The 144179-nt window shown below is 38.4% G+C and overlaps 2 protein-coding genes and 1 long non-coding RNA gene across 4 annotated transcripts; 2 read left to right on the top strand and 1 right to left on the bottom strand.

The window, feature by feature from the left end:
• Positions 1 to 83163: 83163 nt before the first annotated feature.
• SRFBP1 (serum response factor binding protein 1) lies at positions 83164 to 122008 on the top strand. Of its 2 annotated transcripts, XM_083356261.1 has the most exons (8): positions 83164 to 83271; positions 95217 to 95305; positions 99849 to 99921; positions 113228 to 113299; positions 118599 to 118680; positions 118896 to 119562; positions 120378 to 120412; positions 121174 to 122007. In XM_083356261.1, the coding sequence occupies exons 1-8, from the start codon at positions 83242 to 83244 to the stop codon at positions 121350 to 121352; spliced, it is 1227 nt and encodes a 408-aa protein (XP_083212387.1). In that variant the 5' UTR covers positions 83164 to 83241; the 3' UTR covers positions 121353 to 122007. The 2 variants fall into 2 exon arrangements, with proteins under 2 accessions (XP_083212387.1, XP_083212388.1); XM_083356262.1 differs by lacking the exon at positions 113228 to 113299 and having other exon boundaries at positions 121174 to 122008.
• A 9835-nt stretch (positions 122009 to 131843) lies between these two features.
• On the bottom strand, positions 131844 to 143878 carry LOX (lysyl oxidase). Its single transcript, XM_083356260.1, has 6 exons — positions 143118 to 143878; positions 141053 to 141161; positions 137614 to 137751; positions 135571 to 135727; positions 132445 to 132540; positions 131844 to 132359 (listed from the first exon to the last, which is right to left on the bottom strand). The coding sequence occupies exons 1-6, from the start codon at positions 143791 to 143793 to the stop codon at positions 132240 to 132242; spliced, it is 1296 nt and encodes a 431-aa protein (XP_083212386.1). The 5' UTR covers positions 143794 to 143878; the 3' UTR covers positions 131844 to 132239.
• On the top strand, positions 137256 to 138673 carry LOC310636441. Its single transcript, XR_014491721.1, has 3 exons — positions 137256 to 137656; positions 138090 to 138161; positions 138338 to 138673. It is a non-coding gene; the product is annotated as an uncharacterized lncRNA (long non-coding RNA).
• Positions 143879 to 144179: the final 301 nt, after the last annotated feature.

Below are 144179 nucleotides of genomic sequence, written 5' to 3'. Positions count from 1 at the left end.
AAGTGATATAAATGCATAACATTACTTGAATCCCCTGTGGGAGGAGGAATAGAGAAATTAGTTATCCTCCACCATTCTTATATTCTACAGCCTGCTCAACAGAATAACATAATTAAGTCACTGTTGTGGTTCTTTTAACTGAACAAAAACTTCCAAGTGAGCTAAAGAATAGTCAGTGGATAGAACCCACATTATCACTAAAGAACTTAGCGGTTTGAGACAGCTGCCATTCACATAGGAATAAAAACTGTAATATCTTTTTTTTTAAGTTTGTCAGATTGTCAGAGTGTTGTTTTTCAAATGCTATCTCTTCTCAGTTGGAATTTAATTGAATCAAGGGAGATCGCTGCTAAAACAACTTTGCAAGAGAGGAAGGGCAGATGTTGAAGACCAAGTAAAAGGACACAAAAGAAATCCAACTGCCAGTGATAATATTTTATTGTCTAAAGGTCTAGTACATTTCAGAAAAGTTCCTTAGTCAAGGGCATTAAGACACATAACTATATAAACAACTTGTACACAGTTAAAATCAATATACAACAAATTAGAGTTATACAAGAAACTGTTTATAGAAATGGCAGTTAGGAAAGAAAAAATGGACAAACTCATAAAACTCATGATCTGGGGGGGATTTTATTGACTCATTTTCTTTTTTCACCATTAAACATAGCATGTAAACGTTCTCACAATTTCTCTAAAAGATCTGTCATCAATGCCATAAACATTTCTGCCCTTTTCCCAATGACTAAGCCTGATGACAAAAAGTTGTATTTAATAACACAATACAAATATTTATTTATTTCCTGCCTTTATTATTTTTACAAATAACTCAGGTCATTAAATATAACAAACACACATTCCTTCTCCCATTTTCCCCACAACAACTTTTTGGGAGGGATTGGGGTGAGAGAGAGTGACTGGCCCAAAGTCACCTAGCCAGCTTTCATGGCTCATGTGGGACAAAGTAGCTGAACAAAATGGTAAAATGGAATGAAGCTAATTGTAATGAACACTAAACACAGAAAAAGAAGAGGGAAGGGAGCAGTGAAATATCATATCTAGGAATAATTCCATGGTAAGTATTAAATGCCTTCACTTAGTCCTTTATTTCTTTTATGACTAAAATTCTGTAAAATCTTAATATCTTTTTTCCCGAAATGTGTTTTACTGACAGGTGGTATTCTTTCGGAATGAATTTCTCCCTCTCTCTCTCTCTCTCTCTCTCTCTCTCTCTCTCTCTCTCTCTCTCTCTCTCTCTCTCTCTCTCTCTCTCTCTCTCTCTCTCTCTCTCTCTCTCTCTCTCGATGTGGATATGAACCTGAGTGAATCTCTAGAGTTCTTATGGTTTTGCCTTCACTACACGTTGAGGCCCAAATACTGCATTACATAGACCATAATGATAGTTCTGCATCTGGTAACATATGATGGTTGCAAAAGATAAAATGTCCACAAGGAAAGCAAACATGTATGAGACAATCCTGTATTTGTCCTGCCCCGTGATGAAATATTTCTTACACTTAAATCATTTTTGACAAGTCTATCTTCTACATTCTTGGTTTTCCTGCATGAAAACCAGCACTACAATATAGCAACCAATTTTTGCAGGATTTTTGATTTTAAATAAAAATCTACCACCAAGCTAGGATTGCATTTAATTCTCAATGTCATCCTTACTTCCACTAATTATAGAATTTAAATAGCAAATATATTTTCAGTTCAACTCTAAAATGAATTCTTAATACCGTATTTTCCGGCGTATAAGACGACCCGGCGTATAAGACGACCCCCTACTTTTAAGACGTTTTTCAAGGTTTTGTCTTATATGCCGGAAAATACTTACATGTCCTGCCCGTCGCAGAGGAGACGAAGGCCCAACTGGCCCCGCCGGCCCTCCCGCTGCTCCCGCGCTTCTGCCGGCCCCCGAGGTGCAGCGTTTCCCGGGCGGCAGGCAGCGCCGGAGGGCAGCCGCCACCCCGCCACAGCCGGCGCCCCTCCTGCTTCCACCCTCCAGGCCTTGAACTTCTCCCATTGGGCGCAGGGCGGGGCAGCTCCGCCCGCAGCCTCTTTTTTAGAACTCGTGCGCTTCCCTCTCACTGTCGGCCGAGGCACGCTCGGCCCGGGCTCCCAGTCCCTCTTCCCGACCGGCTTCCCACCCTGCCCCTCATGGAGCTGGACTGGGTGTGCAGCCTCTCTGTGTGGCTGCTTTTCCTGGGCACCTTCTCCTCCCCCCGCGCTCCGCTCCTTCCCAGCTCACTTGCTGCCGGAAAGCATGCTGCTTGGCAGCAGCCTGCAGGAACCCTACAAAGGGCGCGTGCAGGTGCAGAGCGAGGCCCCGCCCTCCCCAGGGACTTGTAGTGCAGCAACCAGATTGACTTCTGATCAGCGCTTCTTCGGGGCACACATGGCCGGGAAAGTGCGTCAGAGTCCCAGGTACCTGTAAGGCGATCAGCCTGCTTCTCCCCCATTGCCCCGCGTGAGTGCCTCGCTGGCCGCCGAACCCTGCCTTTTGAGCAGGAGCGGCCTTGCCCTGCTTGCCCTTGGCCGCCTCCGCAGGTACCACTCTGGCACAGAGCAGGCGAGGCCAGTCCCCGTTTGGCCCGCCAGCTCTGGGAGAGCTCCGCACGAGCGCCTCGCCGGCTGCTGAACCCTGCCTTTTGAGCATGAGCGGCTGTCAAGCCCCGGGCTCGACAATCAACCAAAGTGTGGGGGCGAATCTGTGCAGCAACCCGGCTACCTGGCCTGCCAGCCGCTCGTTGCTCCGCTGATCAGCTGGGAGGCTGAGACTCCGGAATTGAGCCACCGACAGAGCACAGCACAGGGAAGACTTGCCAAAGCTCATCCCAGAGCCTCCCGCTGCTGGAAGCCTGCTTGCAAAAAGCAGGGCGGGCAGTAGCAGCTGCTCACGGCGCCTCCTTCCCCCCTCCCGCCGCCCTCTCGCCTCACAAAACGGCCTCTTAGTCCGGCGTGCAGCTCCGATCCCGGCCACCAGGCTGGCTCATCTCCGACAGCACCGCCCGGCGGAAGCGCATCCCCACAGGGGGGGAGAGCGGTGCTGGTGACAGGTGAGTCCGGCGGGCACGAGGCCCTCCCCTCGGGCCAAGAGCCAACAGGCAGCGCCGCCTTCGTGTGGGGAGAGCCGCCCGATGCTCCTGCCCAGCCGTGTCCCGGAGCCGTGCCGGAGTTTTTTTTCTGGCATATAAGATGACCCGGCGTATAAGACGACCCCCCAACTTTTGAGAAGATTTTCATGGGTTAAAAAGTCGTCTTATACGCCGGAAAATACGGTAACATATTTAGCTGATAGGTATAGATAATACATCTGTATCATTTTAAATACCCCTTTTTTTTAAAAAAAAAAGTAGAGTTAATATTTTGTGGAGGAAAAAAATGTTCGCTATTTAGGAAGGATTTTTTAAAAAAAGTTGTGTAAAGCAAAAATGCTGAAAAAAGGATTGTCATCTTACTCATAAAGGTAAAGGTTCCCCTGCACATGTGTGCTAATCGTTTCCAACTCTAGGGGCCAATGCTCATCTCCGTTTCAAAGCCGAAGTGCCAGCGCTTGTCCGAGGATGTCTCCATGTTCATGTGGCCGGCATGACTAGACGCCAAAAGCGCATGGAATGCTGTTACCTTCCCACCATAGTGGTCCCTATTTTTCTACTTGCATTTTTACGTGCTTTCGAACTGCTAGGTTGGCAGAAGCTGGGACAAGTAACAGGCACTCACTCTGTTACGCAGCACTCGGGATTCCACCTGCCAAACTGCCAATCTTCTGATCAACAAGCTCAGCATCCTAACCCACTGAGCCACCATGTCTTACTCATAAAGGTTAATTATAATGACTTCTTGAGGGTTCTTCTTTTTCCTGCTGCTACTGCCCTCCCCGCCCCCAGTTCTGTAAACCAATGAAGTAATAGTAGGAAATTTGTGAACTGACTTCTTTACAAATGAAGTAGAGCTGACTATGTAAAAAAATCATATAAAATGATCTAGTTAAGATACATTTCTAGGCTACTTTTCCCTCTTCTATCACCTTCTGATATTAGAAAGTACTTCATCTAGGAGAAGAAATGGTATGGGAAAATACAGTAAGAGGAGATATGGAGACAAACAGACTTAGAAACTACCGTATTTTCTGGCGTATAAGACGACTGGGCATATAAGATGACCCCCTACATTTCCTGTTAAATTATAGGGTTTGGGCTACACTCGCCGTATAAGACTACCCCTCTTCCAACGCACACCAAATAAAAATTTAAAAACATCAGATTTGATTTTAATATGGTAATTTTAATTCAAATGCTTATGACATGCAGGTACTTAGTAGGAAAACTGTCACTTATAAACATAAGGCTGTTTGTCATCAAACATGTAAACATAAAACAGTACAAGTGGATTAAACTTTTCCTAATTCACTCTAAAGCTTTCCCTGCGCAGACCAAATGGAAGATCCACTCCAGGTTTTCCAGCCAGCCCGCCCAGTTTCTGAGTCAAATGTGTCCTTAGAGCTAAGCAGCTGCTCTGACTGCTACATTCCCCACCTGCCTTTCAAGTTGGGATAGACTGCAGCTGCTCTTCAGCTTCTTCTCCAGTTGGTCCCGCTTTCCCTGCACAGACCAAATGGGAGATCTGCTCCAGGTTTTCCAGCCAGCCCTGTCCCTAAAGTTTCAGCAACCGGCGTATAAGATGACCCCTGACTTTTGAGAAGATTTTCATGGGCTAAAAAGTCATCTTATATGCCAGAAAATACGGTATTCCTTTATGTTATTTCAACCTTCAGATTCCTTCGCCTTTTTAACCTGTTTCAGCAAATTCAGCTTTCATGCATGAGTGGTACTATCATATCTGGCTGAGACCTGAGCTTGTAGCAAATATGAACTAATCTTACAACCTCAAGCTATGTCATGCTTGCATTTTCACCAATATTCTTACTATTTTCTACTTAAAGCAGTGGTGGAATTCACACCATTTCAGCAGAACCGGTAGCTAATTTTTTGTTGCCAAGGCCCAGAATGGACTTCCAGAAGCAGCATCCACACAGAGAACCAGTTGTTCACTTATTTGAATCCCACCACTGACACCACTGACTTAAAGACTTTATTAGGCTATTACTGGTTTATGGGTATTAGTAGAATGATACACTACAGTATTTGTCCGTTTTAATGGAAATAATGTTCAGGAAATTGTGAACTTTTATGGTACTTAAATTTATTAATTTTATTTATTAATTTATTAATTTTCATATGATCTAATTGCCTAATATCAATTAAAACTCAAATAGTTTTAATTGATATTAAATTATTAAATCAATAATTATATTGATTTAAATAATTTGTGTGGGGAGGGGTTTCAAATAAGACAACTCAACTATTAACAATTCTGCTTTTAGTGTCAGAATAATTATAAACATTTGGAAAGCCAGATTGGCCTCTGCCTATATTTTATTAACAGTTAATTTCCAAACTGCATAATTTATCTGTTCCTGTTTTGTGTTAACATCAAATGCTATCCCTAAACAAAATTAATATACCCTGAATGAAGTGACTTTAGCCTCATAATTAACTTATTGATTTCATCAAATTCTATTTTGCTTGAGGTCTTTTAGATTACACCTAGAAGAGCACCAAAGATTTATTAAGTAAAAACTGAATATAATTAAGATGTACACAATTGACCATTGCTATTCCCCTTCATGTCTTACTGCCATCAACACTCCACCAGGATTCTAACCTTTATTCATTACTTTCTCTAATAGCAAATATAACTGGCTGATGAGCAGTAAAAACAATAAAGCTGAAACAGAGGAACTAAGTAATAATGAGGTATCACCATTCTTGGAATATTCTAGAAGGAGAAAAATAAGAAAACTCTGAAAATCGATACCCAAAATCACAAACCACCCTTGGCTGGTTACGTTCCTATCTGGATAGATGGCAAAAAGTAAATTTGTAAAAAGACTATGTTCTTTTTAAAGTTTTTGAAGAAAAAAATAGAAATTCCATACCAGAAAGGAGGAGAGTAATCAGAAGAAAACCACTGCCACCAACAACAAGGACCATCTTTGACATAATATTTTGCATGGGATGATAACTGTTATTTTCATGATTGTACAACATTGTAAGAGACAGATTCTGCAGCAGCAAAGTCAAGGTGCAAGCTATTCATCTCAATTTATTTGACAAAATAAATGGAGGTTTTAAATTTGCACTGAACCAAAGTAACTGGCATTTGTTTCCAAGAATAATGTTTATATAAAGGCCATAATTTTACTTTGGATCAATCCCAGTTCACAACGTCATCAATAAAGGAAACCTCTAATTGCTTTGTTTTGTTGTACCATTTGTGACTATATTCGCCCCAAATAGGGCTGAAAAAAACACTACCAATTCAACAGTAAGTTACCAGCGTGATGAAATAATTATTGGCAAAGATTCTAAAACACATAATTTGAAGTTAGAGGGAAATTGGAATTGTTTCTTTTATGAATTCAGTGCTAAGGCACTTGTTATAAATAACGTACTGTGTGGCCAGTCAGGACACAATAAGTTCTTTAGAATTAGAAGGCAATAGGTGCAAACTACAGTGAAATGCTGTATAGGATGTTATTGAATAAATATGAAGAGAGTTAATAAAGCTAAACCAACTCACATCTTTCAGCATGCCGGAACCTCAATAGCGACAGTGGATGTGACTCCTGAAACCAGCGGTTGTGCAGCAACTCCTGGAACCATGGGTCTATGTTGAGGTTCAAACTCTGGAGACTTTTGCTACATTTTGGGGACAATAAACAATAACACTTGGGGTGGCTTGGCAGAAGATCTTATCAAAGACTTGATCATAAATTTAGGTAGTGGAACCTCCACCTAGGATAGTTTGTGAAAATAGAGCCGAGAAAGATCTTTTGTTTTCTGAAGTTTCTGAAAGCTTAATAGAAAAGCAGTGCATTATTATGGTTGGTCTCACAGTCATCTAGATGTTTAGAATGCAGTTGGCATTTTTATCCACCTATCAATTTTTTCCCAAGGACCTGTCATAGGCTGATGTTGTTTGATGGTATTATATGTATCATTGCAGGATATAAGCTCATCCAAGTAAAACTGCATTTTGCAATTGACTGATGGTGATTTTGTCAGTGCTGCTGGTGTTCAGATGGTGTTCCAGAGGTTTTGCATAGACCCACACCCCTACATATACATAACAATAAAATATTAAATATTAAATACTGTCCATTTCAAATACATAACAGAAGGAGGAAGCTTGAGAGTTCACAAGGTTAATGCTGTATGGAATGAAACTATGGTTGAATCTGCATGTTCTGCTACGGAAACCACAAAGCCTCCTCCCAGAAGGTAACAAGGAAAACAGGTTGTGAAGAGGATGAGTAGTGTCCCAGATAATCTTACGGACCCTGGTCAAACAACGCTTCTGTGCTATTTCCTGGATGGGAGGGAGAGAACTGCCAATGATCTTTTCGGCCATCCTCACCACTCTCTGCATTGCCTTCCTGTCTGAAGCAGTGATGCTTCCAAACCAGACTGTGATGCTGTATGACAGGATGCTCTCAATCGTTCCCCTGTAGAAAATGGTCAGAACAGGGGAAGGAAGATGAGCTTTTCTCATGAGAAGCAGAAAGTGCAGGTGCTGCTGTGCCCACTTCACCAGTTTCTCACTGTTGAGTGACCAAGCCAGCCTGCTCATTAGCTGCACACCCAGGAATTTGATGCTGGTAACCATCTCCACAGGTGAATCATTAATGCACAGAGAAGTGTGGCTTGTCTTACCTTCTTTAATTTTTCCTTTTATATTTTTCAAATGATTTGCATCTGATCTTAATGTCTTTATTTTGGACTATAGTCTGATTTTTTTTCACTTTGGTATTGAATGATTTTGCTTTTGCTTTTCTAATTTTGATATCCAGTTTTTCTGTAACCATCACTGTAGGCAGCTGATTGGTCTGTTCAACACATGTTATTTTAATCCTTGCAAGCATCTTATTCACATCCTTCATTATAGGTGTGAGGTCTTTTTGGGTACTACTTTCAATGCTGGCAGGCTTTGTTTTTTTAGTGATAATTCTGCAAGTACTATTATTTTCTCTTTTAATTCTTCTTAGCAGGGAGCATTTCATAACTGGTTCATTGCTGCCCTGTACTTATTCTGTTGTTATTATTATTTCTTTTAACTTACATGTGTATAGTTCATCAGTTGTTTCCTTTAGACTTCCAATTTACAGGTATATTTTCTGAGATTCTGATCCTATTCTATTATTGTTTTGGGGACTTACATTATCACAATTTTTATGAATCTGTTCTAGTTCATTGAATATTTTATTTCTGGCAATAAATCTTTTTGAACTGCTAATCATTTTTGAATGGTATTTGAGTCTCAATAAATTATTTGCCGACGTTCAAACATTCATTTTGGTAGGCCCATTCCATTGGTTCCAATTTATAATAGCAGGCCATAATGGTGTGATTTTCAAACTCTTGTCAGTGGTTGTTGATTTTGCAGTAATCCTATTAGGACTAGGCCATAGCTCCTGATTTTCATTTCCCACTTGATAACAGATGCCCAGGAATAATGACCAATCCAATAAAGGATTTTTTCTGTTTTCTTACAATATTAAATGGATTAATGGAAATACATAGTTGGCCCCTCTGCTAAGTCCTGTCTGGCTTGGGTGAGCTTTCTGATAGAATATACTGCCACCAGCATAGCTCTCAACCTCATCAGCATACTATTGTTATTATTATCTTACATAAAATCGCTCAAAGCTAATCATGAATTTAAAAAAATGTTTTCTCTGGAACGTTACAGTTAAAACAATATGCAACTGGAGAAAATATAAAGGCAAGTTTCCTGTGTTAGGCAATATTATGAATAAAAACAGATATTTGTCTGGATCTTCTTAATTAAAAAAATTCAAAGAGAACAAAAATAGAACTAAATATTTCTTTTCTAATGGGATTAATGGTATATTAATATTCCAGCCCTGTGGAACCAGCTCCCCCATGAGCTTCGGATGGCCCAAGATCTCCGGTCCTTTCGCCGCGGCCTCAAAACACTCCTTTTCCACCTGGCTGACCTGGACTGACAGGGATCTTAATTATGTTTTTAATTTTTAACTCTAACCTTTAATTTATTTTAATTTTAATTTATTGTACAGAGGCCTTTAATTTTAATTTTTATCTTAACTTCTGTATTTATTTATTTATTTTTTATTGAAAAGTTTTAAAGTACAGTTTTCCTTTAAAAAGCCCCCCTTCCCCCTCCCCCCTCCCCCCCTACCTCTCCCCCTCCCCCACAACAGAGTTCCACAACAGAGTTCTCTGGCTGGGTCACTGTAACAACCAGATCATCTGCAAATGCTCTCAATCTATAGTCCTGATCTCCAACTTGTATCCCCTTAATTTTTTCCGAATTCCGAATTTTGACCAATAATATCTCTAAAGTTAACACAAATAACAAGGGCGATAACGGACACCCTTGCCTTGTGCCCTTCTCAATATTACATGCTGCTGTCAGGCTATTATTAACTATAATTCGGGCAGTTTGTTTTTGATATAATGCCCTAATTGGTTGTAAAAAAATTTCCCCAAAATCCATTTTGTCTAAAACTTTCAACAAAAATTGCCAATTCAATTGATCAAAAGCCTTTTCAGCATCTAAAAAGATTAGCGCTGCAGAGATCTGGTTGTTCCTTTCCAAAAACTCTAACACATCAACTATATGTCTCACATTATTTTTCATTTGCCTACCACTAATAAACCCCGTTTGATCCCCATGAATCACCTGTTGCAGAACCCTCATCAGTCTATTAGCCAAAACCTTAGCAAATATCTTATAATCTGTATTTAAAAGCGATATCGGTCTGTAATTTTTAACTTGAGTAGCATCCTGGTCTTCCTTCGGAATCAAAGAGATAAAAACTGTTCTCCAAGACGGTGGCACCACTTCTGTATTTATTATATGTTATTGTTGCTAGCCACCCTGAGTCCTTCGGGAGATAGGGCGGCATATAAGTCCCAATAATAAATAAATAAATAAATATTCTAACTGTAAAGCAGTATTTTGGCATGAGCTGAGAAACAACTAGCATTAGTGGGGAAAATGTGTAATACATTAATTAGTCAATGGAATTTTTTTTTAATAACCCTGAGTCAGGTGATTCTCTGTTCTAGTCCTGTTTTAGGCCCAAACCTGGGCTGGGTGACTTTATATGTCTATGTCTGTATATGTATGATAAAAGAGCTGCAGTTTCAAAATAATGTTGAGAGCAGGCGGCTTTCAGGATGAACATTTTTAATAAAATAGATTTTTATTACTGAACTATATAGTATAATCATTTCAGCATTCACGTACAACACATCTTCTAGTAGTCTTACTGAGCCCTTTGCTTATTAAAATTCATGAATGAAAAATATTCAAAGTTCATCTTCACATTGCCTTTCTTCAGAATAGATACATTCCCCTATTCTACATAGTCAGACTAGATTTCTGCCTTTCAACTATTTTAAAATATGAACCATCTTTTACTAAGAGGTAATACTTGAGATTCATACTATAGAAAAACAATTTGGATTCTTGAAAGACAGGCTTTCTTCACTATTGGTATTCTTCCTTATTCAAACCAGCATTTAGAAAGATGTGACTTGCCTAAGCATTTTTAAAGTTTCCCTTGACTAAAGCAAAAGAATTGTGGTGGCAATAAATCCAAATGGGGAAGGAACAGAAGAAAGAAAATAGACTTAGAAACTGAATAAAGTGAGTCATTTTAGAGTTGGATAAATTGTGGCTAGATAGTGATGAAAGCGTGAGAATGATTTTCCACTGTGTAATTTAAATGGAATGGTGTTTCTAAAATGAAGCCAAGACTCAGAAGGGCCATGGGTTTATAAACTTCAGGACATACCTGCCACATACCATAAACTGAAATCTAACAAATGTGTTTTCATCTCCTGTAAATCTAAAATGATGAATCTGAATTAGATTTGAACTGAATCTGAGAGAATTGGAATAAGTAATGGTGAAAAATTTATGAGAAGTATAAAGCGGGATATGATGGCTTAGAGCAGGGCTTTTCAACCAGTGGTATGGGTACTACCTGTGGTACATTGGCACCTGGCAGGTGGTATGTGACCATCCTAGAAAAGTGGTAGCAGGGGAGGGGAATGAGCTGAACCGGTGGCAGCACCACACAAGCCTGAACGAGAGGTGGCTGGAGCTGCAGGGCTGTCAGGGCTCAGCGGAAACACCAGGATCAGCGCCAGGCTCCAGCTGGAGCTCGGTGCTGATCCTGGCACTTCTGCTGAGCCCAGAAGAAGCACCGATCAGCTGGAATGTTGCAGCATCTCCAGGGTCTTGTGATTTACATTCGGATGCTTTGCAACTAATTCATATTTATGACGGTCACAGTGTCCCAGGGTCATGTGAAGTGACCAAAACCTGCTGCAACCACCCAGCAGATGGGGAGAATAAAAACCAAACACCCCACCCCACCCACCCCCACTGCCAATCCTCAACAGAAATGCTCACAACAATGAAAACCTCGGACAGGAGGAAGAGCACTGCCGGGCGGGCAGGCAGGTGTTTTGCTCGGCTGTGGCTTGGGGGGCACTTTTTCCAGTGCCATTGTAACTTCAAACAGTCACTAAGTGAACTGTTGTAAGTCAAGGACTAGCTGTACATCACTTTTTTCCTTTTTTGGGGGGGGGTCATCAAGTTTTTGACACCTTGCTAGGCAACTGGTGGTACTCGGATGAAAGTGGTACAATGGGTGAAAAGGTTGAAAAGCCCTGGCTTAGAGGTTAAAGATGCTGAGCTTCATCAGCTGGAAAGTTGACAGTCCAGGCTCAAGATCCGAGCACCAAGCAAAGGGGTGAGCTCCCATTCCTTGCCCCAGCTCCTGCCCACTCAGCAATTTGAAAGCATGAAAATGTATATAGATAGGCACCACTTCAGTGGGAAGGTAACAGTGTTCTGTTCATCTTTGGCCACATGACCACCTAAGTGTCTTTGGACAATGCTGGCTCTGTCGACCAAGAAACAGAAATGAGCACAATGTTCTAGAGTTGGACATGACTGGACAGGGAAACCTTTTTAGCGTTTCTTATACAAAGGGAAAAATTATGAAGTGTGTGTATAAAAAATCATAGCTTAGTATTAAGCCAAGTTATACTGATCAAGTTATAGAGTGTCATAGACTCCTAGAGTTGGTTGACAACCCCAGCCCCTTACTCCATGCCAATATCTACATTAAAACAATCTTGACAGAGAGCCATTCAGTCTCTTTATAAAGACATTCAATGATAGACAACTTATCACTACTCTGGAAAATTTGTTCTCCCATTGAATTATCCTTGCTATTAGATTTTTTTCCCCCTTTCAGCTGGAATCTGTCTTTCTGTTATATAAATCTGGTTCTGCAACCTGTATCTGTATGGTTGAAAATATTTTTCTGGATAACATGGTTTCAGGTACTTCAGGAACCCTACTGTAGACTACCTTCACTCTTCCATTTTCAGTCTTTCTATTGAATTTGGATACTCATAATTTTCTGTTTCTAGTCCCTTGATTGTTCCAGTTTCAATAGGATGCCCAGCTGTGGACTTGGTACTCAAGGAGGGACTTTCAAAACCTCAAATCTAAAGTATAGCTATATCACCTTGTAGGAATTCTTCCTGTATTGAAAAAAGTCCAAACCTTTGAAATTTCACTAAAACGCTAATTAGTTTCAGACCCAACATGCCTTTCAGAAATTCTTTTCCTCATATGAATCCATTCTATTCTGTTCTCTTGACTGAAATCGTCTTCATATTAACTAGAAAAATTACAGTGCAGTACTGTATGGTATAGACCTTTATGGTTTAGACTTTTAAGTAAACCAACAGCCATATCATTACTCATTGAAATAAAAGGTTCGTATAGATATAAAGGGACGGAGTGGCTCAGTGAGCTTGTCGATCAGAAAGTCGGCAGTTTGGCGGGTCAAATCCCGAGTGACGCGTAACAGAGTGAGCACCTGTTACTCGTCCCAGCTCCTGCCAACCTAGCAGTTCGAAAGCACGTAAAAATGCAAGTAGAAAAATAGGGACCACTACAGTGGGAAGGTAACAGCGTTCCGTGCACCTTTGGCATCTAGTCATGCCGGCCACATGACCACGGAGATGTCCTTGGACAAGCGCTGGCTCTTCGGCTTTGAAACGGAGATGAGCACCGGCCCCTAGAGTTGGAAACGACTAGCACGCATGTGCGAGGGAACATTTACCTTTACCTTATAGATATAAGTGTACACACACACACCCCTAAAGTAAATTATCTGTGAGTTCACAGGTTACTATGTTGCTGATTTAATATTCAGGTTATGCAAGAAAGCTACTGTACATAATTACATTTTTTTTAAATTTAGAAATATCCTTGTAGGCAAAATGTATTTCTGGCTGCCACAGATGTTAAGACAGTTTGATACCACCACTTTAGTTCGTCAAAGAGCAGTTCACAAAACTAATTGCCACAATTGGGAATACATTATAGGCACTTAGCATAAACAAAGGACGGAACAAGACATAAAACAAATTAGCAGCTTCTTGACCAATAAAACACAGGTGGGAAGATGCTTTGTACCTGATAGAGTTTATTAGTTCCTTTAGGCACAAACCTTAGATCTTTTGTTCTTGTTAAAATGCTTAGCACATTTGAGTTGTGTATAAATAAATAACTGGGGAGTTAGCCTTTGCTTTGAAAAGTGTTAAGGCAATCACTTCTGTGAACAACATCCCTTAGCAAACTGTCTGTCAATCCAAAATGATAATGTTAGTAACAATTCCATATGCTGAATATACAGTTAAAGGTTCTAAGACTACTCATATGAAGGATCAGTGTCTACAATAGCCATCTTTATACTGTATGCATGTAAAGCTATTCCTGCATTCCTGAAAGATTGTAGTTTTCAATTCTTTCTTTTTACTAGGATAATACTGTCCACATTTTGTTTCAGTTTGTCATGTAGGGGAGATATAGTTTGGTCTAGTGGTTAAGGCATCATCTAGAAACTGGGAGACTAGTTTCTAGTCTCATTTGGTCATAAAGACATCTGATTATTAATGGGCCAGTCACTTTCTCTCATCCCTAGGAAGGAGGCAATGACAAACCTCTTTTTAAAAACCTGGCCCAGAAAACTGCAGTGATTGGATTTGCCAGACAGTCTCTCACAATTGGACATAATTGTACAAAAGGAAAAAAAAGCTTTTAGGGAGATGGATACTAATTACCACTTGTTCATTCAGGGTCTAAAGGATGTTCATTCATCTACATTCAAGGATGTGTAAACTATAAGATTCCAGCTTTCATTTTGTTCTCAATACTTTGTCCAATATGTTTGAATTGAGACTTTTCTGTGCTAAGGATACTCAGATTCTGTTAGTCATACTGCTTTCTAGACTTTTACAGATATGGAAAAGATGTGTGAAGAAAGAGAAGCCAGGCATTGCTAGTCCTATTTCTGACATCACTAATAATCTTTGATGGGACACCATGCTTAATGTTTAGTAAGGTTATTTGTATGGGTTTAATATACAGTCAGGTCCAGAAATATTGGGACATCGACACAATTCTAATATCTTTGGCTCTATACACCACCACAATGGATTTGGAATGAAACAAACACAATGTGCTTTAACTGCAGACTGTCAGCTTTAACTTGAGGGTATTTACATCCAACTCAGGTGAACAGTGTAGGAATTACAACAGTTGGCATATGTGCCTCCCACTTGGTAAGGGACCAATAGTAATGGGACAGAATAATAATCATAAATCAAACTTTCCCTTTTTAATACTTGGTTGCAAATCCTTTGCAGACAATCACAACCTGAAGTCTGGAACACATAGACATCACCAGATGCTGGGTTTCATCCCTGGTGATGCTCTGCCAGGCATCTACTGCAACTATCTTCAGTTCCTGCTTGTTCTTGGGGCATTTTCCCTTCAGTTTTGTCTTCAGCAAGTGAAATGCATGCTCAATGGGATTCAGATCAGGTGATTGACTTGGCCATTGCATAACATTCCACTTCTGTCCCTTCATAAACTCTTTGGTTGCTTTTGTAGTATGCTTTGGGTCATTGTCCATCTGAACTGTGAAGCGCCATCCAATGAGTTCTGTAGCATTTGGCTGAATGTGAGCAGATAATATTGCCCGAAACACGTCAGACTTCATCCTGCTGCTTTTGTCAGCAGTCACATCATCAATAAATACAAGAGAACCAGTTCCATTGGCAGCCATACATGCCCACGCCATGACACTACCACCACCATGCTTCACTGATGAGGTGGTATGCTTAGGATCATGAGCAGTTCCTTTCCTTCTCCATACTCTTCTCTTCCCATCACTCTGGTACAAGTTGATCTTGGTCTCATCTGTCCATAGCATGTTGTTCCAGAACTGTGAAGGCTTTTTTAGATGTCGTTTGGCAAACTCTAATCTGGCCTTCCTGTTTTTGAGGCTCACCAATGGTTTACATCTTGTGGTGAACCCTCTGTATTCACTCTGGTGAAGTCTTCTCTTGATTGTTGACTTTGACACACATACACCTACCTCCTGGAGAGTGTTCTTGATCTGGCCAACTGTTGTGAAGGGTGTTTTCTTCACCAGGGAAAGAATTCTTCGGTCATCCACCACAGTTGTTTTCCGTGGTCTCCCGGGTCTTTTGGTGTTGCTGAGCTCATTGGTGCATTCCTTCTTTTTGAGAATGTTCTAAACAGTTGTTTTGGCCACGCCTAATGTTCTTGCTATCTCTCTGATGGGTTTGTTTTGTTTCTTCAGCCTAATGATGGCTTGCTTCACTGATAGTGACAGCTCTTTGGATCTCATCTTGAGAGTTGACAGCAACAGATTCCAAATGCAAATAGCACACTTGAAATGAACTCTGGGCCTTTTATCTGCACATTGTAATTGGGGTAATGACGGAATATCACACACCTGGCCATGGAACAGCTGAGAAGTCAATTGTCCCATTACTATTGGTCCCTTACCAAGTGGGAGGCACATATGCCAACTGTTGTAATTCCTACACCGTTCACCTGAGTTGGATGTAAATACCCTCAAGTTAAAGCTGACAGTCTGCAGTTAAAGCACATTGTGTTTGTTTCATTCCAAATCCATTGTGGTGGTGTATAGAGCCAAAGATGTTAGAATTGTGTCGATGTCCCAATATTTCTGGACCTGACTGTATATTTTTTGTACCGTGGATGTTTTAACAAGAAGGGTTTTATTTTACTCTGCTGCTTATTCTAAATTATTGATGGTCTGGTTGATTGCAATGGACATCAATCAAATAAATAAATAGGTAATTGTTAGACATGTCCCTTGACACCTGAAACAGTAAAAGAGGAGGTAAAGAAGATGATTCTTAGTCATGGTGTTGGAAGTTAAAAGGCCTCTGATTTGCCCTCTTACCCACCCACTCCCTTAACATCTCACTGGCTCCATTGGGGAAACAGCAATCCTCTCAAGATAAAAAATGATGCCATCATAATAAATCCACATCTAGGAAGGAATCTATATATCTGAGAATGTTCTTCCTTTCCGGATTTCACACATACCCCAGGATCAAAGCCCAGGGCAGGAACACCTCAATGTGCACAGGAAGGACAATTGCCTTTTCACAGAGCCACATACTAAAACCAGCAAGTACACAAGCCACACACCCCACATCCACACCAAAGACCAGTCCCCCTACAAAACCAAGTCTCTGACTTCATTTTCTCTCTAGCCTAACCACCAAAACAAACCTCTTTGCTTTGGGGGATAAATGAATCTCCTTCTCTCACAATATGTCTGGAATTCATTTTGGACAGGGATTTGTTCTTGCACAACCCAGCTTGCAGAACCCCAAAGTTATTCTTCTAACAATGGTAAGAAACATTCGTAAATAATACATCTTATGAAATACTAAAAATAAAAAGGAGTCAGAAGTATACAGTGATCAAAGAAGTTTTATCTTAAATCAATCAAGATAAGGTTAAACCTACAATAAGCACAGGATTTGTACAGATAGTCCTTGACTTAGAACAGTTCATTTAATGACCATTACAACTACACTGAAAAAAGTGACTTATGACCATTTTTCATACTTATGACTGTTGGTCATGTGGTCAAAATTCAGATACTTGGCAACTGGTTCATGCTTATGACCATTGGTGTGTGCCAAAGTCATGTGATCACCTTTTGCAACCTTTTGATAAGCAAAGTCAATGGGGAAGTCAGATTCACTTAACAACTGAGTTACTAATTTATCAACTTCAGTGATTCACTTGACAACTGTGGCAAGAAAGTCCTAAAATGAGGCAAAACTCACTTAACAAATGTCTCACTTGATTGCGGTCATAAGTTGAGGACTACCTGTATTTAAAAATAACACTTAATAGTATCAAGCCATAATGATACAATATAATAAAGTCATTTTAGATTATTCCAGGAATTGTTTTATCGAATGATACATTTGTAACAAAATAAGATAATAAGTGTAACTTTACTGGTCCAAGGTTAAATTTTTAACCCTGTCTTCTATCCCTTTTTAAAACGTCAAAAAAAAAGATAATGAATGCTCTGTTGTGAACTGTTCAAACTCCAATAACTACTTCTCAAATTTGCAAGCTGGTTACTTTGGAAACCTCACAATCATCTCTCCAAATCTTATTCTGTCTAATGAAACTAATTTGTGACTTATTGTGATATATAAGAAAAATACATTCGTTACTAGAAGCTTACTGGCCAAGAATTTCTGTTTAGTTCAGATGTGAAATGTATCTTCCATCCCATTCCGTCCATACCGTACCTTCTGCTTCTTTGTGATGTTAGTTACCATCTTTGCACTGCAAGGTAATTTGTTATAGTGACAGCAAAAACCATAGACTCCAGCTACAATTTCCATATCTCCAGGCCATTCCTTGCCTGGCCTTATTTTTATATTAATAATATACTGTCCTTGTAATGTTATATAGAGTAAGACTCTATTTTTTTCCTTTTCCTATTCACCAGCATCCATAATTTCTTTAAAATGCTACTTCATTGCTTCCTAGGATTTATTTCTTCTGTAGTGTTGGTTGAGTCTTCTTTCACCTAATTTCTTCCAATGTGTCACTATATAGTTTTTTCCTAGATATGCTAATAAATTTGGTTGATACTAGTTGGAGAAGACAGTCTTGTAGGTCCTTCAGTGCTGAGGCATAAAGGGCTTTACCGGACAAAACTATTATCATAAATTGTACCCAGAAATATACGAATAACCAATGCAGGGCCTGCAGCACTGGAATTTTATGTCCTCGATGACAATTGGCAGGGAATACATGAACTACTGCAGTTTCCAAGTTGTCTTTAATACTATCCCCATGTTTTACAGTTCAACTGTGTGTTGATGAGGATATGAGTCACTAGATAAAACCTCCTGCCTCAGGTAAGGCTACATTTGAGATAGCTGCCAAAATTGGGTATAGGCCCCAATTTACCACTTCCATCTTCTATTGCCAAGCAGAGCCATAAGCCCAGAAAGTCTGCCAAATCATGAGCCTGCTCTTTTATAAGTATCCCATTGGTAACAATGGGAAATCCTGATGCAAAAAAAGTCGACTCCAACTAACTTGAATTTAGCTTCAACAATAAAACCTCTTACAATTTCTGGCATTGGAAAAGGACATTGACTGATAATACTCCTAATAAGTGTAGAAGAGAAAGGAATTCCTTTTACATGAAAACAGTTGTTGGCTACTGGGCATCATATTTCTATTCAGTTCCCAGACAAAGAGGAAAGTGTATGGTGCTACTCTATTGAAAATACCCCAGTGTTATCTTTTGAAACATATTGTCTTATCCTCAGGATCAAGGACTACGAAGCTTATTTGAAAAAATTGCCCTTCCCCAGTCTAGTTCCTAAGCTTTATATTATAGGTCTGAAGGCGGTCTCTCTGTGTGTCTGTGTTTATAACTATCTCCTAAGGTTTAAGCAAAATATGAAGGCCAAAGGAAGCACTGTCAGAAGAGTTTTAGCCAGCCAATTTTGTATCAAAGTACTTTTTTAATAAAGAAGGCAGAAAATGTGTGAATGTTTTAGCACAATATCAAGGATCTTGAGGATGAAAGGAAGTGGGTGGAGGACAAAACAAGACAGATAAATCTGTTGAAACATGCTTTGTTTCCATAGGGTTCTGACCTCTCTCTCAAAAAAAGGATAATCCTAGCCTTATCTATAAAACTACAGAAGGTCCTTTAATGTTATGCTATTCTGCTATTATGCCAAAGTAAAATAAATACCTAAAAGTTCTACAATGTGGCAATATCAGGCACCTACTTCAAGGCCAAATCCAAGTTACTTATTATAGTCCTTTGCTTCATAATACTTCTCCACTACATTTCTTCACCAAGTGAGGAAATTGATTCTCTTGTCCATTTGTTACTAATATTTATTCAATTTCGTGAAAGAGGATTTGCTTTCAAATGATTTCAGAAATACTCCTAGGTATGGTATTCTCACATTGAATTAAATACAAGGTAGCTAAAGGGATGAGCAAATCTTTTCATTTTCCAGTCTTCCTTCCTGTGATCTGTACTTTTGGTGTTTTACTTAAATCTGAAAAGCAAACTTCATAAGGAAATTTCTTTCATTAATTCTTTTAATATTAATATTATTAAAGACTAGTCCTGAAAAATTGTTAGAAGACTTCTCCTTCTCCTGGAAAAATTCAAATGATCATCTACCAAATTATTTCAATTGTAAACATGATGGAGAATTTGAAAAGAGCATTAGTGGCATGATCAGATAACTCTATTATGCTCTATTCTGAAATGATAATAATACATCCTTTAAATATTTATTTAGTCACTGTTAAGGCATTTATTAAAAGGATACTACTGAAACTATGATACAAGAGAGTATTACAAACCCATTAGATTTGTTTTCTATAGATTAAGTTAATTATCGATCTGTGAGCATGCCCATTATAATAGACCTATATTCTGTTGAGAATACTCACTGTAATTATAAATACTCTCTGTTGCTCTTAAAAAAAGCTACATCATATACTAATATAGTGCAGAACAGCAGGAAATTTTTATATCATATTTCACAAGAAATATCTCTTGTGAAAGAAAGAAAAAAATATTGTTTTTTATGGGCAGCAACCATTGTTCCAAAAATTAGTTTACACAGATTCTTCTGCAAATTAATGTTGATTCTGTACGTACATTAACAGTTAGCAAAGAGGTCTCAAAAATTGCCAGTTATGTCTTTGCTTTCACTGAATGGCTACAAACATGAAAAAGTGGCAAGACTCTCATCTCACAAAATGAGAACCATTTGTCTCTAATCTGTCCCAGAGGAAGTTTCAGAAACTTTCAAGAGAAAAGAACTGCAAGGTGGAAAATTCTATCTTCAAATAAATTGTGACCTTATTATTGTATTTAGCATGAACAGTGGAAGAGGCATGAAGGTATAATTGGTTGTTTGATTTTTCAGAACTTTTTTAAAATAAATCCTATTCATTGGCATATACCAGCCTACTATTAATAAAAAAATAATTAAAAAACGTAATATGTCATTCAAGTTATCTTTGTGGTTTTCTTGGCAGCAATTGGAAGTGATTGCTCACTGACTTTTTTGAGGAAGTGTTTAGACTTCCTAGAATATGTAAAAGCCCTTGGATTTCCTAATAGTTTCCCTTCTAAGACCTAACCTGGTCAAACCCTGCTTACTGTAGCTTCAGAAAATACTAATACATAAAATTGATCAGGAGTTATTATTATTATTATTTAAATATTTGGTTTTTTGCATTGTTTTGCTTAATATATTGCTAAGCAAATGCATAATGACATTCAAGTCTAATTGGAAGCTATTTTTCCTATCAGATCTTTTTTCACTTTTAAACTGGCATTCTTTTTTATCCAATAACACCTTAATAAATTTAGCAAAATTTACTCCCAGATTTTTTAGATAGATAGATAGATAGATAGATAGATAGATAGATAGATAGATAGATAGATAGATAGATTACCTTTGTTGTCATTTTTTACTGTGGGCACAATGGCACACATTAAAAATGAAATTTAGTTCCTTGCTCTCAAAATGTACATACATAACACACATTTAAACATATATATACAACATATGTATAGGCCTACACCCTTTCATATAAGTAACATATAAATATTAATCACTGTCCATCTCAAATACATAATGAAAGGAGGAAGCTTTAGAGTTCACAAGGTTAATACTCTATGGAACAAAACTGTGACTGAATCTGGATGTTCTGCTTCGGATACCACAAAGCCTCCTCCCAGAATGTAAGAAAGAAAACAGATCATGAAGAGGATGTGTAGTGTCACAGACAATCCTGGGGATCCTGCTAAAGCAACGCTTATGTGCTATGTCCTGGATGGAAGGGAGGGAACTGCCAATAATATTTTCAGCCATCCTCTCTGCACCGCCTTCCTGTCTGAAGCAGTGATGCTTCCAAACCAGCCTTTGATGCTGTATGACAGGATGGTCTCGATCATCCCTCTGTAGAAAGTGATAAGGACAGGGGAAGGAAAATGTGCTTTTCGTATGCGACACAGAAAATACAGGTGCTGCTGTGTCCACCTCATCAGTGTCTCACTGTTTAATGACCAAGCCAGCTTGTATAAGGCTGCAGATAAATGTTTATAAATAAATTAATATCTACTACTGTTCTGTGGTTTTTGTATTTTAGTTATTATACTATCCATCTGAATTACATTTAATAAAATCTTATTGCAGTTGTTATTATTATTGTATTATTATTTCCAGTGACACTGAGGCAAAATATTAATAATCCAAAGTTGGTGCTAGAATGGTGTTATATTTTAGGTCTTATAGTAAAAAAAAAATACTAATTTATATTTTGCCTGCGCTAAAATCTTTCTTTTCCTCATGCAGATGCCTTTTAGTATTACGCACAAAGAAACCTGAAGATTTATTCTCCCAACTAGGATTATTGCATGAAGAAAGACAAAATAAAATACTATTTAAATGTCAAGAGGCTATTTGCATGTATGGATTTAAGAAGCTGTCCACACACTATTTTACTTTCAGACAAGGAAATAGCATTTCGAAAATAGCTACAGCTTGGTTTGCGGCTAAGGCTATATATTGCTCCAGAGTAGATTTGCAATTAATTTCCCATTCTCAAGCAATAAATAAGGGAATGAGTGTCAGGCTATGTGAGCGACTTTCACTCACATGAACAACTATATTCCTCCCTCTATATTCCTTGCATCATAATCAAGTCTTATTTGGACCAGCAGCATTTTCAGCTTCTGAGATGCCTAAGATATTAGAACCCCTTTAAATTTTTTAAAAAACTACCATTAGTTTTTATAGATATTTGTTACCAATAAATCAAATTCATGTGCATATGTTAAGATATTAGTAGAATAAAGAATTAGAGTTTCCTATATTGCCTAAAGAATGGGAGAATGTCTTACCTTCTATAGCAAGAGTATCTGTGGATCTCAAATTATGATTGATATAGCGGGATAAAATATTTATAAATTATTAAGCTCCGTAAGGTCTGTAGAAGAAAAGACTATAAAAACAAGGTTTTATTGGAGTATAGGTAGTCCTTTACTTAGAACAGTTTGTTTAGTGACTGTTCAAAGTTACAACAGCCTTGAAAAAGTGACTTCTGACCATTTTTCACACTTATGCCATTGAAGCATCCCCATTCAGATGCTTGACAACTGACTCACATTTATGACCGTTGCAGTGTCCTGGGGTGATGTGATCACCATTTGCAACCTTCTGACAAGCAAAGTCAATGGTGAAGCCAGATTCACTTAACCACTGTGTTACTAATTTAATATCTGCAGTAATTCACTTAAGAAATGTAGCAAGAATAGTCATAAAATGGGGCAAAACTCACTTAACAAATTTCTCACTTAACAATATAAATTTTGGATTCAGTTGTGGTAGCAACTTAAGGGCTATCTGTACTAATAAGGATAATGCTCTTACTAATAATACTACTGAAATAGTAGTTTTTTTTCATTTTTTAAAAACATGTTTACTGATTTTTTTTCATACATTCAATAGTATTTGTTCAACAAACGTGCTGTCTGAGTTTACATTCACTATTATATATTTAGTTCCTAATCCTTTATTCTTTTGTCTAGCCATCGATAAAATAAGTCCCAAATTTGATAATATTTCGTTTCTTCTCTTTCTTTCAGCCTCAGAGTCAGTCTATCCATCTCCGCACATTCTAGTATTTTTTTAATTATTTCTTCATCTGATGGTATTTCTTCATTTTTCCAGTACTGCACAAATATAATTCTTGCCACTGTTGTAACATGCAGAATCAAATATATGCTTAGCTTATCAGTCTTTTCTGGCATTATACCTAATAAAAAAAGTTCAGGTTTAAAATCTACATATTGTCCCAACATCTTTTCTAGCCAGGCATGCATTTTTTTCCAGTAACTCTTTGCTTTGGCACATTTAATTTAACTTAATTTATTAATATTTCTATACCGCCCTTCTCTCGAAGGACTCAGGGCGGTGTACAGGGCAAGAATAAAATACAAAATTACAAAAGTTAAAAGTAATTAAATACATGCCCGTTAAAAGAACAATTAATACATAATAAAAAAACCCAATAAAATAATAATAAAGCCCCCCCCAATCCCCCCTCAGGCCAGGCCGGCTTGTTCGAACAAGTATGTTTTTAGGTTGCGGCGGAAGGAGCGGAGATCGGGCGCCGTCCGGAGCTCAACTGGTAGCTGGTTCCATAATTCTGGGGCGCCCACAGAGAAAGATCTCCCCCTGGGGGTCACCAATCTACATTCTCTGACCGGTGGCACCCTGAGGAGGCCCTCTCTGTGGGAACGCACAGGGCAGAGGGAAGTTGATGCCGGCAGCAGGTGTTCCCTAAGGTACTCCGGACCCCTGCCATGTAGGGCTTTAAACACCATTACTAGTACCTTGAATCTCACCCAGAAGACAACTGGCAACCAATGCAGCTCACGGAGCAGAGGTGTAACGTGGGAGTATCGGGAGACTCCCAACACAACATGTCCACCAAACATGGTAATAAGTACCTGACTTATGTTTGCATTTCCGACATCTATCTGACATGTTTTTAAACAGTTTTGCTAATCTTGCTGGTGGCAAGTGCCACCGATAAAACATTTTATATAAGTTTTCTTTATAAGAAATTGACATTATCAGTTTATAATTTCTTTCCCACAAATTTTGCCATTTTTCTAATTCTATATTGTAGCCAAAAAAATTTTGCCCATCTTATCATTGTTTCTTTAACTTGTTCACTTTCCATTTTCAAATTTAATAGAAAATTATAAATTTTCTTAGTTTCTTGTCAGAAGTTAATAATATATTATCAAACAAAGTTTGCTCCTTGTAAAATCCATACAGTTTAACATCTTTATCATATCTAACTTGCATTTGTAAATGTGCCCACCATGATAGATTGATACCCTGATTTTCCATTTCTTGTTTAGATTTTAAATTCCCTTCAGCATTTAGAATATCTCTGTATGTTTGGATTTTTTTCAAAATTAACTAAATTTGGGTGTATGAATGCTTCCATTGTTGAAAGCCACCCTGGAATTTTCAGATATACTTTACATTTTATTTTTTCCCCGTGTTGTTAATAATGCATTTCTTATATAGTGATTTTGAAAGTACTTAAGAAATTTATTTTTCCCATACCATAAGAAGGCTATCCCAATTGTAAATCATGTCCCTCCAAATAAAACAACCTTTTGTTTCTGCAGTTTCTTTCATTCTTTAGTAAGAACCATATTTTAATATACTGTTTAAGGTACTTGAGAAAACCATGTGCTTGATAGCTGGGCTTTACTTGAATTACATCAGTACAAGAGATTTTCATTAGTTCAGATATTGTTACCAGACCCAATTCTGTCTTCTAATTTGGCTTTGATCTTGGACCCCTCCCAAAATTAAGATTTGTTTGAAATCTGGAAACTTCATTGGTCACTTTTCTCTCTGCATCTTCTGAACACATGAAAATGTGAAAGTAGACAAAAGGGCTTATAACCTTACCATACAGTCTGAGAATCTTTCAAGAAGATTTTTTTTTTGAACATTGAAAAGCTACCTGTCCTCCTGGATATTTACTGTTGATGGCCTGTTTCCTTAGACCAGAGGTAGGCAACCTTGGCTCTTTTATGACTTGTGGAATTCACCTCCCAGAATTCCTGAGCCAGCTGGCCAAGGTTGCCTACCCCTGCCTTAGTTAAACATTTATTCCTCTCATCAGACTACGTACTATCTACAACTTTCTTCCAACGTGAACTGTTCTTAAAATTTCTCCATCCATTGTCTCATCTTTAGAAAACCTTTTGCCAATGTATGTGTACTCATTTGCTTGCTCTAAGTTTTCATCACATGTATTTTATTTATATTTTATTTATATTTCCTATTTACTAGCCACCCATCTCCCTCAGTGAGGGGGTCTGGGTAGTGTACAATGTACAGGCCATTTTCCCTTAGTATTTTATAAATGAAGTTTCAGCTCCATATTCCTTGACGCTATGCACAATCTACTGTATCTATAATTTGCTACAAAGATAATATCATGACAATGCCTGCCTATAAAAGGATGCCAAGAAATTAAAAGACACTTGCTCCTCGGGAGGAAAGCCATGGCAAATCTAGACAGCACATTAAAAAGCAGACACATCACCTTGTCAACAAAAGTGCGTATAGTCAAGGCTATGGTCTTCCCAGTTGCAATGTATGGCAGTGAAAGTTGGACCATAAAAAAGGCTGAACGCCAAAGAATTGAGGCCTTTGAACTCTGGTGCTGGAGAAGATTCCTGCGAGTCCCTTGGACTGCAAGGCGATCAAACCGGTCAGTCCTAGAGGAGATCAACCCTAACTGCTCTTTAGAAGGCCAGATCCTGAAGCTAAAACTCAAATACTTTGGCCACCTAATGAGAAGGAAGCACTCACTGGAGAAGAGCCTAATGCTGGGAAAGATTGAGGGCAATAGAAGAAGGGGACGACAGAGAATGAGGTGGCTGGATGGAGTCACTGAAGCAGTAGGCGTGAGCTTAAATGGACTCCAGAAGATGGTAGAGGACAGGAAAGCCTGGAGGAACGTTGTCCATAGGGTCGCGATGGGTCGGACACGACTTCGCAACTAACAACAACAACAACAACAAAAGGATGCTCACTTGACCAACCTATGTACTCTACAGTCACCACAAGTATTCCACATGCATTTACTCACATATGCATTAACCAGCCAAAAGTCTTGTTCACTGCTTAATGTTGAACCATTGGCTAAGTATTACATTTATTCCCTGTGTGTTTGACTTCCATCATATACTTTTAAAAAAATGTATTTTATTACAAATTTTTGAGAAAAGGGAAAAAAGATAAGAGAAGAAAGAGGCAAAAAAGAAAAATAAAGTACTGAGCAAATAAACAAGGGAACTTACAAGCACCATACAATTAAATAGGACTAAAACTATGAGAAAAGAATATTCAATATTTTATTAGTTACTTTTGCATAAATGAATATTTCATATTATTTTAAAAAACTGAAGGCCAAATAAAATCCAAATAATATCCATTGTATAACTGCTATTGCCACACTCAGCAAACAACTTTCAATTCCATATTCATGCAAACAGTGCATAATTCAGTCCTATTTATGTTATCATATGTTTCTTCTAAGTTAACAAATGTACAATAAACTTTTTTCATATATTAAAACATTTTTCAATAACCCACTGAAGAGCAAGTGTAGACTCTACAGATTCCCTACCGGGCATAAAGCTGCACTGTTCTTTCACATTTTTGTTCATTGTTACCTTGCTTTTCTTTTTGATCAAATCCTTTTGATCTTATTTCTGTTCTAGTGGACAGATATATGATGTATATATTTTTATTTTATTTTATTCATACACTTTAACATTGACTCCAATTATATTCCAGGTCACAGTCTTTCATGTGCATGGTCATCTCCTCTTCAGCTTTGATCAACTGAGGTTTTCACAGGATGCCTTTTAGTAATACAAGGAAGATTACCAGCCTTTGGCATACTCTTAAACATTCCTAGGAAAAATAATATTGGGCTATATTTGGATTAGTGTGCTACAAGCACAACCAAAACTCAGTTTTACATCACTTATTTACAGTATTTTCTACAAGTTGAGGTCACTAAACTAATCTAGAGACTAGCTTGTAAGGCAATGTATTGTTGACTATACCCCCAAATACTGCTAAGCTTGTAAGCCGCCCTGAGTCTTCGCAGAAGGGTGGGATATAAATGGCATTAAAATAAAAATAAAATAAATAAACTCAGAGGTACAGTATATGCAGTGGGTACTGACACATATGCAGAAATTTCCAATGTTTCAGTTAAAAGTACAGGTCCAGCCCTGTTGAAAACTCTACTACCAGAGCTGAGAACTGCTACCATTATTTGGGCCTTCTAGAAGAATATAAAAGAATATAAAAACTAATGTATTGTTCATTATTTGGCTCCTGATTTTTGCATTTTTAAAATTTTAACTGCTTTTCTGTTTATCTTTTTATGATCTGTAAATCACCCAGAGTCATCTTATTGGGGAGATGGACAACATATCAATTTCATTACTAGCTAACTACATACATACATATATGCAAGTCCTTTATAAGGACTATCTAGGATTGTCCTTTTTCCACACAGGAACCTTGACCATGACAAAATAAGGGTTTCCTGTGGTTGACAAAATACTGTACATGAAACTGTTGCTTAATAGATGTACACGTGGCTTAATAGATGTACACGTGGTTAGTGTTAAATAATCCAGTAGTGTGGAACTGCTGGCACAAGTTCCAAACTCACTGTCACCCCAATTATTCACAGATACAAATGTAACAAGAATATCATAAAAATGCATTAATATATCTATTGGCATGTTCAAGATTGCACTTGATGTTGTAATATACAGTAATTGGTTGTCCAGTTGTAATTGTACTGGCTCTTTTCCTAGTAGATATTGGCGATAATGACTGCTGATATTTTCATTGGATTCATACATAATTTTGTTCCAGAATGTAGCAATAGCACTTAGAGGTATATACTACTTCACAGTGCTTTACAGCCCTCTCTAAGCAGTTTACAGTCAGCATGTCATTTGTATAATAAATAGCTAAATCCATAGATGTAAAGCTGTAAGTCCCAAACATTTTTTTCCAGAAGTCCATTGGGTCCTCACATTCTGGCCCTATTTGTGTTATGGAGTGGTGAGAAACATGGCTTGATAGTCCCAGCTGTCATCAACTACCCTCCAGGGGTACAATACCTGGTAGCCATCTTCTACCCCCATTACATGAGAGAGAGAGAAATCATACATCTTGTGCTTCTTTTCTGGCAATTAAAGGGTTTTTTCCTTTCATCGCTTTGGGACAACTCCCTTTGTAAACCCCACTATTCCTGGTTGTCTGGCACCTCGGCAGTCATATATATATTGTACAAATAAACAACTGATTTCCTTGCAAATTCCAGTCTATCTGGTAAGAACCACTAACAAGGCCTTTCTCTTCTTTCTACTCATCAATTCACTGAGCTTTTTCATTCATCTACTTACCTCACTTCTTGCTAAATTTTCCACACCTTCTCCTGTCTCACTTGTTTGCTTTTCTCTTATTTCCTCCTGCTAGATTTCATGGGCTCCTTCTCAGGCTATCCTTTGTTCTGTTTGGCAGACCACAAAGATTATTAATAATAGTTGGTCAGGAAATGGACTAAGTGCTTTATGAATATAGCTGTGATGTCAACGCTGCAAACATTGGATGTTTTTGCTTTGACAATACAAGAGGCAGACTTTTCCTTTAAATTGCTTTGCTCTTAGAATTAGATGAAGCTGGGGGGAGGAGGCAGAATGTCCCCTCCCCTTGTTTTTAAATAAGATAAGAAATGGCACATTACAAAATGGAAGGGAAGCTTTGCCCTTCAAACTGATTGGAGAACGTGATTCATGACTGCTAATTGGAGAAGGAAATTGTGCCAGACATTAGGTGATGAAGGGAGGGGAGTTCAGATTTTGGCGTTCCACCATGCTGTGCTGACACTTTGCTTTCATTATTAAAGACTTTTTAGGATAAACAATGCCTGAAGGTTCTTTGAAGTGTTATAATTAGTCAGAACCATGACATGTGAATCCCTGAATAAAATTATTGGGGGTTGGGGTTTTTCCAGACCAATTGATTAATAGCCCACATGATACTGATCAAGGAAATGTGCAAGGAAGGTATATTTTTGTGTTTGACAAGTTAAATTAGACAAGAGGAAAATATTTTCAGTCAGTAATTATAAGTTTATTTAATGCATATACAGGTAATCCTTGAGTTATGAGAGTTCAAAGTTATGATATACCCCTTCCCAAGTACTTACAACACAGTCCCGAAGTTACAAATGTTGCAGCACCACAGCAGTCATTCATCCTTACAAATGACCACAGAGGCACTGCAACATTCTCCCTGCCTATTTACCCACCCATCCCTACCACCGGGTCTCCACAGGCATTAGGCCTGTTGATACTCACCTTGTGAGGATCTAACGAGCCTTCAGTTTCTTGGCCTGCTTCAGTGCTTCAGGCCTTTGATATGCTCACAGAGAATGGAAGCCTAAAGTACTATGAGATCTGCAATGTGAGATGTTGTGCTACTGATCTCACGTGATCTCACAGTACTTTAGGCCTCTGTTCTCTGCAAATGGACTCCACAGGCATTGGGCCTGTTGATTCTCACCTTGTGAGGATCTAACGAGCCTTCAGTTTCTTGGCCTGCTTCAGTGCTTCAGGCCTTTGATATGCTCACAGAGAATGGAAGCCTAAAGTACTATGAGATCTGCAATGTGAGATCTTGTGCTACTGATCTCACGTGATCTCACAGTACTTTAGGCCTCTGTTCTCTGCAAATGGAGGCCTGGATGAGACCTGCAGCAAAAGGCTTTGCAAACAGAGGGAAGGCCTGAAGCACCAAAGCCTTCCCTCTATTTGCAAAGCCTTTGACCATCTTTACCAAAAGCCTTTGCTGCCATAAATGGAGGCCCTGAGGGACATGCTTGCCCCTCCCAGCCTCCATTCTTAGTGGCAGAGGCTTTTTTGCAAAGACGACTGGAGCCTATAGGGATGCAATCTCTCATCTCTGCAGGCCTCAGCAAGCCTTTGCTCAAGGTGAAACTGTGATAGAGAGGCTGGAGAGGAGACAGCTCCTTTGATCATTGAGATCTACATAAGGTAAGTGACCCAGTTGGGCAGGATTGGGAGGGAGGAGAAGCATGAGCTATCTCAGTGGTTTGGGGGGACCCTGGGTGGGTAGAAGCACTAGCCCCCCCAGGGCATTCCCCACCCTGAGATATCTCATGCACTTAATGACATGCAAATTCAATTAGCGAATGCATGGGCGAAAGCAGGGAGTGATCACATTCAAGTTACGTGATTCACTCTTACGACTCTTCAGGTTACAAATGTAATTGGCAGGCTCCATTACATTCATAACTCAAGGGTTACTGTAATATTTATTTATTTATTTATTATTTATTAATTAGATTTATATACCACCCTACTGGGTGGCATATAAATTAATAAATAATAATAAAATAATTATAGTTTATTTTAGCATGGCAATGAAAGGCTGGTATAGTTCTTGATTCACACAGACCTACATTTTATCAAAGAAAGGAATTCACAGAATACAACAGTTAATTGCTGCACAACCTTTTTTTCTTTTTTCAATCAGACTAGATGTATTTTAAGATTACAATTGTATTCAAATGGTTGGAAAAGACATACGAATCAGCCTTATGAAACTGGTGACTTTCTCGAACTATAGCCTGAAGCTTGCAAAAATAAGAATTGGGTTTTGTATGACTTAGTAGATCTCTTCTTCATAATTCCTCCTTACTGACTATGGACTGCCTGCATCTGGACTGCTCTTATGCCTTATCTTAGGTATTCCTCTACGGACTTGCTCGCCCTCAGGGGTGCTCCCCCTTCCTGGGGGCGACCCGCCTTTCCAGCCGCGTACAATCTCGAGGAAGGGCCCATTTATTGGGACCCTGAGAGATGGCTGGGCACGGGTGGGGGCCTCCGACGTAAACCTAACAAGAGGCCCCTGGTTAGTTTTTTGTCGAAATTTTTTCGGGGGTTAGGGAGGAGGGAGGGTACTTCTTTTGGTTGTCTGGACGAGGGGGGCAGTCCAACAACCTCTGTTCAGGCCAGTGCCGAGGCGGATCGCGGGGGGGAGGAGCGGGGGTCGGTTGCTTCTGGGGCTCCAGGGCCAGTCGTGGGATTACCTATTCCCACGACGTTAGGGAATGGCAGCAGGTGTAGGAACAGAGGGCCGTATTGATCTCAGGGAAGGTCTCTCCGCTGCTTACAAGCGGTGAGGCACTCCGACCCTCTGGCTCTGCCCCGAGGTCCCGGGAGTGAGGATGTGCAGCCTCCTGAGCTCCGGCTGGTGTACTTGAATGCCAGGTCTGTCGCTAATAAAGCTCTTCTCGTCCGTGACTTGGTCGAGGGTGAGCAGGCGGACCTGGCTTGCATCACGGAAACTTGGTTGGGCCCAGAGGGCGGTATTCCTCTGGTTGATCTTTGCCCACCAGGTTTCCGGGTGCTACACCGGCCTCGGGCTCAGGGTAGGGGTGGGGGAGTGGCTGTTGTTATGAGGGAGACCTTGTGCCCACGGGAGGCCACCGTTCCCCAGATAGTCGGGTGTGAGTCTCTCTTTTTGAGATGCGGTCCTGGTGCGCAGTTGGGCTTGCTGCTGGTGTACCTTTCACCTAGTCACGCAGCAGCAGCCCTGCCTGAGCTTCTCGATGTCCTCTCTGGGTTGGTGATTGAGTTCCCGAAACTTATAGTTTTGGGGGACTTCAATCTACCATCTCTGGGAGGATCATCTGAGTTGGCTCGGGAGTTCATGGCTTCCATGACGGCCATGGACCTGATGCAAGTAATTTCGGGACCGACTCATGAGGGAGGCCACACCCTTGACCTAGTTTTCTTATCTGGACGGTGGTTAGATGATCTTGGTGGGGGCTCCCCAATTGTTATGCCCCTGTCATGGACCGATCATCATCTCCTGCGGCTGGTCTTCCGTTTTGCCACCCCCCACTGTGGGTGTGTGGAACCTATCAAATGGTACCACCCCAGACGCTTAATGGATCCCCAGAGGTTCCAGGCGGCGCTGGGGTCCCCACCTGCCTCCCTTGCTCACAGCTCGGCAGATGCCTTAGTGGAAGCCTGGGAAAGGGCAGCCACTGAGGCTCTTGACCGAGTTGTACCCCTGCGGCCCCTGACCCGGTGCAGATCCCGTCGAGCTCCATGGTTCTCCGCGGAGCTCCAGGAGATGAAGCGTCGGAGACGGGGCCTAGAGAGCGGTTGGAGATCCAGCCAATCCGAATCCAACCGATTGCGACTAAGAACCTTTACTAGGTCTTATCTCGCTGCGATAAGGGAGGCGAGGTCTAACCACTTCACCACCCTTATCGCGTCCGCAAATAATCGCCCGGCCGCCCTGTTTAGGGTGACTCGCTCCCTCCTGAATCAGGAGGTGAGGGAGGAACCCTTGCAGGGTCGTGCCGAGGAGTTTAACCAGCATCTGTCGGACAAAATCGCTCGGATTCGGACCAGTCTGGACTCTGACTGGGCAGAGTCTGTCGAGCAGGACACGGGCGGTCTTTTCGATATCACCTGGGAGGAGTTTGATTCTGTGACTCCGGAGGAAGTGGACAGGATCATGGGGAGGCTGAGCACCACCACATGTTTACTGGACCCGTGCCCTTCCTGGCTGGTCTATGCAGCCCGGGAGAGGACACACAGCTGGTTCCAGGCAGTTATATCGGCTTCTTTGAGTGAGGGCAGCTTCCCCGCCGTCTTGAAAGAGGCAGTGGTGAGGCCTCTCCTCAAGAAGCCTGCCTTGGACCCAGCTGTATTGAACAACTTTCGTCCTGTCTCCAACCTTCGCTTTCTTGCGAAGGTTTTTGAGAGTGTGGTGGCACATCAGCTCCCTCTGGTCCTGGATGAAGCGGATTATCTAGACCCGTACCAATCGGGTTTCAGGCCCGGGTACAGCATGGAGACGGCATTGGTCACGCTGGTGAATGATCTCTGGAGGGCTCGGGACAGGGGGCATTCCTCTGTTCTGGTCCTATTAGACCTCTCAGCGGCTTTCGATACCATCGACCATGGTATCTTGCTGCGGCGTCTCAGGGGATTGGGAGTGGGAGGCACGGTTTTACAGTGGTTCTCCTCCTATCTCCAGGGACGCTCGCAGTCGGTGTTGACAGGAGGGCAGAGGTCGACCGCGAGGTCTCTCATTTGTGGAGTTCCTCAGGGGTCGGTCCTCTCGCCTCTCCTGTTCAACATCTATATGAAACCGCTGGATGAGATCATTCGTGGCTTTGGAGTTGGGTATCATCAGTATGCTGATGATACCCAGCTTTTCTTTTCGACCCCAAACCACCCCAGTGATGCCCTCACCGTGATGTCCCGTTGCCTGGAGGCGGTTCGGGTCTGGATGGGGAGGAACAGATTTCAACTCAACCCCGACAAGACCGAGTGGCTTTGCATACCTTCATCCCGGGTTTATTCGGACATTCCACCTCTTACTATGGGGGGCGAATTATTACCCCCCGTAGATAGGGCTCGCAACTTGGGAGTCCTCCTAGATTCACGGCTCACCCTGGAAGACCATATAGGAGCTGTGACTAGGGGGGCTTTCGCCCAGGTTCGCCTGGTGCGCCAGTTGCGGCCCTATCTAAGCCGGGATGATCTATGCACGGTCACTCATGCGCTCGTGACCTCTCGACTAGACTACTGCAACGCTCTCTACATGGGGCTGCCCTTGAGGACCACCCGGAAGCTCCAACTGGCACAGAATGCAGCCGCGAGAGTTGTGTTGGGAGTTTCCCGATACTCCCATGTCACACCTCTGCCCCGTGAGCTGCATTGGTTGCCAGTTGTCTTCCAGGTGAGATTCAAGGTACTAGTAATGGTGTTTAAAGCCCTACATGGCAAGGGTCCGGAGTACCTTAGGGAACACCTGCTGCCGGTGTCAACTTCCCTCCGCCCTATGCGTTCCCACAGAGAGGGACTCCTCAGGGTGCCACCGGTCAGAGAATGTAGATTGGTGGCCCCCAGGGGGAGATCTTTCTCTGTGGGCGCCCCGGAGCTATGGAACCAGTTACCGGTTGAGCTCCGGATGGTGCCCAATCTTCGCTCCTTTCGCCGCGATCTGAAAACATACATGTTCGAACAAGCCAGCCTGGCCTGAGGGGGGATTGGTGGGGTTTTTTATTATTATTTTATTGGGGTTTTTTATTAATGTACCAACTGTTTTTATGGGCATGTATTTAATTACCTTTTAATTTTTGTAACTCTGTGTTTTATTCTTGCCCTGTACACCGCCCTGAATCCTTCGGGAGAAGGGCGGTATAGAAATGTTAATAAATTAAATTAAATTAAAATAAATAATCTCATATTGATTAATTATCAATAATTATACTTAAAGAGGTTTAGTAGTTCTTTTTTAAATAACATCATTAGATCATATTGCTTTCCTAAGCTAACTGTCCTATGGGACATAAACTACAAGACTAGAAGAGTTATATTTCTTACAGAATATGCCAACACAGCATGGAATAAATACAACACACAAATCTGTGCTTTATAATGATATTGGCATAATCTGTTATGTATTGAATATATATAAAGTTGTGTTAATCCCTGCTAAAGTGGAACTAAGTTAACTCCAACTGCTTGTGAAGCTAAAATGATACTAACCTTTAGATGACCCTGACTGTTAACTCCAACTGTTTTGGAGGGAAACTTTGAACATTCATATTTGGGTGGGTTTTTCAAGTATTGTGATTGGTTAAGGCCCTTTGGGTTCAGAGTATAAATTGCAGGCAATTCCCTGCAGTTCTCCAGTTCTAGTTTGAGTCAATAAATAATGTGACTATGTAGCTTTGCTCCTTGCCTACTAAAGCCCACTACTCAATATAATCCATACCAGCTCTTCTTGGGAGTCAGCCAGAATTGCTATCAGAAGTAGGACAATAAAAGAATGGAAAAGTTTAGTCAATTAAAACAAAAGATAAAAGCAATAAACATATTAGAAATTTATTAAAACAGAGAGGTGAATATGTCAGAAAACAGGAGGTATGCAATAGATTTCTGTCTCTAGAGAGAAATAAAATGACCTAGGAATTAATTTAGCACAACATAAAAAGGCAACAACTCTGAGGAACTGTTAACACAGAAGAAAAATTGCCAGGGTTTTTTTTATTAAGGGAGGATCCAAGTCTCAGAAGATTCATTATGCTGATTACTTGAGAGATAAAGGATATCCCATATTGAAAGCAAAACAAAACAAAATACCATGAACTTTTTAAATAAATTACAACACTTTCTTGCTTATTCCTAAATAATGGGTACTATTTTACATAGTAAAAGATGAAAAATGACCTACATTCCTAAAACTCAGCTAAATGCAAAGTTATATAGGATAGAAGCTTTTTTTTAAAGTAACCCTTCAGATATTTTTGCAGTATACTTACCATTTTCCATGAACATCAGCTATATCCCTATACTGATTAAAGTTGAAGGCAATGTTTGGAGGCAGCAAGAAGTGACAAAGTTATTATGAATGTGGTAATGCAAGCCCCACCTCTTTTTGAACTTGTGTGCAATGTCAACAGATATATAAAAGGGGCAGTGCTTGAATTGTGATATTAAGTTCACCATCGTGTTGAATTTGTACCTAGATACTACTGTCTGAAGAAATAGTTTGCCTTCTTTTCCACTCAGATGTGATGATGCTTAGAATCCAATATCTAATTTTATTGTTATAGTTAGATATTGACTAGTTCTATGTATTAAAAACTTCACAATGTTGTACAATTTTCAATTCTTAAATCTAAGAATTTCACCTTTGAATTTAGTGTTCATAATATATTGCATTATTATTAGCCACTGTTGTTAATTAATATTATTTTGTTTTTTTATTTATTAAATTTACCGTATATGTTTGCCATTTCCCTAATAAGGCAACTCTAACATAACACACTAAAAGTTATAATATAAACTGAACTTAACCTGAAAGAAATTCATTAATGCCAAAATCACAAATACTTGATCACTGTTACTTTCCTACTTTGTAATATTGTAGCTGATGAACATAAGTCAGAGCAGAAATCGCTGATGTGGTTCACTACCAGAAAGCATTAATAAGGGATATATATTTAAGGTTTTCTTGTAGAAAGCACCTTGTCCTACTCTGTTAAGATTCATTTGAAAAATGTGCTATAAATACTCATCTATTTTCTTTTTCTTTTTAAAGACACATGTCCAGCAGTGGCCTATATTTTTTATCATTGTACCACAATAGCATACAACATAAGAAGTCATTTGAAAATTTAGTACAGATTGAAAAATATTTTATATGTTTATCTTGCTTTAATCTAAAGTAGACAAAATACCATCAAGTTGAGGAGTTATATCAGAAGATGAAACACTGTGTGTGTGTGTGTGTGTGTTTTCATAATGTTACATTACAATTGGGCATTTTACTTTATTCAAGCATTTCATCAGCTTAATTATCACAGTTCACATGGCAATGGATTTGTATTGTTAGAAGCTTAAAAGGCCTCAGATATCTTCCTTCCTTTCTTGACACCTCACTGGTCCTCTAGGGAGACAGGAATTCCCTCCGGGTGGGGGTGGGGGAAGACTTCAGAGATATAGCTTGCATGTCTGGGACCAAGGCAATCAACCTTTTCCAGATTTCACACATGATCAAAGCTCAAATCAGGAACAACCCAAAGTGCATGGGAAGGACACGTTGAAGCCAACATGTACATAAACTACACCACAAGTTCATACAAAGGACCCACCCTATAAAACCAAGTCCCTGAACTCCATTTTCTCCATAACCTACCTTGAGAATAAAATCTCCTTTGCACAGTATATCTGAATTTCAATTTTATTTTATTTGTTCTTGTTTCACTTTGGCTCACGGAAACCCCAAATTATTCTCTTAACAGTATCCTTGAATCAATCCCACTAGGTAAAGCGGACCAGAAAACCAATTCCACAAGAGAACCAGAAGTATACTTTACTGTAGGACACAATTAAGGGCAACTGATGGCCTAAGCACAGCTCAACAATGGTGCCTCTAGGCTACTTTATTGCATAAGACTCAATAAATACTGAAAATTAAACTCAAGTGTGTCAGTGAAAAAGTTAAGAGCAAGTAAGCTATTGGGAGGAAGAGCCTCTATGGTGTCCCCTTCCTTGATGCCCTAAGCATGTGCTTATTTTGCTGAACTGTTAGTCCAGGGCTGCCTTATGGACATAGGGTATGATAACAGAAGCTTGCAAATGTATGTGTGCTTTACCTCCCCTTCTTATTTTCTAGTGAATTGGGGAAGAGCTTGTTTGAGTTACTTCTGAATGTTATTTTGCTTCCCAGGACTTAAAGAAGGCTTCATCCTCTTTTCCTATTTCTATCAAACCTATCTCTCTTACACTATACATTGTAAGACTCATAAAAATAAATAAATGTATGTATGCCTTAGTAACAAAAAAAATAGAGGTGTCCTGAAATGATATGAATGGGATTTAACTTTGTCCTGCTCTACATTCAAGGACATTGGCTATACCTATACGTCATTAAAACATGACTGAGCATAAATCATATTTCAACAGGATAAATATAACTTACAAGCAGACTGGGTATGTGTTTTCTATCTTATTGTCAGGTTGCTAAAAGCAAGTTAAAAAGGGACATATTTTGCTAAAATTTGAAGAGTTACCTGTTTTTATTACGCACTACTACCCTTGATCAGAATTTAGATTTTGCCTCATTTTTAAGTTTCTTGTTTTGTTTCATTTAAGAAGTCACTTATTTTGAATGAAGCTTTAGTAAGTTTAATGGGCTTTCTCCTAGGGAAGTGTATTTAAAATCACAGTCTTTATAGTACCATATTGCACAATATTGACAGTTATATTGCATATTGTGTTGTGCATTGTAAAATAACTACAGCTTTCCCTGCCATCCCAGGAAAGGTGCAATTGCTTTAAAGACTTAAACGTCCTTTTGGCTGCTGAATCTGAAGCAATGCCCAGCTCTAATGATAAGCCTTGTAGAACCAGTCAAACATATTTCAGAGTAAACACATGTAGGATTCTTGGTGCTCTCTGAGCTTGATTCTTTTCTTGCAGATGTTTCACTACCCAAACAAGGTAACATCATCAGTGCCAGCATTGATGGGTAGCACTAATGATGTTACCTATTTTGGATAATGAAATGTCTAAAGCAGAGGTATCAAACTGCCGGCCCACAGTCGGATGCATCCTAGCAAAACCGTGCCCACCCCATTGCTGGCAATGGCAAAAAGGTTGTGATACGTTGTAACACGTCATGTGACCTTGCGAATTTGATACCCCTGGTCTAAAGAAAACAATCAATCTCAGAGAACACCAAGGACCGCTCATTTTCAACCCTGAGCTACAAATATTCTCCTTTATTGTTACAACATATAGGATTTGTGGTGATGTCACAAATATCAAGTGAACATGCTTCATGGGTAATTAAGTTCATTAAAGATTCTTAGACACAGAAAAGTAACATTTGTTTAGATTTAAAGGAAGTAAGGTAAGCACTTTGCTATCAGAATATGTAATTAATACAAATGTGACATTAATGATAAAGTTACTATGTTGATTAAAGAGACAGAATCAAAATGTAAATTCACTTAATGTAATTCACGTATATTAGCATATTTATATTAGCACATATAAAATGCCTACAAGACACAGAATCCTTAATTCATTTGAAGGAGAAATGGGTGATAATACATTCTTTTTCCAAAACTGCCAAACATAAATTTTCAAGAGCTAGCAATTTTAAATGTACATAATACCAAAGAGATTACAATACAGTATTTTCTGTTCAAAATAGCTTTTATAATGATTAACTATTTAGATGTAACAGAAAATGCATCAATAATTCTCAACACTTTCAGTGCTTAGCATTGTATTGCAGATATTAATGTCCTCACATGATGATAATAATAATAATAATAATAATAATAATAATAATAATAATAATAATAATAATAATAGTAATAGTAATAATAATAATAATAAAGTTGGAAGGGACCTTGGAGGTCATCTAGTCCAACCCCCTGCTCAGGCAGGAAACCTTATACCATTTCAGACAAATGGCTGTCCAGTCTCTTCTTGAACATCAATAGCCAATTTTTCTATGGTGGGGCCATCCTTCAGAATAAACAACCATTGGAGATAAAGCCCTCTCCCCTTCTCATTTTAAAATTTAGAAAGAGGCTTAGAATTCACCTTTATAAGTTTAAAAAGGTTTTCAAGTATACATTTTGAGTGTGTGTGTGTATATGTGTGTGTGTGTGTGTGTGTTTTGCTTAGAGCTACTGGAATAGGCAACATACAAAATTATAAAAAAAGAAACAAATACTGTCCCAGACACAGTAACATGTTTTTACATATCAGTCTAACTGGAAAAAAGAGACAAGGAGAAATACATTTTCCCCATATAATTTTCACAGTGAGCTTCCATTGCAAATACACTATAAAGAGCATGGAAGCTGTTGCTTTGCAGGACCATGAATAGACCACAGGGACATCTCAAATGGAAATCCCTTAAAATAAATTGTTGGGGGCAATGAGAAATTCAGTATGAAAAAACAGAACCATTATGACAGCCAGTTTGGTGTACTGGTTAAGTAGTTGGCCTAGAAACCAGGAGCCTGTGAATTCTAGTCCCACATTAGATAGATAGGAAATTCAGTTGTGTGACACATTTTTTGCGGGGAAATAGGAGGAGAAAGGAGTATTATGTACATTTGCTGTCTTGAGATACTTATAAAGTATCTTTATAAAGTAATAAAGACAAGATAAAGGTAAAGGTAAAGGTTCCCCCACACATGCGTGCTAGTCGTTTCCGACTCTAGGGGCCGGTGCTCATCTCCGTTTCAAAGCCGAAGAGCCAGTGCTTGTCCGAGGACGTCTCCGTGGTCATGTGGCCGGCATGACTAGATGCCAAAGGCGCACAGAGCACTGTTACCTTCCCACCGTAGTGGTCCCTATTTTTCTACTTGCATTTTTACATGCTTTCGAACTGCTAGGTGGGCAGAAGCTGGGACGAGTAACAGGCGCTCACTCTGTTATGCGGCACTCGGGATTCGACCCGCCAAACTGCCAACCTTCTGATCGACAGGCTCAGCGTCCTAACCCACTGAGCCACCGCGTCCCTAAAGACAAGATAGGAAAGTCTAATAAATAAATAAATAAATTGTACCTACAGCATTTTTTTCCATTTATATCCCGCCCTTCTCCAAAGACTCAGGGTGGCTTACAATCTAAGAAGCACAAATCAATGTGCTTAGCAATTGTCCATATACACATCTTTTTTTATTATAACATTAAATAAAAGGTATGCCTTACGTAGCTGGTAACGAGCAAATGGAAGTAATAGAAAAAAAGTAGGATAACTGAATACTATAACACAGAAGATTTGACAAAAATACAAATTTCAGGACACATTTGGAAAAAATAGTGTTTCATTCTCGGTATTTTTTTCGAAACCAATTTTTAAATTATTAGTAATTCAATTTTATTCCTCAAAGGAACTGAAGGATGTGTAAGACATTTTTCTTCCCTACATATAATAAATAATTTTGCACATTAATTATATTGATTCAATTAACATGGTGTTTAATGTGGCCTTTGTCTACAGACTAAATTCCTATTATTATCCAAGAATCTTTTCTTTTGTCTTGTGCACTCATTAAACAGATGATCCAATTCCTTGAGAGATGAAAGGGAGATAAAAAAATAATCAGAAATGATAAATATCATCATCATCATTTCTGGGTCAGTCACCGATCCTGACCAAGGTTTACTCTTCCAAGCTGTCAGACTTGTGCTGGAACCCATGCTACCTGTACTTCCTGCACACCTGAAAGCAAAAATCATCTTTCTGAAAAGCAACCCATTTTTTAAATTATTATTAAAGGTCAGAAACCCAGATTAAATAAAACTGGTCTTTTCATTTGGAGAGCGGGGGGGGGGGGAATTAGAATGGGAAAAAATGCAATTTCAGGGTAAAGGGAATGAAGTGTGAAATATGTACTTATTAAAGCTAAACTGTGTTTACTGACTTAATAACATGAAATGTATAATGCATTACTCAGCAGGCAGCACATGAAATTACAAATGCGGTGCATTTTGCATTTATTCTAACCATCATTGCAACTAGGAACTGTAGTCTAAATAGAACTGTAAGCATGTTGGGGAGGAAAAACATAAAGGCACCATAGAATACTTCTCAGGTTTGTTTCTCATTTCTTTTCTTCCTCATTCCAGCTTGTTTTGTTTTTCATTTTTTAAGTCCTCCCTGGAAGGGAAATAAGGTCTAGGTCAGGGGTAGGCAACCTCGGCTCTTTTATGACTCATGGACTTCAACTCCCAGAATTCCTGAGTCAGCTATGCTATGCTATGCTGACTCAGGAATTCTGGGAGTTGAAGTCCATGAGTCATAAAAGAGCCGAGGTTGCCTACCCCTGGTCTAGGTGAACATGGCCTGATTGAGAAAACTCATTCCTGGCTACATTTAGGATTCTTCCTACCAATATCCAGTTTTCCTATCACTGTCCGTTCCTTTACAGTTTTAGCTAAAGGATGTGTGTGTATTTCTCTCAATTAATGTGCATGTCTATGTCTGCTCAAGAGGGATATAGGACTGGTCCTTCTACACATCTGAATGTATATATTAGAAGGAGTAGATTTGAACCCCTGGAATGGAAAGATTGAATGGTACACACTGTGGATGTTTGGCAGACTAATTATCTGATGTATGAAGAGTGGTTGCAGGAACTGGGTATGCTAAAGAAAAGAAGGTCTAAGGGTGACATGATAGCAGTATTCCAGTATTTGAAGGACTGTCACAAAGAAGAGGGGTGAACTTATTTTCCAAAGCATCAGAAGGCAAGACAAGAAACAATGGATGGAAACTAATCAAGGAGAGAAGCAACCTGGAATTAAGGAGAAACTTCCTAACAGTGAGAACAAGTAACCAGTGGAACAGTTTGCCATCAGAAGTTGTGTGTGCTTCATCACTGGAGGTTTTTAAGAAGAGACTGGACAGCAGTTGTTACAAATTGTATAGGGTCTCCTGCTTGAACAGAGAGTTGGACCAGAAGACCTCCAAGGTCCCTTCCAGCTCTAGTCTGAGTGATTGATGTGTCAGGCTTTGTTCATAGTATATACTGTATGGGAGTGGGAAGGAGATCTGGTTCCTTCCAGATCTTCCATAAATGGATGTTGTTATAGACTAGAATATTATTCAGATATTTAACATTATTCCATCATTCTATATCTTGAACTGGGACTAAACTCAATGACCTTAATACAAATTAAGTATTACATATATATATATATATATATATATATATATATATATATATATATATATATATATATATATATATATATATATATATATATATATATATATATATATATTTGCCACAAACGTTTATAAACTTGTTTAAAACATGTAAGAACTGGATGAAATGTATCTCTATTGGCATGTTTAGTGGAGATATATGAGAAAAGAATATTCCTGAAATGAATCTTTTAGAACAACTGCAATAATTGATTTAGGAAAGCTAATCTGAGCTGCAGGGCTTCTCAAGTGTGAAATAGAAAATGTGTTTATATGTCAATGCCAGCAGCTACATTACTTTTGCTATAGGACTGGCATCACTGGGACAAGCTACCCACATAATTTCAGTAGCATCATGAAGCAGAACGGAACATTTGAAATCATAACATGTTGAGTTATAGTATGTGTTATACCAAACCACTACAAAATACCTGTGTGTTTTACTTTCGAACTCGTCAAAAAGTTTTTACAACACTTTTCCTCATTTAATTCGTAGTGCATCATTTAGATAAGGTCATTTATCATTCTGTTATATTGTCTATTAATTTCTTGCATAAACAAATAGCATAATGCTTATCATATATTCAGCTCACACATTACAAGTAGCAGGGAACAAAGTCATTATGAAGATTACTGATATATCAAAGAGAAGGTCTATGGAGATTTTCAGTCATCCAGGTCATGGTTTTCTCTAAGGTGATATTTTTTTCCTCTTCTTTTTTCAAAAAGGCAACTGGACTATGTTTTTTCCTTGAGGAAATGGAGGGGATGGAAGGATTAGTTCTGATAGGATGGTGTGTGTGTTTGTGTGTGTGTGTGTGTGTGTAGGGAGAAATGGAAGAATTATATTTTTTGCAGTCATCTGGTCATTAGCATTCTTTCTGAGAGCCCCAAGTGGCCTCAAAGGCTCTCAGAAAGAATGCTAATGACCAGATGACAACAAAAAAATACTGTGTAATTGTTCCATATCACACACACACACACACACACACACACACCATCCTGTCAGAACTAATCCTTCCATCCCCTCCACCATCCAGCCAGAACTGATGAAGCTTCTTGGATGAGAAGCAAAATGTCTTCTTCTTTCTCAAGGAAAAAACATAGTCCAGTTGCCTTTTTGAAAAAAAGAAGAAAAAGCATTTTTGAGACAATCAAAGAGAAAGATACATTTATTTCCAGCTTTCCTATTATGGGTGGCACAAATGGCACTTACTGTACATATTAACAAGTTTAAAGATAATCTTTATAGACATTAATAGATTTACAATGTATATATTTTTAAAATTGAACTAAATTGTATTTCCCAAAGCACGATATCTAAAAACCTGATAAATACCAGACTTTTGGACCTGGTTTAACACCAGAAAAATATTTCTTCAACCAAAATGCACCTGGGTTTAGGTGCTTACTGCATACATAATGCCGTGTCTCACTTATACAATTATCCACCTCTCCACTTACCCAGTTTAGCCTTAAAGGAATAACTATTATCAACAACTGTGCTGCAAATTTATCTGCTTTCAGAAAGGATGAGAGTCTTTCATCAAAGGAACCTTATGTCAAGAAAATAAGAATGATGCTCCTATGAAGTGATTCAAATCTTGGATGTAAAACTGATTTCCTGTCATCTGAAAGATATTCTACTAGCTGAAATATGATAAACAGTGATTTGACAATAAAGAGCTGAAATATGGGTTTGTGACAGACATATTAATCATGTAATGCTTTGCTAATCTGTTGCAATGTTTGCAGTGATCACCTGTCATGGAGATAAACGTTTAGTTACTATGATATTGAAGTTGGTGCCAGTGCAACATTTAAGCAATATGGAAAGAAAAGTGTATCCTGAACAATAATGTAAAATGTGTATTTGTTTTATAATCAAACCAAGGCTTACTAATTGGGCAATTAATTATTATGTGCATTTTGCAGTGGCATCATTAAATGGATTGTACCCAAAATAAAATTGATTTTAAAGCTGTTTTTTTAAAAAACAAGGGAGCAACATGTTTCCAGAAAACTGGAACAATATTAATCTTACAACTGTCCAAGTAAATTGGGGAAAATATATTTTTAGATTCAGTTAATAAACAGAAGAGCTGAACAAGCCTCTTAACGAGGCTTGTGAATAAACCTAGATGGAATTGAAAAATAAATTACCGTTGGTTTTTTTCCCCAGTAAGAACCAATACCAAGCACTCCCAGGGAACTGAACTACAATTCAAATTGAGTTAGTTCTTGTAAATATTTAAATGTCAGTGATTACTATGATTGATTTCACTGATTCTATACCATCAGTCTTAGCAACCATGCAGACAGATTTTGCTCATGATAATCTTTCCCTAATCTGGTCCTTCAAGTCTTCCAACAGTGCACCAATTGTGACTACAACTCAGTTCATCCACCTGCTGTTGGTTGTCCTCTTCTCTTTCCTTCCACCTTTCCCACCATTTAGAGCCTTTTCCAAAGAGCTAGGTCTTTGTTATGTTCCCAAAGTAGAATAATTTAAATCTGGCTCTAATCTTCATTAGATGGTTCTAAGCATTATTTTGATAAAATATGAAACTGCACAATAATTTTCACACTGTTCATACTGCTTTTTAAATAATAAAATATAGATTGACCTCTTCCACTGTGTTGGCCATTGCGTCATTCTCCGAACTGGCTGGCATAGCTTGGTTAGAACCTATTCACTCAGTTCCTGTAACCTTGCAACCAACTTGGTAACAATCAGGAATCCTCCATTTGGTAGAGCTGACACTGTCTGCCTTAAAGAAGACAGTGGCATACCATCTCTTGAAAAAAACAAACTGTCATTACAGCTACTCTTTCCAACAGTTACGAGCCGGTATCATGTTTCCCATTCTTATCCAAGATGTTTGAAATAGGTAAAATAAATCCAAGCATTTTTGGATTTGAATGTTTTTTTCCAATCTGATTTCAGACTAGGTGATATATAGAAGCATCTGCTAACATTCTCTAGTAGTAATCAGAACTGGAAACTAACAACCAGGGAAGAACTCTTTCTGGTTTCTGATTAGTCAGATTTATTAGGGGGGAAAATGGCAGCGTAAGAATTGCAAAAACTAATTTTGTTTTTAAATGTAAATTACAGTATACACACACACACACACACACACACAATTCAAAACAGTGACTTTCTTGCTTTTTTCCTCTGTACTTTCAGTCATAGGGAGAAACCTGTTTCTTCTAAGTAGGGAAGCCAGCCACCACTTGGACATTTACACAATGGCTACTAGTCTACCAGTGTGGGTATCCCCTTTCACACCATCTCCACCTTCAAGTATCCTTGTGTCTATAAGTCTACTCCCCAAGTATAGATACAGTTTATTAGTTTATTAGTGACTTGCTTGGTTTTTTGAGAAAACAGCATGGGAGGGGAAAAACCGAGGCTAAGTGCTTTGAACTACCAATGTAAGTTTCACATCTGAAAGCAAAAGTAATAATTGGAAATCTTAAGAAAAAAAATGTACCTACTTTTATATCTTAATCTTTCCCACATAGTGACTATGTTTTAATTCGCTGACTGATTTTTATTCCAATACCATCTTTTATACATATTTGTTACGGTTTTTATATGAATACATGTATTCAAATAATAATAATAATAATAATAATAATAATAATAATAATAATAATAATAATAATAAGTGTATTGCACTTAGCTTTGCTATTTATTTAATTTTGTTGAAAACTACCATGGGTTAATTTTTCTGGAATTATATGATTTTAAAATATAATGCTTTGTACTGATCAGATCAATACTTAGCCTCCACTGTTAGGGCAGACATAGGAGTATATACTCAACATCCTCTTGTCCAGTTTTTATGGATTATTTTCTTCTTCCAGATCTAGGCAACTTTATAGCTCAGTGAGGACCACTATCTGTTTAACTACCTTTGTCCCTCCTGGATAATGAAACAGTTCAGAATTCAGACAATGCTTTATTTAAGGGGAGTTGCTCAATAATATTAAACCTTTATTGTCAAAGTACAACATGTGTACATTGAGATTAGCTGATACAATACATTCTTGCCAGATATATTTCTCTCTATATAAAACAGACAACATCTCTGTTGAAAAACCCCTCTGTTGTTACATGAAATTTGTACAATTACAAACTAGGGTCAAATATTTAACTTTTGAAACAGTTGATAGAGAGATCATCAGCTACAGATGATCCAAATGATGCTGATTATTTTGGTCTATTTTAGTTGGATTTTAATTTGTGAACAATAATGAAACTGTTTTAGTTGCTTGGTGGATATAAATAGCAGCAACTGAATGGACCTGCCAATCTTCCTGAAACTCTGCCACTGCCTTCAGTAACAAACATTGCATATTTCAATAAAATTAGGTAAGGTTCGCCCTTGGATATAACATCTTGGATTGGTTCCAGTCTTTTAACTTTAGCTAGGTCCAAAAGATGGTGCTGGAAGACTATTACCTAAAAGCATGTGGGAATGGCCTTGGGAGGCAGGAGGCAGAGCCACAGAGCCACTAGAAAATCAGCATGTAAAAAAAGTTTCAGCCCACAGAAGGGAGGATAGCATGGGGAATGCTTCAGAAGGGCCCTCCCTAGTTTTTCAGAGAATAAAAGGAAAGGGGAGAGTAAAAGAAAAGGAGAGGAGAAATATTTATAGCCTTGCAAGATTCTGTTAGTGTACTCTTACAACAAGGTTGTGCTTCTTGTCTGGACTACTTTGCAGGGCAAACACCAAGTTAAAGATCCATTGTGTTTCATCCTGTCCTTGTTGCTGGTAATGACCTATAAAGCCCTAAATGGCTTGGGTCCAGGATATCTGAGGGAACACCTGCTGCCAGCATCAAGTTCTCTTCGTCCAGTGCGCTCCCACAGGGAGGGTCTTCTCAGGGTGCCGCCGTAAAAGATTGCCGGCAGGTAACACCCAGGGGGAGGGCCTTCTCAGTGGGTGCGCCTGCCCTCTGGAACCAGCTGCCCATGGAGTTGAGGACCGCCCCCAACCTCCGTTCATTCCACCGGGACCTGAAGACCTGGCTCTTAGAGCTCTCTGGCCCAGGCTGAGAATTTTAATTTTAATTTTAATTTTAATTGGGGTTTTTATTCTCTCAGGGACTATTATAATCTTTTTAATTGTTTTTTTTTTAACTTTTGTATTTCTTGTTTTAATTCCCTGTAAACCACCCTGAGTCCTTCGGGAAAGGGCGGTATACAAATCCAATTAAATAAATAAAATAAATAAATAAATAAATACCTACATGAATTATTTGAAGGCATTAGCCTGACTTCTGGAATGTGGTGTCATCAGAATGCTGTGGATCCAGAACAGAGTTCTTTACCATTGAATTTCAAAGAAGTAATTGGTACCATTGAAATTGGCCTAGGCTTGACAGTGAACCAAATGACTGAGAATCTAAAATTAAGTATTGTTGAAAAACAGGAAACTGAACATAGGGACTGAGATATGCCCTTTTTTGAACTGACCTGAAAGAGCATTTCATCAGAGAAGATTTATAGTCTAGAACAAGGTCTGCAACCTTGACAACTTTAAGACTTGTGGACTTCAGCTCCCAGAATTCCTCAACCAGCTAAGTCCTCAAGTCTTAAAGTTGTCAAGGTTGCAGCCCCTTGGTCTAGGAAATACTCTTTAATTCTTTTGCTCCATTCTTGATACTAGCTACTATATCTCTTGCACAAATTTTAATTATTTGATTTTAGTATTATTTTAGTAGAAAATTTATGTCTTTATTTTTATCAACTGATTTTTTGAAAAAAAAATGTTATCAGCCTCAAATACTCATCAGAATAAAAAGTATAAAAATAAATGGATAAATGTTATTGTACAAGTGGCATTAAAGGGAAGATTTATTGTTTTCAGGACCAAAAAAATGATAAGAAAAGATAAATAAAGAAATGTGCTGTGAGAGGGCCTATTTTTTTTTCTTTGCCTCTTCCCTTATACTTATTGTAAGTGAAGGTAAAATCTGTATGGTGGAAATCAACCATGTTTACATAGAATTTTTTTTGGCAGAAAAATGTAATTATTCAATACTGTAAAACCTAATCATTTGTGATGTTTTCCCTTCTGTCATTATTATAGTTAAATGACTAGGATTTACCAGACTCTAAATATACTGTCTCATACAATAAAGCACTGTTCTGTTATTTTATTCATGACCAGCCAATTTTTAAGAGCCAATTTTTAAATTCTTGCAGTTCGTCTGATATTTTAGCCACAGTAAATATTGTTGTTAAGGTATTACGCAATCCATTTTTCAGTTTAAATAAAGGTTTTACTGGCACTTGATCAAGTGTCGTGGTTCAGTTCCCAATTGTAGACAAATTCAAACGAGAATGCTATTTGATTGGTTTGATTTATTACAATCTACTATTCTTTCTGAAATTGAATAAAAAGAATTGAAACTGAAAGAGGTCAGTGGTTTCATTGACTTTGATCATGCTTATAATAATAATATAATAATAATAATAATAATAATAATAATAATAATAATAATAATAATAATAATAATGAGTTGGAAGGGACCTTGGAGGTCATCTAGTCCAACCCCCTGCTCAGGCAGGAAACCCTATACCATTTCAGACAAACGGCTGTCCAGTCTCTTCTTAAAAACTTCCAGTGTTGGAGCATTCACCACCTCTGGAGGCAGGTTGTTCCACTGGTTAGTTGTTCTAACTGTCAGGAAGTTTCTCCTTAGTTCTAGGTTGCTTCTCTCCTTGACTAGTTTCCATCCATTGCTTCTTGTCCTGCTTTCAGGTGCTTTGCAGAATAGCTTGACTCCCTCTTCTTTGTGGCAGCCCCTGAGATATTGGAACACTGCTATCATGTCCCCCCTCACCCTTCTCTTCATTAAACTACACATACCCAATTCCAGCAACCGTTCCCTATATGTTTTAGCCTCCAGTCCCCCAATCATCTTTGTTGCTCTTCTCTGTACTCTTTCTAGAGTCTCGACATCTTTTTTACATCGTGGTGACCAAAACTGGATGCAGTATTTCAGGTGTGGCCTTACCAAGGCATTGTAAAGTGGTATTAGTACTTCACGTGATCTTGATTCTATCCCTCTGTTAATGCAGCCTAGCACTGTGTTGGCTTTTTTGGCAGCTGCAGCACACTGCTGGCTCATATTTAAGTGATTGTCCACTAGGACTCTGAGATCTCTCTCACAGTTACTACTATTGAGCAAGGTACCACCTATACTATACCTGTGCATTTGATTTTTCCTGCCTAAATGTAGAACCTTACTTTTTTCACAATTGAATTTCATTTTGTTAGATAGTACCCAGTGTTTGAGTCTGTCCAGATCCTCCTGTATCTTAAGCCTATCTTCTGGAGTATTGGCTATTCCTGCCAGCTTGGTGTCGTCTGCAAATTTGATGAGGATATTGAAGAGCACTGGGCCCAGAACAGAGCCCTGGGGCACCCCACTACACACTTCCCTCCATGTAGATGCAGTTCCATTGAGGACCACACGCTGAGTACGGCCTGAGCCAGCTACGAATCCATCTGGTGGTGATGCTATCTATACCACATTTTTCTATCTTATCAAGCAGTAGGTTGTGATCTACTTTATCAAATGTCTTACTGAAGTCCAAGTAAATTATATCTACAGCATTCCTCTGGTCCACTAGTTTTGTCACTTGGTCAAAGAATGCAATAAGATTTGTCTGGCATGATCTGTTTCTGACAAACCCATGTTGGCTTTTAGTGATAACTTAGTTCGCATCTAGGTGTTTGCTGATTTGTTGTTTGATTATCTTTTCCAGAATCTTCCCAGGTATTGAGGTCAGGCTGATAGGTCTGTAGTTTCCCTTTGTGTAAAGATAGATGCAAAAAATGAGTTAAATAGTTCTGCTTTCTCCCTGTTGCTTGTCACCTTCTTGCCACTTTCCCCCACTAATGGACCAATCATTTCCTTAACTTTTTTCTTGTTTCTTATATGTTGAAAGAAGCTTTTTTGTGTTATTTTTGACTTTGGTCGCAAGCCTTAGTTCATTTTGAGCCTTAGCTTCTCTCACTTCATCTTTGCAGGCAGAGACTTACAATGGGAAGTGTAGGAAATGATTTAATTTTTTACAAAATTCATGCACGCACACACACACACACACACACACACACATGCATATACATACTCTTCAGAGTTTTGTTCTTCATGTGATATTTGACTTTTCAGGTGACATCATGAAGATGTTGAAATGGATAGAAAGATATGCAAGTAGATACAAAAAATACAAAGAATTAGTGAATGTGTGTCATTACATGACCATAGAAATTAATACAGGCTGTTACATAGCAGATTTTATTTTTTTTAATGAAAATATGTCTATACAACTTCAAGTAATCCTCAACTTAAAACCATTTGTTTAGCAACCATGCAAACTTACAATGGGGGCAGTGGTGGGATTCAAATATGTGAACAACTGGTTCTCTGTGTAGATGCTTCCAGAAGCCCATTCTGGGCCTGGGCAACAAATAATTAGCTACTGGTTCTGCCAAAGTGGTGCAAACTGGCTGAATCCCACCACTGAATGGGGGTGAAAAAAGTGACTTATACCTTAAGGCTGTAATAACATCCTCACAGTCATGTGATCAGAATCCAGGCACTGTGCAACCAACATGTATTTATCACAGTTGCAGAATCCTGGGGTCAAATGATAACCAGTTGCAACCTTCCCACCAGGCTTCCAAGTGGGGAAGCTGGATTTGATTAATGGCCCTATCTGAGTCAGCGTACTGCAGATATGTACTTAACGACCATGGCAAAGAACATTGTTAACATCAGGTGCAATTCACTTAACAACTGCCTTGCTTGGCAATGGAAATTCTAGTCCCAACTGTGGTTGTAAGTTGAGGACTACCTATAGCTAGAGTTATAAACAGATGCTGCCTGTTGGCTGTTTAGAAGTCATGCTCAAGTTGGAGATTGTCCTGAATTCAAAGTTCCTGCTTGACAAGCAAGTGGCAACAGTGGCCAGGAAAGCCTTTAGACAAATTCATTTAGTGTGCCAACTGTGCCCATTCTTAGGCCAAGAGGCCCTTAGAACAGTCGTCCATGGTTTGGTTATCTCTATTGCAATATACTCAATATGGGGCTGTCCTTGAAGATCATTTGGATGTTGTGGTTGGTCCAGAATTCTGTAGCATAGACATTCATGGATATGCAGTTGTATGCCCACATAAACCTCTGCTTTGTGAGCTGCACTAGTTACCACGAGGTTTCTAGGTTCAATTTGAGGGACTTATTATTACATTTCATGGTAGACATAGCCTGTTTATCTGAGGGATTGATGGTCTTCCACAGTTGCAGCATGCCCTACACAATCCGACTAAGTCAGGACGAGCTAATTCCATCAATTGAACTATGTAATCTGATGGGACCAAGGAAGTGGGCACCTGCCCTCTGGAATGATACCCTGACTTTATTTAAATAAGATTTTAAAATCTAGTTCTTCTCCAAGACCTTGAGCTAGAGTGAGTGGTGAGCCCCTATGTAAGATAGATCACATAGAGTTTCTTTTTCCAGACATTTTTTGTAGAATTTGATATTACATTGTTTTAGATTGCCTTTATTGTACACTGCCCAAAGTTGTCACGTAATTGGGTAAACTGTAGGTTAATTAAATGAATAAATAAAGATCATGGTTCTACAGTCAATTCAGGATGTACTGAATAAGAAATCAACATTTGTTGAAAGATTTAAGATGTTTTAATGTGGACATTAAAGGAAGGAAATGGCAACCCACTCCAGTATCTTTGCCATGAAAATGCCATGGACAGTACCAAATGGAAAAAAGATATGATGCTGGAAGATGAGCCCCTCAGGTCGGAAGGCGTCCAATATGCTACTGGGGAAGAGCAGAGGGCTAGTACTAGTAGCGCCAGAAAGAATGAAGCGACTGGGCCAAAGCCTAAAGGACGCTCAGCTGTGGATGTATCTGGTGGTGAAAAGAAAGTCCGATGCTGTAAAGATTTTTTCTCCATAGGAACCCGGAATGTAAGATCCATTAATCAAGGAAAGCTGGACATGGTCAAACAAGAGATGACAAGACTCAACCTCGACATCTTAGGAATCAGCGAACTAAAATAGACAGGAATGGGTGAATTTAATTCATATGACCATCAGGTATACTACTATGGACAAGAATCCCTCAGAAGAAATGGAGTAGCCTTCATAGTCAATAAAAGAGTAGGAAAAGCAATACTGGGATACAATCCCCAAAATGACAGAATGATCTCAGTTCGAATCCAAGGCAAACCATTCAATATCACAGTACTCCAAGTCTCTACCCCAACCACTGGTGCTGAAGAGGATGAAATTGACCAGTTCTATGAAGCCCTACAGCACCTTATAGAACTAACACCAAAAAATGATATCCTTATCATCATGGGGGATTGGAATGCTAAAGAAGGAAGCCAAAAGATAACCGGAATAACAGGCAGGTTTGGCCTTGGAGTACAAAATGAAGCAGGGCACAGGCTGACAGAATTTTGTCAAGAGAATATGATGGTCATAGCAAACACTCTTTTTCAACATCCCAAGAGACGGCTCTACACATGGACATCACCAGACGGTCAACACAGAAATCAGATTGACTATGTGCTCTGCAGCCAAAGATGGAGAAGCACTATACAGTCAGTAAAAACAAGACCAGGAGCTGACTGTGGCTCAGACCATGAGCTTCTCGTTGTAAAATTTAGGCTTAAACTGAAGGAACTAGGGAAAAGCACTAGGCCACTCAGGTATGAACTAAATCATATCCCTAATGAATATACAGTAGAGGTGACAAATAGATTTAAGGAATTAGATCTGATAGACACAGTGCCTGAAGAACTATGGATGGAGGTTTGCAACATTGTACAACAGGTAGCAACTAAAACCATCCCAAAGAACAAGAAATGCAAGAAAGCAAAATGGCTGTCTGAGGAAGCTTTGCAAATAGCTGAGGAAAGGAGGGAAGCGAAAGGCAAGGGAGAAAAAGAAAGATACACCCAATTGAATGTAGAATTCCAGAGAATAGCTAAAAGAGATAAGAATGCCTTCTTAAATGAACAGTTCAAAGAAATAGAATAAAACAATAGAACAGGGAAGACCAGAGATCTCTTCAAGAAAATTACAGAGATGAAGGGAATGATTCATGCAAAAATGGGCATGATAAAGGACCAAAATGGCAGGGACCTAACAGAGGCAGAAGAGATTAAGAAGAGGTGGAAAAATTACACAGAAGAACTATACAAGAATGAGCTTAACGTCCCTGATAACCACAATGAGGTGTTCACTGACCTCCAGCCAGACATCCTAGAATGTGAAGTGAAGTGGCCCTTAGGAAAGCTGAGCAACAACAAAGCTAGTGGAGGTGACAGTATTCCAGCTGAGCTATTCAAAATCTTAAAAGACAATGCAGTAAAAGTTCTATGCTCAATTTGCCAGCAAATTTGGAAAACTCAACAGTGTCCACAGGATTGGAAAAGATCAGTTTACATTCCAATTCCAAAGAAAGGCAGTGCCAAACAATGTTCAAACTATCGCACCATTGCACTCATTTCACATGCTAGTAAAGTTATGCTTAAAATCCTACAAGCTAGACTCCAGCAATATGTGGATCGAGAACTACCAGAAGTACAGGTAGGATTTCGAAGAGGCAGAGGAACTAGAGATCAAATTGCCAACATACCCTGGATCATGGAGAAAGCTAGAGAGTTCCAGAAAAACATCTAATTCTGCTTCATTGACTATGCTAAAGCCTTTGATTGTGTGGATCACAACAAACTGTGGCAAGTTCTTAAAGAGATGGCAGTACCAGACCATCTTATTTGTCTCTTGAGAAACCTATATGCGGGTCAAGAAGCAACAGTGAGAACTGGACCTTGAACCACTGATTGGTTCAAAATTGGGAAAGGAGTCCAGCAAGGCTGTATACTGTCACCCTGCCTGTTTAACTTATATGCAGAGCACATCATGAGAAAGGCAGGGCTAGATGAATCAAAAGTTGGAATTAAGATTGCTGGGAGAAATATCAACAACCTAAGATATGCAGATTATACCACTCTAATGGCAGAAAGTGAAGAGGAACTAAAGAGCCTCTTGTTGCGGGTGAAGAAGGAGAATGCAAAAGTTCGCTTAAAACTTAACATTAAGAAAACCAAGATCATGGCTTCTGGCCCTCTCAATTCCTGGCAAATAGATGGGGAAGAAATGGAGGTAGTGACAGATTTTATTTTCCTGGGCTTCAAGATCACCGCAGATGGGGACTGCAGCCAAGAAATTAAAAGATGCTTGCTCCTCGGGAGGAAAACCATGGCAAATCTAGACAGCACACTAAAAAGCAGAGACATCACCCTGTCAACAAAAGTGTGTATAGTCAAGGCTATGGTCTTCCCAGTTGCAATGTATGGCTGTGAAAGTTGGACCATAAGAAAGGCTGAGCGCCAAAGAATTGAGGCCTTTGAACTATGGTGCTGGAGAAGACTCCTGCGAGTCCCTTGGACTGCAAGGCGATCAAACCGGTCAGTCCTAGAGGAGATCAACCCTGACTGCTCTTTAGAAGGCCAGATACTGAAGTTCAAACTCAAATACTTTGGCCACCTAATGAGAAGGAAGGATTCACTGGAGAAGAGCCTAATGTTGGGAAAGACTGAGGGCAAGAGAAGAAGGGGACAACAGAGAATGAGGTGGCTGGATGGAGTCACTGAAGCAGCAGGTGTGAGCTTAAATGGACTCCAGAAGATGGTAGAGGACAGGAAGGCCTGGAGGAACATTGTCCATGAGGTCGCGATGGGTCGGACACAACTTTGCAACTAACAACAACAACAACAATGTGGACATTTCTCATATGTGTAAATGAAAAAGGGGAGGAACTTTCTGCTACCTTTTACAGTTTCAAAAATGAGGAAGGTTTTTTTTTTCCCCTGTGGGAAAGTATGAACACTAAATAGGGATTGGACCTACTAATCTTCAACCTTCCATGGATCTGTGAGGAGTGAAATAACTAAACTAACTCCTAGAAAAGTTCTTTTACAGTTGAAGAGGCAAATCTTTAAAACTTATATGAAATCATATGAAATGCATAACATTTGCAGATTAGAAGTGGTATGTGGCAAAAATGTTTAAATCTACTAAGCCTTCCCAAATATTCAACTAGGGATGTCTGATATTGCCAACATTCAGATGAATGTAATTGTTTTCAATTTGTGCTCTGAATTCTTAAGTATGATCATTAATTTGTTCCAGCTTTTTTCCTGCCAGCATCAAAACCAAGAACACTGCTTTAGAAGAGCAAACCAAAGTTGTGTTTGTCAGATAATTAAATTAATCAAACACTTTATAGAAAAATGAGGGCCTACAACCAAGGGCTTAATTGTTCACAAAGGGACATTTTTGTTTATTTGACATGTGCAATTACAATGTGTATTTGCTGCGTGCAGATATATTTTTGTTGACAGAAGTTGGAAGTTGGGAACAAAACTGATGCCAACCACTGGCTGCTTCCTTCCAGGATTTTTTCAAGCCAATTTAAGAGACTGAAACATTTACTGGGCATGGTAAATATTCCTCAACTTTTATTGTAAGTGGTGTGATAAAATATGCTATGGAAAGAGAAATACAGGTATGAAATATTATATCTTTTATATCTCACTAGCAATACAGGTAGTCCTTGACTTACAACAGTTTGTTTAGTGACCATTCCAAGTTACAACAGCCCTGAAAAATGTGACTTATGACCATTTTTCACACTTATGTCCTTTGTATCATCCCCAGGGTCACATGATCAAAATTCAGATGCTTGTTAACTGACTCATGCTTATGATAGTTGCTGTGTGCCAAGGTCATGCGATCACCTTCTAACAAGCAAAGTCAATGGGGGAGCCAGATTCACTTAACAACTGGGTTACTAACATATCAACTACAATCATTCACTTAACAACTGTGGCAAGAAAAGACATAAAATATGGGGCAAAATTCACTTAATAACAGAAATTTTGGGCTCAGCTGTGCTCTGGTAAATTGAAGATTACCTATAGTCAAATTCCCATGTTTGCAAACATTGTTATAGAAAAATCCTGGATTAATTTATTAAAGCCACTTTAATCCTCGTTTAGCGGGCATTCACAAACTTAAAAGAGAAAGCACAAACTTTGAGTTTTCTAGAAAGCTCACATTAGAACGTTACATTGTGTTGTTCCCCATATGCAGACCAGAAGAGCTGTGATCAAGGAAGTCACAAAGATATCAAAGGGTTCTTTAAAAATCTTGTTTGAAAGTAACAAACTTCATGTTCAAATGTATACTAGCTCAGTCATGCTCTTGTTTTTTTTTTTTTAGGGGATGTTCTAGGTTTTAAAGACTTTTTCTCAAAGTTCAATTGTGCTTTAGCAAACTGCCCACCTATTCCAAGTCTGTCCATTGTCCCCTTTAATACGTAAGATTAGAAATAACATTTGAGAAAGATGATGGCTGCCTCATTATTCTGCCTCATGATCATCATGATGATAAAGCTCATAAAACATCTCAAGCAACCCTGCGTTAAATTTAATTTTCTATTTCCGTGTTTTCCAGTAATATAAAAAGACAAACTGCAGCGAATAGAGTTAGTTTTAAAACAAGCAATCCCTAAACATTTACAAGGTGGTATTCTTTAAATGTTTCATTTATGCCAAATACTCTTCCATCTTAAATCACTGGAACTAACAGAAAATAGTGTAGATTATAGTGTGATTGATTACTCTGATTACAGTATGACAGCTCACAGGTCTTTTAATATTGACTACATGAACTTTGCTGACAAAACCATTTATATACAGCTGTGGCCCTGCATGAATTCCCCCAGGCATTGAGCCAAGCTATTAGGTGAAACTGTCTTGGTGTTCCTGGATGTCATGTTATTAAATTGCTCCAAACACATTGTGATGTTTTAAATCATTTTCCTTTATTGTTGATTTTATTCAATTGACTCTTAGCTACCCAGTGTCATGTGTCTAGTGGGCAGCCAAGTAAATTAAATAAATAAATAAAGTCTGTATTTGATTATTACAAAGACAAAATACTAAAAAAGAAAAAGAAAAAAATCTTAAACAAGGGAGGGCAGCTAACTTATTTCATATTTATTCTTTGGTTCAAAAATGCAAATTAGTTAAGGTGACAGGTCCTGGTAAAATTTAATTTGGAACAAGATAAACTATGCTGAATGGGACCATCATTTCAGACATATTTCCTTACCTAAACAGAGAAATAGAATAGCCATGGGTGGGTAGAAAAGCAGTGGGAACAAGAATGACTTCCAACTTTTTGTCAGCTTCCACACTGAGTTTCCTTGTTGGAAGATGGCAGGGAGCATCAGAAATCTTCCTTCCTTCCTTCCTTCCTTCCTTCCTTCCTTCCTTCCTTCCTTCCTTCCTTCCTTCCTTCCTTCCTTCCTTCCTTCCTTCCTTCCTCCATTTCCTGCCAGTTTATTTTTCTTGTAGAAAACTTGCAGGGAGAATTCAGAAGGGAAGCCAGCATAATCTTGGACATCTAAGGCCAGCAGCCAGAAAAGAGGCTGCTACCAGTTGGGGAGGGGTACACAAGGTCAGGAATAGCATGTGGAGATTGCTGTGTAGATTGGGAATTCCTAGAGTCCATGGGGGTCAGGCAGAGTCCATGGGGAGTGGCCTGGGGGCAAGTCGTGCCATGCAGATTAGAGATGGTACATAGGGAAGTGGTACAGATTGGGAAGGGTATGTGAGGCTGCTGAGGAGATTCTGCATAAATTAGGGATGGCAGGCAGGAAAGGGAGGATGTGTGGCAATGCAGAATAGGTGCCACATAAGTTAGGTAAAACACACTGGGGAAATGGTATAGGTCAGGAAGGATGCATGGGAACACACTAGATGTGCTGTGTGAGTCAGAGATGGTATTGAGGGTGGAACGGGTCAGGGTGGGTCTGTGGGGATGTGCAAAAGATGCTCTGTGAGCCACATTCCAAAATAAGCCACAAAGAGCTACAGTATATAGCAGGACAGGAATAGTAACTAATTAACTTTTTGCAAGACATCCTTTTAGTCCTAATGAAGGTTATGCTGAAATTGCAACTACTTAAAATGATTCTGCAGTGAGGATTTGTTTTACAAGCTAATCCTGTATCTAAAAGGCACAAAAAGTATTTTCTTATGGGCAGTGATCCATATGTGATAAAGCTAAATAACATGTCATATCTAAATCTGAACATAATTTTAAAAATAAATTTCAGATGATTAAGCTTTCAATTTATATTGGAGATTAAGAAGAGATTAAAATCCTTTGCCTTTTGTTGTGAGACAATACGGATTATATTTTCCTGTGCTTGCTCTTTCACTTAACCGTGGAATGAGCTTTTATTAATTCAGAGAACAGACACACAGAAATTCAGATGAGATCTCTAGTAGGGACCAATATTTAAACACTAGTTTTCTCCATTCCAGGTGCTAAACTTTATCAACCAAAGCCTTTTCTTACAGCATGAAGTCTGTGAAGCAAAGCTAGCTGGATGTGATCTGTACCTGGATAGAAACACATCTGAAAAACCAGGATAACTGTTCTATGTTCATAATGATGGAAGTAATCATAAGAAAAGAACAGCATAGAAGTGTCATACTTCTAAAATTGGTAAAATAGTCAAGGTATTTTTTGCCTTTCAAGCCTATTATTTATTTTATTATTTTTTATTTTAATTCCATTTATATCCCGCCCTTCTCCGAAGACTCAGGGAGGCTTACAAGCTTAGCAGTGGCCCATGTTATGAAAATAAAAGAAATTGAACTGAACTCTAGATGTAAAACAGTTTATAGGCAAATGTTGTTATAGTGTCATGAATTTATGTATGTATGTGTATGTGCGCGTGCACATGTACACATGCAGACACACTGACATTGAACTAAAAATATAACTTTGAGGTTCAAGAAGAAAAACACACTTTCTCTGGGATGAGAATATTCTGGGCAGCTCCCTAGGCTAATAATAAGAACAGACTTTATTGTTCAAAAAGAGGATCTACACAATTGTAGAAGGAGTTTTTATCACAATACAAGATTTAAAGTAATGTCTTGCTATTTAATATATATGTAGAACTTAAATAGACACAATCATTATTTTTCATTCTAAAACTTCATAGAAATGGAGGGAAGGTTAATTAGCCTTCCTTCCTTCTAATTTAGCCTGGAGGCTAAAATGTATAAAGAACAGTTGCTGGAGCTGGGTATGTCTAATTCAGGAGTAGGCAACCTTGGCTCTTTTATGACTCATGGACTTCAACTCCCAGAATTCCTGGCTCAAGAATTCTGGGAGTTGAAGTTCACTTGTCATAAAAGAGCCAAGGTTGCCTACCCCTGGTCTAAGTCAGGGGTAGGCAACCTTGGCTCTTTTATGACTCATGGACTTCAACTCCCAGAATTCCTGAGCCAGCATACATGGCTGGCTCAGGAATTCTGGGAGTTGAAGTCCATGAGTCATAAAAGAGCCAAGGTTGCCTACCCTTGGTCTAGTTTAATGAAAAGAAGGACTAGGGGTAACATGATAGCAGTGTTCCAATATCTCAGGGGTTGCTACAAAGAGAGAATCAAGCTATTCTTCAAAGCACCTGAGGGCAGGACAAGAACCAATGGGTGAAACCCACCCATCTTACTCACAATCATTAGAAGCTTCCAGATGTATAAAATTACATACTCTATCATTTCCAGAAGCCTATTGATTATATGGGGGAAGTTTCAGCATATTTGGTAGGTAATACTTTAAGATAATTCTAAATCAATTCAATATGCAAAGTAGATGCCATATATTTAAACACTTTATAGTTGTAATACCAAATTAACTGCAAATTTTTACTGTATTCCTTTTCTAAGAACAATGTAAAGTTAACATTTTCTTCTAAACTAAATGTACTCCAAGAATTTATATATAGTTTCCTCTTCAGTCTTCAGGAGCCAGTCAATCATTGCAGCTTTGATTTCTTTCTGTTTAACATGCTAACATCCCATTGATTTAAAAAAAATAAATCAACAACATTGTCCATTGCTGTCTTATTAGCTAAGCATATTCCATTTAACAATTTTATATATTGGCAAACTAAATTTAGGCAGTATTTTCTTGGGTAATCAATGAAAAATATTTCTACATTGTAAATAATGAAGTGATATATTGTATTATCTGAAGTCAATAATGTCTTTTACAGCCCATATCTTAAATAAAATTTAAAACATTCCATAAAATAGTAACAACAAGAATAATAACAACCATGTTTTACTAGTGCTCAATGCTGGACCTGATTTTGAAAACCTAAAAAAACCTAATGGTATCTAATATTTCTAGGAAAATGAAACTTGTTAAGATTATCATGGAAGGATGACTTTGGACAGTCTTTACCCTGTGGGAAGATATCTATGGCTACCAAGGAAAGGTTTCTCTAATTTGGCTTTCTGATTTATCTGTAAACAGATTTCAATTCTGGGCAGAAATCTGAGGGGACCTAGGAATCAAAACTCAACTATCATAAAAGCCAGTTGGCAAGATCAAGGCTCACACTGAAGGATGATGCAAAAAGCAAGAGCATGAGCTCAGCCAACATTATCAAAGGATAGTAGAAATAGTGGACATTTTTCAGTGAGAATCAGAGTGGGATCCCAATTAAGGTGTTAGCCTAGGACTCACAAGACCCAGGTACAATGGTGGGATTCAAATATGTGAACCGGTTCTCTGTGTGGATTCTGCTTCCAGAAGTCCATTTTGGACCTGGTCAACAAAAAATTAGCTACCAGTTTTGCTGAACTGGTGCAAACTGGCTGAATCCCACCACTGCCCAGGTTCAAATAATATATATTCAGTCACTATCTTTCAGCTAAATCAGGGCTCCAAACTTGAAACTTTAAAACATGTGGACATCAACTCCCAAAATTTCCCAGCCAGCCAGCCAGGGGAATTCTGGGATTTCCCTTTGTCTCAATAAAAATAGCATTTTAATGAAAAAAAAGTATTCACGTGAAACATTTGAAATAAATATCCTCAGTTCTCTGTGTCTGAAAATAGGTTTCTTCTTACACAAAACTGTAGTGTAATGAAAGAGGGTTAAAAAGCAATTTTGATTCTTCCATGCTGTATCATACTCAGCTCAAGAGATAGATTCTTCAGCTAAAAGCAGCTAAATCTCAGGGAGAAGTAAGAATGGGCCAGAATTAATTAATTAATTAATTTTATATTTCTAGTCCACCCATCTCCCTCAAAGAAAAAGCATAAATTGAAGAGGAAAAAAGAAGAAAGTAGAAAAAATTGGAAATAAAACCATCAGATGGAAATTGAAATTGAAGACATGGGTTGGAGAAACATGCTTAAAAAGGGTTTTTTATTTGTTTATTTACTTATTTAATCAGCTTCTTTGGACATCCCATTCAAACATATGACTCTTGGAGTCATATAAAGCAAGGTAAACAAAGGAGTGTTAAATACTGTAGATTTGCTACCTTGAGTAATTTATTTTAAAAAATAGTAAAGGCAAGATTAAAAAAAACCTTTAAAATCTACAACAGTCGGAGACATTTTGGAAAAAAAAACATTCTAGGGACCTATCTAGAGCTTCCAGATGGCCCCTAAGTAGAAATAAAAAGCTACTGTTTTCTGCATCTCTTTTCTGCCATTTAATGGTGCCACAATTCTTACAAACCAAATCTGGTAGCCCTAACCCCATTCAGAGCTTCTGGAACTACATGTGATCCTGAAAGTTTAGTTATCATAGCAATAGCTGAAATGTTCCCAAAAAGCTACTGCCTGATATGTTGCATATCAGAATGAGCCTGGGAAAGCAAATTTCATTCAAAAGGAATTGCAATGCAATGAATATCAGTCTGGGTGATGGAAATTCTAGGATGGAAATACAGAAAAATAGAGAAGAAAGGAGAGCTTATTTTTGCATTATTATAAATTACAAAATGTTTAAGAACATAATTCCAACTTAAAATAATTTAATTATAAAACAAAGTATAATCCTATTGCTATCAAGCAGAAAAATAATTCTGGTAATATATCCACTTGCTAAGTAATACTGACCTTTTTTTCACAGACCCCAGGCCTTTTAATTATAGCAGAAATATTTATGCCAAAAAGTATTAAGTGGCTTCAAAGGAAACAAGTATCTTTAACTAACTTGGTTTCAGAAAGGTGCTGAAGTGCCATTAACAAATTAACATCATTTATTGAAACCATAACTTTGTTAGCCTGACTGAATACTGAATAATGTATAAAGTTCACACAGGAATTTGAGATTAAGTCATGTAATAGGTATATAAATATTGCATTAGTTTTACTGGCAATGGATGTTATTTCTGATATTTATTTACAGCACACATGCACACACAAACTACATAGGGAAAAATTCAGAATAGCTCTAGTTAAGGTTAACTAAAAACAGACTTCACAAAAATAAATGTAAATTGTGATACATAAGAAATAAGATTCAGATTCTCAACTTGTAATAACTGAGAGTTATATAACAATAAAACCTTTATTGTCAAAGTACATGTGTACATTGAGATTAGCTGAGCCTCCCCCCCCCGTGCTCTCTCCCCCCAACACACAGTGACAACAAACCCTCCATCCTTCCACACCATGTGAACCAACTACACCACACACCAGCCTCCCAAGTCAATTCTGCATAAGTTCACAGAGATTATATCCCATTTAAAAGCCTAACAGCCCACGGATAAAAGCTATTTTTTAGCCTGTTGGTACGGGTACAATGGTGGGATGGCTATACTCCTATATCTCCTACCGGATGGTAGGAAAGTAAAGAGATACTGTCCAGGGTGTGAGTCATCCCTGAGAATCTTCCTCACTCTTCCAAGGCAACGAGCCCTGGCGATGTCATCCAGTGGTGTCAGGGGACAGCCCACAATGTCTTGTGCTGTGCTCACTACCCTCTGTAATGCTTTCCTGTCCGCGGCTGTCAGACCAGCATACCAAACCACAATACCATACAAGAGGACGCTCTCTATAGTAGACTGGTAAAAGAGGGTCATTAGCCGTTGTTCTACCCTGTTCTTCCGCAAGACCCTAAGAAAGTGAAGCCTCTGTTGGGCCTTTCTAGCCACCTGGGTTGTATTAACTTTCCAGGTCAGATCTTCAGAGGTAGATTCCCAGAAATTTAAAGGAGGAAACTCTCTCCACACAGTCCTCCCCGATGTAAAGTGGGGCAGGTTCCTCCTTTTTCCTCTGGAAGTCTAGCACCATCTCTTTTGTCTTGCCAATGTTCAGGTGCAAGTTGTTGTTACTACACCATATGGATAGTTTTTGTACCTCCGCCCTGTATGCTGTCTCATCCCCACCTATAATGAGACCCACCACAGTTGTGTCATCTGCGAACTTAATTATCACAGTGGATGGGTCAGATGATACACAGACCTCTCTAAGCAATTTACAGAGTCTGCATATTGCCCCCAACAATCTGGGTCCTCATTTTACCGACCACAGAAGGATGGATAGTTGAATCAACCTTGAGCTGGTGAGACTCAAACTGCCAAATTGCAGGCAATTGGCAATCAGCAGAATTATCCTGCAATACTGCAAATATATAAACTTGTAAATATACGTATATTACTAAACATATGACAAGAAAAAGACAGAAATTTACTCATTTAGTCAAATGTAATGGCTTATTGGATGAACTACAATTAGCTAGATTAAGCCATAAGCCACGTTCTATAATTCACAATGTCTAGGTTCGGAGCTAGCCAAAGAAGGACATCAAAGATGCCAGTGTGAAGATCTGGAAGCTCCTCATAATATATGGAGGTTATACCCGAAGTCCAACATCCAGATTCTGTGGAACTTCCAGATCAAGACAGGCAGGCAGGTACTGGCCAATCAACCAGAGAAAGACCAAAAAACAGTATTGGTGATGCAACAGTGCCAAATAACAGCAACATCAGGAAGAAGGGTAAGAGAAATGGCGAAGCACCAGGTCCTGAAGGAGGAACTAACATTTCAAAAAATGTTCCTCTCTAGTGAATGAATTACCAGCATTTTCTTTTTACTGTGAGGAGAGAACAAGTCAATAATGCAGATAAAGAGACCACGATAACAGAAAAGATTTAAGAGGAAGATGCAAAGGATTTTTTCCTCAGTTATCATTCTATTGCTACCAAAACTGCTGCATAGCCATAAAACAAATTTCTTGTCACTAGATGGAGCAGATTGTTTTATTTCTCTTTTATTAGATATTAATACTTTAATAGGCTTTAAAGCTATAAAATTATTTTTTAATTTATTCAACAAGTGTGACAGCTATAAGATATTCATTGATGTCTACAATGACATTGAAGTGAGGACCAAGGAAGCTATTTTTCAGTGTGATAATTACAGATTCCCATTAAGTTGTTATTAAGACTTCTCTTACTCAGGTTCTTTCACTCTAAGCAGTTTTTCCTGAGAATGTTCACATTACAGAATAGTTGTACGTGGTATGAGACATGACAGAATATTTTTTCCAATTTTTTTATTTCTTTTTTTATCCTTCTGTATCTTGAGCCTGGAGTGTTGGCCAATCCTGCCAGTTTGATGTCGCCTGCAAATTTGATGAGATCCCCTTCTGTCCCTAGTCTAAATCACTGATGAAGATATTAAATAGTACCGGGTCTAAAACAGAACCTTTGGGTATTCCACTGCATACTTCTCTCCATGTTGAGGCAGTTCCATTACAGACTACATGTTGACCGTTGGTCAGCCAGTTACGAATCCATCTGGTGGTGATGATGAAGCTGTCTAATCCACATTTTTCTATTTTATCAAGTTGTAAGTTATGGTCTATTTTATCAAATGCCTTACTGAAGTCCAAGTAAACGATATCCATAGGGTTTTTCTGGTATACTAATAAACAATTCAGTCTTTGAATCACCGCTTACCAGCTTTTGACAGTGAACCCTCACCATGAGTACTCTAAGTTTTCCATATTCAGTACAAATAGTGTATTGTACTCCTCCATCCTTTCAAGGAAAAAGTTGCCAACAAGGCAAGTCATCTCCAATTAGATGCTCATTCCATAAGACTATCTAGGCCTTAATCTGAATCCTAATTCCAGCAAGGTCATTTCCATCAGTTAAGTAATGTGCTGCTGATGAATCATTAATTAATAATGCTGGAGATTCTTGAGTTGACCCTTTTTTCCAGTCCACAATGTTACTGACAATTTTGGCCATGAGCAAGAAACATGTCATTGTCCCTGTTTCCAGAAGGATGTTTCTCGTTGTGTCTGTGTGTATCTGTGACTGTGTGTGTGAAAACCAAAAGAAAATGCTGTACCATAATGGGGACAGCTCTCTGGAATGTTATCTGCTTTCAAAAGTAACAGAAAAGCAAGCTGTCCTAAAGAGTGTTTGGGTGTTGATACCAGGTGTAGTTAATTCTAATATAAGTATTGCATTATTCTTCTTATTTATTATGTTATTCCTCCAGTTTGTGAGCTGCCAGTGTGTATTTATGAGTGCAATAGGCTATCAATCTTATTAATAAGTAAATTATAGATGAATTTTTATAATGATCTTTACTAGTCAGGCTATTACTGCTAGTACTCAGAGTGGATGCCCTGAGGTTCTCCTAAATTCTCATGTTTAAAGATGCCTTTTTCAAATGTAGCATTTGAGAAGAAAAATGTGCAGACTGAATACTGCCATATAAGAAAAAAATGTCAGTATTTCAAAAGAATAATATGTCCATTTCATTTTGAATTGGCAAGACTGCTGAGAGGTCACAAAGGATAAGGAAAGCAGAAAAAGATTGCAGGACTTCTGAAATTAAAAAAGAGAAACAGAAAGAGATGTAAAAAAAGCTGAAATAATACCTCACATCCCAGAAGCCAACTATTTGAGTAATTGTCACCATCAAAGCTATATTATGTACTATGCCTGGAGCATCTATTAATAACAAGCTCTATTTGTATTTTTTTTAAATCAATTACCATTGCCTCTACCTTTCCTAATGTCTCAGTCTTTTTCCATTCTTCTGTAACAGTATTTTTTATCCTTCGCAACTTTAAGATGTGTGGATTTCAACTTCCATTATTCCCTAGGCAACATAAATTTTCCAGCTACATTTGGATGAAGGTAGGTAGGCAGGCAGGCAGGCAGGCAGGCAGACAGATAGATAGATAGATAGATGAGAGAAAGAGAGAGATTTCATTCTCATTTTCTGAATTAGGAAATGTTCACAGAATTCTATATTACAAGATACATTGCATAACTGGAGGAAAAAATACTAATAAGATTTTCTTACATACATGCAAATCATAGGGACTTTTTCTTTTTTCTTTTTGGTAGCCTTATATAAAGGCTCTTATCCATTTCTTTAATCTTTTTTTTCAGCTTTTCATATTAGCTTTATGTCACTGCATGTTTTTTAGTTTTGCCAGCTTCGCTCATTTCTATCTGTACATTTTCCCCTGCTCTCTGCACCTGTGTTCCTATCTTATCATGTAACCATAGTGACTCTCATATGTCCAGCTCTGTTATGGTTTTGGACTGCTTTGTGTGCATGCCTAGAAAAAGTTTCTCACAGTTACTTCTTACTTTTCTCTTCTGCCTGATGACAGAATGTAGTCAGTTTAGGTCTTTTGTTTTCTCATTAAAAGTTTTACAATAGAATATGCCTTGGATTTCCTTTTCTTTGATATTCACCATGCAAATACGGGTCCTACGGGAGAAGGGCGGTATATAAGTTTAAATAAAAAATAATAAATAAATAAATGAACCACGGTCCATCCTCCTCTGGTCGGAATGTTAATTGTTCCACGACATTTGGTAGCAGAGGATGGTTTGTTTTTATTTTCAAGATTTATTGATAGGCAATTAGCCAGGCAGTTAGTCCGGCACTGAGGAGGCTGTGATTAATTGCTGCAAATATGCTGAGGAAAAGGAGAAAGAAGAAGGCCGGTTATCTCTCTGCTGAGGAGGAGGCTCCATCCTCCTCTGGTCGGAATGTTAATTGTTCCGCGACACTTTAGAACATTAATTTACATTAATTTAATGAAACCAAAATAGAACCAGAAGTTTCCTGTACTAGTGGTTCAAGATCTGGGACCTTTTATAGATCAGAAACTTTCTTAAAACACTTTCATTGGTAAAACCACAAGAACCTGACCTGGTCTCAGATGAATCTGTATAGTTTCTTTTGTCTACACTCACACAGCTTCCTGAAGAAATGATGGTCTTTTTGTTCTCTATTTGTTCTCCACTGTCTGCTCTCTAGGGAATTTCTGATCATATCTTCTGTCAATTGACTGGGGACAATCAGTTGCACCTCCTCTACATTTTTCCTTTTAAATTTAAGGTGCTATTCCATAGCACCGCATCACCTGGTTAATTTTTTCTCATTGGTTCCTTACCCCATTTCCCCATCTATGAAATCACCTTGGCTCTTTTCCATCTGTGTAAATTGTTATTTGTGTTTAGCTATTGGCTGTTTATCTTGGTGTCTTGTATCAACTTACTTGCAGTACCTAAAAGGATATGAAAAAAATGATGAAAAAAATATCAAAGAGATGGAGGTGCCTTTTTTAAACAATTATATTAAGGCAAAATAAAAGTTCATGATTAATATAGCTTCTCTGGTAAAGGAAAGCTTCTTTGCAGATCACTTTTACATTTTGACTACCTGAAGAATTAGTGCACATACTATTAGTGAGATGGCTGAGCAATTAGTCTGTGCCTTGGCGGGCCTATTGGAGCAATTTGTTGGCAGGCAATACAGGTAGTCCTTGACTTACGACTACAATTGAGCTCAACATTTACATTGCTAAGTGAGACATTTGTTAAGTGAGTTTTGCCCCATTTTATGACCTTTCTGGCCACAGTTGTTAAGAGAATCATTGCAGTTGTTACGTTAGTAACATAGATGTTAAGTGAATCTGGTTTATCCATTGACTTTGCTTGTCAGAAGGTCACAAAAGGTGATCACATGATCCTGGGTCACTGCAACCATCAGAAATGTGAGGTAGTTGCCAACAGTCTGAATTACACATGAGCATGGAGATGGTGCAATGGTCGTAAGTGTACAAAATGATCATAAGTCACTTTTTCCAGTAATGTTGTAATTTTACTGAATGGTTGCTAAATGAACTGTTGCAAGTCAAGGACTACCTGTACTCTAGTTCAGGGGTCCCCAATCCCCAGTCCATAGATCAGTACCGGGCCACGGCATGCCAGCAACTGGTCTGTGCAAACAAGCAAAGCCCCATCTACAGGATGCAAGCAGTACATGACATGAAACCATGCTCCCTCCAGCCCACAGAAAAACCTCTTTCCACAGAACCAGTCCCTGGTGCCCCAAAGGTTGGGGACCTCTGCTCTAGTTAGAGTCCAGAATTTTTTCTTTCCACCTTCCACTTATTTGAACTTAAGGAGTATTGCAATTTCAATCTGATAGGCTCATTTTCTAGGTTATATGAACAGGCAGGACTTTTTTCGCAATAGAACACACCAGAACAGAGTTCCAGCACCTTTTTTTGATAGATTTTTTCAGAGTTGCGTTCTTTTCCTATTGTTTCCCTTCCTATCCTCGTTTGTTTTTGAAAATGCCACGCTGGCGGTAAGGTGCGAGCGGGGTCCGCTCCAGCTCTATCTGCCTTCTCTAGAAGGATCCATGAGATGCTGGAGCACCACAGCCAGAGTATGGCTTGATTGGCTGGATTGGACCATGTGGTGTGGAAGCCGATGGTGGCGGTGGGAGACTCATAAACATGGAGGCCATCTTTCATGAGAGGGTGAGTTTTTTGCCTTCCCTTACAGAAGGTGGGGTGTCAGGTTAAAAAGAGGCAAAGCGAGAGGAAAGAAAGGTGGCTGGCGTGGAAGCTTGCCTGACAGTGAAACTTTGCTGTTTCGGTTCCTTGGGTAGTTCAAAGGCTGGGATGTCTACGAAAATCTCTTTTTAGTCTTTTATACTTTATGTTCAAACTGCAGAGGGGAAGCATAAGAATAAAGCCAATGTCTTGTGATTTGGAGGTATTATTTTTATTAATAATATATATTAATTACGTATTGGTCAGATGTAAAGGTAGACCTACAGCATGAGGTTTAATCAGATCTATTTATTAAATTGGGTTTAACTTAAAGGTAAATTAAAAGTAATCTGTTCACTGACAAAGTTTCAACTTTAATTTGTTTCAAGTCAATATCCATATTAAACTCCAAATATAAATTTTTCCACCTTGTTTGACAACTTCTTAAAAATAATTCATCTAGCAGTTATGTTTTGGAATTGACTGCCTCTGAACCACATTTGCTATCTATATCCTGAAGTTTAAAATGCTTTTTTTTTAAAAAAAGGGAACTTTATGAAACTGGAATAACTATTCAACTGCAATACTCAATAAGTATTAAATTAGGGGAGGACTGGAATTTGATAATGTCCTCACAAATAAAAATGCTAAAATATGATTACATGTTAACTTTACATCTAGGCTAAGCTTGTAGGATTGTTTGCAAGACTAGTAGCCTAGAAATTATAATCAAAAACTGAGACCCAAACTAAGAACAGCAGAGCAACTTTGAATTATAAAGGTGAAAGCAGGAGTCATATCCAAAGGATACAAATACATAGGAAAACCTAGGAAAGGTGTTCTCCAGATATTTTGAAATTCATCTCCTGTAATCTCATCCTGCATGGCTAATGGATTTATTAAAATGACAGTCTTCAGTATTTTGAAGTCATTTGGGTGTTTCCTTCCATGATATATAATATAATAATTATTATTGTTCATACTTGTTTATTTAGTACATAGGGTAGAATGGCTTTGACTATGAATTCATCCTCTAAATCAGGGGTGTCAAACTGCTGGCCTGCGGGCCGGATGCATCATGCCGAAACTGCGCCCACCCCAGCTCTGGCAATGGGGAAAAAGTTGTGATATGTCACAACACGTCATGTGACGTTGCGAGTTTGACACCCCTGCTCTAAGTTATGTACTTAAAGGATACTACATATCCTTTAAAATTAGTGTACCAAGGTTTAACTTTCTATCTGATTAAATACTCAGTTCATTTAAGTCTGCTTTTGTTTTTATTTCTGAAAAAAACTGAAAACAAATCTTGGCATTCATGTGTTAAATGTTATTACAATAACATATGAATCAAGATCCTAAAAGACAGAGCAAGCAAATACAGCAATAAAAAACAGCTGCTCTAAATTCACAGATTTTCAGACACTATTTCTGAAATCCATTGCTGTATATTTAGCATAGTGACTCCACTGGAATATCATGAGCATATTTGCTCACTAAATCACATCATTCAGGAGGCAATGAAAATAATGACACATGGTTGCCCCCTCCGCTCTCCTCCCCTTTAGCCAAAGTAATTCCTGGCACTATAATTAGTTTCACACAATTATCTACTGTAAATTAAAAGGCAACATTCACAAAATTGCATATCTTCTGGATGCGCTAGTCGTCACTGTTCATAGTCTCAGAAATCAACATAGCCAAAGAGGCTTCTTTCAGAGACCTCCCCTTGTGCCTAAGCTCACATAAATGATTCTTTAAGACATATGTCCTTCAAAAAGTAAGGAATGTCTCATTAATATCACCACATTAAATTATTTGGAACTTTTGTTTTAATGATGAGGCATGAACCATATATATAATTTTGCTAGATTACATCCTGCTTAAAGCACAATTTCTCCCAAATCACTTGTAAAACACATATTCTACTGCTCCTAGGCCAAAATATCAGATTTAATTGATAAATTATATATAAAATCCAGAACATTTTTCTTTTATTATTTGTGCAGAATAATAAAGTTTAACAACCTGATGCTAAAAAGAGAGACTGTAAAACCATAATAAATAGATGTTGATGCCACGTTCCAGAATAGTATTTTAGAGATGGAAATGTAGGTATGAATACTCAATCCCACACTTTCATTACTACATACAAAATAATATGACTGAAAATGGAGAGAGATTGCAACAACTATTAAAAGCTGCAAAAGTTTAAAATCAGTAAAATTGCTGAGGTATTAAATAAGAATTTTGATATATTCATGGGAGGGCTGAAAAGAAATATGCCTTAAATATTTAATTATGCATTTGACTTCCCAGCTGACTGCTCCAGTTATGGGCTTTTATTATAGAAATGAAATTTCAATTAACTTGGCACCAACACCAGAAGGATATCACTTAGAGTTTTCAATGATATGAAATGAAGAAAGTAAATTTAGGGAACTATTTGCAATAAAGATGGCTTTTTGCTCATTTAACTTATTAACACCCTTAGAGGCCAATGAGCATATAAATGGAAAGGCAGCTAATTTAAAGAAGAAATGCTATCCCTGCATACTTATCACTCTCTCATAAAGTACTGTATCTCTTTAGCTCATTCAGAATTTCATGATAGGCAAACTCTTTTCCCAAGAAATAGAAAAATTCTTGGAAAGCATGAGACAAGTTGGGATACTAATTTTTCATTACTGGTACATGATAATTTTTCTGATGTTCCGGTGAATCACTTTGGCAACCATGTTATGTCATTGTTTATAATCGATTTGTGCAGTCTTCTTGCACAAGCTGAGTATACGAGCTGTTTCTTCTGCTTCTTTGCACAGTCTGCACTTTGAATCATTTGATGATCTTTCAATTCTGACCTTGATTGCACTAGTTCACGGGTCGGCAACCCGCGGCTCCGGAGCCGCATGCGGCTCTTTGAGTTGTCTCCTGCGGCTCCCAGTCGCCCGGTGCGCGCGCACCACTCCGAACGGGAGGAGGTGCGCGCGCACCACTCTGAATGGGAGGAGGTGCGCGCGCACCACTCTGAATGGGAGGAGGTGCGCGCGCACCACTCCAAAGGTTTGGAGAGCTGCGCACGCACCTCTCTCGCACCTCCGCCTGAACAGCGGTTTGGAGACCTGCTGGTGTTCGGGCGGAGGTGCGGTTTGGAGACCTCCTGGTGCCAGTTTAGAAAGCTGCCGTGGCCCGCAGCAACTTTCTAAACCGGCACCAGCAGGTCTCCAAACCGCTGTTTGGGTGGAGCTGCGCGCGCACCTCTCCAAAGGGAGAGGTGCGCGCGCAGCTCCACCCGAACACCCATGTCGAGACCTGGTGTTCGGGCAGAGGTCGGGCGGCAGTTTGGAGGTCCCGGGGGTGGCTCCGGTGACGCCCGGGCTGAAGGTGGCGCCACAACCCAGCACCCGTCACCACGGAGACCCGTCGCCACTGGCATGCAGGTGCGTCCACCGGCACCAGCAGGTCTCCAAACTGCTGTTCGGGCAGAGGTGCGTGCGCAGCTCTGCCCGAACAGCGGTTTGGAGACCTGCTGGTGTTCGGGCGGAGGTTGGGCGGCAGTTTGGAGGTCCCGGGGTGGCTCCGGCGACGCCCGGGTTGAAGGCAGCGCCGCAACCCAGTGCCCATCACCACGGAGACCCATCGCCACTGGCATGCAGGTGCGTCCACCAGCACCAGCAGGTCTCGACACGGGTGTTCGGGCGGAGCTGCGCACGCACCTCTCCAAACCTTTGGAGAGGTGCGCATGCAGCTCCGCCCAAACACCCGTGTCGAGACCTGCTGGTGTTCGGGTGGAGGTCAGGCAGCAGTTTGGAGGTCCCGGGGGTGGCTCTGGCGACGCCCGGGCTGAAGGCGGCGCCGCAACCCAGCACCCATCACCATGGAGACCCGTCGCCGCTGGCGTGCAGGTGCGTCCACATAAAAAAAATGGAACCGTGCGCATGTATTCACGCACGTGCATGCGCAAAAAAATGTTTTGCACATGCGCAAAACATTTTGTTTTATGCACATGCGTGAATGCACGCGCACGGCTCCCACTTTTTTTTATGTGTGATGGAACCGGTTCCCAGTGGCTCTTTTGCTTTTTCAGGTTGCCGACCCCTGCACTAGTTTGAATAACTTGTTCTTGACCAGCCAAAATCAAACTTTCACTTTCTTTTTTAATGTTCCAGTTGTCCCTTCCATTTTTCCCTTCAATTATTCATAGCAATTGACGATGTAATGCTTTTTCTTGACAGCATTCTCTTTGTATTTTTATTATATTATTGCAATATAAGTTTCAATCTGTAATGTGCATCAATGCTTGTTCTTGACTATGATTTCCATTATTAGCTAATGCATGCTTTTCTTTGACAATATGTTTGATTTGCATTATAATTATTATTAATTGTTACTGTTATAGTCATCTCAAAAAATGGAACAATTCCAAGCGGGGTGGGAAATCACCTGACCTAGAAATCCATTACTAAAAAAGAGAGACAAGGTTGAACAAAGCAATAGTTCTAGAAGGTAATCAAAGAGGAAGTAAAAATGCTGGATTCTGCTTACCTTCTTTCTATATATCTTAGAGGACTTTAAAGAATGGAAATGCAGGTGGCATTATGGAATAAAAATCATTCTAAAATAAGTCTTGGAATTCCCCACAGTTTCAGGCAAGTAACACTACCTAAGTTCCTAGGGTAGCAGTCCCCAATCTTTCAAGCTTTGCAGACTGGTGGGGGAGGGATGGGATGGTTCCATGTGAGCAGTGGTCCAGCGCACGCACGTATGTACATCTCCTGATGCTTCCGTGGCCCAACTCCAAATGGGCCACAGTCTGGGGGTTGGGGACTCCTGTCCTAGGGTGTTTACCTTACTTGCACTATTTAAGGCTGTGTCTCAGATACCTTAGTGTTGTCATCTACTGGAATTTTAAAGGAGTTTTTCTAAACCCCTCAATGCCTTTTTGTTCATTTCTGTTCATTTCTGGCTCTCTTTTGCATCTTTATCAATTCTGCAGCCTAGAAAATTGTACCTGTTAAATAATTCTATCATTTCATTATTTGTTTTAAATTCTTCTACTTTTCCATTTGAGATAGTCTTATTTTTTATGTTCAAGGATACATGGGGCTGCCCTTGAGATCCACTCGGAAGCTTCAACTGGTGCAAAGTGCAGCGGCACGGACACTCTTGGGAGCCTCCCGATACTCCCATATCACACCTCTCCTCCATGCGTTGCACTGGCTTCCAGTTGCCTTCCGTGTGAAGTTCAAGGTGCTAACAATGACATACAAAGCCCTACATGGCATGGGTCCGGACTACCTACGGGAGCACCTTCTGCCAATGTCAGCACCCCACCGTCCTGTGCGCTCCCACAGAGAGGGCCTCCTCAGGGTGCCACCGCTCAAGGAATGTCGGCTGGTGGCCCCCAGGGGGAGGGCATTCTCAGTGGGTGCGCCAGCCCTCTGGAACAGCTTACCAACCGAAATCCGGATGGCCCCCGACCTCCGCACCTTCCGGCGCGACTTAAAAACTTACTTGTTCCAGCAGTCCGGCCTGGCCTGATAGCTCTAATTGGGGTCCCAGTTTGTTTTTTACTATTGTTTTTTTTCACTATTGTTCATTCTGTATACCTACCTTATTCTGTACACCGCCCCGAGTCCCTCGGGAGAAGGGCGGTTTATAAAAACAAACAAACAAACAAATAAATAAATAAATAAATAAATAAATAATGCAGTCCTGTCTTATTGTACTTGTAGAATGATTTTTCTTAGGTTTTCTTCAGTTTTTGCAATCAAGGTAGCATTGTCAGCATATCAGGTTCTTTCCACTGATTTTGACACCAGCCTTTAGTTGTTCCAGACCTATGACCCATATGATGTATTCAATATTTAAACTGAAAAGATATAGTGATAGAATGCTGTCTGATTGTTTTATGATAGTAACCATTCACTCTTACCAAATTCTTTTCTCACTGTCATTCGCTCACTATTGTAGAGATTTATTATCAGAAGAATCAGGTGCTAAGCTATGTTCATTGCTTAAGAAATACTTTCAAAATTTTGAATGGTCAACCTACCAAAAGCTTTGGAACAGTTTATAAGGCAGCTTTTTTATATTCTCTTGATTTTCTGTCATCCACATAATATTAATTATATTGTTTTGTTTTTCCAGTTTTCTCTGAAGCTTGCTTGTCCAATTGCTACATCTCTATCTCTACAAGGCTCTAATTTCTTCTGCAAAATGTTGATTTGTGGAATTGGGCTATTGTCGTGGAATTAAAATATTCCTTTAAATTTCCCTGATTTGGGATTGGGATAGAGACCAATCTGTTCCAGTCTTTTGGTTAGGCTCTTGGGGCTTTCCCCCCACCTTTTTATTGGCTGATAATCTTTGTGATTTCTATGCCAGTTGCCTTTAAGTGTAATATGTGGATTTCCAGTTTGCCAGTTATTTTATAACTCCTCTGACTTCCTCTTCAAACATTATTGGTTCTCTTAAATGCCATCTGACCTGTCTTCTTGTATAGATTTCCGGTGTATTCCTTTCCTCTTTTTCACATTATGTTCCATCCTTAATTCATTTCCATGGTTGTCCCATATGATATTGACATGGGATTGGAAAATTTCTGTGATTTTTTTTTATGTAGTTTCCTTGTTTTTCCCATTCTGTTATTTTGTATTATTTTTCTATATTTTGAGTTCCGATATACCTATTTAATTTCTTTTTTTTCTTTTTTTGGATAATATGTATCATGTTTTCTGATTTTTGTCAGCCTCCTTTTCCTTAGTTATTTCTATGGACTTCTTTGATAACCAGTGTGTTCTTCACTTCCTTCTGGTTCTTGTTACCATGTGTGTTTTCTGTCTTTCTCTTTTACAATATTTCACTTCTTTCTTCTCTGATCCAGATCTATGACTGTGTTTCCAACCTCAATATTAATATTCTTTTGCAAAGGATTCCAGGTTATATACCTTGATGGGTTTATATCTTTTCTAATCTTTTTCAGGCTAATGTGTATTTCTCCGATGAAGATCTGATCTGCAGTCAGCGACTGGCAGCTTTTTGCAATTCAGCATAGAGCTTTTCCATCTGTTCCTGCCTTAGATGTAATCTATTTGAATACAATGTTTCTCATTTGGGTCCAGCTGTGGAGCTGAGTTTTGTTCTGACACATTAGCAGTGCACAGTCCATTTCCTATGCTGTAGTCTATCAACCATTGCCCTGCATCACTGTGGATTCCTAATCCAAATTTTCCATTTCCAATAGAGATTCGTGTCCAATGTCTTCATTAACTTCACCAAGAATTATTATAACATACTTTTTGGTTTTTTTATGTATTGCTTGTTGTAATTTTTCCATAAAATCCTTCAACTACTTCTTTAGCTTTTATTCATTTCCTGTTAGAATTTTATTCTCGTCTATATAATTTCTGCTTTAAACAATATCCTGCTTTCCTTGGTTCATACTGCAGATATTCCATGTTTCCAATATAAATGTTTTCAGCGAACTCCAAATGTTTATTTTGGTTCTGTATATTTCTGCAAATGAATTTGTTGAAGGTTTTGATCCAGACATGTCAGAATGCCTAGACCTATTTGATAAAGCCTCCAGGTATAACACATTTTTATTAAGTTTTTTTTCAATGAATTTTCTTGGCAGACGTGAAGAAGTAGCTTGCCATTCCTTTGTTCCTTCTGGTGCCTCAATAAACTGAAGTGTAGAAACTTTACCTCCGACAGTCTGGCCATAAAGTATTCTGTCTTGGCAACAGTCAGCAAAATGGGCTAGATTTTAAGGTAGTCTCAGCTCATCCTGTCACAATGCCATCTTTGGATTACTGTGGCATTAGGCAGAATTAATTTTTGACCCAACGGTTCACTACATCCTGCTGACAATGCTGCTCAGTTTGTGACTGCTTTTTCATCCCTGTTTATCTCACTTTTATCATAGCCAACCCTCATATCTGCAGTCCATCTCACTATCAACCACCTGAGGATACAATCCAGCTCTTCAAATTGAAGTACCGTATGTACTTGGTACCAGTTTGCCTCAGTTGGACTAAGTCTTTACACTTTGACTTGTACGTTTTGGCATTTACTTAGAATTGAACATGTATTAAAACATCTTTAGTTAAATATACCAATGCATTGTTTGTATAACAAAACATATTTTTCATGGTAATATAAGCAATATGCCTGGAGACTCTTGTTATTTCTATACTGTAGTAATTGTGACACTAAACCTAACAGGAAGAACAAATGTATGCCATACTAATACAGGAACATTTATATATACACAGTAGTTAAAATGGGAAAAAGAAAAGATGGAATGTCCCAAAGGTGCTTTTTCAAGAGGCAACTGAGGAAGCTTCTTGGATGAGAGGTGATATGTTTTCAAGGAAAAACAAAGAAAGCCCAGTTGCCTCTTGAAAAAGCACCTTTGGGAGAACCATGACCTGGATTACTGAGAATCTCCATAGATGAAAGGTGGAATGAAGTTAGTTGTGAAGTCATGTCCGACTCATCGTGACCCCATGGACAACGTTCCTCCAGGCCTTCCTGTCCTCTACCATCTTCTGGAGTCCATTTAAGCTCACACCTACTGCTTCAGTGACTCCATCCAGCCACCTCATTCTCTGTCGTCCCCTTCTTCTATTGCCCTCAATCTTTCCCAGCATTGGGCTCTTTTCCAGTGAGTCTTTCCTTCTCATTAGGTGGCCAAAGTATTTGAGTTTCAACTTCAGGATCTGGCCTTCTAAAGAGCAGTCAGGGTTGATCTCCTCTAGGACTGACCGGTTTAATCGCCTTGCAGTCCAAGGGACTTGACGACCCATACCTTTTGATATTCTGAACCGTCTGTTTCTTCAAGGTCAGTTTTTCAATTCATTGAAAAGATTCTTCAGAAGAATAGCCATAGATTCTGATTTAATTTAATACATTCTGCCTATTGGCATAATATACGCAAGCAAGAGTTTTGCTATGGTCATTAGAATAAAAATATACCTTGTTGCTATATACTCTTTTTTTCTCCATAGTCTATTTCATGTTAGCTGTTAGCGGTGGCTCAGTGGGTTAGGACGGTGAGCTTGTTGATCAGAAGGTCAGCAGTTTGGTGGGTTGAATCCCGAGTGCCGCATAACAGAGTGAGCGCCTGTTACTTGTCCCAGCTTCTGCCAACCTAGCAGTTCGAAAGCACGTAAAAATGCAAGTAGAAAAATAGGGAACACTACGGTGGGAAGGTAACAGCGTTCCGTGCATCTTTGGCGTCTAGTCATGCCGGCCACATGACCACGGAGACGTCCTCGCACAAGTGCTGGCTCTTTGGCTTTGAAACGGAGATGAGTACCGTTTGGAAATGACTAGCACGCATGTGCGGGGGAACCTTTACCTTTACCTTTATACCTTGTTGCTATATACTCTTCTTCATAGTCTATTTCATGTTAGCTGTTAGTATCATGTCTCTTTGCCTCTTATGGAACTTTCTGATTCAATTAGCGTTTTCTTTCTGCCTATGAACCTTTGTAAGGGTACTTGATCCACTATTCACTGGCCCTCACCTTTTATTGGCAAAGCTTCCTGAACATATCTTCTACAGGAAAACATTTTTGTTCCTCTATTATCTCATTTGTAAGAGGTTTTAATGTATACTTTTCACTTTTCTTTAACTTAATTTGCTTTGTTAACTTTCTTCTGTGGGTATGCTTAAGTATTCCTGCTTTACTTATAAATTTTCCTGTGATTACTTCTTAGGAACTCCAGGTTTTGCTTGTTATTTTCCTCTCTTTGTTTATATTGATTGATACTTTTCCTGGTCCTTTTCCTGCATGAAGCTGAAAGTTTGTGTACTTTCACTGAAAGTTCTCCAATCTGAAATAATTTTGGTAATTCAAGAGGTACTAAATTGTCATTTGTGCCCTTAACTCTCTTTTCATTTCTTCAACAATTATGAAATTACTCACACTGCAAGCTGTCTTTTGCATATAATAATTTTTCTCAGAACTCACCAAGTATAACATACAATTACTCCAGAACAAAGATGCCACATGGGCATCTTCTAGTGCTTAATGGGAGTAAAAGAAAACAGTAAATATCTTGAATATCCATTAAATCTAATTAATGCTTCCAGTGCTTAGGATGTTTAGATTAAATAAGATGTCAAGAATAAAACCAAATCTGGATTTCAAGCCAATAAAACTGCAAAATAGAGGTGCATGAGGTCAAAGGGGCATAGATGTTAGGGCAGTTGAAGCAAACTTGTAGTTGCAACTGAGAGTGAGCTCACATATGCCCAAATTTTGTTCACATGACTGCAGGGGTGCTGAAACAACTATAATTTCAGGCACACATTGTAATTGCATTTTATCAGCATCACTGTAATTTGGAACCTGTAGGAACTGAGCAGGCTGACCTGGAAGATGGGGTTAAATGTGTCATCAGTTTGGAGTAATTGTGCAGCCACAAGAGACCCAAGTCTAACCTCCCATGAATTCTGATGACTTTTATCTAGCCCCAATTTAGCTTGAACTGTTAGTTGCTCAGGTTCTTATGTATAATTTATAGGGCAAGAATAAACTCTTAGTGCTTTGAACTCAACTTCTGTTCCTGGTTATTTGCATCTGATGCAACCATAACCTTAATCCTGAATGCATGGTCAAAAGTTGTTATTTTGCAATATTTTGTCTCAAACCACCATCTATAGTCCTAACTAAGAAAGTAGTTTTGAATAATAATATTTCTATATAAATTTGTTTTAATTTCTTGTTCTGAAGAGACAAAATATTTTAGTTTCTATCCCATTCCCATACCATTCCAGAATAAATATTTGTTGGTAGGCTTTATTATTGTATATATTCTCTCATTTCATAGAATAGAAGGGTGATGATTGCATTATTTTCTACGTTTCATTATTTTCTATTTAATTTCAGCATATTTCATGTATTGATAATGTTGTCTATCAGATCAGGATGCTTCTCACAATATGTAACATATACATCAAGTAGGGCCAAAATAACTGTCTTAAAATTTAATCACCCATAAAAATGTCATCACTTCTCTGTGCAGTGTTCTTACTCTCATATGATGAAAGAGCACAAACTCAATAATTGACATTTTCTGGACAAACTTTAAGACTCAACAATCTTTTGTTAAAACAAGCCATGTTGCTTGTATATGAGAGTTTTATTCTCATGTGGGAATAGCTATTATTATATAAAACAACCTTTTCATAGATTGTACTACTTTTAGGATATGGCAATATTCGAGTACCACCAGTCACCTAGTAAGGTGTCAAAAACTTGATGACCAAAAAAAAGGGGGTGGAGAATGATAAAGTACAGGTAATCCTCAACTTACAACAGTTCACTTAGTGACTGCTCGAAGTTACAATGGCACTGAAAAAAGTGACTTATGACCATTTTTCGCACCTTTGACCATTGCAGCATCCCCAGGGTCATGTGATTTAGATTTTCATGCTTGGCAACTGATTCATATTTATGATGGTTGCAGTGTCACAGGGTTATGTGATCTCCTTTTGCAACCTTTTGACAAGCAAAGTCATTTTCATCTCTAGCTTATCTTAATTAACATACGTGCTATAATATTGCACTACTATAGAAACAGTAAAATGCATTTCACAGATAACCTTTTTCCTACTCTAGCCATACCCTTAACTCAGGGTATGGCTGGAAAGAGAATAGTATCTGTTGTGTACTGGGTTCTTTGCAGCAAGCAGGAGACAAGGTGAGAGAGTTCAGGCAGGAACATGCTTTATTGAATGCAAGAACTGAACTGTTAACCAAGGTTTCTACGCAGCTATTTATATTCTGGCCACTAGGTGGCAGCCAATAGGTTTAAAGGAACCTATTGCCACCCTAGAGCCAACCAATGGTGGTCCTGGAGACCGTCTGTCTGAGGAGCCAGAGATCGTTACCCAATTCCCTGCTTAAGCAATCTCACAGCATTCAAAACCCAGTGGTACAGTTCAAGTAAAACTAGGCCCAATACATTACAGTATCATTAACATCGTTTTCACAATATCTGCCCTTTTTGTGCAGTAGGAAATTCATCTATAAAAGTTTTTAAAAAAACAAGCTGAAGATTAAACACTGTCAATTCTTACAGCAAACCCAGTGGAGGAAGGCACATATAATTTGTTAGCTGAATTCTTAATATAGAAGATGAATTTAACCTAAAGGCTTTTGTTTTTTAAAAAAACACTGGGTAGCCTCAACATATGACACACCAATTATGCAATGCTATTACAATCACAGCGTAAGATATTTAAGCTCTATATATTTGCAAAGAAACTATGGTCACTGCTTAGAAAGCAAAATTATTACTGGATGCTGCAATTGCAGCTTGTATACATGAATATTCACCACTATAGATAAAACATGGAAGATAAATATACCAGTACAGTACTGTAAAGCTAACAGCAACATTTTGTTTGTTAGACAGTATGTTTCTTAATGCCAGAGACTAGAAATTACCAATAAGAGATGGCAATTATCATAATTTTCTGCAGTGAATCTGTCAGGCATCCATCTACCAATAAACAGAGTTTTCTATTCTTTATATTAAATAGACAATTGTTATGACATAGCAAGTCACTCAAGCCTTGTCTCCAAAAAGATACAAATTCAAACCATAAATTCTAAAAAGAGAAAAGCAAGATGTATAATTCAAAATAGTGCAATTCCTAAACAACAGTGCCACCCAAAGGTTTGTAAATCATTCATCTACATTCCAATAAACAAATATTTGACTAATTATCCTAAACCGTGCCACCTAGGGACCACTACTGATTAATACACAGATGGTCATGAGATTACCTTATTATTTTAAAAATAAATAAATTTTAGGGATTATAAATTAATTAATGTACCATGCTTACACATTCTGCATTGTACCATAGTTTGGTTGATACCAAAATCTTTACAATGGAAACATTCATGCTTACATTTTCAGAATTGATGTATAAAATACATTACTTTATTGTTTGTATGTACATTGAGAGCTTCTGCACCAGAGACAAATTCCTTGTGTGTCCAATCACACTTGGCCAATGAAGAATATTCTTGCATTAGTAAGAATATGCAAGAATATTCTTGCATTAGTAACATGTGGTTGGTTCAGTTTTTTAAAAATGAAGTAAGAAAAGGAGTATTCGTGAAATGAACAATGATAAAGTGAGCATATAGAATGCTAAATTTCCAACTTGCATATGCAGGTCAAAAACACACTATAACAGGAGTGCATATAATTGATTTCATTTAAAAACTGGGCAAAAACTCTTTTGTCAACCCAGTTATGGTTGGAATCGCTCCCCCCCAGAGAATGATTAACCCTTTTGGTAAGCAAAGCAAAAATAATCAGGTTTTTTATGACTGAAAACAAGGTTATAAATTCCATATTCTGAATAATTTTTAAAATGAGAAAAAGAGTCCAAAGTACTTATTAGCATCAGAAACAAAACCACAGTAACTTTGGCCTTTTTTTTATAGGAAAACGTATTATTTCTCGGAATGTCTTTCTGTGTCAATGCAGATTCGACTGTACCGTAAGTGGGCAACGTTGTGTTAACTTGATCAAAACCAATGTAGGGAATAGCTCAACGTGCATTCCTATAACACACTAAAATGGGATAGGATGCTGCTATCTCAGATACCTAAGTAAATCGTGCTTCAATGGATCACAAATTATGATTTTTCATATAAAACTTATTTCAAATACGCCTTCTGTTCAACGCTCCGGGCTATTTCTCATACTACAGGCACGTTGCTTTCTTTGTAACCATAAAGAGAAAGCAAGAGCGTCTCCCGGAAACCGAGCAGGTGAAAACGGCGCAGGCGCGCGGTTTCGTTTGCGGTGCTGGGAGGAAGCGTGCGGAGGAAAGAAGCCGCCCCCGTGGGAGACCTGTGCTTTCTTGCCGGTCAAGACCCTGGAGCGGCTGTCATGGCGCAGGTTTTGAACCTCAACAATGAGGTGAGAGTCTGACTGTGTCCGCTGCCATATTGCCGAGTGGTAGCCTCCTGGGTTAGGGTGGCCTTTCGAGTTGGCCGGGAAGGAAGCTTCGGATGCGAAACGTTGGGGTTGAGCGGTTGGCGAGGGTAAAGGCGTGCGCTTCTTGGTGGGTCGTTAGGCGATGGGTGACTTGTCTCCATTGTGTGCCCTTCGTACGTGGCACAGGTCTTCCGTCGTCTCTAAGGATAATGGACATGCTGGCTTGGGATGATGGAGAAGTCCCAGATGGCTGGAAAGCTTCGGAGAGGAGAGCTCGTTCTTAGAGAGTAGGGGATCCTAAGTGTAGATGTCTATGGAGATTCTCAATCATCCGAGTCACGGTTGTCCCAAAGGTGCTTTTTTTTCTGAAGGCAACTAGGAAAAGTCCAGTTGCCTCTTGAAAAAATGCATCTTTCGGACATTCTAAGTGTAGCCCTCCCAGCGTTTTTTAGATAGGATGCTGACTCCTGCTGGTCACTCTTCAATAATTGGCCTAATATGGCTGTTGCTGTCTGCCCTTGCTTTTGATGAATGCACTAGCAGCATCAACCTCAGAATGCTCATTGGAAGAAGAATGATGGAGAGAGAAAAAATATCTGAAGATTAGTGGAATAATCAGTACTAAAGTACAGTAAATAATCACCGTACTTTGGAGGTGGCCACGTGTGGGTAATGATACACATTTTACATTTCTATGATACTTTTCAGAGAATTGGTTCGCATACAAGTTTCTTGGAATCCTCTTTATTAGACTGCAGATAACAAAACAGGTGCTTTTACTGTATTTTAATATTTTGCATTGATATCCTGTCTTTTTCTGAAAAAAGGTGGGAAGGAGTTTCCCTTTATTTTATCCTTCTATTGACAACACTGAGAAATAGGATGAGCTTAGAGAGACTGTTCCCAAATCATCCAAGGAATTTCGTGGTAGAATGTCGCCTTGAACCTAGTGAAATGTTGCAGAAAATTATGCTTTCACTGTAAAACTGATGTTTTATACATGAAATGGTCTGTTTTAATACATTCTAGAAACACCTCAAACTTGAAACAGAGCAGCTCCAAACTGAAGGCATTCTTTGAATTTTATAGCATCTCCATGATGATTAGAACAGCAGTCTCATGCTTTGGTTTAAGAAAAAAAAATACTCAAATCATTTTGCATACCTGTAATAAAAACCCTATTTGGAAATCTCACTATTTCATATATTTTTTTCCTGTTTAATGAGGAGACATGCTTAAGATAAGATAACCTTTATTGTCTTTTTTTTTTACTGTGGGCACAACGGCACACATCAAAAATGAAATTTAGTTGCCCACTCTCAAAAGTGGAACACATACATGACACACACCTAAACCATACTATATACGCATACTGTATGTATATAGACCCACACCCCTACATATACATAACAAATAAATATTAAACACTGTCCATCTTGAATATATAACGGAAGGAGGAAGCTTGAGAGTTCACAAGGTTAATGCTTCCTGTCTAATCAGTAGGATATAACATTCAATGTTTCTCTGCTTTTTACACACCATCTCCAACCAAAATTAGAGATTAGGGAAATAAGATCTCCAACATCCTGATATTTTGTGTGATCAGTAATGTGTTGGAAAAGCATGGAGACTTTTTGCATTGAGTGTTAGTATTCTTTCCTAACCAGCACTTGTCTGAGTTTACTTTTGGAGAGAAGCAATCTTTGCAAAGTTTTTTGTGTATTATTTTCAGTAGGAAATAGTAGGCAAAAAAAATTCAGTAAAGAAATCTAGGTTATACCAATAATAACTATACCACTCCATGTCTTTCTGCCCTGCAGTGCTAGGTTTAGAACCATTGGTTCAAAGACCATCTCCATCATTATTAAGCCCCTAAGCTACCGTGACTCTTATGCCGTGTATTATACATTGTCTATTATTCCTTAAATTTAATTTTCATCTGTCTTTGAGGAATATATAGCCATAGCTTACTTGGTCTTTAATATCATGCTCCAGCCTCTCTGTTTTTTATTTCATTCTTTCATTTTGTGCTAGGGTTGCATTTACCAAATTCACTTTTAGCAAGACAACTAGTGGGGAAAAAAGTTATGTGATAAGACATTAAATGTTTAACCCATGTACTTTGAAAATTTGCTAATCAGGTTTTAGAGCCCTATTAAGCACCATATTACTTGACAAATTTTCTTGTCTCATGTTCTGTGTAAAAGCATTTTCTCCATCTTTCCTATTGTTGGATTTCTAATGCATATGGTTATCATAGCAGAGAAGGAAGTACACTGCATCACAGCACTACCAATTTTATTAGCATTCTTATGTTGTACACCGGAGGCCCCCAACCTTTTGGGCACCAGGGACCAGTTTATTTATTTATTTTATTTTATTTTAATTCCATTTATATCCCACCCTTCTCCGAAGACTCAGGGCGGCTTACAAGCTTAGCAGTAGCCTTCATTCTATGTATATGCCTGCTTATTAGGGTTTTCACACACACCCCAAGCGGCATTATTACAAAGTCAGCTTAAGTGGAAACAGGTTTTTCCGCAGACCGGAGGGTGTGTGGTTTTCTGTGCTGCCTGCATCTTGTAGATGGGGCTTTGTTTGTGTGGACCAATTGCTGGCATGCCGCAGACTGGTACTGGTCTACGGACCGGGGGTTGGGGACCCCTGTTGTACACAGTAGATTTGTACAAATTAATAGTTTCTCAGACTAAGCATTCTTTATCACTTTTAATGCAACAAAATAGGTCAACTTTATTTCCACCAATAGAAAGTCCTTTTGCATAAGGAGATTGGACAAGATAACATTTTAATACCATACTAACAGTAATGCTATTGGAGGTATGAAAGTAAGTTGGAGATAGGCTGCACAAATGATGGTTAATGTGTGAGTGAAGGCAGAAAAGAGAAGACAGAAAATAGTCTAGACAAGTGTCTAGAGACCTTTGATGAAGATTTCTCGGGCTAGCACTTATATAGTACATATAGTGGGGGTTTTAATATATATATAGTGAATTTTGTATCCAGAATGAAAATGAAAATTATTTGCATAGTCAGTTCTCATAAGGCAAGGGAACCCTGCATTTGTTTTGTATTCTTCATTCATTCATGTTAATGTACAAATCACCTTGATATACTAATTTTGTATTGGTTATTCACTTTTGTATTGGTACATTTTCATTCAGCAATCATTGATTCGTGTAGCAGGAGGGAAAACCTGGGGCCTGAGTGAAAAGGGGGATCAGCCTAGAATCCCTATGTAGCTGGAAGAGAACTAAGGCTAACCTTCCTTGAGTGTGGTGTGGCAGATAATCTCCTTTAAGCAGGTGCCCACCATGAATTGAGAAAATTCTTGTGCATAGGCTTTTAGCAATAAATAATTTGATAATTGAAACTTTCACATCTAACAGGTTCTCATTCTATCTCTTTTTATTTTACCGTAAGTAAATTTTCAAGTGTGCAAAAATTGTTTGGCTGCAAAATGAAAGCAATAACAATGAGCTTTGAAGTATTTGCAGTTAAGAAGAGAGTAACTCAAACCTGGCTATTTCTATTTTCTGTATGGGTATGTTTACAATATTGAATTTAATGATTTTTAATTACAATGAACTTTTAAATAAAGGGTTATTCTGGAGGTATTCTTGCTTTACTTTTAAAGTTAAAATTAGTGCAACCCCGAAGTTTTTTTTTTACTTAAATAAGGTATCTGAATTTACATATGCAAGATTGAAGAGAGTGGATATAAATGAACACATTTAAAGAAGGGTTGCATATATGAATTCATGTGCAAATTTCTTGAAAACATTGCTAGGTGGCAGCAGAAATTAAGTAATGGATTTCTCCCTTTCTGCCAGTACTTGTATAAGATTTCTTACAAATAAGTTTGATTTTCTAAGTGATTAATATAAATGTTGCAATCTGAACAGTTTTCTCACCAAAATTATGGAACCTCTTAATATACGTGGCTTTTTACTCATATAGAAGTATATATTTTGGTGAGAAAACTGTTCAGATGCTGATGAGGCAGGCCTGTGCTGGTATTAAATACAAGTATAAAAGCCAGTTGGTGGCCATGTGAGGCCATCTTCCTCAAGGCTCCTGGGGAAATTGCCATGTGCAACCTTGGGAAGAAAGTTTTGTGCAACAGCGGCTGCCTTGCAAAGGCATTGGTCAGGAGTGGCAGCAACAAAATGGAAATGTCAGCTAGGACATGAGTGGCCACAGGGGCCAAAAGGGCATAGATTGTGGGGGGGGGGAATAGGTGGATGGGTCGGAGTTAAAATGCCTCTGCAGTCAAAAGTGTGAACAGGCTGCCAAGCACCAGAATTGTGAGGATGGGGCACTGCAATGGCTGTGATTTTGGGGACCACTGATAAGTCCCTTTCCTCAACGCCACTGTAACTTCAAATGGTCTCAATGAATGGTTATAACTCGAGAACTATTTGTAGGCCATTTCTGGGGTTTAAATCTCAAGGCTTTTCCTCACAGTTCATTGAGGTTAACAGATTTGTTTTTCGTTCCGCAGCCATAAGATTGGAGTGTGCTTAGTGGTTATAGAACAACATATTGCATTTTGAGGAGTCCTGATTCCTATCTCACCAGCTTCAGAATGAACTGAATTCTGAAACTACATAGCTCATGTTATTTGTTTTTACTTCTTGTTATTTCCAAGTCCTGATAAGTTTTAATTTCCTTGTTCCTCTCTTTAGTACACCGTCACTTTCTTACCAGTCTAATCATAGGATCTTTATTCAGAAGCAGTCTCTTACTGCTACAACTTATTAAGTAAATATATTTAAAAAAACAAGTCTAAATTATATCCATCTGATGTCACTGTATTTTCATAGTCTATTTTCTTATTGCCAAGAGTAAATCAAAGTCTACAGAAGAAAAGGATAGAGCAAACAATTATAACAAAGACCAATATTTTGAGTTCTGTATTTTTAGAGTTCTGTTGTAGCTCCTAAGATCACTTGCAATTATAAAGAGACAGTTTGAAGGATCTTACATGACTTGACATTTTTTAAAAAAAATACAATCCTGAGTACATAGATTCTTTAGCTAATACTCATAATTCTTCCTTTTATCCTACAGGATGAAGGCACTCAACTCATTGGTTTGAGGCTAGGCAGCTGTGTATTCCTGTGGTTAATTTATTTGTAAGGCTGTCTTGTTCCTTATTATTGCTTCTGTTTTTATGCCAAGAGAAATACACTTTGTTAATCAATAAGGGAGTGAAATTAAGTTCATTTGTGTTCCTCCAATTTTACTGATTTTATAAAAGGGGTTTTATAATATGGAGGTTGCTCATTTTTGGTCTACATAGTTTGTGTAATTATACTTTTTATAATTGAAGCAAACAACTATAATTAGCAAACAACTATAACAACTTTTTATAATTGAAGCAAACCTCACAACTATAGATATTATCCATAATTTATGACTATCAGAATATTTGCTTTTTAGTTCTTGCTGATTGCTACTCATTTGTTGTCTCTCAATAGTTACATTACCGTCTTTTCCTGGCTTTAAAGCTAGCAGAAGAAACTTTTTTAAAAATTGGAAATTTGTTTATCGAATAACTCTGTTCTTGTATTTATGTCAGGGTAGGCAAGGTCAAGAAACAGGCCTGGCAGGGATTTCAAGAAACTTGAAAGATTTTCTGGCTGTCCCATCTTATACTGAGCAGATTCAAGGCTGGGTTATTTTGATTTGTTCGAAGATTAAGAGAAACAAACATTTACACCTTTTTGTTGTGTTCTTATCATCCCAAATCAATTCATTGCAGGATGAAGTTGTCCTCATTTTGTGAAAGTATAGTCAGAGGTTTTTCAACTTCCCAAACTAAGAGAGCAAGTGATTGGCCCAAAGTCATTCAAGTACTTTCTCTACTGGACTTGGAACTACAAGTTGGGTCTATCCACTGCTAACCTTTATATTATAGTGGCTCTCATAAATACCTTAAAAGTGTGAAATATTGGAAAAGAACCATTCTTATGTCTCAATCCTTTTTTGATTCTTTGGTAATAGAAGTAATAAGTTTATAATTATGATTGTAGGTTAATAAGAATTTCCTGTAATGAACTGAACCATGCTTATTGTTTTCATTGTCTGTGAAATAATGTCAGTGTTGTAAGCAACCTTTCTTTAAAAGATCATTAAATTTCCGAGCTCAGAATCTGAGATGGAATTCAGGAAAACAGCATTTTGTCCTAGGAACTTTTCCAGCAGCTCTCCTTCAAGTTCAGATTGCCACATCATCAGCATCAGAACATTAATGTCAAATTGTGATCAGCATTTCAGACATTTGCTTTCAACAAAAGTAAATTAAAATAAAATAAAATAAATGCAAGCACAGTAGGCATGTTTGCTGTATGTTAAAATTATTAAATGAGTGTGTGTATCATAAAATATTATCCCACTTCAACTCTTCTACTCTGAGCAGCTTGTATAAAATGTGTGTGGCTGGGCCACGTAGGCTAGCTAGATGTTGACAAAAATAAAACATGTGGCTTCTTATTTGGCTGGTGCAGAATCAAAATATGCAAGCTAGGTCATGGGAACTTACTGTAGACTATATTTAAAATGTTTTTAGCATAGCTGTGATGAAAATGATGCTTATTTTATACTGATTTATCTACAGGTATCTGAAGTATGAATTTTAAAGGCATCTGGCACAGTTGATCTGTAATTATTATTCAGATCTGTCACCACAGATATCCCTAATTCAGTGTAACCAATCCTGAACTTCTGTGTGTAATTATTCCTTCTACTGCAACCTTCCCCTCCCTTTATATTTGGCTCTTTGCCACCAAAAGATTGCTCTGGTTTGCTTTAATTTTGGTCTTTGCACTATTAATTAGTTTAGTATTCAAAACAAACTTAATTCATGCTTTTCTAATTGGAATAAATAAACTTTTATATTTCAGCCCCAAATCTTTTCCTAAATGTAAACAATATTATTGGGATTCATGTAATCTTCCATTTAACGTTATTCCAGTGCATGGGCATTTAGTTCAGTGAATGGAAACAGCCGTTTGACTTTGGAATTTAAATAGGGTCAGCCCAGGTTGGTACTTACATAAAAGAACATAAGGTACACAAATTGGGATGGCGGGCCAGAAAGAGAGAGAGAGAAAAGGAAGGGAAGGAAGAAAGGAAGGAAGGAAATTGCAAACATCTTCCATGCTCTGGCCGAGGAATGTAACCGTTAGGTGTCAAAGTCAGTTCAAAAGGTGTCTTTATATACATATTTGGAAGATTCTAATATGTATGTTGGAATAAGAGTTTTCAAATACCAATATTCATATTGATTTATACACACACACAAACAAACATATACTGCTGCATGCAACATTGTTTAATTGAACATATTTGGATGGGTACATATTTGGAAAGATGATAAATAAAACATTCATTTTTGCAGTTATATTTCCAACCGAACAATATATTTCATTTTCTTGATGACTTCTTATTCCAATTTCACCAGCACAAACTTCATTTTTTTTCTGAATTTGTCATGTAAATATATTACTTAATATATTAAAATATATTACTTTGCCAGGGTGGCATGTATTTGATCGGTGTACAAAGTAACAAAGAAGGAATGCATGTTCCCCAACCTTTAGTTTTCTGCTTCTCTCAAAATAAATACTGAAACTATGCATCTGACAGTTTCACATAAACATTAAAATGCTTTTTTTCCCTTATGTAGCATAGAATCAATCTAGAAAGTGGCATTGATAGCTAGAAAATTTGTTTTTTTAGGTGACATGATACTTATGGGCTTATCCTAGATAATTTCAGATTTAGTTCATCTACAGTAGGTGGTCACACATCAGACTTGATCTTAACCTCAGAATAATTGGTAAGAGAACTGAAAGTGGAGTTCTGTTGTAAGCCAGTCATTTCCTGGTTGTTTTTAAAGTTTGTCATCACACATATTGGATTTACCAAAATAAGATGTCTTGCTCTTACTCCTAAATGAGTCCTTTATAGTCTTTTCAGATGTCAGTCATATTTGACACCATTGAACATGGTATCCTTCTGGATACCTTATGGGACTAGTTAGAAAGCACAGTTTTGCAGTGATTATTCTTTAGTGGATAGTTCTGTTGTGGAGGTTGGCTCACTAGTTATGGCTCACTAGTTCCTCCATGGTACCAAAGGGCTTCCTCTTTCCCTTTTTAATTTACATGAAACTATTGGGTTAAGACATCCATCAATTTGGAATGAGGTGTTATTCATGTATTATTGACCAGATTAATATCTCCATCCCTATCCAGGCTGGATGCAGTGAATATCTTCATTCAGTCCTGGGACGCTTCTCAGGGTCTAGGTGTGAAGAAAGGAGAGGAGTAGGTCTGTGATGTGCAGTTTCCCCAGACCAGAGTTCCCCAAAGTGACTAAGGGTTAATGGACCAAAATGTGGTGACATGGACATATACGGACACATCTCAGTATCCCACGTAACGTTCATTTTACAACATGAGAGACTGGTTGCCAGTGTTTAAACCTCTGGGCAAAATTCAAAGTGCTGGTTGTGATACATAAAGCCCTTGATGAAATAAGATTTGGATTTCTGAAAGTCTATTTGCTCCCAGTATTTCAATTCCTGTCCAGTAAGATTTGACAGAGTAGTCATGCTCCAAAACCCATATGATTGCCACAGTAGTCTCATTCTTTGTACAGGGCCAGAAGATCTGGCTTTTTGCCAAGGGTTAAGGAAAGTCTTCTGTAGAATTTTATTAACATCCTAGGTGTGTTAGTCCCCAGATTATTACCTCTCTTTGTTTTTATTGCACTGGATGTATTTTTAACATGCATACCAAAATTTTGATATTAGAAACAAAAATTAAAGCAATCTGTGAACAATAGAATTGTGTCATTTGGACCACAATAATTCATGCTACTTTACCTCACTTCATGCCACATGTTAAATTTTTATGCAAGATGTTGCATAATTTGATAAGTATCTTGGAAAATGTAATTTGGACAATTTAAAGCAGCACTTGGATGGCCACATGCAAAATATCAGGAGCTAGGGATCTTGAACAGATTACTTTCTGCTTATTTATTCTCAGCATTGCAATACGATTGACATACTGACTTCCAAATGTACATTGGATGCTTAGGATCGCACTTAAGGCTGTCACTTTGTTTTATAGCATGATCCACTAACTAATTCAGTGTTGTTATATACCTTTTAGATTAATGTTACTGTGAATTTTTTTTAGATTTTGGTAATTTTAGCTGAGTATTCAAGACAAAAATTCTGATCTGGGAAAGATGGCATAACTTGATAACACTTGTAATATTTTTATTCCATGGTGGCTTTATTCTATTTTTACCTCTATTAAGATTTTTCCCCCATTTGGTCAAACTTTCCAAATAGTATCTTAACTTTTTTGGCTTTGGGTTAGCTTAAATTGGATGTCTTTTCTCTGTTCAACTTAAAAACAAGCCCCCAATGCAGCCAAGCATAACATTTTATTCTAATGCAATATTTTTTTCAAATATTTGCCACCCCTTACAAGGTCTTTACAATGTATAAAATTTGGATGAGATTCAGAGAATTTTTTAATACATCCTCTTAACATTCCTCTGTCCTTTTAATTTTGTCTTAAATTTTCTTTCAAGTTGTTAGATTGAGTTGAATGTTGTAGGCACTTTTCAGTTTTAAAAAGTGTACAGTTGCTCTTTGTGTCATTATTAAATACTTGTCATTCTAGTGTGCAAGAGGAAACTGGAAAATATATTTGATTCTCAAGAAATTGAATCTTTTAAGTTTTATAGAATGTATTTTTGGCTGAATAAGAAAATGTATAATTTTATAAGAGGAATTTAAATTTGGAATGTAAGTTGTAGTGGCAGTGTAACATCACAAAATTAGTGGCTACTTGTAGTATGTGGAAATCACCAAACTGAATTAGAAAACAGAATTTGAAAAATTGACAGAGTAAAAGTTGATTTATGGCTATGTCATAGTGACAGTTCCCTTGCTGCTATGCACTATAACTGAGTGATTATGTGTCATCAAGACAATATCAACTGTTGCAAACCACACAGGTGTGTGGTCTGTCCCTAACCTGGTCCTTCAGGTCTTCCAGTTTTGCACTCTTTGTCACTGTAATTGAATCTATCCAGCATGCTGGTGATTGTTTTGTTCTTCTCTTTGTAATTAGAGACAGAATGTATGTGAATATTAGATGGTGTAGAACATGACCGAGAAGGTGCTGTTACTTTAGTGACTTGCTTGATCAAAGCAGGAAGAGAGCGTGAGACTAAATAGCCCTTTGGATTCCTCTAGGTGGGCATTTTTCATATTCATGATCAACAGTTAGAATTTGCTTTTGGCTGAATTAGTTACTAAAAATATACTCTTCCTCCACATAGTGTTCTAGAAAGGAGTAAATATTGGATAGGAAGTTAAATATATATGTTTTAGTGCATAATGATCTGCTGTTATTCTTTAAATTGTAGGTTTTTGTATATGCCAGGTTGTTACTTTTACTTATTATAGTTTGTGAGCTTTTCACTCACATCAGCTGAAACTTCTACGCAATATAGTTGATGTACTTCTTTCCTCTAGATGTAGGGTTTTGAAATTTTAATTCACTGATTTTGAGTCTTTGAATGGCTACATGCTAGACAGAAATTCAACTGGCACAGCTATTCATGCCATGGACTTTCTGTGAGAATAAGAGCTGTACTTGTTTAACTGTTGATTACATGCCAAAATTCAATGTCAGGAGACATTTGGCCAAGTCTGGCTAAAAAAAAAAAGCTGAAGCACCAGGTTGTTTTAATAATGCATGATGAGAATCATGGATGTGTGGGCAAAATATGATAGAAAACTTGGTAGGAGGTGAGCCTTGTTGACCGGAACAGTTGATGAAAAGCTTTTAAAGTCTTGCCAAAAGCTCACATTGAGAACCCCATTTTAATTTAGATACTTTTTATAAATAAACTCCATTTTCATATCCGTACCTAAAATAGCCAAGTAAATTTCTAAATAAAATATTTTTTCCTTTTTACATGATTATTTATTGAAGTTATGTGGGTTTGAACATATTTCCTTAAACATAAGCAGGAATAATATTTAAAGAAGTATTTACTATTGCAGGGATAATTTATTTAAATGTGCACTTTGTAAGAGTATTTCTAAAAAAAATAGTGCTTCCTGTTTATATTAAGAAGAGTATTGGTTAATGTGAAATAGTCATCTTGGACAGATTTCGTATTTATGACTTGTGGGTTTGAAGATGTAATCTACCTTTCTACCAGGCAGTTAACGTCTTAAGGATTTTTATGCTTTATGTCCTTTATGTATAAAACTCATGCCCCTACAATACAGAATTTCAGAAAATATATCCTTCGTTTAGAAAATGTCAGTGGTGTTCTTTGATTCCAAGAATGTCTTTATAGAAAATATAATTACCAATTAATGAGGAAGGATTTTTCATTTTTCAAATCTGGAATTATATTACCATTCTTACCTATGGTCAAGTATTAAATACTGATTCAGGCAACTTTAGAATATACTAATATAGTAACTTTTTTTGGATGGACAAGTACTTTAGTACTTTCAGAAACAATTACATTCATTAGAAAATTATGAAATGTAATGTGTAATTTTTTTAAAAATGACCCATTTTTCCATGCCAAATTCTGCTGCAATTGCCATTGCTAAGCGATTCTTCAGTCATATGACATTGTGCTTTACAACCACATCGTTTAGCAATGGAAATTTCACTCCTAATTATCGTTGTTAACCGAAGTCTACCTGTATTCCTTAATTGACTGACAATTTGGAGAAGCTTTTTGACTTCAATAAGATTAACTAAAAATTTTGGTAAGTTAGGAAGTGGTAAACTAGTATTTTAGTATATTGATGATAATGCATCTCTTCCTCCCTTTCCCACTCATAGGTTGTCAAGATGAGAAAAGAAGTGAAGAAAATCAGAGTTTTAACAATTCGGAAACTAACTAGGCATATTGCTAAACTGAAGGGGAAAAAGTAAGTTTAACTCTTTTTGTTATACTTCTATGATTTTTGTATAGGAAAAAAACGGGCCAAATATAATTGTGTCTGATTTCTGACCATGTAAGCTGCTGTAATGGTTTTGTATGCTTTTAAAATTTAAAGTACCGTATATACTTGAGTATAAGCCGACTCGAGTATAAGCCGAGACCCCCAATTTCACCCCCAAAAACTGGAAAAAGTTATTGACTCGAGTATAAGCCGATCCGCCGTTCTGCAAGCCTCTGCCGCCAGCAGAGGCTCGATCCGCCATTTTGCAAGCCTGAATACACAGGAATACCCTGTGTGGCCGCGGCTCGTCGGCAGGTCTCCGTTCCTCCTGCCGACCTTTGGGGAGGTTTGGGCACCTCCCCAAACCTCCCCAAACCTCGGCAGGTCTCCGTTCCTCCTGCCGACCTTTGGGGAGGTTTGGGCGCCTCCCCAAACCTCCCCAAACCTCGGCAGGTCTCCGTTCCTCCACGCAGACCTGCCGACCTTTGGGGAGGTTTGGGCGCCTCCCCAAACCTCGGCAGGTCTCCGTTCCTCCTGCCGACCTTTGGGGAGGTTTGGGCGCCTCCCCAAACCTCCCCAAACCTCGGCAGGTCTCCGTTCCTCCTGCCGACCTTTGGGGAGGTTTGGGCGCCTCCCCAAACCTCCCCAAACCTCTGCAGGTCTCCGTTCCTCCGCGCAGACCTGCCGACCTTTGGGGAGGTTTGGGCGCCTCCCCAAACCTCCCCAAACCTCGGCAGGTCTCCGTTCCTCCTGCCGACCTTTGGGGAGGTTTGGGCGCCTCCCCAAACCTCCCCAAACCTCGGCAGGTCTCCGTTCCTCCTGCCGACCTTTGGGGAGGTTTGGGCGCCTCCCCAAACCTCCCCAAACCTCGGCAGGTCTCCGTTCCTCCTGCCGACCTTTGGGGAGGTTTGGGCGCCTCCCCAAACGTCCCCAAACCTCGGCAGGTCTCCGTTCCTCCTGCCGACCTTTGGGGAGGTTTGGGCGCCTCCCCAAACCTCGGCAGGTCTCCGTTCCTCCTGCCGACCTTTGGGGAGGTTTGGGCGCCTCCCCAAACCTCCCCAAACCTCGGCAGGTCTCCGTTCCTCCTGCCGACCTTTGGGGAGGTTTGGGCGCCTCCCCAAACCTCGGCAGGTCTCCGTTCCTCCGCGCAGACCTGCCGACCTTTGGGGAGGTTTGGGCGCCTCCCCAAACCTCCCCAAACCTCGGCAGGTCTCCGTTCCTCCGCGCAGACCTGCCGAGGTTTGGGGAGGTTTGGGGAGGCGCCCAAACCTCCCCAAAGGTCGGCAGGAAGAACGGAGACCTGCCGAGGTTTGGGGAGGTTTGGGGAGGCGCCCAAACCTCCCCAAAGGTCGGCAGGTCTGCGCGGAGGAACGGAGACCTGCCGAGGTTTGGGGAGGTTTGGGGAGGCGCCCAAACCTCCCCAAACAGGAACGGAGACCTGCCGAGGTTTGGGGACGTTTGGGGAGGCGCCCAAACCTCCCCAAAGGTCGGCAGGTCTGCACGGAGGAACGGAGACCTGCCGAGGTTTGGGGAGGTTTGGGGAGGCGCCCAAACCTCCCCAAACAGGAACGGAGACCTGCCGAGGTTTGGGGACGTTTGGGGAGGCGCCCAAACCTCCCCAAAGGTCGGCAGGTCTGCGCGGAGGAACGGAGACCTGCCGAGGTTTGGGGAGGTTTGGGGAGGCGCCCAAACCTCTCCAAACAGGAACGGAGACCTGCCGAGGTTTGGGGAGGTTTGGGGAGGCGCCCAAACCTCCCCAAAGGTCGGCAGGTCTGCGCGGAGGAACGGAGACCTGCCGAGGTTTGGGGAGGTTTGGGGAGGCGCCCAAAGCTCCCCAAACAGGAACGGAGACCTGCCGAGGTTTGGGGACGTTTGGGGAGGCGCCCAAACCTCCCCAAAGGTCGGCAGGTCTGCGCGGAGGAACGGAGACCTGCCGAGGTTTGGGGAGGTTTGGGGAGGCGCCCAAACCTCCCCAAACAGGAACGGAGATCTGCCGAGGTTTGGGGACGTTTGGGGAGGCGCCCAAACCTCCCCAAAGGTCGGCAGGTCTGCGCGGAGGAACGGAGACCTGCCGAGGTTTGGGGAGGTTTGGGGAGGCGCCCAAACCTCCCCAAACAGGAACGGAGACCTGCCGAGGTTTGGGGAGGTTTGGGGAGGCGCCCAAACCTCCCCAAACAGGAACGGAGACCTGGGGAGGTTTGGGGAGGCGCCCAAACCTTCCCAAACGTCGGCAGGTCTGCGCGGAGGAACGGAGACCTGCCGAGGTTTGGGGAGGCGCCCAAACCTCCCCAAAGGTCGGCAGGAGGAACGGAGACCTGCCGAGGTTTGGGGAGGCGCCCAAACCTCCCCAAAGGTCGGCAGGAGGAACGGAGACCTGCCGAGGTTTGGGGAGGTTTGGGGAGGCGCCCAAACCTCCCCAAAGGTCGGCAGGAGGAACGGAGACCTGCCGAGGTTTGGGGAGGTTTGGGGAGGCGCCCAAACCTCCCCAAACGTCGGCAGGTCTGCGCGGAGGAACGGAGACCTGCCGAGGTTTGGGGAGGCGCCCAAACCTCCCCAAACGTCGGCAAGTCTCCGTTCCTCCGCGCCCTGCCTGCCTGCTTCTTTCCGCACACATTATACAGTGTGAAAATCTTTAAAGAATAGTAGAGTACTACTTTAGTAGAACACTTCTTATGGAGTCATTTAGAAAGGGATTCCTGTTTGATTGGACTCTAGATATTGCTATCCCAATATATTAAAAAGGAGCAAGATCTAATCCAGGGAACTAGAAACATAAATATAATGACTATATTCAGATGAAGTATATGGTATGCATTTATCAGAAGCTGTTAACACTGACCAGAACATACATTAATTGTAGAACAAGCAGACCTAGACAAATGTCAATTCCCTATAGACAGCAGTTGTATTGTGTCTTGTCTGATAAAGTTAGAAGAGCTACTGTGATACATATCTTCTGCATTTTAGGATCAATCATCAATATCAAATAAAGCAGCAGTTAAGAAGTAAGCCAAAGACTAGCACGTGGTAGAGTAGCCATGAAGACCTTGGAAAAGATACTGAGATGCCAGATATGTCTTTACTTACAGAGATCAAAATTGTGATATTCTATGGAAATGTCACTCTATAAAAGCGTAAATTAGAATGTGAAGAAGCAGGATAGAAAGAGTATTGATGCCTTTGAAGTTTGGTATTGGAGAAGACTCCTGAGAATGCCGTAAAGGTAAAGGTTCCCCTGCACACGCGTGCTAGTCGTTTCCAACTCTAGGGGCCGGTGCTCATCTCCGTTTCAAAGCCAAAGAGCCAGCGCTTGTCCGAGGACATCTCCGTGGTCATGAGGCCGGCATGACTAGACGCCAAAGGCGCACGGAGCGCTGTTACCTTCCCATCGGAGTGGTCCCTATTTTTCTACTTGCATTTTTGCGTGCTTTCGAACTGCTAGGTTGGCAGAAGCTGGGACGAGTAAGAGGCGCTCACTCTGTTATGCGGCACTCGGGATTCGACCCACCAAACTGCCGACCTTCTGATCGACAAGCTCAGCGTCCTAACCCACTGATCCACCGCGTCCCTTGAGAATGCCATAGATAGCCAAGAAAACAATTAAATGGATTGTTCAACAAATCTCCCACAGTTCTTACTAAAAACACAAATGATCAAGTGTAAAGTATCTTACTTCAATAAGATAGGTCCTTTTGAAGTTAGTCAAACTAGAAGACCTGAAGGACCAGGTTAGGGACAGATCACTGGAGGAAAATCTATGTGGCTGCTAACAGTTGACATCAATTTGATCACATATAATCAGTGAATCATGTACAGATGTTCCTTGTTTTACGATCAGTTGCTTAAAGACCATTTCAACTTACAATAGATTTAAAACTACTTATGACCCATCCTTTAAGTTAAGACTGCCACACCCTCTTGTGCGGTCACGTGATTACATTTCAGGTTCCTGGCAACCACCTCACATTTATGATCGGTTGCAGCATCCTATGGTTATGTAATCACAATTTGTGATGTTTTTGGTGTTTTCAAGTAGAAAATAGCAGAAAATGCCCATTGGATATGCTGGATTTGCTTAATGATTGCAGTTGCTTGATTTACAACCATGTAAAAATGGTTGTATAATCAAATCATACCACATGGCGACCAGTTTAGCAATCTCAATGGCCAAAATTCTGGACTCAATTGTCATAGTAAGTCAAGGACTATTTGTATTGTTACACACAGTATATAATAGCAAGCATTCTTACAGTTTTTAACATACGGTAGCTTATTTTATTGCCTGTAAAACAAAAATGTACTAATTGATAGATGATAGGAGCTGTGGAAAGCATTTAGATGGCTTTTCAGAGCACTGCTTCATGTGACAAAGGTTGCATCTTTCTCAGATCTCCAAAGGTAATGCTGTGATCGAAGTATTTCTCTAAATGGTTTAAGAAAGGGGACGGCATAGAGGATAAATGTGTGTGATAACATACAGTATGTACAGACATTAATACAGTATGAAGTATATGCCTTTCTTTTTCAGGGGTACTGAAGAATCAGTGTTGAAAAATCACAGACGTGCACAGAGATTACTAGAAGAAATTCATGCCATGAAGGTAGTGCCATGCCTATTGTAAACAGCTCAAATTGCATGCAATTTAAATTGTACATATATTTTTGAAACTTTTGGTTTTCAAAGCTTTTTAATTTAAGTGAGTTTGGTTTTAGCTCTTACATATGCCAGGTTTGTCTATAACTATTATGTCTGAGAAAGGACCAGACTGTAAATTTGATGAGATACTGCTGTAAATTAAATTTATTGTTTATTGGTATAATTGTCAAGGTGATAGTCCCATTTGAAGTGTTCCAGAATTACATTTTTCCAACATTAGTATGAATCTCAGATTCATTTCCTGAGGTAAACGGTTTCGTTAAGTGCTGCTGCTGCTTGAAAGCATGGATGGCCATTACAGTGGGTGACATCATAGTTCTTAGTCTGTTTCTTGCCAACTCCTTAACATTTTTGTGCGGTGCTGTCACTACTCTAATGCACAAAGCAGCAACTGACAAAGTGGATTGAAACCATAGCATTTTTTCCCCTAAGCTAAGGCATTCATTAGTTTCTGCAAGTCTTTTATTTCCCTTACACAGACATGATGGGCCATTAAAAGTCGGCAAGCCCTCAGCAAACATTTTTATAGCAGTGAACTGTTAATTATACAATGTATTTGTATAATACATCAAAATATAAAAATAATCTTTCAGGTTTACCCTTTTGATTAAACTGCAGTAATGTTCTTTTTCCTTAATTTTGTGTCACAATTATATATTTAGCTTTACATACTAATCCTTGCAAATATTTCAAACTGAGAAATTTTAATCGGATTAATTAATAATAGATTAAAACAGTCCCTTCAAGTTTGTACTCTATAGAATTAGTTAAAAATGTGTGGAATAGCTTTCAAAACAATACATACTGAGGACTTTGTATACTTATCATGCTTGAAATTTCCTTTTTATATAATTTTATATAATGCCTTACCACCCAAGCAATCGAATGGAGCTTCAAGTCTTTCCCTTTTAGATGTCCTTTCCCCAATTCAACCAATTACATGTAAATACAGGTAGTCCTTGCTTAGTGAAGCTAATTGGGACTGGAATTTCTATTGCTAAGCAATATGGTCATTTGGTGTAATATCACATGACTACATTGTTTAGCAACAGCAGTTTCAGTTGTCTCACTTGTGGTCATTAGGCCAGGAAGGTGCCATTGTTAGGACTTCAGACTTCTCTTGCCTTGTCATGTTTGCCTTTGCTTCAGTTCCCCCCATCTATGTCTCCCCATCTCTGCTCTTTTTAGCCACCCCATGTTCCATCACTCCTGCTGTCCTGCACTCCACTGCCCGTCACCTTGCATTCCACCCTTCATCCATGCCACTGTTGTTGCATCATCTGACCTTTGGTCTTTTTTTCCTCCCACTACTGAGGTGCATCCAACACGTTGCAAAGCATCTGCTAGCCACATGTGGCTGTCTCAAAGTGGCATGCAGCATATCTCACATATAGCTAGCAGCTTCCTTGTGGAAGGCTAGGCTAGGCATGTCTGGACAACAACAGGAGGAAGAAGATGGCAGAGGTCAGCTGGTAGAGACAAGGGAACAGGGCACTGGGGGAGGTAGACTATAGGATGGCAGGGGCAGAGGACTGTAGGGCAGTGGTGGTGCAGGGCATCAGGGGCAATAGAAGACAGGAGTCTAGGGCAGAGTGCAAGACTGTGAGGACAGCAAAAGTGGCAGAATGTGGGGCATCCAAAAGGACAAAAATGGAAGAGAGATAGGTGGATGGGAAGAGTTAAAACATACCCAGTGATTCTAAATTTGGGTGTGCTGCCAAGTGCCCAGGTTTTATTTATGTGACCACAAAAGCATTACAACAGTCACAATTTTGAGAACCAGGTATATCATAACTTCAGCAATGTCATAATTTTAAACAGTCATTGAATGAATACTCATTAACCAAAGACTACTGGTAAGCGCTTTTGTTATCTGGAGAATTTTAAGATTTATCTCTACTATTGTTACTCATTGGGCAGGTATTTATTTATGGCCTGCTTTTATTGTTTTTATGAATGACTCAAGACAGCAAACAGTTCATCTTTCTGTTTTCCCAATAACAACCTTCTGAGATGGGTTAGGCTGAGAAAAAATGACTAGCCTAAATTATTGACAGATTTTTTTCCTGCCTTTATTTTATGTATATTTTATTTTGTATGTCTATATCTGTGTATGTAACAATTACTGAAATATAAGAATGCTGCTAGCTATTATTTTTATTAGTGATTCTCCAAAATTCTATTGGAGCCCAAACATTTTTTTAAAAAGTAAAAAAAGCACATGTATCTATCTCCGTTGCTATTATTCCATGCTGCTCATTTCAAATTGGCTTTGAGCAACTAATGTTTTGCAGCATGCCAGTTTCTGATATTTTGTTTAAATCAGATATTTAAAAGCATGAGTACACACCAAAAGATTATGTTAGTTGCATCTAGCATTAAATATGAAGAGCTATTGAATAGTTATTACTGTATTTAAAATGCATGGATAAATTTCTAGTCTCTTGAATATTTATGTTACCCTCAGTTTGCCATCCAAAGGATATAATTTATATTTAACTACATCACATTTACTCTTAAAAATGCATTGCAACAAAGTGAGTTGGTATGAGAGATCCCTTTCAAAACTACTATTAGTAAGATTTTTTATAAAATATTTAGCATTACTTATTTAAACCTAGAAATGCTCTTTGTGAGGAAACAACACAGTAAAAATATGAGCTAAAAATGTGGTTGAGAAAAATTGGGTTAATTATTTTCAGGAGTTCTTGAAGCAGTTGGAACAGAAAATGTTTATAGTTTCTTCAGACTTTATTTCATCAGAACTCTATGAGACATTTGTATTAAAATACCAGGAACAAAGAACATTATGAACCTAGCTAGAGAATGGTTTTAATAGAATTTGCTATTAAATGTTCTCAGTTAGACTTCATGGATAATCGTTTAAACTATTTCAGAGTATATTCATATGTTAAAATATAACATTTAACACTAGAGTGTGGCACTCCTAAAAAAACAAAACTTCCTTGTTTGTCCCTTAAGCACTGTTGAGAAAATGAAAACTAATCATTGTTGAACCCCTCCCCTCTGGAAATAAATATTCTCTCATTATTTTTAATTGAGGTTAAGGAATTTCCCACTATTGATGTTAATGGTACTTAAAGTTAAAAAGTGACATTTATAATCGCTGTCTTCAGTTAGAATTTGAAATAGATTAAGTATATACTACAGGCTTGCAGAATCATTATTATTTTTTAAAGTAAAATTTATGAATCTTCAACTTCTGGTAACTACATGAAGAAATCTATAGAGATCTTTGGATAAATATACAACAACCAGTATTTACCTTTTTCTGGTTATTTATAGTATATTTAGTTTGGAATTTTCAAGCTAAGCAAAAGCCCTGCATAAAGTTCAATTCCATCCCCACCCCAAATAATGACTATTCTAGTAATTTGGGAGGGTGAATAACTGTGAGCAAATTAATTTCTCATTTTAGAAACAATGGTTTATATTTAAGGGTGGATGATCTTCTGTGGTATACAAATATAGACTTGCACAGATACAAATATTTGTGATCTACAATAGTCAGCTAAGGATTAAGTATCTTAGTGGTCAGGATTTCAGATTAGTATGTAACTTTTAACTTACCTTTAAAAAAAAACTAAGATAGTAAATGAAGAATATTTCCTTCCCAAAATCAAAGGACACTGATTTTAATTTATTAATTTATTTGAGAGATAATTAGGGAATACTATAAGGAAAATGAGTAGGCCAGAACCCCCCACACCTTATAGAATTCCAGGAATGAGCCAGGAAGTTTGTGGATCAAGAACACAAATATAATTGGCAAGTATTGTAATCTTATATTCACCTGGAAATCTATATTCCTCTACATATTTGTCAGCAACACTTTTAGCCAAAAAATTGGGGTTATTTTTTTATGTTCATGTTAGACACTAAGCACAGCTCATATGGTTACAGCTACAACAAACTTAATTTGTGTGTGTGTATATGTATGTGTGTGTGTGTGTGTGTGTGTGTATATATATATATATATGTATGTATGTATGTATGTATGTATATTTGTTGTTAAAATTATGTAGAAAATACAAATGAAAATAAAGGTAATTGGAAAATGGTAAAGAGGAAGAGAAGGAAAATAAAAGTGAGGGAAGACAAAAAAGCATTGACTTCCAACTTTTTTCAGCTCAGTAAAGTATAAAATAGAATTACAGCTTCAACTTTCCCCACTAGTTACTAGCTATTTCTGTAACAGCAAACTAATCAGCAAAACCCAAGTCAAGATGTCATATTTTTCTGTCTCAATCACAAACTCCAGAAAAAGTTTCCGGGTAGAAACAAACCTGGATATATTCTTTCACTAATGAAAATAGTCAATTTTGCCATCTCTACTAGTTCCATCACTTTTTCCACCCATTCTTCAATCGTGGGTTTTGACGAATCTTTCCATTTCTATGCTTAACGTATACAATAACAAAAGTTCCAAATCTTTTTTTCCAATCCCTTACCCAATAATATTAAAAGAAAGCTTCAGGTTTTAGTTTTACGTTCATTTTAAGATTCTTCTGCATTATGACATGAATCTGGCCCCAATATGTACCGTATTTGCTTTATCAAGGCTAGATATTTATTTTAAAGTTATCTACTAATTTCAGCTTTAAGTTTCAGATTTTTTTCTTTTATCCCTGAACATATTTAGCTTTAGCTGCCACTTTCTTTCTCCTTACTTATTTTTCTAAAGTTTTATCTCCTGAACATTGGTTAGCTTTAATTTACAGAAGTCAGCCATATTTAAGCTATCAGGTGTGGAAATTAAAGGAATAAATTAAAGGTAGCAAACACAGTTTGTCAATTTTTTCTGTCTTTTGGAGGAGGATACTCCAACCCATGCGTGTGTCTTTAGCGATCTGAGTGGCTAATCTGTTGGATGAGCTTTTTTTTCCTTTTTTCTTCCAACACTTGTGTGTATTTATGTATATATTATATGTATATAATGCATTTTAATTTTTTTACATTCTGTTCTATTATATGGTCTCTATAATTTTCACTTTATTGAATCAATATTTAAATCCATCAATAAGTAGATCAGCCAAGGTTGTTGAAGGGTGTGTGTGTGTACACACACACGCACACACACACACGCACACATACACATACAAACTACTATACTCACTTCTTCATATGATTGGTCTCTGTCATAAATTATTTTTTTGTTTAATGAATTAGTGGAATAAAGCAAGTGAAAAAATGACTCCATTGAAGGATTGAAAAATGTATATTTGGGGAAAATAATTTAGGAGTGAAAATGATCCTTATACTCTTTATCCCCCCCCCCAAAAAAAATGAAAAAGAAACTGGGAGTGCTGTGAAGAATGCCAAAATGGGAAAAGAGCAATTTTGTGGAAAGCTTCCCCAGAACTGGATATAAATGAACACTGACTGCAATTTTGAAGATGATAAAGACAGCACTTCAAATGAAAAAGAGAAGATACCATCACAAGTAAATGCTGACTTTCAAAATGGGAGTATTTTAGGAAATAGAACATTCAAACATTATAATTTTGGCTTCTTTGGTTGCCCTACTGGATAATGTTATGATCTAGCTTTTTCCTTTTGCATAATTTAGTTTTTCTAGAGTTGATAGCCAAATTACTTTCCTGCAGTAGCTAGCAAAGAGCATTTTGAAGAACTACTGTTTTTAACATTACCACAAAATTGCTATCTTGTTCATTGATGGTTGCATCTTAAGGGGAAGACATTAAATTATGATTCTTCTATTTGAAATAGTTTCTTTAGTGATTTTGTCTAAAGAGCTCAGATCATAATTTCCAGTTTAGAGTTTAGTCTGAAGTCATTACATCATTTTCTCTTGGTGACTTCTTAAATGCTAAGTAAGCGTACAGCATAAAATCCTTAATGCACTTTTGCAGTATTTATGGAGTATGATCCTATGTGTAGCTTTCCCTGAGTTTGGTGGGGTTCAATATATAGTTTCTTTTTCTGCTCACCTTTTTCATTTGTTGTTGTGCCAGATATTTAAACCTATGAGCAGAGACACTCTTCTGTTTTTAAATAAAGGTAAAAGTAAAGGTTTCCCCTGTCCAGTTGTGTCCAATTGTAAGGGGCGATGCTTATTTCCATTTCTCCACTGAGGGAGCCAGTGTTGTCTGAGGACATTTTGGTGGTCCTGTGGCCAGCATGACTATATGCGACTGAAGTGGTACCTATTTATCTAGTCACATTTGCATGCTTTCAGATTGCTAGGTGGGCAGGAGCTGGGGTGAGTAACGGAATTCATCCTATTGCACAGCTCTCAGATCTTAAACCTGGGCTGTCAGCTTTCCAGCTGACAAGTTCAGCATCTTAACTGCTGAGCCATCATGTACACAAGTCGTTGAGCCATTGCACCCTCAAGCTTCTATACCCGGAGATCAGGGACTTTGTCATTTTTGATTCTGGATGAGGTGGCACTGCCCCAGAAAGACCCTGTCCACAACTTGGGTGTTCTCCTGGGCTCACAACTCTTTTCAAGAAACAGGTTGCAGTCGCGATTAGAAGAGCCTTTGCACAACTTCATATTGTGTATCAGTTGTGGTCTTTCCTGGACCAGGATTCCCTCACTCAGTCTTTCAGTCCTTAATCATCTCATAATTGGGCTATTGTAATGCACTCTGTAATGGGGCTACCTTTGAAGAGCATTCAGAAGTTGTTGCAGAATGCGGCTGCACAGTTACCAGTCTGCTTCCAGGTACAATTCAAGACGTTGGTGATCACCTTTAAAGTCATTCATAGCATGGCTCCAGGTTACTTGAGGGACCATCTCACCCCACTGGGATTGGCCTGTACCATTCATCCCAGCAGAGGAGGCATGCTGTAGGTCCCATCAATATTCTGGCTGGTGGGATCCAGGAGTAGGGTCTTCTCTGCTGTTGCTCCTGCCCTCTGGAACATCTTGTATCCCGATGTGAGGTTGGCCTTAACCCTCCTATCTTTATAAGGGCCTAAAAATGTGGCTGTGCCATTCAGCTTGCAGCCCCAGTGAAGGATCAGCACAATGGAGGTGGTTGATTGAGTAATAATGGGTCCCACTTCCCCCCCACTCTGCCCCCACACTCCCCATGTGTCTTTGGTTTTAAAATTTGGTTTTAACATTTTTGTTTTAACTAAGATGTAACTGTAAGTCACCCAGAGTTACCCTATAGTAAAATGGGTGGCCAATAAATTTTATAAATAGAATAAATTATTACTGTTACTACGCTAACACTATACCTGGATGTTTCTGATGCTTGATTGATTGATTGATTGATTGATTGGACTTATATGCCGCCCTATCTCCCGAAGGACTCAGGGCGGCTAACAACAATAAAAAACAACGATACAAAAGTTAAAAGAAATTAAATAAACAGCCCCAATAAATAAGTTAAACTAAACAATTAAAAATTAAAAACATTTTTAAAAACCCTGTTGTCAGTCCAGGTCAGCCTGATGAAAAAGGAATGTTTTAAGGCTGCGGCGAAAGGACCGGAGATCCGGGGCCATCCGGAGCTCAAGGGGGAGTTGGTTCCACAGGGCTGGCGCTCCCACAGAGAAGGCCCTCCCCCTGGGGGTCGCCAGCTGACATTGTCTAGCCGACGGCACCCTGAGGAGGCCCTCTCTGTGTGAGCGCACTGGGCGATGGGAAGTCGTTCCCGGCAGCAGATGGTCCTGCAAATATCCCGGGCCTAGGCCATGTAGGGCTTTAAAGGTAAGTACCAACACCTTAAATCTCACCCGGAAGACAACCGGTAACCAATGCAGCTCACGCAGGAGGGGTGTAATAAGAATGAGAAAACTTACGTAGGGTTTCTGACCCTGTTCATGGCACAATAACTTACAGTACATCTCATAATCTTCAAAGCAGGGAGGGGTTGCATCCAGAGACTCTTGGAAAAACAGGTTTACAACCTCTAGACCTCTTCCAAAATTAAACTGCAATTTTTAAGTGATTATTTATTTTTATTTTATTTTAATTCCATTTATATCCCGCCCTTCTCCGAAGACTCAGGGCAGCTTACAAACTTAGCAGTAGCCTTCATTCTATGTATATGCCTGCTTATTAGGGCTTTCACACACACCCCAAGCGGCATTATTACAAAGTCAGCTTAATTGCCCCCAACAATCTGGGTCCTCATTTTACCTACCTCGGAAGGATGGAAGGCTGAGTCAACCTTGAGCCTGGTGGGATGCGAACCTGCACTAATTGCAGGCAGCTGGTGTTACTTAAGGAGGCATTAGCCCACTGCTTCACCAAGGCTCTGCAAGGCTCATTTAATCAGTGCAATGTTTAATTAACTTTAAAGATACATTAAATTATCAAGTTAGAATTTGCACTGGTATGATACTTTTGGAGTGGAGCCTCCATCATGCCACTCATGGGCTAACTGTAATCATTGACCTGAACAAAGTTGCAAAGGTATATCAACACCACTTCCTATTAAGAGATTATTAGGAGACGTAGAGCAGGGGTGTCAAACTGCCGGTCCGCAAACCGGTTGCATCATACTGAGGTTGCGTCTACCTCAGCTTCGGCAATGCAAAAAAAGTTGCAATACGTCGCAACACATCACGTGACGTGACGAGTTTGACACCCGTAATGTAGAGGGACAAAAGAATAGTCATGAAACCATCTCCTTTTTCAACTTGTTTGTGCTGGTAAAGAAGTCTGAATAAAAGTTGCAAAATGTGGTCAGTTGAATATGATTCTTGTTCTCAAGATTTCTTAGATAGATAATGATAACTGCATTTAGTATATGCATTGCATGCAAAATTATCTCAAAATAGTTTGATTATGAAACAACCATTTCAGATGTTTCAAGATTAGGACATGATTTGAAAAAATTTCAAGGTTCGAAGCATTTTACAGCTGTATCCTGTAATTTTACGAAGTTGCCAGTGAATTCTGTGATCCACTGAATGTTGGACATTGCTTCCAAGTGGATTATTGCTTTATTTTTAAATTTTCTAGCCTGCTGATGTAGACGTGGAGATAGACCATGTCTTTAGTACTACTGGCTACATAATGGCATGCTGGGCAAAATAGCAGATATTCAAGCAGCACCTGACTCAATAAAAAGCCATTCAGGATCTAGTCTTTGCTGCTTTTGAAAAAGATTTGGAAAAGTGCTATAATTCACCGGCTGCAACTAGATTCTTGTTGCTGTTCAATTTTAACATCTTATTACAGCCTTAAAGAAAAATCTCTGTACTTTTAAGTTCTTGTTTTATAAAAAAGCTTAGTTTTTTATTGCAATGCATTAAAATTAAAAGTGTAGCAGAATTTTAAAAACTGAAAATGGTGTTGGTATACTATAGCTGATTTTCCCTACTGGTCAATTCCTTACCTTATAAAGAAATGACATTTTAACCTAACTACTATGTGAATGACTTGGAAGATATATTTAATATTGAGCATATTGAGAAATATTACTGCAATGTAATCTGCCAAAGTAGAATATATTGCCTCATCCTTTATTATGATTTTCCTTTGTTAGTGAAAAATGCTGCCTTTTGCAGGCCAGATAAGAAATTATTTCCAAAAGCTATTCTTCAATGTCTGGAATAATGCCATTTGTTCTAATTTTTCAACATTACTTTTTAAACACTCCTCATGCATGATAGAGTCAATTCCTGATAAACAAGTTCCAAAGATTTGGTACATAATTTAATACCACTTTGGCATCTTTAACATTTAACATCCCATAAACCTAAAAAAAGAAAACAGATAAAGGTTTCCCCTGTCTAGTCATGTCCGACTCTAGGAGGTAGTGCTCCATTTCCTAGCTAAGGGAGCTAGCATTATCGGAAATTGCTTCTGTGGTCATGTGGACAACATAACTATATGCCAAGGCAGAGGGAATGCTGTTATCTTCCTACTGAAGTGGTACCTTGCTTTTCCACACTTTCGAACTGCTAGCTTGGCAGAAGCTGGAACAAGAACAGGAGTTCACCCCATCACATGGTGCTTGGGTCTTGAACTACTAACCTTCTGGTTGACAAGCCAACATCTAACTGCTAGGTTACCACATTCCCTCCCCTACATCTGCTTACATGCATTAAAATACCATTTCCAAAAACTGACAAATGATCACAGAACCATATTTTATGGGTCAATATCACATTTTTACATCTCCAACACAAAATGTTGATGTCCTTCCTTTTGAATTCCTTATTTAGGGAGTCCAATAGACTCATATTAAAATTTTGATGAATCAACTTTAATTGCAAATCTGTTCATACCATTTTATTATTTTTAAAACTTGTAGCCATTGATAGAGCATTACTGGAGATTCCAATTTTTAGCTCATATTTAAATTATTCCAAAATGTTCACTTAAAAAAACCTCCGGCTCTTTTGAGGGAAATATATTATCGAGTCTATTTTGTCATAGATACCTTCCAATATGAAAGCTTCACGGGCCTTTGAAGTGATCAATGTGTCTCACTCATATTGAGCCATTCAGAATGCTTGTTGAAAATGCTGCACTGTTGTGAACTAAAAGCACAAATTTAATTTGAAGTCAGGAAAAATCCTTAAAATAATAATTACATAATAATTGGTTTAAAGGCAAAATCCCAGCTTCCACCCCTCCTATTCAATAGAAGATTTTACTGCCTATTATGAAAGTACATTTTTTTCTAAAGAATTAAATGTTCATGAGTACTATTATCAAAACTGTTCTGTGCCACAATATGATCCAATGATTTCTGACAGCTGGCACTCCTGGAAATAAAACACCTTTTTCTGGTCTATGTTGTTCCACGCATTTGCTCTCACCACAAGGCAAATAGGTAATAGCTTTACAACATAGCCCATAGAATATGTTTTAGGTTCTTCTATTCATCTTCCTGTTATATCTGACCACGTTCCTAATACATTAACTCTGATTTAAAATGTTTATGCTAGTTCTGGAAGGTATTTTAAAACTTCCTTGTTACCAAAAGAGGGGTGAGCTTTTACTAATCATAGCAGCTAGGCAGATCTGTAAGGAAGAAAGTGTTCTCAGAGGCATCCAAATCCCAAAATGCTTAAACCCAAGCTGTTTAGAAAGTTTAATATAAAAATAGTTAAGCAAATCAATAGTCAGTAGAGCTCTTTCAACACTTGTCTAATTTGGCATCACAAAATCATTTATTCTCATCCTGTCTACACTTCTACATTTTTGAAATTCTGTGCTTACTCTCCAAAGCTCTTAAGAAGCAAGTTGTGTGTGGGTTGGGTTGTTGTTGTTTTTTTCAAATATCTTTAAAATACCACATGTCTCCAAACTTGTTATATGTTGCATACAATTCCTGGAAAGTACTCCATTTGCATATTCTCCAACTGTTGGAAAAGTGGGACATAGCCAAATGCAGGTCAAAGCACCTGGGAAAGTTTAATACGCCAAGGAAAAGGCATTGCTGATTATGAGAGCCATTAAGCTGAAAATGATGTCTGCTTTACTAGTGGAAGTCTGTGTTAATATTTAGCAACACAATTTAATGTAGTCTTAGAAAAAGTACAGGAAGAAACCTTGCCCAGATTGGCAGGAAGATATTATGGATGATCCTAGTGGGTGTCCTCCATATTGATTTAATAATGGTCCTCTCTGCTGCCTCAAAAATTTCCATGGAAGAGAAAGCTGACATTGCAAGTCAAATGGTATGCTGCCAGAATATTTAAGAGCAGTTGTGGATGGAGCACTATAACACAGAAGACAACCTTGGAGATTATTTTTTACTAAATAACTTTATGACTACTTCTAGTTATGTGCCACAAGATATGCTAAATAGACTTTATGAGAAAGTGTTAAACTGGGGAAGAATTTATTGTTGCAAAGCTGTAAAAGCAACTATTATAGTTTTGTAAAATCTTTTCAGATAAAATTAATAATTATTACCAGAATTAGCTTTTTCATCAAAAAATGCTATCAAGAGCCAAATGTAAAAGTACAAATGGAAATACTATAGAAAGATGGCCAAAAGCGGTGGTCCTCAACTTTTGCTGTTTGGTGGCTCAGCTGGGGGGAAAGAGGGAAACCGGGCCCTGTGAGTGGTGGGCTGGTGCGCACACAGACAAGGGCAGTTCCACTCACACACAAGAAGCTTTTGGGGTGCAGTTTCATGCTTCAGGCTTTTCCACGCCAAAAGCTTTTGCCAAGGGATGGAAGGCCTGAAGTAGCACGAGATTGTTCCACCAACGCCTTTTGTCCATTCGCAAAAGGTTTTGGCATGGAGAAGAGAAGCCTTTGGGGTGAGGTCTCGTGCTTCTTCAGACTCACCAAGGCTGCCCGATGTTCCAAAAGCAGATCAGGTGTCCTGCGCAGGCAGCCTTAGTGAGTCAGTGAAGCTGAGCAGGGGGCGCTCATCCCACCTAGCCTCTGCTCTCACCGCTCCACTTTTAGAGCATCGGGAGTAGGTGGCTTGCGGGGGGAGAGGGCACTCAAGCCACACACACAGCTCCACTCATGCAAGATTGGGGCGCTGATCGCATGAGTGGAGCTGCCTATGCGCACCAGCCTGCCTCTCACATGGCCTGGTTCTGAATAGGCCATGGCCCAATAGTGGGCCAGGGGCTGTGGACCCCTGGTGAAAAGGACTAGCAGAAGACACTGTCTACTGTTGTTTTTTTAGAATTATTGTCCCTAACCTTATGCCTGTGGCCTCATGCCTTTGTGTCAGCATGCCTAACTCCTACCTGGCATTTCTGCTATCCATCGCCCCAGTAATTGTTACAGGTCATCGGGGTAAATAAAGGTGATTGAGCAAAGTCGCACTGTCTACCATTTCAGTACCTGAAATGTAAAAAAAGTAAGCTTTACTTTGTAAACAAGCACAATTATTTGTTTATGTTTAGTAGTTGCACTAATCTACGGAAGGTCTATTTTAGAATCCTGTTTCATTTGGGCCAGTTCTATTTACTTCTTTGGCCATTATCATTTTACAAGAAAGGATCTCAGATTTTTCAAGTATAATGTGTATTATATTTGCAATGAATTTCATTACTTGAATTTGTGAGAGTTATTTGAAAAGTAGGATATAAATAATTGCAACAAATAGATAATTATATTTTTGCTTTTCAATGGGTTTTTCTTTTGCTATAATAATTTTTACTTCTTTTTTTAAAAACTTATGTTTAACTAATTAACTTATTGACTGCTCTCCCTAAACAGAAATGCAGCACATAAATAACATTTCCATTGCTTGTTTCTTATACTGAAACTGCTGACAGACATGCACAGAGGAAATAACCAATTCTGTTATATTTTCTAGGAAATAAAACTTGATCAAGTTACCAAATCAGCACTTGGGAGAGAAATTGACTTTGGGGTTATTTGTAAAAAGGTATGATGCTTTCAACTTTTCTTAAAAAATATATTTTTGTTTGGAAAATCTCTTTCTACCATCGGTATATTAACATAAACAGAAATGTTTACATCCCTTTTAACATAAGTAATAGATGAAGCTTCCCAGTGGCGTGTCAATGCATCATATGAAACATCTCCAGAAGCATATAGCAGTGTCAAAATGGTAGGCATGGTCAGGTGATCAAAACCTTGCCATCTTTTATTGTGTGTGTGTGTCTTAGTGTGCAACCATGCAATGCACTTTTTTTTAAAAAGGAAAGGTTTTGATCATCTAGTTGCATTTTATTGATATTGACCATCCCAGCAGATGTCTTTGGCAACATGTTATGTGGTCTGTACAGATGTCAATACAGACTTTTATTAGCAGTGTTGTTCTTGGCTGCTCTAGTTTTCTAGTTCCAAATGTATGTTTTGGCATGATAGAATCTGTGACAAGGTTTCTAATCATAATTAAAAATCTCTTTCATTTTCTCAGCACTCTGCAAAATAAAAAAGGGACAATTAGGTGTCTCAATGAGCAGTTCTTTATATGACAGTTGGCAAAGTGGTTGTCAATGCTTCCAGCATTTGATGATCATGGGGAAAACTAGACCTTATAGAATTGGGAATAATTATGCATTTTTGCTACAAAAATCAATATAAATGTTTTTAAAAACTTTTCCCCATCCTTACTTTTATTTTAGATGTTGGATGTTGGTAAATGGGAAAAAATAATTAATTGTTTTGAACTTAAAAGCACAGAAAACATTTAAATACAGGTACAGCAACCACCGTACCACTATGTATCATCCAATGGTACAACCCCTAGTTCCAGCAAAGCAACAGTATATATTCTGTTGAACAGTAGGGCAGCTTGGATAGTTTTCATTTTAAAAGGAAAAGCAAGTTTTGTTGTTAATATAAAACTGAAGAAGTTACGTGATTCTTTTTGAAGATACTTGTAAGGTCATGATTAGATCAGTAACTCTACACTTGGCCAATACATTTATACTCTGGTTTTTCTCCATATGTAAATATTTCACCTTTTAATTACCCAAGCATAAACAATCAAAAGTATAATTTGAGAGTGGTTTCGGAATACATTTACCATAAAAAAAGAGAGAATAAGCTGTGCAAATTAACAGGAAGGTACATTTTTTATATTGAACATCTACCAAGGTTGTCTGATCATTTTTCCACCATCAAGATTGCAATTGAGCTGCTATAAAATTAAGATTTTTTGCTAACAGATCTAAAAGTACATCTGGTACTTAGAGATTGATTGATTGTTGCAGCACAAAAAAGATGTTGAGAGTTTGGGAAAAAAATTCAGAGAAGAAGAACTAAGATAATCAAAGGCCTGGAGACTAAAACATACAAAGAACGGCTGCAGGACTTGTGTTTGGCTAGTCTAAAGAAAATAAGAAATAGGGGGAGACATGATAGCAGTATTCCAGTATTTGAGGGGCTGCCACAAAGAAGGGGGGTCACGTTGTTCACCAAAGCATGAGAGGGCAGGACGAGAAACAATGGTTGGAAACTGATCAAAGAGAGAAGCAACCTGGAATTAAGGAGAAATTTCCTGACAGTGAGGACAATTAACCAGTGGAATAGCTTGGCCCCAGAAATCGTGGGTGCTCCATCATTGGAGATTTTTAAAAAGAGGCTAGACAGTCACTTATCTGAGATGGTATAAGTTCTCCTGCTTGAGCAGGAGGCTGAAGGCCTCCAAGGTCCCTTCCAGCTCTATTCTATTCTATCTTAAAGATCTTTCTTTAATTCTTATCTGTTCCAACAAGCCGGCCTGGCCTGATGGATTTGGGTTTTAATTTTTTTTTATTTTTATTGTATTCTTACTTTAATTCTCTGTACACCGCCCTGAGTCCTCCGGGAGAAGGGCGGTATATAAAAACAAATAAATAAATAAATAAATTCCTGTATGTAGGTATATAGATATTTATATTAAATTATGAAATTCAGTTATAGCAGGATATTTGTTTAAATACAGGACAATGTCTCACAGTACATTCAATCTTAATGTACTTTTTCAATGAGTATTAGAGCTAAATGTTGTGTCAAGTGACTTCAGAAATGTAGGAATGCAGTCCTCACAAACCAGTATTGTTTTGATGGATTAAGACTCTTAACTTTGAAAATGTTACTTTGTTATTTTTCAAATGCTTTGAAAAATGTTGGCATTTCTTACTGCATTAATAACCAAACACATGATTACTTAAATAAACTCTTTACATTCTTTTCTTTAAAAGAAATGTATGTGTAATCCCGAAGCCACTAAATAAATAAATAAATAAATAAATAAATAAATAAATAAATAAACACTCAAGTCTTTACTTTGCGGCTTAGCAGCTCTTAGGGAATTAATGTAATATTTGATATTATACGTACACTTTATTTTGTACGCACATGGAATTCTATCACAGGTATGGGTTTTGCTCTTTACTTGCATTTTTGCATCTAAAGTACTTGCAGTATGAAGGTGGAACTTTCACCAGGAGACTTGGTTTGGTTTTGGGTTTTTTGCTTGTATTTTGTATTTGCTGCACACCATTAGGGCAATACTATTGCTTAGTTATCTTGGTGTTTTTCAAACTTATCAACTTTAAGATTGTGGACTTCAACTCCCAGCTATCTCCCAATGCTACTCAGAGTTCCTTGGATGCAAAAGCAGTAATATCTAAATATTCTTATTTCCACAAATACAAAATTAGTATTTTAGAGATAAGTTTTACAGATTTAAAAGAGCTCTTTGATCTTGGCTGAAATGGAAGTGACTGTGGATGTATAAAACCACAGTTTCCTGATAAATTTCCATGGCAAACAGATGTGAACTTTAAACAGAAATAGCTGTGATTACTTTGGGAACATTGGTGATGAGAGAATGTTACATGGAAGTGTAAAGTTTGCCTGCAATGACTAATTCTGTTCCAGTAAGGTAGATGAATAAATCTTCTGATCCTCAGAAAATGTGTATATTTGAACTGTGCTCTTAAATATTTTCAGAGCTGTAGAATTTTTTTTTGCCTAATTAGTATCTTCTTCAGTGCCAAAGAATATATCTTTTAGCAAAACTAGTCCAAGAAAAAGTTAGTTATAAATATTCCTCTCTTAGATTACTATTTAAATGGAAGAATACTTAACTTGAAGATTTTGTCTACTTACATTATAGTCATTAAGTTTCACTATGATCATAAGCCTAGATTCCCTGAATGTGTCAATTCTATTGATGATCATCACATCTGCATATAAACCTTTTGCTGAAGTTGCATTCTGCTGTAACCTGCAGAATGTCCATGTCAACTTGCCCAAGTAGGAGAAATTTCCCCATTTTATACAGTATATCCTGCTCAGGTATTATGGACAGGCATTGATGGAGAAACTCTGCAGTGACAGTTAACAAGAATGTTTGAAGCCAAGAAAATGAAGAAGGAATTAAAGAAAATCAAACTGATTGCATCTTTATTCCCTGGGTATTGGTGGGGAGGGGGACATAGTCAGCCTCCTATACCAGTGATGGCAAACCTTTTAGAAACTGAGTGCCCAAACTGCAACCCAAAACCCACTTATGTATCGTCGGGTGCCGGGTGGAATTGGCCCATTGGGTGGGTGTGGCCAATTGGGTGGGTGTGGCTGCGGTGGTCAGGGCAGACTGGGTGGGACTAAAGTTCAATCAATCAATTCCAACTTTGCGAGATTTTTTTTCCCCATGAGAAGTTGAAATTGATTGATTGAACCTTTTTTTTTGCACACAGCAGCAGAGACCTAAAGCAAAAAGGTTTTATAAAACCCAGCTAAAGGCCTAGGACTGGAACGACAGCACGTGTGCCCACCGAGAGGGCTCTGCGTGCCACCTGTGGCACGCGTGCCATAGGTTCGCCATCACGGGCCTATACCAATAAAGAAGCATTTAAATCATTCATGAAGACTCTGCTTCCTGACCTGGCCTACTATGAAGGGCTGGTAGGCATTTAGAACATTATCTACCATGTGAATAGTCAGTTTCTGTATGTTCAGCCTTTACTTATGTCACTCAAATAACATTAACCCCTAAGATTCCCAAAAGGGGATCTTAGTATGCACAATCATAACTCTGAACTTGATGCACATGAATAAAATCTTCATAGAGTAGAAAAATAAGAATAATCTGGGGTCCAAAGTTATAGAGCTTATTGACAGTGCTTGAATTGTGAGCAATTATTATTCTTTGATGCATGCGTAGGGTAAGAAAATATTTCTTCAACATTAGGATAAAATCCATGTAGCAAGTTTCTTTATGACCAATAAGAATAGCTAATACACAGAAATTATTTCAAGGAGCTTTTGTCTGTTGTGGTAATGTTCTTGAGTAGATTGTCAGGATTGTTTTCAGCTAAGTTTCAGGGAAGGGCATAGAGCCAGGATAAAGATGGTACAATTATTCTTCTGCTTCATCTTTCAGTTGTTTTTATAAGAGATGCAGTTTCTCAGTGGCTTAATGATGCTGGTCTTTGCTCCAGTGGTTTAAGTCCTAGCACTGCATGGCGGGGTGAGCTCCTGTCCCTTGTTTCAGCTTCTGCCTACCTAGTGGTTCAAAAGCATGTTACATGTGAATAAATAAATAGGTACCACTTCATTGAGGAGACAAGCTGGTGCTTTGTATGGATGGTTATGTATTTGGGAATAGCATATTTGGAAGATGGATATAAAATTTAAAGAAAGCAAATTTGTTTTACCCTCTGTTCATTTTTTCTTTAGAATGAAATAATGACCATCTGCTTCAATAATATTTCACAATATAGCAGCAATAATTTCTAAGATATGGAAAAGATACAACATATAAAAACAAGGTCTAGTGAATTCAGTTCAATTTATTTAGTCAATGAAATGTCAAGCAATAGATTCTTAGGCGTTTACATTTGTATGTGTTAAGAGACTATGTAGCTTGAATGCTTTGGGGGAAATTATTTAAGATGTTTTAACAAATGCAAAACACACATTATTTCCTTCTTGTGAAACCAGTCATTCCACTACAAAAATCTCTAGGAGGATCTGGGACTTTAGAGAAGCGAATATCAGCTTTTGGTTGAAGTTGTATTCTGCCACTTTGAATGGCATATAGGCAGTTCTTAAACAAGGTGGCAGCTCTAATTTGGGATTGAAAGGTCCATGACATAATGCTGAGCCTCACAATACACCCTTGTTTCAAGGAACATTCTTGCAGGATCAAATATCTCTATGTACTTTTCTGTTTTGTTACTATGTTGTCTCATTCAACATAATTTTTCATTTTCCTAATATAGCCCAATTCTACAGCAAGAGACAGAGCAATTGCTAGATTGATATCTCACCCATTACTGAAGACCAAAATTGCTAATATTAAAGGTAAGCAGAATTCACCCCAACTCTAAAATCCCTAGTAATGCTATGAAAGTAACATAATAGTAGAAAAGACATATAGTTCATTAAATAAAGACTTTGAGGAGATGTAAACTACTTAAACTTGTAAATAACAGGATTGTTTTATAACTTCTTTATTATTACTGTGCTTATATATAACTTGTTGTTTTTTAAATCAAACCTGAGTTTCTTTTTTTTAGCTGCAGTGGAAGATTTTAAAAATGCGAGACAGGAACCAGCTAGAGCTATTTCTTCAACAGAACAACAAGTGGAAGAGCAGCTTAATAAACATCCTGGAGAGACCCAGCATTCTGTTAGTAGCAAAACACTTAAACAAGCTGAATCTCAAGCTAAAACAACGGCAATCGAAAAACCACAAATTGATAGGGGGAAAAAACACAATTTTGAGAGTGGAAAACAGAAAATGGCAGATAATATGAAAAAATGTCCCTCATACACTTCTGCTGTGCCTGACACAGAAAATGGTAAATTAATTCATCACGATCAAACTGGAAACACTGAATCTTCACAAGAAAAAGTATATTTGAATCACATTGTAAAGACAGCAGTAGATGGCTCTGATGAAGAAGATGCAGATAAAAATGAGGGCAGTGGAAAGGAGGAATGTTTTGATGACAGTACAGAAGAGAGGTTCTATAATGAGTCTTCCGGCACCGATGAAAGTAACAACAATGATGATTTCTTCATTGGCAAAGTAAAAAGAATGAAAAAAAAGAGAACGGCTAATACTTCACAGCCTACAGACCCAAATTCAAAAGACAGCAATCAGGGTTCAAAAGCAGGGAAACTAGAATCTGAGTTTTATTATTCATTGTCCAATACTCAAAAACCTGAACCTGTGAAAAGGTAGGAACAGTTTCTTGGAGTGAAAATCTGATGAGTGATTTGTTGAAACAATGTTTAAAAATGGTCAAACAGTAGTATAAAACAACTTAATTTTTTTCTCACAATGAAATGTAACAGAATAGTATCCTCCTCAGACCTGAGATTCAAGCCCAGGACCTAGAGGTTTTCCCCATCTCTTTAGTGTGGCATGTAGCAAAAGCGAATTATGCACTTGGGACAACAACAACAAAAAAATACTTTATTTTCAGTGGGACTGAATTTGTGTACCAAGTTTCCAGAGAAGAAACAGCAGGAGCATTATAGTGGGGAAGACAGATTCCAGTTAGGCCCAAAAAACATAGCATTAAGGAATTACTATCATAGAAACATGTTATTAAATGCATGCCTGTAATTTATGTACTGCATTATTCAAGATAAAATAGCTCTGTATGGAGTTGTGTTTTGGTGTTCTATGTTTTTCCCCCACAGCAAAGTAATACTGCATCTACTATCTATGGCCAAGCTATGTGTTTTCCCTACTGTCTGCTTTACATGATCCCTTCCTAGTTAGTCAGTTTTCATATAGAAAGTTACCCAGAGAAACTGGATAGTATTAGCACTATTAACAGATTAAGAAGCATCTAGATTAATTTTGGGAAACATTATAGAAATTAAGTCATACTTGACTTAGCTTGGCCATGTAAGCACACTTATGTAAATATGCATTTATGTATATACATTAGATTCAATTTTTGAATTCATTATTAAAGAACAGCTTGTTCTTTGCTTGAAACTATTGTCTTTTTCACTGTTAACTTTTGTATTCTTTATTCTAGAAATATTAGAGCCCATCTTCCTAGAAACAAGACAAGTAAGTGAGAATACTAAAGTAATATTCTTGGCATTAGTTTGGACTCCTGGAGAATGAAATGTAGCTTTACATTAATTATATAATGTTTTTATTCACCATGGGTTTTGAATTTCTCAGTATTAGTATGTTTAATAGTCTAAAAACTGGGATGTGTTTAACAATATTAAAGTTGTTTCTGCTTAATAAATATACAAATGTGGTTTACCATCAGTTCATAATATAATCTGTAATATGTGAAAAGTTACTTATGCTTTCAGTCAATCAATCAATTTTTATTTGGTCATAGACAGCAAATAAAACAAGAATATCACAATTAGGATAAAAACAAAAAAAAATCTGAAATATCTAAGAGGACTCAGGAAAAAATATGGCATACTGTACAAACTGTATAATAGTACTTAGCCATAATCAAGGAAATAAAATCTGATTTGTCTGACAATAACAACTTAAAGTAAGAGAAATCAGAATGGCCAGGGTATTAAGTAAAGAATGGAGATGATAATCTTGGTGAATGTCTGTGTAGGGAGAACACTAAAATAATATTTCAATTATTTCTCCATCACATTGACAATCTCTATTGAAAGGGGATCTTTTGAGAATCTCCCTTCAATGAAGGTTATTGGAAATGACATTGAATCTTTCTGAGAATAAAATCGTTCTAAATTTTGGAATTGTTACACAACTAAACTTGAATGAATAACTGATTGAGTAAATAACTGATTGAGTTATTTACACTTTATTCTTTGTTAATTTTTGCACAGCTTTTGAAAAAACTCACCCACAGAAACGGATGCCTAAAAGTTCGGCAGTGAAATATACTATTAAGAGGAGCCCTCCACAGCAACCTCTTCATCCATCATGGGAAGCTAGCAGAAAAATGCGAGAGCAAATATCTCAAATTACAGCATTCCAAGGGAAAAAAATTAAATTTGAAGATTAGAATTTTCTTTTTAAAGATAGCATCACTGATTTTTAGCTGTTTCTGCAGTGTTGCATATTGACAATCTTGCAGCAAATGTGTGAAGCAGACTTTGAGGAAAAATAATTTTTCATTGCGCAACATTCCTGTTTTTTAGCAAACATATTTTCAGGTGAACCTATAGAGATCTTGCATTAAAAGATCAGTGGAATGAATCTGGGCTGTGAATCAACCTGTAGAAATCCTTCACAGATAATGTTTTGAATCTTCTAAAACCCATTGCTGATGATCTGCAAGGAATCTCTAAATAGCTAAATTAAAACTAAGAAGACAGTGGGTTCTTATTTATTCCACCTTCATTGTAGCAATATGTTTGGTAATATGCATTTAAATGCTAATTCAGCTGCAAGGTTGATTTTGGTTGCAGAATGTTTTGATGGCTTTGTTTGTTTCCATTTAGCTCCTATCCACCAGTTTCTTTCCTGTAGTCATGGATATGAAACAGAAACATATATGCAGTCTGAAGAATAATTGATGGATCTTATGAAAGTAGACTTTACCTTTGAAATAATAAATCTATAATTTAAAATACCACATTGCTTCATTTATGGCATGAAATGTAGCCTTTCTGTTTAGTTACTATTTCCTGAACAAGTTGAGTGAATAGGTGATGGCCTGATTAAACACTGTAAACTTTAAAACTGGAGGGTGCTTGACAGAAAATTTGTGAAATATTCAGAAAATGATTCTTCTAAATGGATATAGATGTAAAACCATGGTAGTGGTAGAATAGTTTCCAAATGAAAATTGAAATGGAACACAACAATGCTTTTATTTGGCCTTTTAACATTTTGAGAATATAAAGTATTTCCATTTAAAAATATTACATCTACACTTATCTAGAGTTGATTGATTAAGAAAATGTAGGCTGCAGATAGTTGCTTACATTTTGTGCAACTATTGAGGAATAGTTACTTATTACACCAGGGCTTTTCAACCTTTTCACCCATTGTACCACTTTTAGGATATGGCAACATCCGAGTACCACCAGTCACCTAGCAAGGTGTCAAACACTTGATGACCAAAAAAAAAAAAAGGAAAAAGTGATGAAGTACAGGTAGTCCTCGACTTACAACAGTTCGCTTAGTGACTGTTTGAAGTTACAATGGCACTGAAAAAAGTGCCCCCCCAAGCCACAGCTGAGTAAGACACCTGCCTGCCTGCCCGGTGGCACTCTTCCTCCTGTCCGAGGTTTTCATTGTTGTGAGCATTTGTTGATTGGCAGCGGGGGGTGGGGGGGGTGTTTGGTTTTTATTCCCCACCCCGGTCTGCTGGATGGTTGCAGCAGGTTTTGGTCACTTCACATGACCCTGGGACACTGTGACCGTCATAAATATGAATCAGTTGCCAAGCATCTGAATGTAAATCACAAGACCCTGGAGATGCTGCAACATTCCAGCTGATCGGTGCTTCTTCTGGGCTCAGCAGAAGTGCCAGGATCAGTGCCGAGCTCCAGCTGGAGCCTGGAGCTGATCCTGGCACTTCTGCTGAGCCCTGACAGCCCTGCAGCTCCAGCCACCTCTCGTTTAGGCTTCTGCGGTGCTACCACCGGTTCAGCTCATTCCCCTCCCGTTACTTTTCTAGGATGGTTGCGTACCACCTGCCAGGTGCCAATGTACCACAGGTGGTACTCGTACCACTGGTTGAAAAGCCCTCTATTACACAACTATTAAGGAAGTAATCCTAAATGTTGGATTGCTAGTGTACATTATTTGAAATATATTTAATATATATTTAGTGTAGATGGTCTATATATAATAACTAGTTTACCTCCAGTAGCTGGTTACTATAATTGTAACTTTTATTCTCTTTTACTTTCTTATATTGGATATTATGCAGTCAGTTATCTTTTATACTAAGTAAACTTTTATACTAAATAAAATCTTCAGTGGAAACCAGTTATAAAAATATATTTTTTTTAATTTTTGCTATCTGAAACAAATTTGAAAATGCTCTATGCTATGCATAATTTGCAGATTATTAAGGTGTTGCATTTTTTGTAATTGGTGAAAAAAAACCTGTTGGTGTTGCTTTTGTTGGCTTTAATATATTGAAGGAGGATTGCAGTGAGCAGGAACAGATTGAGGGATCTCCCAAATAGGTTTCCCCTATTTTGACAGATCAGAAAGAGAACGGTGCCTCAGTTGAGCCAAGACAGGCTTTGCCCTATTTTGGGACTTTCAGCAACAAGTAACTAAAGCAAGAAATGCTTCATTGTTGGCCTCCTGCTGTATTGGAAATAATGTTTGAATTCCCCAGAGTACCAGTTGAAATGGCAGAATTGGGCCTCTGCCTTTATTGTACTAATGAACTGTTTGGCAACTGGCAGCATAATGCAACAAAGAATTTGTTTATACCACTGGAGAAGGCATGATGTGCCTTTGCAGGTGAAGGTGGCTATGGAAGATTAGACAGTAATGGATATCCTTGAGGAATGGCAATAGGGCACCTTGGGGAGCTGGAAACTTTGATAGCCAACCACTATGGGCTCCTAGAAGATGAGGTGGGCTGGTGCCTCTATTGCTGGTTGGGCTGGTGTCTGCAATGCAATCTTCATTTAGAACTATACAGTAGTGGCCAAAATTGGGGCAACCTTTTAGAAAAAGTGTATTTTTGAGGTTTGATGGCTAATAACACTACTTTTTTTTGGAGTAGTATCATAAAATTATATATCAATGGAAAGATAATTTAATCAAGAATGTAATGCAACGAAGTTTGTTCAATTATCTGTACTGTATTCTATGAAAAGTTATAGCCAAACAACCAGAAAAAGGAAGCACAGCTTGCTTAGGTTGATATTAGGTAGCTTTCCTTCATCTGATTGTAGCCAATGAGCATGAGTATTTAGAGAGCCAATCAGGTGTCATCTTGTTTTGGCAGTGAGCCTATCAGATCACAGTAGGATCCAGTTATTGATGTCATGTACTGAAGCTGAGAGGAGGACATTTGTCAGTGTGTTATGTGATCGCTATCAAGTTGGTTGGGGTTTTTTTTCTTTCATTTAGTGAGCTTGTAAAACGTAATAAAATTAAAGTAATGGTGCAAAGAGTTGACTGATTGCCCAGAAAGCGATGTAAAATAGTATTATTAAGTGAACAAGGCTACAGTTATAAATTAGAAGAAAAATTGGTGGAAACTTAACCAAATGTGGCATCTCTACATTTTTTCCAAACGATTTGCACAATTTTGGCTACTACTGTAGCTATTTTACCACCATTATGAAAAGTTATTTTGGGGAACATGATCTTGTTTTCTGTTCTGCATTCTGGAGCCCTGTATTCTACCTCAATTCCCAGGCATATTTTTAAGAGGCCTGGGATTTCAGCGGCTGCTGCTACTGAACACAATTGGTATGATATTAATCAAGTATTCTAGAATGGGTGGTAGAATAACTATGGTTATCTGGAATACTCTGGAGGCTTTCAGAGGCACTGCCTCCACTGCATCTCCAAATGGGAGATCCTACCTGTGAAGCTGGGCTCTAGAAATCATGTGGGATTATTGACATGTAGTTAGATCCAGGCAGTAGCCTTGAGAGGTGGTCCCACAAACACTGAAAAATAAGGTAGTCCTCTCCTTCCTCAAAATACCATTGCTAGACTATATGGGATAACTTTCATCCTCTCTATTGACAAGGTAGTTGTGCTATAAGCTCAGAGAAACTCAAGGAAACAAATTATCTGGACCCCTTCCACTCAGGTTGCATGCTTGGGTACAGGACAGACAGAATTGATCACAATTATGGATAACCTCTGGTAGAAGGGTATGATGTGTCCATCTATATTATTTTCAACCTCTCAGTAGCTTTCAGTATTATGACAGTATGAGGGGATTAAGAATGGTTCCAACTGGTATTTATGAGAAGGGAAAAATTTATCCCAGAGCCTCTTCTTTGTGGAGTTCCTCACAGCTCGATATACTCTCCTTATTCTGTAATATCTACATGAAACATCTGAGTGAGATTATCCAGCAGTATGATTTTGAGTGGTGTTTGTTGGACTTCCTTCTGTATTCTCCATAAGAATTCTGTGCAGTTGATTAGATTGCAAGATTGCCTGCCCAAAAATCATTGAGTTTCCATGACTGGTGATGAATCTAGGTTTTTGTCATTTCTGGTTCAATATCACAACCACTACACCAAACTGACTCTCCTAGGTTTAAGGGCCAACGGGATTCATTAAATCCTCAGAACTCATGCTGCTGAAAAAAGGAAGTGCAGTTTTGGGGACAAAAACAGCACAAGTAGGTTTAAGCAGCAATCTACCTTTTAATAATACATCCAAAGTGGGGGGGGGACCCTCAAATCCCATTTGTCAACTGTTGAATGATTTGTCTGAAATGGTGCTTGGAGCCCAGATAGCAGCTAGCCAATCATGGATGATCTTGAAAAGCAAATTAGAATTAGGTCGTGGTTAATAATTGAGACATTCAGGGCTGTAAACTAGGCTACAAGATCAAATGCATCCTGGCAGAAGAAAGTAACCATGTTCATATCATTGTGAAGGAAATAACATGGCTGTATTCATGAAGTCCCCAGGTGTTAAATTCAATCTGGAGATACTTTTCCTTAGAATGTAATATTAAGATGGTTAAGGTAATTGTAATAGCATTATACAGTAGTTTGGAACCATTCCAAAATATGCTTAGTTTATATTAACAGAAATTGGTTTTTTTTTTCTAATTAAGTAGGATGTAGATGAAGAGTCTCTATAAAAATGTTCATGTATGCACATCTATGCAGTATTTCCATATAAAGTACCAAAATAAAAATAGATGTAGAAACTATACTTTTATGTGAGGCAGCAACATTGGTAAGATAGCAAGACAAGTGAGTTTTTAACCTTATGAGATCTGTTGGGATGAAATGTAACCATTTAATGCTACTTGCATTCAAAGAAATGCAAACACTGCTTGGTTTAAAGAAATGTCTGTACAATCCAGAACCATCTAGCAGATATAAATTCACCAGTAATACGTGGATCACAACCTGTTTTCACATCCAAACCACTGAGCTCCTATTCCTTCTTCACCATATCTTGTGCAGTCTTATATATTTTTATTAAGAGATTTGAAATGTCTCTCCATAAAAGAATGCCAGATCATAGACATAAAAGATTTAACTTATTAAAGATCTAGACTACATTTTGGTTGAAACTAGAGGAGACTTTGAGCGTTTGAAACATTTTTATTTGTCATTTTTCACATAAATTTGCAAACAGTATAAGAATATGGAAGTTCTGTGAAGAATACAATGTTAAGTGTATGATTAATTATAAATTACTTCATAGAAAGATGTTTAGATTTTAAAGTAAGATTCTTGAGAAAATAAGATATTTACTTTTTTCAGTTCAAGTTAAATATATAAGCACCTTTGTAATTTGTAGAATGTGAAAATATTTGTTGTGTTGAAAAGCACAGGATAGACCACTTTTAACGAAATGAATATAGCACTTTAGTTATATCCAGCTTGAAGTGATAGGAATGTATATAAATTTCCATTATTAATTTGTCATTTAAAAAAATATTTTAATGTAGTGCATCATTAAGTATTTGGCACAGCAAGGTTTCTGTTTTTAGTAAAAGTCATATAGATGGGTCAACCTCACTATGTGGAACACTCCTGTGATCTTTACCACATTCAGCGTTTCTTCCAAGTTGATAAGAAAGAAATATTCCTTATGATTTAGGAATTCTACTTCATTATTTAAGGTGAACAAAAATTCTTAAATTACAGCATCCTTCACAAAATAGTATCCTTTTCTGTTCAGGCCCTTTTCTGGATTCTACACACCCCTTCTGTTCACATAATAAATAACAGTTATTCTACGTTTATATATGAAAATATGGTTTTATCATAAGAAATAATGCATCTTTTACATTGTGATCCTGTATTGCAGTTACTCAATTGTCAGGCCAACTATCTCTTACATTACTAGAGAGATCAGCAACTTTCCTGAGGGACTGTAGTAGTTACTGATGTCACAACACCAGTTACAGTTCCTTGCTACAAAAATCTGGGTTGTTTTTTTTTAAACAGGAGCTTAGGTATAAACAATTCAAGTGGTTGACATGATAGTGCAACATATGTTAATGTGTGGTTGAGAATATGATCAGGACTGGCAGTTCAACATCCATTAAATAGATAAGGAGGCCTTGCCAGGTAGATACGAAGGATCCAATCTTGTGATTTTGTCCACACAGACTTGTGGGCACATTGCTTTAAGATAGAATAAATGCTTAATCTAAAAGGATGGAACAAATTATAGTGCTCATTGGATGAAGGTAAATTGCTAATTTTTGTCAATACAGTGTCGTAGGTGTTCCAGAGCAGATTTGGGGAAATTTGCTTTAGAATGGAAGGGAAACTCACCACAATTGGACAATGAAAGTTAAAAAGCACCCAAATGTTTGGGATTCTAACTATAAAATCTTTCCACAAAAAATATTTCATTTATTCCAAATGTTACATGTCATATAACATCATGTATATCACAATTTAAGAATTCTGTCAAGATGATTCAGTGAATGAGGATTTATATATCCATTTTGAGGAAAAATTTCAACCTGTTTTATCAGTAAGTTGATCTACTATTCCTTAGTACAGTTAACGGTGGTTCAAATTTGGTTTGGTCTACATAATATCCCAAGTAGAAATCTGAACTGCAACTTTATTCCCAAGTCTGTATAATACCTGGTTGATGCAGGTGCTTGCAGGTTTGAGTATATCTATATGAGCACATCTGTGCTTGCGTATATGTATAAAATAAATCATTTTGATTTCCTAAGCAAACACTTTAAAAGAACATTTTCTTGTATATTCATGAGGTGCAGAGACAAATCTGGGTAAGGCTCATTTTATGACTTCACCTGAATGTTTTTTTTTCCATGTAGCTAGAAACTAGATTTTATAATGGAACACAACATAAAAGCATCAAGCTTATGAACTTTTTTTTCTGGTGAGCATATATCATTTTCAATCTGTTATCCAAGTCCAATTCATGAGAAGTGGTTTCTAAACATCTGTAATTCAAAATCTTTCCAACATCTGTAATTGAAACTTTCCAGTTGAGGGAAAGGAAGGGGAGAAAATGCAAAGCGGTCTGCAGGAAGCACTGGAAGTAGACAAATGTGGTGTTTTAAAATATTGATATACTTTTTGGTTTAAGGTTATTTGCCTGCTAATGCTTTAAAAATAGAATCATTCTGTACGCAATTGGGTGTTTAAGCATTGTAAATTTGTCCTTTAAAATGAAGCCTACTTTTGTATATCTATTAGACAAAAAAAATGAAGCTTTGGTATTTGTGGAAGCTTCATCTTCCCTACCAATTTGTTCCACAACTACAGTTCCTTCCTATACTCTTCACAATCAATATTACATGACTGCATATCAAAGAACTATGAAATTATTCTATAATCCATACTATTTGGATACTAGTACCATTGACTGTTGGTAACAAAAAAATATTGCAAAGATTTTAGAACTTTCATGATACTATGAAGCAATGGGCCTATTGCTATTTAAACATAAACGTTTGAACTCCCATTAGACGTGCCTGAACCATCCAATGAAACTGAAAACAGTTCTTTGAGTATCTGCCTATGCTAGCACCCTTTATATTTCTAAAAAGCACTTTCAGATATTATACTGATTTCCAGTAGTCAATGGGAAAGTTATTTATATAAGTAGGTTAACTTCCTTTAGAATTCATTATTCTTTCTATAGAGTACCATTGTCTCACTGGTTTCAAAAGCTGGATAGCTTAATCAAACAAGCAATTCGTTTTGAAGAAGTTCTTAAGACTTCAGAGTCAGATTAAAATTCTTTGTATATATTCTGGTCCTTCTCATTTTTCAAAAGTGTTTACATCCTATTCAGTTTATAAAATAATTGCATCTCCAAACCTTGGGTATCAGTAAACCAATTTTCTTTCATCTTAGTATCTACAGAAAAAAAAGACAAGTTTATTATTAGGAACAGAATTCTGCATTACAAATAACAATTTTAAAAATACAGTAACTATTGTTAGCTATTAGGAATATGGTAAATTTCAGTTTAGAAATTCAATTTGGATGAGATTTGATTGAGTCATCAGAATATTATTTTAATCAAGACAATTCAATCTGAAAATTCAAATGATTTCTGATTATATACACATTATTCCAATTAAAACTGACGAGTCAACTCAAAAATTCAAACAGGATTATTAATCTGAATTGGATTTCAGCTAATCTGCCTACTCTTATTAGGTAATTGTCTTTTGTTTAAACTGTTTTTATAAACACTGCAGACAGAAGCACTAAACAGATAGCTCACTGTACTGGCACAAATGAAACACCCTTCCTAAAAGCAGGAAGGAGTAATGTAGTAGTATCTTTTAGGAGGCTTTCAGAGCTGCTTTAAAGGCTATCTCTGCTTGTCTGTGCATGCATACACAGGTAGTCCTCGACCTTCGACCACAATTGAGCCCAACATTTCTGTCGCTAAGTGAGATAGTTATTAAATGAGTTTTGCCCCATTTTACAACCTTGCTTGCCCCAGTTGCTAAGAGAATCACTGTAGCTGTTAAGTTAGTATCACAGTTGTTAAGCGAATCTGGCTTCCCCATTGACTTTGCTTGTCAGAAGATTAGAAAAGGCAATCACATGTCCCCGGGACAATGCAACCGTCATGAGTATCAGTCAGTTGCCAAGCCTCTGAATTTTGATCACGTGACCATGGGGGTGCTGCAGTGGTCCTAAGTGTGAAAAATGGTCACAAGTCATTTTGTTCAGTCCAGTTGTAACTTTGAATGGTCATTAAGTGAACTGTTGTAAGTCAGGGACTACCTGTACATTCTGCAGGGACCAATAGCACAGACAGCAACAGCTTTTGAAAGTAAAACAAACCTAAAGAATGCAGCTGCAGTACTTAAAACACATCTAGGTTTGTGCTAATGTTCTTCACCAAGCACTTTTGAATGCTTTTCCCATACTTAATATCCATTTGTGTAAATCTTTTGTAACTAACCTAAGTAGTCTGAGAAGACATTTGCTCTTTCCATTAAAAAAATCTGATTCCAAAGGAAGTTTATCTTCTTTCAAAATAATTTCCCGTGTTTAAACTTTAATTTTGAGATGTCAAAAATGTCAAATTATCACAGTCCTGCTAATAGAACTGGACTGCATTAGCTTGGACTGCAGCAAAAAAGTATGGTCCCTCCATTGATTCTGTAAACCAACCGTTGCTTCAAACTGACAGTGAAATTCAATTTGTTATTTGATAAATAGCATGTAGCGACAATATTGGTAGATGCCAAATGCTGAATTCTTGAATGCAAATTAAAGAATAAAGGGAAACAATAGAGAAAATGGCTCCAGAGAGATTATGGCAAAAGTTACATTGTTATAAATCATCTCAGTTACTGAAAGATTAATACCAAATTTGAGATGTGCAAATGCCATGGTTAGGTAGCTACTTAAATATTTATACCGAGAAGCATGACAAACTCTTCAGATATAGGCATGTTGGAAAATAGAAAATACTAAATTTCCTAATAACTACACAGGTGTTCTACTTTAAGATATATTTACATGATTCTGAGCTGGGGAAGTCAAAGTGGGTTATAATTGTGATGATAATCTATATTTTAAATAGATCAGCTACTATTAGGAATTTGTCAGTGTGTGCTAGGAATAAAAGCAGCTGTTTGTAAAATTCATGCAGCAGTTGGGAAGTATTAATCCCTTTAAACGTTCAAAACAGAATTTCTACAGAAGTATTTCATAAACAATCCAATTTGAGTATCATGCTTTGGCAAACAAAATCCAATCTGGCATTATTCTAGGTTCATTCTAGGCCACTCGATTAGACAGATTTATGGAAAAAATGAAAGTTAAGCAATTTCAGTTTTATAATAGAATGGATTTAACATGAAACCAAAACAAGTATAAATACAGGCAGACATAGGCCCAGTTCCAGATAGAAAATCATAATAGTACTCCAGAGCATATAGGGACTCAGAATGTAACACCTATCTGCAAATCTCTGAAGCAGCCATGTCTTTTCCCAGGATTGCATGTATTTCTGCACAGCAACTGGATGGAAAACATCTAGCTGCTTTAAAAAGTTACAGACAAGTCTCAGGTACTCTGCAAAACCTTTTGGGAACTGAATCTGAAGTACTGCACAGCCCTACTTTGTAAGGATTCAGTTCCATAAATATGGCTTGCAAAAGTAGCAACCTTTCAAAATGGCTGTATCTGTTTCCTGGTTTCATCCAAGTCATATCCCTGAAAGCAGATACATCTCTTTTATAAATTAATTCACAATGATGTACAGCCCCAATAGGCTACGCTTTTAAGCCTCTTCTTAAAACAACTTCCACTTTATTGAGGACAATAAATATTTTACTTTTAAAATGAATGTAATTCTCAATCATACCCGAACATTTTTGGGGGAGGGAGGCTTTGGCTAGAAAGTTAGTATTCTCAACCTGATATCCTCCACATATTAGATGACAGTTCGTTTTACAAAATATTTTACTTTACTGTAAATTCAAAAGTAATAAGGCAATTGTTTAAGGAAGGGTAATTTGAATAATAGGTAGCTCAAAAAAGTTCCTGGCTTGTGTGAAAATTTGTATAAGATTGATGCAGAATTCTACTTAAAAGAATAGCCATTGCATGGGAAGGAAAAAGAGTACACAAATCCCTTATAGAAGTATAGCACATAACTTTAGTTGAACATTGTGTCTGACAATTTCATTAAAAAATACTTTATATGCTTCCTATCATTACAATGCACTTTTATCTTCATGCTACATTTTACTAGTACTACTGCAAAATACTAGAAACAAACGAGAAAGAACTTACGGAGAAATTGAACACCCAGAGGCATATGCATGATGGCCTGTATAGCGGATATCACAACGTACAATGTTGTTCGAATAGTCTGATTCTGGTACCAAGTAACTCGGGTTGACGCTAACCTACAAAAGAAATACATGCTATACTTTACAGGTTTCATATAATCCTAAACATGTTTGGGCTTTTTAATTAATGAAATTTGATTACCTTTAAAATGTAATTTCCAGGTTTAACATCTGTAATATCAATCCACTGGCAATCTATATCAGCATTGTAGGTATCATAACAACCAGGACTCAGCCCCTAGAAATGTAATACTGATTTTTTAAACAAAAACCTGAGAGAATAACCATTTACAAATACAGTACAATAGACATATATTACTTGGAGAATATATAGTAACTTTTCTTCTGTAAAGATTATTGGTCTATTTTTGCCATATCTGAAGCCTTCAACTATCTTCAAATGCTGGCAAATTTTTCTTCTTGAAGTATTTAAAGTCTAATACTTCCCATAGGCTGGTCTAAAAGCAAACAGTGACATCCATTGGAATAAGCCAGTAAAACAAATTCTTATGTTGCTGTCCTCTTAACTGCTACGATGCTTGAATACCTTAAGACGATAGCTCCATTTAAGCTACAAATATAATCTTCACAATTTCCAATATACAAGATCTATCCCTTTCTCTACTATGAAATTATTCTAAGTGATATCTTGCCTGGTTCTAGTAAATGTATAATGTTTAGTCATAGACTATGTGTCATTTGGCAACAACAGTCTTGGCTATGGAAAGGAAGGTCATGGGTATATTAAATGCTGGCAGCTGAATGTATTTTTAGATTTGGAATCAGACTGCAGTTTTCAGTAATTGCTGAGGAAAATGCTTCATAAAATGAAGGTTTTTATAATGATTATCTTAAAATGAGATGAAGATAAATTCTTTAAAAAATTCAAAGTATGATACTATATTTAAGGCTTGATACAGTTGGTTACTTATTTGTAGCTGTGAGATAGATGCTGCAGAGACTAAATATTGCCAGTTGCATCCAGACTTAATATGCTTTAAGCCATGTCAATCAGAATATAGTCAAGGACAGTGCTGAAATTTATTATGATGCAATACAGTTCTATTAGCTATGGAAAAACTGAAGTAATGCTGCTGAAAAATGTATGTAAGAACAGGAGGATACATCTATAGCCAAGTCAAAATAATAGAAGAGAGAATGTCAGTAATTTTCACCTGAACAGGACTCTTAATACAAGAAATCTGAATCTGAATCAAATAATAGCATTAATAGTGGTATGTTCACTATTAATGCTATTACTTCTAAAATTTAGGTAATGTTGAAGCATAACTATTAGATTTTTGCAAATATACATCTAGTTTCATGTAGATGATATAAGAATATGATCTTTGCTGTTTCTTCCATTCAGACCCTTACTATTTTCTTGGCAAGTTTTTGGAAGTGGTTTCCCATGGCTAACTTCCTAGGCCTGAGGGCTGAAATTAAGTGCCTGGCCCAGGGTCAGTTTGTGACTTGGCTTTGTTCCTAGGGCAGAACTAGAAATCATTGTCTCCTGGTTTCTAGCCTGATGCCTTCACCACTACACCAAACTGGCCCTGTGCTACTTATTTGTAATACATATTATAATTTGATTATTTAAATTAATATTTAATAAAAAATATTCATGAAACACTGCTAGAGTATTGAGTATATACTTTAACTAAATGATTCATAACACTAAGGGCAGAAAGATACAAGCCGAAGCTGATGATAATGTTGACATTTCCTTTAAACCAATGCACCAAGAGAAGTGAGCAAAAGTTAATCTTAGCAAATCTGCTCATTAAAATTAAAGCAATAGCCACATCTCTTTTTCAGGCTTATGTGGAAGTTTCAAAAAATTCAGCAGCTTAAACAAATCGTAAAAACCAAGAATACTGCTCTTGTGCAGACTTCTTTCATATCATTTCCGATTCGCTGGATGGGGTAAAGTTGCCAAGGTTGAGAAAAACTGAGTTAAGTAATTCTCTGTACCAAGCTTTAAAATGCAATAAACCTTTGAAAAGGATCTATAATTACTGATATAATACTATATATCAACATTAAATTGAAATTTTTTTAAGGAAAGAAATTGCTAAATTTGAACATGATTATACTCAATTTAATCTGATGTTATAATCAATGAAAATTAATAGCAACCTGGAAATGAAATTTACTTCAAAATCATTATGATTTTAATGATCTTGATTATTTGCATTACATATTTCAAGTGAGTAAAACAATTCATTTACAAACTATTGCTATATACTAGAGCTGTATCCCAAAAGGCAACAGATTAATCAAGATTAGGTTCATAATTATGCAGTGTTAGAATTTTTATTCTCATTCTTTATTTTGAGGGAAGATTATCAAGAACTGTTGCCCATTTTTAAGAAAACTTAACACTAAGATCCCCAGAGCAATTCTTCATAGATAAGAGGAGACTGGATAGCCACTTGTCTGAAATGATATGGAAACTCCTACTTGAGCAGGGGGCTGGACTAGAAGACCTCCATTATCCCTTCCAGCTCTATTCTGATTATTAGAATTCTTTGTACTATTCTGTTAAGGTTACTAGTAGTCCTGGACTTAACTGTATTACCATAATTGAGTTAGTTTATTGAATGTATTGAATTGAGCCTGGAAAGATGGTTGTAACTCATTGCACTCATAAGTTGGGGTTCTCATATGACTGGAAGTAATTTTCCAAGCCTTTTTTGTGGAGATTGCTCAGCAAATACAGCGGTCATTAAGCAAATGTAGCTGGTAGCTAGTTGTTAATGGGAGTTTTTTTTTGTTGGAAACAGCAAATAATGTCAGAAACTAGCAAACAACATTGTGAATCCCAGTCATGTGACCGTAGAATGCTGTGACCAATCATAAAGCTGACCCACCCAACATATAGTCATGTGATCCTAGGGGCAAAAGCGCAACCATTTTATGACAGCCAGGGATGATTTGCATCCCATCACACACAAATATCATGGCTGCCGTAATTTTAGTCATAAAACAACTAATCATAAAGTGAAAACTATCTGTAGGAGTTATTCTACTGGCAATAGATTGGAAAGATGTTACTCACCATTCCTAAAGGAACTTAAATATCAGCTTTCACTGACTCTATTCCTAACTATTTTCTTGATAGATTAAGCATTTTAAAACTAAATCAAAAGATGTAAAACTGTTCATGATGTACTTCTTTGTAATGCAGTTTCATAAATAGAAAATGATAACTGATATTAATCTAAAGTCTATTTGAAGAGCAGCAATATTAATAACTACACCTTACCTGTGTATGGGCTGTACATGCAAATCGCCTATAGTATCCATAGTCACAAGAAGTGTCTTCAAGACAAAAACTTGCTTTGTGTCCTTCAGCTACTCTCCTATGTGAGCTTGCTTCAAGTAAGTCATAGTGACTGAATTCATCCATGCTATGATAATGTCTGTTAATAAATTAACAAACAACATCTCTTTAACCCATTGTATCAGGAATTAATACCTTAATAATAATTTGGCCCAACAAGGCTATGGCCAAAATAATGTTTCCCTGAATTTTAAATATTGCATTATTTAGATCTGTTAGGTAAATATTTTGAAGCCCAGTGATACTATTGTCTACATAATAAAATTCCAATGATTATAATAAAATATAGTTTTTAAGAAAGTGGTCTTATATTGTTTGTTTAAAATCCAAATAGACAAATGTTATTTCCAATTTTCCTATTAGATTAATTAAGGGGCTAAATACAGAAAGTAGAATCACCCACTATTAGTCTTGTTTTAACAATGTATCCAACTAAAAATATTTGTGTTATTCTCATAAATTCAAGATCCTTCTCTTTATGAAATGTTTTTTTTTATAACGGACATAGTAAATACCATATTTTTCCATCTATAAGACGCAACCTTGTATAAAACGCTCTGGCATGTGAGTTTCTCCACACCGATCAGCTATTCAGCGGAGCGCAAAACAGCTGAGCTGGCAAATCTGGAGGTTTGGCCGGCTGACAATCTTGCCCCCTCCCCCCACCCCCGGTAGTGGCAAGCCCACAGGGGCTTGACACCTGCACCAGGCAGCATGGCAACCCACACAGGCATGCCCTAGGCTGCCGAGGTTACCATTATTTTTCCATGTATAAGACACTCCACTTGTATAAGACGCACCTGATTTTTGAACGGGGTGTTTGCAGGAAAAAATGGCGTCTTATACATGGAAAAATACGGTATGCAAAATAAATTAAAATTAAGGTCTCTTGGTTTATCTTCTGGTTCTACATATATCTTCTGTTTCTACAAACAAAAATTTTTTTTTGTTTGTTTTTTGTTTTGTACACTGTAGTTCTATTGTCATTTCATAAACTAGTGGTCCACCATTTTCCATTAACTGTGCTATTGCTGTTTATGGCCATTATATCAAGCTACAAAAATCTGGTTAGCTATACCTTTTTACTGGCCTTTAATTGTCACCTGGATTTTTGCAGCCCAGATTTGATGGTCCAAATCTCAGAGTCCCGTAATCAGGTATCTCCTAGGCATTTTGGAATTGCAAATACTAGAAATCCCAGGCCACATATATTCTTCTTACTCTGGCTGGGAATTCTTTCTAGTTCTGGTGTATCTAAAAAGCATCAGGTTGAGGAACCCTGAGATATTGAATAGAAAATGAAATCACATACACTACAAAATGAATATCACTTTAATGATCTAAAGTCATAAAGATTGCCAACTAGAAGGTAAGGACCAAAAGCTATATTCTGATTTTTTACTAGTGTTTTCATAAAAAAAGGAAGTTAACTGTTATCTCTGCAGTATTTTTATATGCAGATAATTCATGTTTACACAGGACTCCACATTAGATACCTTTACCCAATAATGCCTCCATTCCAATATTTAAATCTAATTCAACCTTTCTTTTCAATTAAATTTGATTATTAAAGTTTATGCAAACATTATGGTGCTACTTATTTTTGATATTCTAGTATTATGTTTACACCCAAATTATGCACCATTTTTATATATTAAACTAAGCAATTCATTTTGATATCTAAAATACACCATAATTGAATTATAAATCAAAGGAAAATGGTTATTCAGAGAAGATGGGTGCACTATCATTCTAATCTATTGATAATTCCTTAAAGAAGGTGCAACTTTTCTGAATTTACAGTGCAACCCAGGAAAAGACATAAGGAGGGCAAACAAGTATGATATGCAGGCTCATGCTTGCTCCAAATTATCCTTTGATGTTTTTCACACAGCAGCAGCAAGAAGAGTGGAACGGATAAAAACAAACATAATTTAAAAGTACCGTACTGAACACTTCACTCACTGATGACAGCTGTGCCATTCCCATGAGTATCGTGGTCGGCTTGGTAAGAAATCAGATGTACCTTGATTTTTCACTCTCTGCGGAAATCTCAGAAGTACTCGGTTATCATAGTCTCTAACATCTGATCTATAAGCTGAGCTGCAAGAATATGCATATGAAAAGAGTGAAATAGTTTAAAAAGTAGCTCTTAGTTTAAAATGTCACATTTATACTTTCGTGTAGTTGAATACATCCTCCTGGAATTCATCAATGTTTAATGCAGCTTTTATCAGTGAAAACAATGGAGAGTCAAGTTGATCAGGACTAACATAAATCCCATTAGTTTCAATGGTCCATCTTAAACATGATTAACAAGTGGACTTTCAACCCACTGAAAATCCACTGTTTGTAAGATTCTAAAGCTGCTAAACTATTTTTATGGAATATCTACATTAGAAAAAGACTGCAATTTAATTGATGTTTCTCATTCTTTCTAGATAACAAAGACATGGATATTTTTTAGTTGAATCAGGCTTTCATTGACAGGAAACGTGGAACTACTCTCAGCGGTATAACAAATTCTTCTGTATCAGAGTTCATAACTTCAAAGATATTTCCATTTTTATTTAATTAATAATTTTATTTAGTTCTACATAAAATACAGCCAAATTCTACTTGTGGACTCTTTTGAATACTTTTTCAAATTAATGTTCTTCTTTTGATTAAGGTTTTCTTTTTCTTTCAGAAATTACGGAATTAAGAATTAAGGAGAAATTTCCTGACAGTGAGAACAATTAAATCAGTGGAACGACTTGCCTCTAGAAGTTGTGGGTGTTCCAACAACGGAGGTTTGTATGAAGAGATTGGACAACCATTTGTCTGAAATGGTATAGGATTTCCTGCTTGGGCAGGGGCTTGGTCTAGGAAACTTTCAAGGTCCCTTCCAAATCTGTTATTCTGTTATTGACCCACCCAGTCCAATGTTTCTACAAATTTGTTTCTACCTATTCTTTCTGTTGTTGACGCCCCTTGGTTCTTTAGTTCTTTCTTCCCCAATCAATTTCAGCAGAATTCATTTGTCTTGTCAATAATTTTTCTGATTAAAAGAAAAACTCAACAGAAAAAAATAGCTGGAATTGTGTGATATTCCTAGTTTTATCTATAGTTTCATTCCATTTCCATTAATTCCGTAGATTTACAGCTATATTTAAGAAAAAGTACTTGCCACAGGTATAATATTAATCAAATCTACACTAACATTGCAATGAATTGGTTTGAGTTATAAAAATCAATTTGAAACATAGCTCTAAATGTTGCAGGATACAGTCTGGGTTGGTCAGCGGCACCAGAGGTTGTGTCTTCCGAGCTTTCAGACTTGTGCTGGAGCCCATCCACGGGGAACGTCTCCCTAGAAGTTCTCTCCAGTTCCCCGAGGATGGGCCCCAGCACGAGTCCCAAAGCTTGGAAGACTAAATCTCTGGTCCCGGTGACCGACCCAGATTGGATCCTGCAACATTATCCTGGGACACATATATTCGCCTTCGTTCATATAACTTTAAATGTTAATGGATATTTTTTTACAATTGCTATGGTCAAACATGAACCAATCACGTGTAGGTTGTAGCTCTGTTCATAAATTAGCTTGCAACATGTCTACTGGAAGCAAGTCTCATCCAGTTCAATTGGGCTTAATTTCAAATCTCTTTCTCTCTCCCTCATATTAAGTCTATGCAAAGGATCCAAAAGCAGTGCTTCACAAATTGAAGCTTTTTAGTGTTTAAGCAGCAACATCCTTTCAAACCTTGTTGTCTGCTTTGGAAACTGTCCTTGGTGTTTTTTTCATCTGTGTGCCTACAAACTGTAGCTCTCTACAGGCACATGATTTTTGCTTAGCAGTTGTATCTCCAGGCACATTAATATGCAAACAACTGGACACAGCTTTCAAACTTGCAGCACAAACCTTGTAGAGGGCACAACTACTTCAAGCTTCCGAGAGAGGTACTTTGCAAGATCCAATCTAAGTTAGCCACCAGGGCCAAAGGTTTATTCCTCCAAGCTTTGGGGCTCGTGCCAGATCAGGGTACCCTCTCTCTCTCCAGAATATGTGCACTGGGCTGTTCTTGTATTTATATGGCTCCTGCTTTTGTGTTTTTAATTGGAGTATTGATCAATGGCTATTAAGTTATTATTTTCTTGTGCCACTGCGCCCTCAGCTCCTATGTTGATAGACTGGTGGTAGATCAGCATTCCTACTGACTGACAAGGGGCCCGTTTCCCAGGCTTCAATCATTTCTCTGGCTATCTTTTGTCCCTGCTCACACAACTATCAAAGTAATTGTGAAATTGAATGTCCTTGTTCACTGCGACTACAAATGAGACTTGAACTTATTGGTAGCCTCACATTGCAATGAACAAGGACATGCATTTAATTTCATACCTACTGTGAATGTTGGGCGAGCAGGGACAAAACTAGCCAGTGAAACAATTGAAGCCTGAGAAATCAATAGGGAAGCCCCTTGTCAGCTTGGAAGAGTAAACCTTTGGTCCTGGTGACCGACTTAGACTGGATCCTGTAACATTATCCTGGGACACATATATATTATCTTTATTCGTGAGAGGTGCTTTGTTCTGAAGGACTTCTTCTAAGATGTATTATCATCTTATAGCTTTATCCTAATGCATGTTTATGAAAGCCCCACTGCATTTAATATAACTTACTTCCACATGTATGCATTCGATTACAGCTTCATTATGAAATGAATTGCACTGATTGTGATTTGGTATCTGATTATCAATTAATCTAGATGCTGAAAAGCAATGAGTTAAAAATAGATTAGAGTAGGGAGATAGCTGATAAATACACTGGAAATTACAATAATCAAACAGCAATTTAAAAACCACTTTGTTCTGTTGCATACAAAGCAATGCGCTCAATAAAATCCTTCTTTTCAAAAATTAATAAAGCTCTGGATTAATGAAAAACAGATCCTAGTATGAAAATAATTCCTAAACAATCAGGGCATGGAAACCTTGTGTAGCTTGGTCATCAAGCTTTCAGCAGACATTAATAAAAACAGTATGTTTTATGAATTGGAATAGTAAAGGAATTTTCTCGACTGCTTAAATTCTACTGAAAACATGTCTATTTCCCTCTTGTTACGTTACCAGTGCAATTCAAAATCTTTGGTAATGTATCCTGGACACAAAACGATAATGTTCAAACAATATGTGCCTCAGAAAGTTAATTTGCTTATAAACCTGTATTCTGTAGTTTAGCCTTCTTCAATCTAGCATTCTCCAAATATGTAAGGATTACTAGAATTCCCAGTCAACATGGGGAAAGATTGGGATACTGGGAGTTGTATTCCCCCCAAATCTGTAGATTTTTCTGATTGGGAAAGACTTTCTAACCAACAGATATTTTATGAGCATATGAAATCAAAGCCATCCCTGTACTTACCTAGCGAGGCAATTCTCTTCAGCAGCACACCTCAGGTTGTACATAGATGTCTTTTGGACATAAGTAGCTGCTTGGATGTAATAAGGATCTGGCACTAAATCTGGCAACCCTGCAGGGCATTAAATCACACACAAATATACAAAAAATAGATCAGGCCGAGACAATTTTGGCAAATTTCACTCCTGAAAAAGGCAGCAAAGTTGCAGTTTCTAGTCATGGTATGACAAATTGGGAACCTATAAGGTAAAGGTAAAGGTTCTCCCGCACATGCGTGCTAGTTGTTTCCAACTCTAGGGGCCCGGTGCTCATCTCCGTTTCAAAGCCGAAGAGCCAGCGCTTGTCCGAGGACTTCTCTGTGGTCATGTGGCCGGCATGACTAGACGCCAAAGGCGCACGGAACGCTGTTACCTTCCCACCGTAGTGGTCCCTATTTTTCTACTTGCATTTTTACGTGCTTTCAAACTGCTAGGTTGGTAGAAGCTGGGACGAGTAACAGGCGCTCACTCTGTTACGCGGCACTCGGGATTCGACCCACCAAACTGCCGACCTTCTGACCGACAAGCTCAGCATCCTAACCCACTGAGCCACCACGTCCCTCTGGGAACCTATACACATGGTCATTTAATAAGACCAAAAATCACTTTTCAGAAGATCAAAAGAAACATTTAAATACAACGTGTCTTCCAGATTGAAACTATTATACCACATATGATCCTGTAAAATATTTTTCTCATAAGGCCACCAGCTGATGAAAACAGTAAGTTTGTCTGATACCAGAAATGTGCCTAGAACAAGCTCAGCATCCTAACCCACTGAGCCACCGCGTCCCTCTGGGAACCTATACACATGGTCATTTAATAAAACCAAAAATCACTTTTCAGAAGATCAAAAGAAACATTTCAATACGTGTCTTCCAGATTGAAACTATTATACCACATATGATCCTGTAAAATATTTTTCTTATGTATCTTAAAGGCATTTTTCTCATAAGGCCACCAGCTGATGAAAACAGTAAGTTTGTCTGATACCAGAAATGTGCCTAGAACAATAAATTATGCTTGTTGTCTTAGGCAACAATAGATATTCTCAAACAAAAGGCCGTGAACATCCGTTAAGTCGGCGACATTAACTCAATTACAACCAAACAGGAGCCTCAAAACGATGCCAAAGCAGCCTATCTTGAATTTGAGTGTTCTTATCTAAACTTACATTACTACTTTTCAAGTTTGACTGGGTCCCCTCCAGATAGCAAGCACTTGAAATAATAACCTTGACTACCATACCTACAAAGCTTTCTTCTTGCCACGGAATGGTCGCATCTAAAGTCAAGGGCAAGCTGATTTAAGTTCTAATGAATGTATATGCAAAAAAGCATTGGAATCCAGCTAAGAAAAATGAACCACCGCTAATAATTACAACTTTTTTTCCTCGTTCAAAAATTCCACCTCCGAATTGTCGCTGCTCTAGAAAAAGGAGGGGTCTCTGCCTTTCTCTCTTCATAGCCCCCAGCATCGGGAGGGGGGGGGGGGTTAGTGGTTTCGCATTACTTCACTCTCACGACATCTTCTTTTCTAGCGCAAGTTTTCCCCACCGACTACCGGGCGAGGGGGGAGACTTGGGACCAGATGGTGGTCAGCGGATGTGGGGCTGGCCGAGGTGAAATCCCGCAGACTGCCGGGAAGGGAGGGCCTTGCCACGCGGCTGGGTTGGATCTGGGGGGTGGGGTGGGGAGCTCGCTTTTTGGAGGGCCACCGCGACGGACTTAAGCGGCTAATTCAGTTATCTGCAGGCAGACATTAAATAGCTTCCTTAGAGCAGCGTTTCCCAACCTTAGGAACTTGAAGATGCGTGGACTTCAACTCCCAGAATTCCCCAGCCAGCATAGCTGGCTGGGGAATTCTGGGAGTTGAAGTCCACGCATCTTCAAGTTCCTAAGGTTGGGAAACGCTGCCTTAGAGCAGACGTGCAACTCTTGGCCCTCGTTCCTTTTTTTTTTTAAAGCCGCGGGCGACCGCAAAGCCAAGGCAAACCTGCCCCACCGCCTGGTTGCAATGCGCGCCCTTACCGTATTGAAAATAGCCGGTGCCGTAGCCCGGCCGGTAGCGGCCTCTCTGAGGGGGCCGTTCATAGGTATCGTGGTAGTTATAATAAGGGTTGTCGTCCGTGTACTTGTACGGGTTGTAGGGATCGTCCCCCACCATGACATCTCCGCGGGGCGGCTGCCGGAGATTGCTTAGAGAAAAGCCAGTCTCGTTGCTCGCCCTGGCGGGGGCGCTCTCCGCGGGGCTCCCTTGCGCTCGGCTTCGGGAGCTGGCGCTACCTTCGGCCCTGCGGGTCCCGTCCGTGCCGTTTCTGCCGGACGGTTGCCGGTAACCGGCTTGGAACCAGTACCGCGCCTCCGGTTTTCGGGTGGCGGGGGCGTCTCCGCCTGCGGCGGTTGCCGGCGCCCTGCGAGGAGAAGTGCCGTTGCCCCTGAGGAGCAAAACGTGGCCGCCTCGCGCGGGCTCCTGGCTCAGCCTAGGCCGCGCGGGTTGATACTGGGAGCCGACGCTGAGGAGGCTGTACACCTGCCCGTTGTTCTCCCATTGAATCCGCTGTCTCCACACGGCGGGAGGGGGGGGTGGCGCTGGATTCCTCGGGGGCATGCCGTCCGCCGGCGGCCACAGAAGGCAACTCCAGAAGAAGCACGCTTGCAGCTGGGCAAGGCCCAGGAGAAGCGGAGTCCGGGAATTGAGGCGCATGGCGACGGCGTGGGTCTCTCGACAAGCGAGGCGGGAACTCCACTCGACGACACTGCCGGACTGGGGGAAAGGAGAGCGCGCTCCAAGCTCCCTTCCAAAGCCTGTTATTCTGTCAGGTTCAAAAGTAGCAGTTGGCAGCTTTCCTCTTTTCTTTTCCCAGCTACTGACCTCCGAGTTATTTTTGCGCTCAGCCCAAAGATAGGGAGTCCCACCTCGTTCTCTTTCTTTTCCTCCCCGTGCTCTCTTTCGCAGTGAGATGGGCTTGGGGAGGAGCAGCAGCCTTCGCCTCGTCCTCGCTTTCGCTGAAGTCTGGAATGAAGCAGTGGGAGAGAAGGAGAGAATTGGAGGAAGGGCGGGAAGGGGGAGGAGATGAGGGATTTCAACGT

This window comes from Vipera ursinii (genome assembly GCF_947247035.1).
Source record: "Vipera ursinii genome assembly, chromosome: 2".
Lineage (NCBI taxonomy): Eukaryota > Metazoa > Chordata > Lepidosauria > Squamata > Viperidae > Vipera > Vipera ursinii.
Note: the sequence above shows the minus strand (reverse complement) of the source record. Positions and strands in the feature narration are given on the sequence as shown.

Excerpts from the sequence above, each read along its gene's own strand:
- SRFBP1 (XM_083356261.1), top strand. The coding sequence starts at position 83,242 with ATGGCGCAGGTTTTGAACCTCAACAATGAG. Across the intron at positions 95,306-99,848 it reads GCTAAACTGAAGGGGAAAAA|GGGTACTGAAGAATCAGTGT; the intron begins GTAAGTTTAACT and ends TTTCTTTTTCAG. Across the intron at positions 119,563-120,377 it reads AAACCTGAACCTGTGAAAAG|AAATATTAGAGCCCATCTTC; the intron begins GTAGGAACAGTT and ends TCTTTATTCTAG.
- LOX (XM_083356260.1), bottom strand. The coding sequence starts at position 143,793 with ATGCGCCTCAATTCCCGGACTCCGCTTCTCCTGGGCCTTGCCCAGCTG. Across the intron at positions 135,728-137,613 it reads GAATGGCACAGCTGTCATCA|ACATTATCATAGCATGGATG; the intron begins GTGAGTGAAGTG and ends ATTTATTAACAG. Across the intron at positions 132,360-132,444 it reads CTGGAAATTACATTTTAAAG|GTTAGCGTCAACCCGAGTTA; the intron begins GTAATCAAATTT and ends TTTCTTTTGTAG.